General features: G+C 40.2%; 1 protein-coding gene across 25 annotated transcripts; it reads right to left on the reverse strand.

Moving 5' to 3' along the window:
* Positions 1-43,278: 43,278 nt before the first annotated feature.
* Positions 43,279-99,585, reverse strand: fnbp1b (formin binding protein 1b). Of its 25 annotated transcripts, XM_086301258.1 has the most exons (20): positions 90,497-96,769; positions 81,410-81,525; positions 77,625-77,681; positions 77,138-77,285; positions 70,953-71,015; positions 69,635-69,739; positions 67,517-67,531; positions 65,742-65,870; positions 65,035-65,181; positions 60,478-60,669; positions 58,719-58,907; positions 53,989-54,003; positions 53,647-53,682; positions 52,346-52,372; positions 51,146-51,255; positions 50,927-51,059; positions 50,388-50,509; positions 50,105-50,262; positions 48,595-48,753; positions 43,279-45,870 (listed from the first exon to the last, which is right to left on the reverse strand). In XM_086301258.1, exons 1-20 carry the CDS (start codon positions 90,656-90,658, stop codon positions 45,863-45,865), a joined length of 2,091 nt encoding a protein of 696 aa, XP_086157384.1. In that variant the 5' UTR covers positions 90,659-96,769; the 3' UTR covers positions 43,279-45,862. The 25 variants fall into 25 exon arrangements, with proteins under 25 accessions (XP_086157384.1, XP_086157396.1, XP_086157410.1 ...); XM_086301270.1 differs by lacking the exon at positions 90,497-96,769 and adding an exon at positions 99,184-99,585 and having other exon boundaries at positions 43,279-48,753; XM_086301284.1 differs by lacking the exon at positions 52,346-52,372 and adding an exon at positions 56,389-56,481 and having other exon boundaries at positions 43,279-48,753; positions 90,497-96,777.
* Positions 99,586-102,122: the final 2,537 nt, after the last annotated feature.

A 102,122-nucleotide genomic window follows, 5' to 3' on the forward strand; every position in this document is an offset into this window, starting at 1 on the left:
CAGAGAATTCATTCAGATAAATAAAATGTGGAAAGACAGCCTCACTCCCTTCAGTCATTTGGTTGAACCTGATATATTAACTGACTATCCAATACTGCAGCATACAGAGTCGATGCTTTGAATGTGCCATTTTCAAACCCAAACTAAGTAGTTTTGATAGCTACACACTGATAGCAAGCCATTGTGGCAACCATGCAGTTTCAGCAACCAAATTGTTGCCCAGAGCTTGAGTGTGAAACACCTTCAAACTCTCAGCAATCACTTTCAATCTCAAGGCAGTTGCAGACCTCACCTGGTAGAAGGGGAGCCTGTCTCTGCACAACTGACAAAGGTTTGCAAATAATTGCAGCTAAACTTATGAAATTAGATAATTTGCCGACAGTCTGCCTGCATCTGCGATGTGTCTCTTTACAGTAGGGGAGTCTGCTCAACTGGTTTCCAGCTAGTTGTATTCTCATCTGGTTATATTCTCTACAAAGCGCGTATGTCATTCTGTAGTTAAATTTCCAACCTGCAGCAACTCTATTGCTACTTGTGGAAGAATTTATTGGAACAGATGCCAACAGACAGGAAAAGAAGCGCAGTTAATTAGGATATTATCTCAAATAGATTGTGTGCAATTGCCCAATTGCCAAGTGATTTCAAACTAAAAGGAGATTGACTCTGTTTCATCAGTGTCTTGATGCACCAAAGTTGCTTTGAAGGTAGTAGCTGATTGCAATTGTTTACTGACCTGGTCCTCATCTTCAAAACAACCATTTCAAAGGTAACAAGATTAGAAGTTCCTTGCACACGTTCATAATAATTTTGGTTACGCCATGGTCTCCAATTACCATTTTCCTTACTGTGAATGCAGCATAAACAAACAGCAATTGAAATGAATGTTATGTGGAAAAAACCGAATGTATAGATGGACAGTTTTGTTGGCAAAGTTTGGAAAGTTTTGTTCTGCCTCCTAAATGAATTCTTGATCGCTTTACAATTTGCAACCAGTATTACGTCATTGTGTCATCTGCAAAGTATGTCCTTGAGACACCATCAGTATTAACAAAACAGCAGCGTTTCAAGCCTTCAGAAGAGTATGAGACAAAAAAGTAGTTCTAGTGGAATAGTAATCAGATTTAGCAGGATTGTAAATAGTTATGTAGACATATAGAAAGACAGACAAATATTCCTATGTGGCACAAATCACTGCTTCGGGCGCTCCTTGGCACACCTTAGTGGAATTATCTGGTAACGGAATGATCGACACTGACAGCATGGCATGAAGGAGGAGGTCACTGAGTTTAATATGGCACGTAGTTTGCTGACATCCTTTTCCCCACCATTACCTCCAGCGCTTCAAAGTTAAACCCCGCAAAGGAATTTTTCTCACCAGCATTTCATCAGTTTGTCGAATGCTTAAATTAGTACAGCATGAAAAGTTGGTTTCACATGTACACTGAGCAAACAGAAAGTTCCAAGTATCCTTAAGAGGAAGTTAGCTCATCTGCAATTTCATGTCTAAATCATCAGTGTTAGAAAGTGCAACCCATTTTTTACCCAGAGTAGCAATATTTTAGTGTAAAAGGCAGCACACAGGCCAAATATCACTGTGTAGATGGCTTGATGAGAACCACAACAAAAAAGAACCGCACTGATGGTACATTCTGAGCCTGAGCGATCTCAAAAATGTATTCAAAATACAACATGAAAACAGATCATACAAGCTGGGCTTTATTACCCTTATGATAAGTTATTGCCAAATTTAGTAGTCTGGTGGTTTTGGTATAAAGTACTCTGGGACTGCATAACATAAAATAAAACAAAACAAAATGTTTTGTTCCACCCGTAGCCAGCACGCTAAGCATTTTCATATGTCATATGTGCATGCTGGGTACACTGTGGTGAGAAAGTTGGACCTGGTGTTTGGATTCTGAGAGTTCTCACTGCCGGTCAAGTTCACTATTCACAGCATGTCCAACCCACCCTCAGTCCACCAGTTCTATTCAAACAAGAGATACTGTTCTCAGAAAATAAGTAATAATTATAATCAAACATTAACCAAAATGTTGTCTTCCTGGCCTCTGAGTATTTACTGGGATTTTCCCCAATAACTAACTCTAGGGTTTACAGAGAATGATTCAGCAGGAGAAAAGACCCAGTGAGCATCAGTTCTCTGGCTAAAAATGCCTTGTTTATGCCATAATTCATGGGAGAGTGGCCAGACTGCTTTGAAATAATAGAAAGCCAAAGGTAAATGAAATTATTTTTTATTTATCTAGTACCAGATCACAGCAGTCACTTCAAGGCACCTTATAATATAAGGTAAAGACCCTACAATAACAGAGAGAAACCCCCCCTAAAATCAGCCAATCCCTTATGAGCATTTGGTGACAGTGGGGAGGGAAAATTCCCTTTTAACCCGAAGAAACCTTCGGGTTAAAAGAAACCAGCAGGGGAAGCCTATTGCTGCAACAAATTGGAGAAGAGGGGATGGAAACGGGACGAAAGACAAACTGTGGAAGAGAGCCAGAGATTAATAATAACAAAAGATTAAATGCAAAGTGGTGTATAAACACCAGTGAAAAGAGTGAAAAGAGTTGAGTGAAGATGTAGTGCTCAATAATGGGAGGCCCCAGCAGCCTAGACATATTGCAGTGTACCTGAGGAAGGATCCAACCCTACAAGTTTTAACAAAAAGGAAATTTTTAAACCTAACCTTAAAAGTAATCTTAAACCTAATCAGACAGTAGGGCGTCTCTCTTCACCAAAGAGGGGCCTCAAAGCTGAAGGCTCTGCCACTCGTTCTGCTTCTAAATATCGTAGGAAGCACATCTAACCCAGCAGCCTGAGAGCGAAGTACTCTAGTTGGGGTAATATGGTAATACAAGGTCTTTAAGATAAGATGGGGCATACTTATTCAAGATATTGTACATCAGATAAATGTTTTAAATCCAATTCTTTAATAGGGAGCCAATGAAGAGAAAATAATATGAAAGAAATATGGCCTCTCTTACTACTCCCTGTCACTAGTCTTGCTGCAGCATTTTAGATCAACTGAAGATTTCTCAGGGAATTTTTAGAACAATGGATTACAATTCTCTAGCCTAGAAGTAATAAATGCATGAACTAGTGTTTCAGTATCAATTTATGCACAAATTCAAGAAAGCATTTTTGTTTAATATGCACATTGATGTACATATCCTTGTCAAAAACAACTCCTTGATTCTTTGAAGACATTCTTGTAGTTTAACTAATTAGTGTGTGTTATCTGACTTCAGATAAAGCTGAGTATCATCTGCATAGCAATGAAAATGTATGCTGTCTTCTATCAGCACTGCCTAAGGGAAGAATGTATAACGTAAACAGAACTGGTCCAAGTACAGAACCCTGTGGACCTCCATTATTAGCGAGACATGATAAAGTTGGAGTCTATTAGATGATATGATTCAAACCACTCAGACAACTACTCAGATACTCAAATAACCACACAAATAATGCTCATTACAAACATGATATACAGAAGAGCATCTCTGAACACACAACAAAGTAACCCTTGAAGTAGATGGGTTACAGCAGCAGAAGACCACACACAGTCTGCTTAGAGAAGGAAGGCAGGAAGGTTGATGGTTCCTTTCAGAAGGATAACTATCTCATTCTTTTGTGATCAACCAAGGAGTGGTTGTATTTACCTTATTTCCAAATCGATGTTGCCATCCACATATTGCAACATCTCTTTGAGCTACAGCTGACAATTCTCAAAATTTTGAGTCAGTTGTAAGAGTCACACCTAATGTGTAACTTAATGTCATCTTTTCTACGATGCAAGAACAGCTCAGGCAAAAAGAGTTCTCAGCTTCAGCTGGCCTGACCCAGATAAAATTAGTCGTCCCACATTTGTGGATGTTATTTTCTGTATTCTTCACATCCACTGGACAAAAACTGGAGTTTATAAAGGTGTTTGTTGTGCAGTGAACTAGAACCACTCAAAATGTGGGACATCGAAGTCATGATTGCATCATTTAAAAAGCCTCTACATTCGTATGCGGTTTATTAGGTTTTTCGGAAATAACTAACAAAGTTGCAGCGAAATCTTTACTTTTTTCAGTGGAGCAAGGCTGGACAATAGGGATGCTGTACTGAACTCAGATCAAGCTCTGGGCTTCTACAATATTTTCTCTAAGCACACACAAACAGCCATTAAAAGACAGTGAACCACAAAAGTAAATATGTGTTAATAGAACTGTGAGCTACTGTAACTGCCAGAAACCTGCAGCACACGCTTGCATTGATGTTGCAGCCATATGGAACCGCACTGAAAGAATACTCAACTCATTCTTCCACAGGATATGGCATCATTTTGGTTATCCTTTATAGGAACACAAACTACAGGGTCAGTTTCCACTCCAGTAGTGTTGGTTTGAAGAGGCTTACAAACACTATGTAATAGCAATCAGCTATCTGTGAAAGCAATAGGATAGCAAAGCCAAAATCTCTAGCAGAGGCAGATGGGAACAGCAGGAGATAAAGCGAGCCTAGCTGAAAATCGATAAAGGCATCAACAGAGTGTCATTAAGAGCAGCGAGGAATTACAATGCAATGGCCAACTGGCTTATTCTCTGTCTCCTGCTCCAGCATTTTTATATAGAAAGCCATATGTCTGGCGTGAGAGTCCTAACTCCTCACTTTTCAGCCCCTTTTATCTGTCTCGTATTCAGTTAAAAGACTTAACATAAATCTGAATGTTGTATCAATATATCATTCTGGGATCAAAACTCTTGGTGCTTAGCCAGGGCCAGAGGGCTGGGGCTTTGAAAATAGTTTACATTTTTAATCCTTAAGGGTAGCATTGGAGTCCAAGTCAGAATGAAACACCGTGTGATGATCTGTCTTGTGAAGATCATTAAAAATCAACAGCAAAATTCAAACGCCATAGAAGAAAAGTGGTACTTTTACATTCCAAAAAGTCACGGATTGCCCCGAGTGGCAAGCATAGAGACAGAAATTATTTTTGGATATACAAATTTTTTCAGTGGAAACATTTGATTTTAAAAGTGTTAAGGTTAAACACAAAAGCATCAACAGAATGATTTAGGATTAGACTTAGATTAGGAAATTAGAAATTAATTTGATTCTTGGAAATACTGCAGGTGTTTTAAAGAAAGATCTGAAGACAGGGTGTGTCTTATCACTAAAAGAAACTTAAAAGAAGCTACCCTGAAGATGGCAGCGAAGTTAGCTTTGTTTTTACACTTAATTCTTCCAATAACACACTCTCATCCCACACAATCAGATACTGCTATTTGGGCAGGCAACACAAAGACATGCTCAAGGTGTCCTTTGATACACTGACTATGGCAATATCAGGTGGTGAGAGATAATGGCTCCTTCTTTGAGAGAAAAATAATGCTTATATTGGGAAACTGAAGGACTGAGAAGTTTTCTTTGTGGTTTGTATGTAGACTGTGTCTTCCTTTGTTTCTTGTCCAGTGCATGTAAATGCAGTGCTAAGGGATCTTCAATGGCTTATATGAGACAAGTTAAGAATAAGAGACCCGTTTTAAGCCCACTAACCAAAACAGACACCCAAAGCACACTTTGTACTTATTTGCCATCTCTTACACCTAAACGATTATGATTATGCTGAAGAAAATGGTGACAGCCGTCAACACAGAAGTCAACGAGTTCAAAACCATAGTCTACAAACTGCTGGCTGATATCACGGTGGCTGTCTATCTTTTATGCAAAGCATGCTAGTGAGCTATGCTAAAACAAGAGTATGCAGATCCCCGAAGGAGGACATGGACCCCCTCCAATTTTTTAAGTCTTTCAGCCAGTCCAAAACTCTTCTCCAGTTCCCAAAATCAAGCCAGCACTGTGGCATCACTGAAAGTTACATCTTTCATCTCCAATAAAGTGATTAGTGTGGCTGTTCTCCCAGGTGTTAACTGATAAATACAGAAGCCTCACCATGCAGGGACCTGTGACATCCCTGGTAACAACTACAAATCAGACAAGTCCTGAAAGAGAACCAAAGAAAGAAGAGTCTCGGATTTATTTAGGATGGTGTGTCTATATATGTACAGAGCTAAATATAACGTCTGTGGACGTGGGACACATGTAACTTCCCTCCTTTTAATGTCAATCTGTCACTTTACCCTTCTCAAATGCTCACACACAAACCTGCACGTTATGTTTGGACACATTTTGAAAGCACAGACATAAAGGCACACGAATGCCTACAGTGCAAGCGTATAAACCCATCACTCTTTCCTGTTTTCTGTCTCATATTCTCTCTTTCATAGATTATCAGCCCCACACAGTTTGTTTGACAGGCTCATCAACCATGTGTGGATGGAACAAAGTGTTTCCTCTCCCATGCCTCTGGGGTATTCAAACATTCAAAGCGTTTGAAACATGTGCATTCCCAGTTTTAAAGATCAGCTGTTACTAATGATTTGCCACACATGAAAAATGCAAGTAAGGCATTATGTAGGATAAGACAATGCAATGGCATAAAAACGCCGCTTTACTTCACTTACAGTTGCTCTAAAAATATTTTATAAGCACCTAACAAAGAACATAATATGAATGCAGTGAGCACAATCCTTCAGAGTGTTTTACCAGGGATCTGTGTACTCATCACATTACTGCTTTAGTCTCTCGTAGTGTATTTATAGCAGTAGGCAAATGTGACACAAACGTTTATAGCAATGTGCACTAACTTCCCAGCTTCCCAGTACAAACATTAGCAACTGTTCTGCTACTATCATTTAGTAGAGAAAGGACAAAAAGAAAGTGAATATTGCACTTTTGTCTGTTAGTTGGACGAAAAGTTACAGAGTCGATTCAATTCAGAAGCACAAAACATAAAAGATCTTTTCATAATATTAAGAGCAAATTTCCTTAGAAGTGCTAATATTGATGTCTCTGTGTGGTGCTGAGGATGTGAGATAATTTCTATAATATTCTCCTGATTGGCAGGTGTCACTTGTTCAAAGATTTCTCCTGGAAATCTCTTGTTTTGAAGCTGTTGCGACATCTTCCTCTTTGTAATTTGGGAATATCTGGACAGATATATCACTGAAATGGCGGTAACTGACCAGGTTTGGTGACATAGTTTTGGGTTGCACTGCCATCCAGATAACATACTTAATTATCATTAGCCATTACTAATTGTTGTGCTGTAATTTAGAAAATTGCATAGCTTTCTTTTCTTTTTCTTTTTGGACGGTGTGGTTCTGTGCAGAGGTGGTGATAGGTCAAAAACCCCAATACCACCCTACCAAATACAACCATTTCCATCTTGAAAGGTCACAGTTGACCTTGTTGGGTGACATCATGGTAGCCCTATGGTGGATCTCTCTGTCCTCCATTAAAATAACAATGCTTGCTAGCTTAACAGCCAAGTACCCGCATAACAGCAGCAACATACCAAACATTACGTTACAGTAACACTGTGTTGGTCGCACTGATAATGCATTGTGGCTTGTGAATGGTAACTTTACATGAAAAACTGAAAAATTAAATCAAACTGAAGTTTCTATTAAAAGCTACATTTGTGTGTTATCTTTAGATAGCTGGAAGTGAGTTGCCATGATCTACACCAGAAAAGGGTGTAGAGTGGATCTGGCTCACTCTGAGCAGGAAGGAGGTGGGACAGGGCGGGGCTAATGGGCCATGACTGGAAAACTTCAAGCACGTGAAGGTGGAGCTCATTGTTGGAAAGCCTTCTTTATCGATATTACTCCACCCCCTTTATTTTCCTGCCCCCTCCCAATGCACACACAGATACAATTTTCCTATATTTTCTCCACAGCCTATCGTGTAATAGTAGAAACATATGCGCACTGCTGTGCTGACATGTGCGCCGGCCCTGGGTCCACAGGGAGGGTGAGGGATACATGGTGCACCGAAAAAATGCTATTAATTCCTCTCCTCCTTTCTTTTTTTCTCCCGTTTTCCTTTAGTTTCCCCACTGCTAGAATGATCTTTTCACTTTTGACTTTGTGCATAGTTCTACCAACTTTCTCCTCCACAGCTTTAGTTTCTTCCAAACTTATTGATCCCCACTTTTCTTCCTCTGTTTCTCAGTTTTACTGCCCTCACTTGTTCTGTCTGGTTACTCTTCAGTCAGCATTAAGGGATCTACCTCTCTTTCTATTGCTCCCCCTTCCTTGTTTTCCCTCTTTTCCTCTTTCTTTTACATTTTTCACCACTGGCTTTTTCACCTTTGGTGTGTTGAAACAAGTACAAAGAGCAAAAGATGTTTTTAAAGAGAACAAAAGTCCTTGACAGCTGCACATTTGCCTTGGCCCCTGCTTTTGAGCAAATTCCATCCCACCCATTTGCATCACTCTCTGCTCCGCCTGCCTCACGTTCTCACAGCTCCCACGTTTTAACTTTCCGTCACTTTTTTTCCCCTATGCTCCCTCCCTCCTTCCCTCGCTCACATCTTTTTCCTTTCCGTGATTTTTACAACCCCTCTCTTCTAGATCCCTCTTCTCCACTTCCCTCACCTATCATTTGTAATGTTCCTGCTCTTATTTTTCTTCCTTCTCGTCTCCGCGTAACCCATCCCTTAGCTTGGTTTTGCTTCCATTTCTGTCTTGGACGACAGATTTGTCATTTACTGTGACCATGATCCAATATCCTTCTGTCAGCATGATTCTGTCCAATCAGAGTGAAGTGGTGGTGTGACCGTGACTCCATGGAAAAACAGAGAAGGAACAGACAGGCATCCTTGCAGAGAGACAGACAGACCAAAAGAGCCTCCACCAAGCAGAGTTAAGTATGTCTGACACAGCTTGATGGAGACTCATTTTCTCAGAGGTTCATCTCACGAGTGTGTAGTTTGAGCGGGTGGGTGTTCGCTATAAAAGGGAGAATGACTCCGGTCTCTGGGATAAGAAACAGACATGCCCTCGAGTCGTTCCAGGGAAAAATGTAAACAGCTTTATTTTAACAGAGTTATTTTCTCAAGAACTCCTCACAGTAAGAAGTGCAGTGATAATAACAGAAATTCCCACATCACAAATACATAAATGATGGATGACAGGAATGGCAGAGTAGTGGCTGTGATATCCTGGATGATGGAAGCGCTGAGCTCTTTATTACTTGGGAATGAGGGTCAGGTCAGGGTTACACTGTTACATAGGTGGATGGTTACACTAAACATGACCATAGTTCACATAAATAATTCCTGTGAGCCAAGAGCTCAGGCTTTCAGACTGCTGAAAACACTTTGTTTTGTACAGTTTTTTTCTACTCTTGGTTCCTTGTGATGTCAAAGACAGGAGATATCCTTAATAATCATCCCTGCTTGCTGGCTTTGTATTTGCAGCTTGCAGCTCAGTCTTTTAGCCCTGAACACAGTTATGTTAGATCCTATGGAGTACTTGTCTTAAAGTGGGTCAGCTGGACACTGAATTATCATTTGACTCACGAAGTGAACCATCCATGAGTCAAACAAAAATGTTAATGAGCTGCATGAACAGCTAGCTGAGTTATAAACAAAGGGTTTGGACTCAAAACCAGACAGATTCAAAAGAAGGGTTTTTTTTTCTGCATATCACCCCTGTGGCAACATATCACCCCAGTAGAGCCCTTTGCTCTCTGCAGGCTTACATATTGTTCTTGGGGTGTTTAATATGACCATCATAAGCACACAGCTCTGCCCCACCCACCTGAGGTTCAAACCTTTTGTTGGGGAGGGGCGGCCAATCAGACTAAAGTTGGTTTTGAGGGATTGCAGCCTTATAAAGGAGAAACAATTGTTTAATACAGTGAGTAAACATAACACAGTGGTTGTTAGAGTCGTGGGAAGTGTGTTCCTTCTTCTCCCTTGACTGTACAGTTACACTGATCAGACTACAGTACATTTAGATTACAGTTAGCTTCTCATCCTATTAATATGCAAATAGTATCCTTGCACAACTAGTACAAAACTAGTACTAGTGCAACTAGTTCAAAAGCATGTGATTAGCTGAAGATCAGCAAACACCTTTTTGCTTTAGTAATTTGCTTGTCTGGAGCATTCAGATGTGTGTTAACAAATAGTCTTCCCAAGAGTGGACATCCCAGCAAATTCACCCCAAGGTCAAATGCTACTGCTCAGACTATACAGGCTGTTAAATGTTATATACTATACAGGTTCATATGTTAAATGTTATTAGAAAAAGCCTTAACAGATTTGACTTGTTTGAAAGCATTCCCACGAGCCTTTTTTAAAGGACGTAAAAAAGTAGATGAGCAAACCAGAAGACTCCTGGAACAATGTCCTTTGGATAGACAGAAGCAAAATAAAGATGTCTTGCCATAATTCATAGTGCCATATTTAGCAAAAAACCAAACACAACATATCAGGATAATGACCTTAAGTCAACTGTCAAGCACGGTGGTGGAGGGGTGATGATTTGGGTTTGTTTTAGAGCCACAGGTCTTGTGCACTTTGCACCCATTGAGCGGACCATGAACTCCTCTGTATACCAAAGTACTCTAGAGACAAATGTGAGGCCTTCTGTCTGACAGCCAAAACTTCATGCAACAGGGCAATGATCCCAAAGCAGCAAATCTACAACAGAGTGGCTGGGAAAAAAGGATTAAGGTGCTGCAATGACCCAGTCAAAGTTCAGACCTCAACCTGATTGAAATGATGTACTTGGACCTTAAAGAATTTGTGCTTGAGTGAATGCCGGTAAATCATTAGTTCAAGTTACTGAATCAGTGCATCAGAATTTACTTAGTTTTACACAAGACTTTATGGAGTCCTGTGATTATATTATAATATACCTCAGGACTTTCAACCAGTAGGAGTTCGAGTTCCATCCCATATGGCTATTTTTACTTCACTTTTCATTTTTGCCTTGCTTTTTGGTTAGGTTTAGGCTCCAAACCAGCAAAAATCTGGTTATGCTTCAGTTAAAGAACTTCTCTTTGTTTTCCACACATTATAAACCGGACGACTCTCAACTTTAAAAACATTTTTTTAAACTCCCTGGTTACTAATGAAATGATTCAGTGTGCATTGACTATAAGCACATCCAATGTTGTATACAATGAGGTCCTGACCAACCATCACTATAAATGACAGTTGGGGGGAGAACAGGTTGCGTTGTTTGCCTTTATTGCACACATTATCAGACAAATTAGATGAACCATTGCCTAAAGTTTGATTTGAGCAAATTGGACAGCTCCAATTGTTATAATATGTAATACTTCAGTATATTTCAGTCTAGCCTTCTTGTGAAAAATCTGGAAGAAAAACATGTATTTTATGTGCTTTTCAAATTTAGCAAATAACAGGGAAAGACCGCAACTGTGTGAGGTTGAGACTTCATTACTGCTACTTTTAGCTCCTGGAATCGAATGAGGCTCTAAATTATGCTCTTGTGGATGCTCATCTCTAACACTGTTCTGAAGCTATGTTGTCAGTGGATGGATGTGGCCAGGACGCTGCCTGTTTTGTTTTGCGCGGCGGACTTTGGTTGGTGACGCTCAATTTAGGTGTCAGGTGATATCAAATTAAATTTGACTTATGGAAACATGGGGCTGCCAAAAAGAACATTTTTAGGTGGGACAAACCACAACCTTAGAAAATCATGTGAAAAGGTTTCTTCTCGCTCTTCTCTGCAAAAGGTGTGAGAGAATGGATTTCATTATAGTCTCTCAAATTACTCCTTTTCTGTCTGAGCTGAGGTGGATGTTTGGATTCCAGAGGGTGCTCATGCTCTAGCTCATTCTGCCCCAGTAAAGCCTCAGGTCGAGGCAGGGCACAGAAAGTCTGCAACGGTCAGCTTTCCAAATTGGCTTTGTCTTGTTGTCCCAAACTTCCTTCACTCCCTGCACCAGCCCTCCTGCATTTGCAGAGAAATGCATAGGAATGACTCTGACACAGAAAACATTCCTTTCTTAACTTCCCATTTGGATACAAGTACCTGAAAATTGCATTTAAACCTTTCCATTGGAAATTCAAGCTGTGGCAGTTCCATGTAATGTTTTAATAAACTGACTGAGGCCACTGAAAGATACGCTTGTTGGTCGAAAGCAAACCTTTTACTGTAATTGCCTGAAATTGCCTCAAACTTGCAAAATCTGTGCAACAGTGTTGTTTCCAATTTACCCCACTTACAACCTCTGACATAAAGCGATAGGCATTTTGTGGTTGCATAGTTGTATTGTGTGATGTGGGCTGTTGCAGACATGTTTTACCCTAACTCTCCCAAGTTCTCCCCAGCTTCAGGACATGGTATTTAGCACCACTTAATGAGCCTCAACTTCAGCTGCCTCTTTTACAGCTAGCCATAAAGCCAGACAATACAACATCATTAGTGTCCGTTCTCATGAAACACTTTTTTATATAACTGGAGAAAGGAAGTTTTCATGTTACATGTCCACAAAAATATGTCAGGGAGATCCTGTCAAACAATATTTCCTCCACAAAAAAGTTTTGTGTAAAGTCCACTAATCATAATTAAGCTATTTTCTTCCTCTGCCTATTTTAGGTTGGAAAAAACAACAAAAATGAATTGGCAACACCTGGTTTTAAACGAGCGTGGGGAGACATTTAGCTTACAGCATGAAAATGCTTTTGCTGTGCAAAGGAAATGACATTTGCAATGTTTGTCTCCATCTGTTTTTTCAACTCGTCTTCTCTCACGCTACACAAAACAAAAAAATGTTCTGCATTGAGGATGACAAAGTAACATATACGTATGCACTAAACAAAGTCGGAACTCATGTGTAGCCTGCTAGCTAGCTACTGTTTGCATCATGCTTACTCATATGGTAACTCACTTCTAATGGCTGAGCCAAGGAGACAAGCAGTGAGGAATATACAGCTCTCATACATTATACATTATTCATTATAGCATATTAATCCTGTATTCCTACCATTTACCTCACAACTTTGGTAAATGGACTCTTTTATAGTGCTTTTCTACGTCACTTGAGCACTTTTTCCAAAATGTCTCCTTTACCAATTCACACACACACACATCTATACAAGCACTTTTTTCTGTGTCTAAGTGTTTTCTATGTATCATCATTCATACTCAACTGAACGCATCAGAAGGTATTTGATTTTCTTGTCTGCTAGGCATAGTTTGTTAATTTGTTAGTACTCTCATTGCACGAACATGATGCTGATCACTTCTATGGATTAAAAATTGGTCAGACTGAGGCAGTACTCTATGCTACAAATGTTTCTACACTTGAACTGTTTGTCAAAAAGGCCTCTTTACATGTTTGTGGGATGATAAAATTGCTTGGTGGAAAAGACTGAACCCCTTTAGCGGCCCTACAGCATGCACTCATAATTTGAAGTTTAGAGTTTGTATCAAAGGAATGAAGATGGGATCAGAACTAAGAAGGATTATAAAAGTGCCGGTGTGTGTGTGTGTGTGTGTGTGTGTGTGTGTGTGTGTGTGTGTGTGTGTGTGTGATAAGGTTTGGGGGTGGATTGGAGGGTTACACAGAAGGTCCAGCAGGAGGACAGGAAGCTGCTTGTGGGGTGCAAGGCTGAGCAGATCAGGGGGCTGAAAGACTCTGTTTACAGAAGCCACAGTCTGCTTAAGGCATTAGACCCCTCTCCCCTTAGCTATCAACACTTCCCAGAAAATTTACACATACTCTCAGCTATGCCAACTCACATCAATGTACTCATGCATGCTCAAAGACAAGAAAAAGCAGTGTTAACAGTTTAAGTATCTGTTTCACAAATATGAACAGGTATAGTAACAAATGTACAGATCCTCTAAATTGCTTAGAATTAATGAGTCCTGTAAATATGGAAAGTCTGTAAAATACCCAATGGGATTGTGGGAGAGTGCTGACGTGGATGTTTTGCCTGGAAGGAGATGTTTTGCAGCTGAGTCATCCCCAGCTTAGGAAGCCATATCCTAGGCAGACTGCACCCCTCTGACCCCTCCCGCAATCTTCCTCTCTGCCTCCAATTCATGCTATGTCTCCAAAGGGACTCTTAGCTGATACAATGAATGCCACTCCTCCTGGGAGGTCATGACAAGAAGGTCCCCCCCCAGTGGAAAGCTGTCTCCACAGGGAACTTGAAAGGCTCTCCTCTCTGGGAGTTGGAAGTTGACCTGAAATGGTCAACTTCAGCAGACAGGCAAACAGGTGTGAGTCTTTTACTCATAAGCTGCCATTTACCAGGGCCAGAGACCCCCAGAGGAGGCCTGACACCTAGACACGTGTGTGTAAGTCCAGGGAAAGACACATAACTCACGCAGACACGTAATGCTGGGTGGGTGGGCCTGCTATTTGCTGACACAACAGGAAACATCACAGCTGTCAACATTTCAGGATTCTGATTGTTTGCTTTTAGGTTGAACAGTTTTCTGGTCTGTCGGTTTGTTTGTTTGTTTGTTTGTTTTCTGCATTAGACACACTTTTAAAGGTGTTAGATCAAATTATGGAAAGTATTTTTCTCAATTGTCAGGCTTACTGTATGTGCTGAAATCTTGACACACCTAAATACCCCAGAGATCAAAAGATTTTTCAAAGTTTGTGCTTCACAAACCATTAAAAATGGGAAAGAAATCAAATAAAATCCTTGTCTTTCCATAAACAGTGTTCCTGTCACGTAAGGTATTGGCAGGAAAACGGTTTTAAATCTCCTCAAGGCCCCAGATTTTCTCATCCATTTTTTAGTTCCATGTGCAATAACTCGGTGTTGTAACTCGAGGAGCCAAGAGCTGGCCAGCTGTTGTCAGCAATTTTTATTTATATGACTCAAATGTCTATATGTCACTTAATAATTTTAACAACTGGTCTGGTAAAAACTGACATGGTTTCTGATCCTTCACATGCTTAGCAACCACTGGTTGCTAAATAAAAATAAGTATTCCCCGACTACTTGTCAGTAGTTGATGCACATTGGTGGCCATCACTGTGAAAAACGTAAACCCTCAGTCGCGTAGGTCTAGAGACTAGTCACTGAACCTCTGGTAAAAACTGGTCACTAGGAAAACTAGTGCTTTCCCTAACTGGTTAGCTTGCAGTTGTGGGAGGTTGCTGCCTGTTGCTGGGTGAAACTTGTATAGAAGTTGCTGACCTGTGTGCAAGCACTCGTCAGCTACTTGCTAAGCAGTAGAAATAGAGAAAATTCACCTTGAAAATAAAAGTTGTTCCACTGAAACCAACACAGAATTTCAAAATTTCTAAGGCAATTGTCCATTTGCAGTTTGTGCTGCACTTTTTTGGTGGTTAGCAAGTGTCTTCAGACACCTCACTGTCTTCCATGCGAATTTCGGAGGATTCTTTTGGTAGCAACCAAAACAGTGCAGTGTCCTCTTTTGCATCTGATTTCACACAATGACAGCAGGAACCTCCAGCCAACAATTTTTCCCTAGCAATCACAGGTTGTCAGGTGGTTACCAACCAGTCTCTAGGCCTGTGTGACTGAGTTTAGCAGTCTTAAAGCAGGATCAATATGATCTCATTAACTTATAAAATGAATTAAAGCAGATATGTAGTATATCGTTTCTTTATGATTCATAAACCAGTGGTTCTCGTGAGTTCCCAAATCTACGCGCATGGCCTCTTGTGTGAGTTTACACAAATACCTCACTATTTGTTGTTACTGCCTCTTTGGCAGCCCAGAAGTTAAGGAGAAGCAGAATTGCATGCTAGAAGAGGGATGATCTGATATTGTCGTGTTGGTGTTGTTCCCAGATCATCATGAAAATGTTGTTCCAGGTACAACATTGCAAGTGACCAATCACGTTGTTGTGACGTTATTCTTTTGCGCGCCAACCCATTCGTGCATTTATGACATTCCAATGTTGCAAGGACAATATCAATTCTGCTTACCATTTATTAAAGGGTTAGGGTTAGGGTTAGAGTCAGGATTCTTTTGGTCCGTTGATCGGCGAACAAAGGTGGTTTCTCGCAGCTTAAGTACAGTTTTTTGTTTTAGGCCGGTTTTTCCCGAAGTCGCAAAAGTATGACGTCACAACATTCTGATTGGTCACTTGCAGTGTTGATCCTGGAACAACATTTAGTATGATGATCTGGGAACAACACCAACACGACGATATCAGATCATGCCTAGAAGAGTGCCATGCCAAAGGAAGACTGCAGCAGGCAGACGCTTGGCTCCGCAAAGAGCTGACTCAGGAACGTGTGCATAGACACCTTCAACTGCATGAATTGATCTTTAGCATTTTTTTGGTCATTATATATACTATGGAGCTGATGCCACTGAGTATCTTTTCCATATCTGCAATTTGCATTGCTTTTCCCCTCCTCCCAATCCTGTTTACTCCTCTTCTCCCCCTTCCTCCTTGTCTCCATGTAAACTCTGGGTGAGGGGAGGGGGGTTAAGATGGTGGGAAAGCTGCTTGTAGGAAGTTTTTTTCCCCTCAATGTTAATGTGTTCACCGGCTGGACAGCACATTCTTTCCACCTCTGTCGGCCTCACGGGTCAAGCAAAACCATACCTCCTCTTCTTTCTCCCCCTCGCTCCCTCTTTCTGTCTCGCTCCTCCCTTTCCTCTGGTTAATGCACTGAAGTAACTTAGTTAAACTGTTGGAGTGGGAGCTCCAGGACTGGATTTGGGGGGGAGGGGGGGCACATTGTCAGCTGAATCACACTTTCCAGCGGTTTCCCTCTCTTGTGTTATTCAGGTGCTGTCTCTGCAAAAGGGCAGGAAAAAAAAGGAGGAAAAGGCTTTAAATATAAACATGTGTGGCACACCAGTAACGTGAGTGTTTCCATTCCAGACGCTTGATTTATGTCTGGCAGCTAAAACGCAAGACACAGGATAAAGAGGAGGGGGTGGGAGAGATAGATGTGGTCAGCATGGAAAGACTGCGGATGGAGAGTGAGATGAGAGCCTGCTAGGCTCCAATAATTGCGGGCTTTGCCGAAATACGTCTTTTTTGTCATTTGCACACTTGCACATGAACCGACGCATCCTCGCAACAGCTGAATGACTCTTAAGGAAGAGTGTTTTAAACATCCTTCAAAATTTGTAAAGTCTGTGTTGTCAGTTTGTTTACTTTATTCAAGTAGGTTATTTCTTTGCCTTCAGTTCGCTCCACAACTGGAAATGCTGCACAGCCGTCACAAGACAGAAAAGGAGCTGAGACATACCGTACAGCATGACTGAAGTGTTACAGGGGTGAGTCATGGTGCACTTAGACATTTCCCTCATTGTGGTTTTGTACTCCCCAGAAATGACCAGCATAGACTGAAACACAGACACTGACTAATCCTGATAAAAGGTGATCTGACAGCCAACACGGAGAACCAATCAGAGCAAATTTGTCCATTAATGATGTGGAAAAATGTGCGGAACAGCCTCATGTCCTGCAGTCAGTCTACATTTTTAGGAAATGGTTGAGATAAATTTTTGGACTGGAAGGGGGCGGTCATAAATCGGCAATGTGGCAACATGGAAAAGTCATGACGCAACATTTCAAGACGTTTTATCAACCAGGAAGAGTTTATCATGCCTAGATATGCTTGTCAAGAACAAAAGCTTGCACGCACTTCAATCAAGACCAAGAAAGACTTTGAGGACCTGAGGAAAAGCTGCAGGGCATAAATGTACAAAGGGGACAGAAATTATATGTTTCATGGGTCAAAGAGTCAGGGATTTGAGGTGTAGTGCAGTTCAGATCTTTTGGCTGATATTTGAGGTAATTTAAACACATGTGGCCTGTTTGACAAACGGAATGGCGATGAAGAGAGAGGGTGAGCTCATTTGTTTTTGCCTGGGGTCCTCGATGGTAATGGGTCAGGGGTCTGAGCTGTCAAGTCAAACGTCAAACGTGGATGGCGGAGAGTAAAGAATGGACGGGAGTGATCTGCAGGTAATGAGAAAGTGCTGAGTTCCTTTCTTGGCTTTTATCTCAGTAAACCTGGCGTGCTTCTTTCTACATCCTCTCCTGTATTTATGTCTTTATAATCTACACTCAGACATAAACCCAGTCAAACACACAGTGCATCATTTGGTGTAATAACACATACAAGTTGTCTGAAATGCAGCTAACTGCTGACCAAAAATGTTTAAAGTTACACAAGGGACCTGTGATTTTAGGACCATGAAAAAGCTAAAATGGTAGTTCCCCCTTTAAGAATAGGTATATTGTGCTGGGGTTTATTTTCAAAAGAAATCAAATCCAACAGAAAAGGCTCAACATAAGTGCAGCTTGACAGGCCCAAAACATTGGATCGGATGTCCAGAGAAGAGAGGTCCCGCAGAGAGTGTGAAAGTGAGCATAGAAAAGAAAAACAAAGGTGCCTGAAACAGGAGAGAACTTTGGCTGCCTACAGTATTTTGCCCCCCACCCACACATTTGTTGGTTGATAATTACTGCCATCTGAACATATACCAGACAGAAATGTATCCAAGATAATCTTGATTCAAACCATCATCTTTCTTCTGCTATACTCAAGTTTTTAACTTTATTCAGGTACATAATTAACAACCCACATGTCCTTCTCTTACTTTTTTAATGTAAGCACAGCATTTAATTGTATTATAGACACTGTAAGCAGTTCTCCAACAGGTTCATTTGTTTTAATCCTATTCAAATGGGCTCTAGTTATTAGCATAGCGTTTGATATCATTTTAAATCACAGATGCACCTTGCTAACCAAACTAGCTAGCCAGCTTTAACTATGGGGGCTCTAAAATCAATTTGCTAAAAAATCTGGAATTTATATTAATAAGGTTTTATACACACATGACTACTAACCATGGGATGTTAACTTGTCCACTATTTTAGACATGTGACAATCACCATGTCAAAGTAGGATCATGTGAATAAGGTAAGTTGTGCAAAGTCTAGAGACTGGTCTGCCACCATTTCTGTTTGGTTCACACTTATTCCAGTTGTGCTACAATTCAGCTAGTTGCTAGTTAGTGTTTAACAGTCTGCTAACAACCAAACCAATTAGTTGCAGGTTTTTGGTGTAGCACCTTCTTTGCAACTGATTTCATGCAGTGAGAACAATCTGCAGGAACCATTTGGGAAAAGCACTCTTTTCCCTAGCAACCACTGGTTACATTGTTACCAGTATGGCAAACTCTCAAGTAACGTATGGATGACATCTTGTGCCTATGCTGATGATAACTAAATCTTCACAGCTAATTGTGACCACGTGAAAATTTGGAAGTTATTTTCATCTAGAAGAGAAGAAGCATGAACAATCTCAACAATAGGTCGGGAAGGCTTATTGTGTAGCGCTCTAACACAATTTGAGTGTATTTTCAAATTCTGACACTGAAGCTTTAATTTATGACTGTTTTTATTAGTTTCTTGGATGAAAACTGAAATGATAATGGTGGGCACTCTAGACTACTGGTCTGATTACTACTTTATATCCAATAGTTAGTTCTGAACATTACACCATAAGAGGAAAACTGATTAAATTATATTATAAAGGAAATAATCTCACTATAAAAATGGTTGGCTTGCAGTGTTTCCTGATTTAATTAACTAATTTCATTTTCTTTGTGCACAAAAGATGATGACATAATGATCCTGTTAAGGTGAATCACATCTAATATCAGCTACAGTGTAACTTTGTATTTTTGCAGCTTTCATAACTTGTTTTGATTAAGACTTGCCATTTTTTTTAAATGTCTGTGACATGTGGCCATTTGGCCAAAACCATAGTAATCTTATTTATACTCACAAAGTGTCCTTTGTTAATGGTGCCGTGAAAGCCACTAGTAAAACACGTTTTGCTATCACATGAGATATAATTTTCCAGCATACAAAGGTAGTTTTTGGTCCCTAAACCCTAACCAGCAAACAAAGCAAGAGTAAACAGCAAAGACTAGAAAAGTGTTATATAAATAAACTCATAAGATTTGCTGCCACTGATGCCTCAAAGCTGTAGCAGGTCATCTCCAGACTGCTCCAGTCTGCATGCCAAATATCCTTGGGCAAGATACTAACCCTAAGTTGCTCTCCAATGCATCCATCAGTCTTTTCTAGTTAGAAAGCTCTTAAGCATAGAGAAAGTGCCTGTATGAATGGGTCAATGTGGGATACTGTAGAAAGTGCCAGCCCAATTACCATTATATCAGGAAGCCTTGTCCGTAACTCTGTGATATCAACAGTATGTGACAGAATATCCGTATTTATCATACTAAGAGGAAAATTAAAAATGTTTTGATTTTTATATAGTTTAGTTTATACATAAAAATAACTTAATCGGCCATGAAACTGCCAGGCTAAACTTTCATCAAATTAACACAAAGTTGACTTCATTCTTTAAAGCTATGCAATCAGTGTCACTTGTTTGCTGATGACACCTACATTTATCAGCCTGTTACACTACAGGGTGGGCCATTTATATGGATACACTGTAATAACATGGGAATGGTTGGTGATATTAAAGTCCTGTTTGTGGCACATTATTATATGTGAGGGGCAAACTCCTCAAGATGGGTGGTGACCATGGTGGCCATTTAGAAGTCGGCCATCTTGGATACAACTTTTGTTTGTTCAATAGGAAGAGGGCCATGTGACACATCAAACTTATTGGTAATGTCACAAGAAAAAGAATGGTGTGCTTGGTTTCAACATAACTTTATTCTTTCATGAGTTATTTACAAGTTTCTCTTTGTTCACAGCCATTGACATGTCGAAGAAGTCAACACGTGAGGAGCGGATCGAAATTGTGTTGATATCTGGTGAACGCAATAACCGGGTCATTGCAGCAGATTTCAATGCAAGACACCCTACGAGACCACCCATCTCCCATGCTACAGTTAGCAAACTGCTTGCTAAGTTTCGTGAAACTGGTTCAGTGTTGGATTTGCCAAAATGTGGACACAAGAAAACTGTCACTAATGAAGAAACATCAGTGGCTGTCCTAGCTTCAGTCACCAAGAGCCCACAGCGTAGCACTCGCCGCATGTCATTGGAGAGTGGCATTAGTCAAACATCCCTTCAGCGGATATTAGCTAGTCACAAATGGCACCCTTACAAACTCCAGCTACTGCAGCATCTCAACGAGGATGACCCAGATCGGCGCACAGAATTTGCAGAATGGGCAAAACAAAAATTGGAACAGGACCCTCAGTTCACGCAGAAGATTTTGTTCAGTGATGAGGCAAACTTTTATGTGAATGGTGAAGTTAACAAACAAAACCACCGCTATTGGCCTGACACTAACCCACATTGGATGGATCCCTCCAAGACTGTTGGAACAACAAAAGTTATGGTTTGGTGTGGTATATGGGGTACAACGATAGTGGGTCCATTCTTCATCAATGGAAACCTCAAAGCCACTGGATATTTGAAATTGCTACATGATGATGTGTTTCCCTCTTTATGCACTGAAGCTGGCACGTTCCCTGAGTTTTTCCAGCAAGATGGTGCACCACCACATTATGGGTGCCAGGTCCGAGCATTCCTAGATGAACAGTTTCCTGGAAAGTGGATTGGTCGTCATGGGCCAGTTGAATGGCCCCCAAGGTCTCCCGATCTGACCCCCTTAGACTTTTATCTTTGGGGTCATCTGAAGGCAATTGTCTATGGTGTAAAGATATGAGATGTGCAGCACCTGAAACTATGGATACTGGATGCCTGTGCTGGCATTTCTCCTGCGGTGTTGATATCAGTGTGTGAAGAGTGGGAGAAGAGGGTTGCATTGACAATCCAACACAATGGGCAGTACATTGAACACATTTTATAAGTGGTCAGAAACTTGTAAATAACTCATGAAAGAGTAAAGTTACGTTGAAACCAAGCACACCATTGTTTTTCTTGTGACATTACCAATAAGTTTGATGTGTCACATGGCCCTCCTCCTATTGAAAAAACAAAAGTTGTATCCAAGATGGCCGACTTCTAAATGGCCACCATGGTCACCACCCATCTTGAGGAGTTTGCCCCCTCACATATACTAATGTGCCACAAACAGGACTTTAATATCACCAACCATTCCCATTTTATTACAGTGTATCCATATAAATGGCCCACCCTGTACTAAACTTTGTTTGCAGTCATAAGTTTGACACAGTTCACTGAGGACTTACACACGGGACTCTTCAGTTTGAGGAGTGGGGTTTATTTCACATTCACCAGGTGTACAGACAGTGGAGGGAATTGTGCTGTATATTACTGTGACAGGGGTCCGGGCTCCAGGGAATCCAAGGTGGGGAGGACAGGTTAAAACACTGGCTCTTCTTCGCCCACTCACTGCTCGCTACCAGCCACTCTCCAAGCATCCACGACTAGGGACAGGTCCAGGGAATTTAAACACAGAGCAAACACATTAGAACAAAGACACAGAAATAACAGGAGTTTAATACTATGAGAACTGAGATACACTGAGCACAACGATCCAGCGATAAATGGCTGTCATCCCTCTGCTTAAATGCTGGTCGCGTCAGTGACACTCTGGTGTTTCAACTTCACAGGTGCGTGGGCCGAGGGCATGAACCCACAATGAGCTCCGCCCCGGTGAGAGAGAAAGAACAATAATGCTGCTGATCAGCTATCTGTTGATCCACTGGGCCGTGACAGAATTTTGATTAAACATAGATATTCTCCTCAAAGCATAATTTCTCTGATCTTGTGAGAAAATCTAGAGAAATTTTAATTTTGTCAGTTATTCTAAAAACAAGGTCACTGTTGCTTTCTCATCCTTTTTCTCCTTGTAGTTCGAGTATCAAAGAGCACATCAGGTCCTAATGTGGGAAAATCATATGGCTGCTGTCCATTTTGTGAGCATCATGACTGAAACACATTAGTTTTGAGTATCTCTCTCTGCTGGTTGTGGAAACTAACTGGTTATTGGCTCAGTTTGTAGGAGGTTCTTAAACTAAAGCTAGAGAGAACTAAAAGTCATGTTTATCTCAAGCAGCAGCTGTCTCAATTAGATTAATTAATTAAAGTGGAATTTTTAGTTTTTACTGTGGGAGGACACCATATATCTCAGGGAAAGTCCAAATCACTCAACCAGCTTGCGTGCTTTTATCGCATTCATGTAAATGTTATGCTGCTATATATTTTTCATTTAAGTAAAGATACACAACAGCTGCATTGTCTTAAATCTTCTCCGGTGATTATGGGCCTTCTCTTCTTCTAAACTTTATTGCATGACCTCAAGAGTGTCACAAGTCCCCCACTTCTCCTGTTAAATAGAGGCATTAATCAACCAACATATCCACAGAGACTCTGCACATTTTGTCTAGTTTTTAACACTCGCAAGTCCGCTATATGAGTCGAAGAGTGGAATAAAGCAGGAAATGGCAGAAAGGCGGAGGCAAAGTACGGACCATGTTGTTTGATTGAAAACAGCTTTCTGGTCGTCATTACCATGATGTTTTGAGAATAGATGAAGGCAAGGCTGACTCAAGACTGCAGCTGGGAATTATTTTGTTCCTCTGTGCTTGCTGATATTCTCAGAGATGATTTATAAACTCACAGCTGTGTGTATAACGCGCTCACCACTGGACATGTTTCTTTTTGGATGGACAGGGCACTGTCATGTTCAACACAATTAGTAAAAAAAAAAAAAAAGGACGCTAAGAAAAAAGCAGCTACATAAATAAATAAAATCCCAGCTATCAGCAAAGGCAGCTGTCATCAACAAGTGAAAGTTTAAGCCACGTAACATGAAGACTGTAGCATGACAGGACTGTGTAAAGCCTCTGCAGAAGCCAAACTCTGACACAAGTGTATTAAAGCCTGCAATGGTGACTCAAGAATAATAATTCAGAAATAAAATTCAATAACATGGAAAATGTGAGGCAATAAGAAAATTCTAACAAGTGATATCAAAAAAAGCAAGAAAAATTCCTCATGTTTTAGCACCAAATCAATCAGTGTTCTCCAATGCTCTAAATGCACACAACATATATATTAGTTGGGTTTTTAGTGTGTTTTTTTTTCTCCTTTTTTAGTCACTGATTTTGGCAGCTTGTGGAAATTTAATGCCGGTTTCCTTGGGGAATCCTTCAACATAGGAAAGGAATTTATCACCCCGAGTCAGATCTTTTTCCAGTTTTCCAGACTGAAGAAAGGATAACCCTATGGGGGTGGAAGCCTTGTTCAACTGATGAGGGGGTGGGAGTTGGGTGATTCACCAGTTACCCCCCCTTAAGCCGCTTGCCTCAACTTTCCCCAGGAGGGATTCATTACCAAGTGGAAGAGATGATGGTCATGGAAAAAAAATGAATGCATTGCCTCTGTTGTTCTGTATGATCAGTGCAGACAGGTTTCTCATGATGGTCAGTTAAACAGTGATCAGCTGAAATAGTTCTCCAAACAAGGACAGGAAGGAGGAGGGGAAAAAGAAGAAGAGGAGGGAGGGAGCCGAAGAGAATGACAGACAGATAGACTGGTTATGTGGCAGGGCAGTGTCTGTGGCTCTGGTGGTAATGCATCCTAACTCGGCTCAGAGTTCAGGATCAAGGTTCTGGAGAGCACTGCTCTGCCGTGGTCCGCTGTGCTCCACAGGCCCTGCTGGAGACAACAGAATTACAAGCTGCTGTGGAGGATTAGTGGGTCATGGTGCAATCAGTTTAGGTCTCTGTAGTACAACACACATAGGTTCGGGATATATATCCTTCCTCCCCTGCGTTCTTTTTCTATTGATTTTTTCCCTTTGCATAATACATTTGGACATCCCTGCAACTTGCTCCTTTCCACACTTTCCCCATCAGCTCGACTTAACATGTTCTGTCTCCTGACAGTCATAAAGCAAAGACGAACGTAACACAGATGAAAGTTAGACAATGAATAAGGAATAATAGAAGATAACTGGGATGTTTTGAGCTATATTGAGTGATCTGGGGAGTATGAAAGCTGATTATAAAACACTAATTCAAGGGTTTTGTTTGCCAAGGCATGTTGCAGGATTGGAACAAACATCTGGCAGACAGCTTTGTGCCGATCCCTTCAACCACTGACTTGTCTCTCCTCTTTCTTGTATTCCCCACTCTCCGTGTGTGTGTGTGTGTGTGTGTGTGTGTGTGTGTGTGTGTGTGTGTGTGTGTGTGTGTGTGTGTGTGTGTGTGTGTGTGTATTTTATATGTTTACATCTTTGTATCAATCTGAAACTCTGTGTTGCCAACTGTATGTGCACTATTCTATGGGCTCCCCCCTTTGTGTTTGCCAATATAAGGGACAGAGATAAATCATGTGGATTTGAACAAGGTAATAAATGTTCTTTCATCAAACACAGCACAAGAACAGCAACAGATAACAAAACCGGATTAATATCGCCTCTCTCTCCTTCAGATGTTTTACAGCCGTCATAAAAAATTCTCATTATTTGACAGGCAGTCACTTACACGATTTCAAATTACTCAATGGAGCATGGGGTGGGAGAAGTGTGTCCCCCTCTGGTGGTGAGAATAAGAAATAAACCTCTAGAGCCTCTCCAGTTTTCTCACCTTATCGCACAACTTTTTAAACATCTCCGGACATTTAAACAAATTTTAAAAAAAGTTTGAAGTTTGACACATTAAAAAAAGCAAAAAGATCTAAAACTGATCTTTCAGTATGTTGTTAGGTGGTACTCAACCTCTGGTTACATCATCCTTGAGGTTTGAAAATACTGCATCAGCTTGAAAGAAAAAAAATAGATTTTTATAAACCCTCAAAGCATTTCCTTCTTTTTTTCTCTCCAACAGAGGCATGGACCAGAGTTTGTGTAGGCCTTAGTTTGTGATTCATTAGAGCTGGGGGGTTGGGATGATGTGTTTACACTGGTTATACATCCCTTTCTTTTTGTCTGTGTGCATCAGATAAACAGTATTTTTTTCTCTCCTCTCTTCTTCTCTTTCTCTCCATACTGCTGATGTGTCACAACCCCCCCCCCCCCCATTCCTCTGCAGTTCCCCCTTCTCACACACACACACACACACACACACACACACACACACACACACACACACACACACACACACAGGCTCTACCGTTTCCAGATGTGTGCAGAGATGATGTCATGGCAGACCGGAGGCATTGGCCTCTTATCCTTCTCTTTCTCTCCAGAAAACATTCATCACAGACGAAGGCACACGAGGCGGAAGAGCAAAGCGTTGATAAGTTCCCAGACAACAACGTGAGAGAACAGCTCTTAAAATAAGGCTATCTACCTCTGATTAGTTCACAGAGTAGGATTTTCTGACTCACGGGCTGTTTGTCATAAACTCCCACCGGGGCTGTCCACCACCAGATCTCAGAGCCTGAAAAAAATGTTCTTTCATTTTGACTTACATTACACCCCTGACTACCAGCGGTACCTGAACATCCTAAAACATGTGTAGGCTGCTGCAGCTGTTGCTTTGTACAAAAGTGGGTTAACTACCACTGACACATGGAGAACAAGAGGGGCAGGAGTTAGTGAGTGTTGTTTCAGTTGCTAGACAACTGCAGAGTAAATAAATTGCAGAGTAAAAAAACGGCACTGGTCCACAGCACGAGGCCTGTCTGAGATCTCTAGGGGATCACGAAAAAGGCGAATGACTAGCGAGGGATAACATGAGCTGTCCCTAGCCTTGTTACACACCACAGCTGGGCTGGAATTCAGGCCTCAGACACCAGCTGTAAGGGAGAAACCCAACTAACACCCCCAGGGAAAAAAAACTCAAACCTTTTTGGGGTTAGCACAGCTTATACTATCCACTGTCCACTGCTAAAATAGATGCACCTTTTCTACTCAAAAGAGCAAGCAACTTATTCCCATGATTTAAATGCCATCTGAAAGTCACCACAGCACATTCATAACTTATAAAGAAAGACCCTACCCCTGTTAATTAACTCTAGATCAGTTTGTCCAGGCAGGCACAGCATTTCAGTCAGTTGTGGTCTAGACTTTGACTAGTACATTGCAACACCTTGATTCTTTTCCTTTCCAGCCGTTATGTTTTAGATTTGCTGCTGTGCTTGGCATCATTGTTTTGTTGCATGACCTAATTTGGACCATGCTTTAGCTGCTGGACATGTGGCCTCACATTTGACTTTAGAATACTTTGGTATTCAGTTCATGGTCAATTCAAAATGACTGCAAAGTCCTTTGACTACAAAACAAGCCCTCCGCCAGCATGCTTGAAGTTGGTATGAGGTGTTTGTGCTGATATGCTGTGTTTGGCTTTTGCCAAAGATGGCACTGTGCAATATGGCCAAGCATCTACACTTTGGTCTCATCAGTCCAAAAACTTGTTGCAGGAGTTTTGTGAGCTGTTCAGATGTAAATTTGCAAAGTTATTGCGCGCTGCCGTGTTCTATTCAGACAGACGAGGCTTTCGCCTGGCAACAACAAGCCATATTTGTTCAGTCTTCTTCTGATTGTACTGTCATGAACCCTAACATTTAGCATGCTAAATGAGATCTGTCTGAGATGTACCTCTCAGAGCATTGCATGATCTGACCCTGGGGTGATTTTGCTGAGATGTCCACTCCATGTAAGATTGTGGCACTGGTTTCACACATGCCTGAATGCTTCAGTAAACTGCCAACACTTCTGCAAGGTGCTCATTTTTGATGAAGATCAGGTAATCAAGTGCATTTGGTCCTGTGAAAACCTTTGTTTTCACATGACTGTATGCATAATCGCTAAGGAAGAGAAATTAAGGGGGTAATGTACAAATCAATCTTGGACTTAGCTCCACTTAAACACTGTATATAAAATATATACATAGTTTCTGATCTGAAAAGTTACACCTTTAAACCTGCATCCTTCCAGCTGTGGGGGACTACTTTGGTTACCAAATGAGAAAATGACCCTGCATCCCTATTTGATTTTATAGCTCAGTAAACTTTTTCATAACAAATGAATGGTCTCAACAGCTAGTTTAAAATATCCTTTTTCAAATCTCTTTCAATACAGCATGGGGTAATTTTGTAGATGGTCTCAAATGGTAACAAAAAGCCAATTAAAGGAGATTTAAGAGTGTCTCTGCTGATGCCATGCACAATGGAAGAGGAAGGACTGTGCACAGCTGAAAAACATTAAAAAATGATTGTGAATGTCGGCGACAAAGCACCAGAGACAGCTCGGAAAACAAAGCTTGTGAAAACACATTTTGTTTCCTCGATGGAAATTTAATGAGCAGTGTCTTTCGGAAGTCGCAGCTTAATTTACAATACAGTGAGCATTTAGTGTCCTCTGTTAGCAAAAAGAGCAAAAACTGTGAGAATTACCACATAATTGAAACCATAAACAGTGAGCATGCTGTATGGAATTATGACCTTTCATGCTGGATATTCTGACTTTCCAGCCACAGGTGTAGCTAACACCATTAACAATGGCTATGGCCCATTTAGGTGCTCTAGTTCCAGGCGTCTGGCATTCTGGGTGATGACTCACTTGGTATGAATTACTGGGACACCTAATGGAACAGAGGGATCATTAAAGTCATTAGTTCCACCTGTGCTTCTCCCACATCCACTACAACTGTCTGGAAAAGTTCACAGTTCTCTCCAGAGCCTTGGATCGCTTAAGTTTTGATCATATCTTCTAATTTCTCAAGAAAAATAAATTCCGTATCACGTTCAGCTTACAATGTGAACAATTGAGTGTAGCACTGGCAGATAACTCTTCTCCATCAGCCCAATGTATTTAAACCTGTGTAGGAGATCAGTTTAGCAGTTGCAGACTTTAATGAGATTATATCACTTTGGTCGTGTAGTTTAAATCCCCAGCCCACCCACGTGCAAAGCTGTTGTGGTGCGTGCCTGTACGAAACGTCCCTCCTATTTGGACTGTAAAAAGATCTTTTGAGGACACGAAACTCAAAGCAAGTAATCCCACCAGCCTACAAATAATTGCTTTTGATTGTCTGTTGTGATTAAAAATAAGACTAAAACTTGCTTTTATCCTCTAACTCTAAATCCAAATCCCCTCTCAGTCTTTTTTAGCTGAGCGGTTTCACTACAAAGGCAGTGTGACGAATCTTCCAGCTGAGGCTAATCTGTCCCAATCTGTGTGGCACCTCCGGGCACTCTGTTACTCTCGGTTACACCTCCGAGCCAACTGATGCTTTGGTCGGGGGAGAATCAAATGTCTTGTTTTAGTTTGCCGAGATGGTGAATTGTGAATTCAAGCAATGGCCAAAAAAAAAAGTTTGACTCCGTTAAGTCAGGCTGAGAAAATCATTACTAGCAGTTACAAGAATGAAACCGAGAACCACTGCGGTACTTTTACCATGGTTCCTTTAAAAACATACCATCACAAAAAGCATCAGTGAAGTGTCCAATTACTGAGAGACCATTTCAAATCTCTCCAAACCATCTCTATTTAATAACACTGCTCTTTAATTTTAGAGGGAAGAGAGGAAAAAATAACTGCACTGCTCAAAAAAGGAAACATTCAATCATCACAGTATTACAAAGTCAGTTAAACTTCAGGGATATCAGTCTGTCCAGTTAGGAATCATTCCCCATTTGAATCCACCTACTTCGGTGCAAATTAAAGTGACAATAGTTGTGCTGAAGGTATACAACAAGCCAACACCCCCAAAAATCTTTGTTGACCAAAGACCGTTGTTATCTCCTCATCCCTCCTGACTGATTTTTCTCTGGTTTCACATTTTCCTAGTGTCCTTGTCACTATTTCAACCCTGAGACAATATCTAGGGCATCAGCACAAAGTCTAACACTGAGTCTTCATCCTGGTACCTAACAGCACTTGGGATACCATAAGGCAGCACCTGTAGGTCTGACCGATGCTCCAGGGACATGTTTCCACAGTGATCACTAACACATTGCTAAAGTCGACCATCCGTGATGAATTTGCAGCGTAATGTTTGCCACAGTGTCTCCACACTCTTTCATGTGTGATCACTGAGAACCTACTCTCATGTGTGAAGAGAACAAGTGTTGGGCCTGCAATTCTGGTGTTCTCTGGCAAGTTATAATCAAGCTGCACACGAGTAGTCCGCTTGAGGACATTTTATCTACTCCCAACGCAGAAGATACTGCTCCTCTTGCTGGGATGATGCCCTTCTCCAGCTCTCTTTGTGTAATGTCCCACCTTCTTGTATCTACTCCACATTGTCCACACCCTGCTGGGATATAGAGCAATCCTGCTCGTCTCCATTCTGGAGGTGCTGGACTATTATTTTGTATTTTAACTGACTTTTTCAAACACAGTTTTGCATTCAATATCGTGAGCAGTGTATTTACAACACTAAAGATATTAAAACAGTTTTAAAACATAGACCACCAGCAACAATTGAAATTACTTACATCAAACTCTATTCAGTTACAGTGTTTTTAAATTTCAAATTTAATCAAATTCACTATAAGTTCTAATAGTTTTACAATGACAGAACGATTAATGAAGGAACATTTTTTTAATTTGGTCAACCTTTCCAGCTCAGATGGAGCTCAAAAGCATAAAAATATATAGCTATTGTGAAAGCTTCTTCCACTGCTTTTATGCTTCACCTGGGACTGGCAGTTGTCAGTTTGAATATGCCAGCAATGGGCTAATTTTGGGTATAAACTATATTAGAATTAGAATAGGCACAGGATTAGCTTTGCTAATGTTTCATGTGGGAAAAATGTGTCATGTCTGTTATAGCACAAGCACGCCCACTATTTGTAATGGTGAGAAAATCTAAATAAAGCTTAATGTGTTCACCAAAAACATCTACAGGGTGTTTTTGAAAAAAGTGAGAGATTACTGAACGTTAGTCTGTGTAGGCAGAGGTTGATTCCACTGCAACAGAGAAAAAGAATACAGGACTCAATACTTCTAAAAAGGATAGGTGCAGAAAAGCTTTTTGCTTCAATGAAATACTGTACTTCCTTGTCCTGAGACATAAAAGGAATAGATCCATGTTTCCTGCTCTTTTATTATTATGACACCAGTAAATATTGACTAGTTTGACATTTCTGACATTGAAGACAGCTTAGCCCGAGACAGTGCACCAGAAGATTCTGGGGAAACTAAAACATGACTCAGTTTTTCTTGGTCTTGGAAGAAAGTAAAGCAGGGGGAGTGTGTAATTGCAGAGATGCTTCCCAGATGGAAAAAATATGCTTGTTTTTGATTTTGCCTTTATGTGATTATCATTAAGGAAATGTGATTCAAGCTGCAAAAACTCACCTGCTTTAAGAATAAGAAGCATAATGTCTCCTGTTAGTTTTCCAAATCTGAGGAGTGGAGTGTTGAGCTGTCACTTTGTCTGATTGTAAACTCGTATATCATCTGCATACGAATGAAATAAACAAATCAGGAACCAACAAGAAGAAAAAAAAAAGTATTATTCATTATTCATGAAAGCAATGCTTTAAACTGGAAATGGATGTGAAGCTTTTTCCCCCCCTCATCTATCTGTGGAATGGCATTTGTGGCATGTCATACAAGAAAAAGCAAAGCTTCAAATAGTAATACTCATGAATGATCTGTTTCATGTACATCATCTGGAAACACTCTACCTCTACATCTGACATCAACAATGAATATATTTTAACAAATGTGTTTAATAATAATCCAAAGAAATAAAATGTTCAATTATCCTGTACTAATTGCAGGAATTTCAAATGCTGCATACAATTGAGAAATCTGCAAGCATGGGGTGTTTTTTTATTCCCTGTCAGATGTTGCAAGTCAAGTGTAAGTTATGTTCTAAGTAAACACCAGATCACACGCTAGAAACAAACTGATTGCTGATGATTCACTTTCAAGATTCAGCCAAAGGTCAAACGGCGGGGTGGTGATGAGGTGGCCATTAGCAGAAGAAAACTGAGCAAATAAACACAAAAACATACTAAAAGATGAGAAGGAGCTGGCATTAGACATATGAATATTGTTCAGACATATTTTAAATCCAAGGCTAATTAACCTTTTTTGCCTTTGACTGTCAAAAGACAGGGGATCGATCCAAACTTTGTATCTATACAATCAAGGATTTTGGTATTGGATCGATATTAGCGTGATAGGATACTTTGTTTCTATCCTCTAAGTTCTGTATGTAGTCACCTAAATTGTGTTAAATTCATTATTTTTTTGTAAATAAAAAAAATGTACCTCAGATATATATCCCAAACTTTGATTTTTATCATGTTATTACTGCCTCAGGCACAAATCCTGTAATTGGTAATCAGCTCAGGCATGAGACAAGTAAGAGTCGCAGTCAGAGTCATCTCATGAATTAAATCCAGAAGAAATTTGATCTTCTGTCCTACAGGTAGCTTAGGATTTCACTGGAAACAAAGCTTAATAATTATTGCATATTTTGTGGGTCATTCCACCTCTGAGTATACTTATTCCCCCCAGAAGCTGGGGTTTGCTCCATCTATGATTCATAACAGCAGCCATGAGTCATCTCTAAACCCACTTACTTGGTCAACTTCTCTGGTATTTCATTTCACAAACACAGTTTTCTCAGAAGAGTCAAAATTAAAGACGATGTCCACCCAACAGCTTTTATTTATTATTTTGTAAAAGGAAACAGAATAAACTATAACTGAAACAAAACTATAAAGTCCTTTTATATTTGAATTTATAAGCGACAGATACATACAACCCCTCATCTCCAGTGAGCTCTGACTGCGTGTACCAGTGTGGGGAGTCAGCAGGGATCTGTTGGTTCACTGCTGGCTCCACATGAGTGCTTTTGCCATCTACTTTTGGGAGATGAGTTTTCTGTGGTACTGCTGCGTGGAGTCAGAGATAGCCAAATGGTCTGGATGGTTGCCACAGCTGCAGTCATGGCGGGGAGAAAAAGACCTTATGAAATTGTCCAAAGATTACAAAGAGTGGCTGGAGCAACAGACGTTCCTTTGTCCTGCGGTGAAGGCATTCCTTACACTCATGCACTGCGGTATTCATTGTGCATGCTCACTAAAGTTTGTTTCCAAATGTCATTTTCCATAGCGGTGTGTGTGCATGATTATGAGTGTGTGTATGTGTGTGATTTAATGTGGGATCTAAAAGAGGACGATGACACTGGGAGAAGCTCCACAGTAACATTCCCTACAGTAAAAATGTCACCCTGCAGTCCAGCCGTGAGTGGCTCCGAGCCACTGTTGAGACCAAATTACAAGTCAAGGTGAGGAGGTCAGCGGAGGAATTTTGTTGTTGACCAGTTTTTTTGTTTTGATGTTTCTCTTTTTTTTTCTTACAGGTGGAAGGGATGTCTTTAAAGGCTGCTGTTGTCTCCGAAGCAAATCCACACAAAAAAAAAACACTTTTAGCAATGAGTGGAAATACTGAGCTCACAGGGAGAATAAGCTTTTCTACAGTCTACCAAAACCAGAAAAATCACAGCACATGAGCCTGTTTTTAATGCCTACATCAAAGTCTTGGTGTCTCTTTTAGTTTCCCTTCTGCTAGTATGATGCTTGCCATACCTTCCAAAGAACAAGCTTCTGTTAGCACAGTGCATTTCAGCAAAACACTTAAAATTTCAAGTCAAAGCAAATGCAGCAGTCCTGAGCTTGCTCATCTGGGCCGTTTTTGCTCAAGTTTTCCCACTTAGTGGCAGCATATTTTCCACCACTGCACCAAAGAATAAACGGGATCTGTTTTAATTTTGCCAGTGCCTGGAGCAAAAAGAAGAAGGAGGGGGAAAAAAGAAATGAAATGAGGAGAAGGCTTCCATAGCAAGAGATTTTCTGCTCGATTGCGAGGTGTTTTATAGCGTTTGACCCACGCTTGCACGCCTTCGTCTCTAATTAGCAGCAGGTAATTGAAGAGCAGAGATGAGTGGGTAGTAGCAGTCAGGCTCGTTGCAGAAAGTGAAAAGTATCTGCTGACAACCTCCAACCCCACCCGCACCCCTCCAGGCTCAATGTAAACATATAGCTCACATCTGCTTTTACAAGTCTGGGTGTGATTGGGGAAAGTAGTGCATGCTGTGAATCAGTTGAAGAGGACGTTCACACCCAGCCTGCAGCTCTGAATGCTCTCTCTGTAAGATGTGCTCGGTGATGTTTGTCTGTTTGTCCATTTGTCAGCAGGATTATACATAATCTACCAGTTTCATCAACATTCATGGAGAGCAGTATCAAGGCCTGTGTGTTGGCAGGGGATTCACTCTCCGAATGCCATTTAAGGTTTTATGCTTTTTAAGACAGACCAGTAGAGTGCCCGTGGCTTCCAGCACAAAGTTGAGCCACCTTGAGCCAAGATTCAGCTCCAGTGATTCAGCAACTTTGGTTTTGGACAATTGAGATCAATAATACCAATATGAACGTTATATAATATAGGCTAATATTTATTTATTTATTTATTTTTAAATAGCTGATTTAAGAAATACACAGAAATACACTAACCAGCCACTTCATTATAAGTACCTGTTCAACCGATCGTTAATGCAAATATCTAATCAGCCAATCACATGGTGTCATGGTCGGACGGTCCTTCCCGGGGCGACCTGCCTGTGTGTGTATGTGTGTTTCTCTCTCTCTCCTCCTCCACCCAATGGCTGACACACCTGCACCTAATTTGCCACCCAGCACTGATCATCCTTCGTTGTGGGCTGAGGTATTTAACTGTGTGTCCAGATGGCAGTTGATGCTGGATTGTACTTGCAGCTTGGTAGTGAAGAGTGTTTTGTGACTTGCAGCTTAGCTTTAGTTGGCTAGCCTCCTCACCTGTTGTTTTTGCTTGTTTGTAGGAGGAAGAGATACAGAGCTGGAGGTTGGAGAGAAGGAGCCTGCGGGATTAAGCTATTGGAGGAGAACACACACTTGGATAATCACTTTGGAAACTCACCTGCGCACCACTGGGAGTTTGGAGAAGATCACTGTTGGACTTTGCACTTCACTTTGTGTTTTGAAACTGTTTTTGGGCACTGTAAATAAACGCACTGTGTACTTTGCATCCAGAGCTCCGCGACTGAGTTCGTATTTTCCCACTACCTGTGACACATGGTAGCAACTCATTGCATTTAAGCATGTAGACATAGTCAAGGTGGCCTGATGAAGTTTAACGTGAGTATCAGGATGATGGAGAAAAGTGATGAAACACTAAAGGACTGATTGCGGCGTGGTTGTTGGTGCCAGGCTGGTCTGAGTGTTATAGAAACTGATGATCTACTGGGATTTCCCCACAAAACCATCTCTAGGTTTTTAACAGAGAATGGTCAGAGAAAGGGAAATTATGACCATGACTCCTTCAAGATGATACAAAGGCAACGGTAATCCAGATAACTAATTATTAAAACCAAGGTATGCAGAAGAGCATCTCTGAGCTCTTGAAGCTGATGCACTACAGCAGCAGAAGACCACACCACCTGCCATTACTGTCAGATGAAACGGGAAAGGTGTGGCTAGTTTTAATTAACACAAGCTCACTAAAACAGAAAAACATTTCCTGGTCTGCTGTGAAATTTGGTGAGCAGGTTTAGGATTGAACATTTAAAAAAACAAAACATGGATCCATCCTACCTCGTATCAAAGGTTCAGGCTGATGGTGGCGGTGTAATGATGTGAGGATATTTAATTGGCACACATTAGGCATCTTAGTACCAACTGATCATTATTGAAATGCTACAGCCTACCTGAGTATTATTACTGTTTACGTCCGTCATTTTATCATCATCAGTTTACCAATTACATCCATTGCACAATGCTTAGTCATCTCAAACTGGTTTCCTGAACCTGACAATGAGATCAGGAAGCTCAAATTGTCTCCAGTCACTTATGAGTTTAACATGCCAAACCGTTCCAATCGTTGCCTTGCTGCCCCCGTTGACACCATCGTAAACCTGTGATCAAAACACAGGTTACACATTGTGAATGTGTAGTCATAGGTAGTTCAGTTGAACAAAAAAAGGTTCTGAGAGAGTTTGTCATGTTTTCATAAGAAACAGTAAGCATGGAAGCTAGTTGTACTGTTTAGCGATTTAAAAAAAAAAACTTTTAGTGTGAAGCACTTTAGTTTAAATGTGCTATAGCAAAAAATGTACTTACTGATATGAAAGATTTTTTAAAGACTAACTTTCTTTTGCTGGAAAGTAAAAAAAGAAAGTCCAGGAGATTTCCACGGTGAAGTTGTGCCTCTACGTCGACACGACTTTGATTTTGAAACTATCTTTCAACCTTGACTAGATGTCCTGAAAAGACGGCCACCGACTATTCAACGCTGAAATACTTGCTGGGAAGCTGCTGATAAACAAAGGATGCTAACTGAGGCAGCCACTGCTAAACAGTCAAGCAGAAACATGACTTTTATTGGTTGCTTGCTTTGACATGGCCACTGCGGGGATGAAACAGAGTGCATCTAAAACATACAACTCAAGTTTCTGCATAGTTTGAGTTTAGAAGGAGCAGTCGGTAAATGTGCCTATTAGCGCACACACACACACACACACACACACACACACACACACACACACACACACACACACACACACACACACACACACACACACACACCCCAGAGGTGGGACCAAGTCATTGTTTTGCAAGTCTCAAGTAAGTCTCAAGTAATGTCAGGCAAGTCAGAGTCGAGTCTCAAGTCACTGGTGTCCAAGTAAAGTCACAAGTCTGAAATTTTGAATTTCAAGTCCTTTCGAGTCTTAAAAAAAAAAAAACGAAAAAAAAGCATGTTGCAGTTATGCTAAATGTAAATATTAGACCATGTAATTTTTAAATCTGTGTTTTTCTCAACACATGACAAAATAGTGAACTTAGAAAATATACACAAATTGTGAAATTGCACCTCTTTAAAATGCAGCTCAATTAAACCTAGCTCCAAGAATAATTTTCACCGACAGTTCTGAGATAAGCTGCATGTTATTCTTGGATGCGGTTGTAGGACCAGCTTTAAAATCGCATGACAAAAATATCATAAATAAATAAATGATATTTTTTTTAAAATATCATTTAAAAAAAAAACTGTATCACCAACGTAGCCTGGAAAACATTTGCTAGTTAGATGAAGTCAGCTATCTCATCGTAGCATATTTATATGCATATTTATAATCATACGGCTCTTGGAGTGAGTGCATACACTCATGAAGCTTAGTAACTTCCGGTCACTGCAACAAGCCCAGGTACAGTTTACCGCCGGATGGGTACAGGACCTTGAAATGCACCGTGTAGAAAGTAAAGACCATCGTACGTATCATAAGTTTACCAGTCTCACAAATCGTCGTCATAAATACACATTCGTTAACCGTTTATTAATATAACCTTTGAGCTCAATGGTAATTAATTAGCAGTGGAAATAATTTCTGGTAGCATCACAGAAATGTAGCAGTGACAACAATATTGTATGCTGTAATCGCACTGGACAATTAGTGATACAAAACAACAGTTTTATCCTGTGAATAAAAGTATATGTTTTTGTCAATGTACCATAATAACAGAAGCGAAACGCAATATTGTGTCAGGACAATTCACTATTTATGCACAATAAACACAGGAGCATAGCGCGACAATTTCTGTTCAGCGCCAGACTTGCTTGTAACCTATATCACCAATTATGTTAAGAAAAATGACGTATTAACTACAACAGCAGACTGACCTGTGTGTAAATGCTTGGAGCAGACTAACCTGTGAGCTGGAGTGTTCTGGGACGTTATAATTGGTCTTTGAATGGCTGCAATCCAGTCGCCTCTTTATTACTTCGGAAACATGGCTCGAACAATTTCTCTTCAACGACGTAATCCGATAACAACCGATCTCTTTACCCGTCGGCTTCCCGTGGCTGTCATGCGACCGGCTATTGCAGTTAATAATACAACAGCTTCTTGACATTTTTGTGTTTCTTTTTATCACTGTGTGACTGATTTTAATTGAAAGCCTGCGTGCGCTAGTACCGCTTGCCACGAGTTCCCAGAATCCTTTGCGGTTCTACCCGTGAATGACGTCACATTTTCAATCTCTATATAATATGCATGTTAAATTTTATATTTGGGGTAAAATATCAAGTCTTTTCAAGTAAACCGGTTCAAGTCCAATTCAAGTCCCAAGTCATTGGTATAAAAGTCCAAGTCAAGTCACAAGTCTTAGAACATTTTTTCAAGTCAAGTCTAAAGTCATAAAATTAATGACTAGAGTCTGACTCGAGTCCAAGTCATGTGACTCGAGTCCACACCTCTGACACACACACACACACACACACACACACACACACACACACACACACACACACACACACACACACACACACACACACATATAAACACACAACACAGCCCATTGCATTGCTCTGGGGAGTTTGTCACTCACAAACAAGCATGCCTTGGACTGTAGTTGGAATCATGAGCACCTGGAGATAACGCCATGCAGGCACTGACGCTGGACCGCTCCATCAAACAGCAATACACCTGCCAGGTGGATAGGAGGAGGGCCCCTTCAGGGAGGTTTCCAACTGGAATGTCATTGCATTCATCCGCCGCGTGAATGTTGTAGCCACAGCAGCTCCCACACTCAGTCAGCTCCTTGAGTGCCCCCAGTTGCCTGTCTTACCTAACAGGAAACGGCTTCTGGCCAAAAGAGGACAGCTCAGCCAAATGACTGCACTTGAGTCCAAATGACAGACAAGCATAAATCAGAGATCTTTGCTCCGTAGTTAGATGTTTGTAAGCCATGTTGAGTGCTTATTGCCAAATGGCAGTGGCAAGAGGTTGTATTGTACAATGCTGACTTGACAGTCTTGGCTGTAATGTGCAAGATATTAAAAATACAGAAACCAAGCGCCACACTCCAAGTATTAGCTCAGCTCAGGACCCGGTCTGCTGACAGCATAGCTATTCCAGATGGAGGAACTAGCTTTCCTCTTTGTTACACTGGAGAAACATCTGCACTTTAATTTAGAGAAATGCCACTGCTGACGTCATTTTGTTTGTTTTTAAATTTTGAAGCACTGGCTATTAATGGCCTTTGTGTCTGCAAAGCTTGATATCCACCAAGTGGTCTGAGGTGGCCAAGCTTCTTTTGTTGACTGGTGGTTTGTGTCTTCCTTTCCCACATTTGTCATACCTTTGGGAAGGATTCAGCATATTTTGGCTTTGAGAAATTTGCCAAAGCTGAAGATGGTCCCAGTGAAAAAGACGGAGCAGCGGCAGGCCAGGAGCTGAGCGCTGTTCACAAATGAAAGCTGTTTACTCGTTTCAGGATTAATTTGACGTTGCTATTGCAAAACCTGTGAAAAGCCTTCCTCGTTGTGTGGACCTGCGCTGTATTAACGCTCAGCGTCATCAGAAGGACAGGAGAAAGAGGTCCACGAGGCCCGCAGGGCCTTTCGGCTGGCATCGCTTAAAGGACATGAAGAACATGTAGTAACATTAAATATTTTTTTGATCATATGTAGCAATCATAATTGTTCAGGAAGTTGAAATAGGTTGTGGTGACTTAACACATGAAAAATGCTCAAACAGCACTAAAATGAAAGGACCTTTTGAACTACAATGCCAAATTCGAAGTAAAAAAATACATGAATAAATGAATGAAACAAGCTGCAAAGGTAGCTTATGAGGTGACAGCCTTGATTCATTTCACAGATGGATGCCAGCCCCCACTGGCTGTTAATGATGGGACAGACTGGGCTGATCTCCAGAGGTGTGTTTTCCCCATCAGGCGGCTTGCTCTCACTCCAGGCAAGACAGGAACATAGCAGTAATGGAACAGAGCGAAAGCAGCAGGTAAAGCAGACTGTGGTAAGTGGCAAAAAGTCTCTTACAAACCTCCAAACAAGCTGCTGAATTTATACACCAGGTTTATTGATTCGCTGGAAAAAGCCTGACAGTGCAACAGTAGCATAGAGTGTTCAAGTCGACACCCTTTTTAAATTTGTGACGTATGAAGAGTTGGCCAGTTTGGGATTTTCAAGGATTTTGAATCTTTGAAGTCATCATGCCAAAGTCCAAGTCATGAGACCATCTTTTTCTGGAGGGGTTTTGTGGAGATCACTCTAAAATCATCAAATATATGGTTTTACTTAAGTTCATACTTCTGGCTACATAAGTAAAATTACAGAGGAGGTCTGAGTAAAGAATAACAGGGTCATTTAGATGTAAGATTATACTAAATCTAAATCTACACCTTTCAGAAAATAAAAACCAGCTACTGTAAGCATGCTATGCTTTTTGCTAAATGTTAATGTCAGCATGCTAACAAGCCAACAAAGATAAAAGAAAGAGATAACATGCTGATGTTCAGCAGGCGTTATCTTTTGCAAACAAAATAGATCTGAAAGTTGACGGGAATACTCTTAGTTGATGCTCCAACTTGTCACAATGCGTATTAACTTGGATATGACCTCTAGCAGATTTCATGGCAATTACTAACTAAAGAAAGCAAATGCCAACTTCTTTGTGCCATTACAGTAAAAGTATTATTCCCAGCTTCTGTGCCCCATTTATATTTGTACAGCGTTGTAAAGCCTGGAACAAACTAGTGGTCTGACAGACCCTTGAGCCATAGCATCAGCATCCACATTCAGTCCAATTTTTAGGACTGAATAGTCAGTTGATTGTGCAGAACAGAATCTTCTCCTGCCTTACTTTCATCCTGCTGCACTGCTGTGTTTCTTATTAGAGGGTGTTGGAACACTGAAGCAACTAACAGTTGTACTGTATGAACAAAGCCATGGAGTATTATAGGAGAGCACTGCATAGACAGTATAAATCTCAAAATGCCACATGCTCATTATCTAACATCCTTGGTCAATCACAAGTGAGCATAGCCTGAATAATCCTTATTTTCGACACTGAAAATGGCCAAAATTCATAAAACTGACTTTATTCATTTTATTCAATAAAACTCACCAAGAAAGTGTTTACTGAGGTCAGAGCCAAGGGTTGTTTTCCCATTGACAATCTAAAGAATTCAAAGTATTTTTGTTACTATGGGTATCGCCCCCTAGTGGAAGCTAGAAATAATGTGTAACGTAAATAACAACAATAAAAATGCCTCTTTAGAACCAGCCTTATAGAGTAAACACATATGTTATAAATGGTAAATGGATACCCAGAGTCATCAAAGCAAAAGCAACGTATCAGTTTGTGTGTAGCTAACAGCAAACCATTTTCACTTGTTGTTGGTTACAATAAAACGTACATGACTTCCTACAAAGGTGTGAGGATCCATCAGCGAGTGAGTGATACTAGCCCATAAATCTGTAAAGACTGTTCCCTGACTTATTTGGGCTCCAAGACAGATGGAAGATTAGTCTGAGGCAGCTTTAATCATCAATCCTTAAAGCTAGAAGCAGTGGCCCTATTTTAATGGTGTGATCATCTCCACAGAAAGCAAATGAAGTAAACCTGCCAACCAGGCGAATGAAAGAAATGAACATGTAACGCTTTGCTGCCATCTACTTATTTTCACCTTTAATGTAATAATTCAAAAGCTAGCTATTTTTGAATGACTTATGTGAGCTTAGCTGGTTACAGTTATGTCTTGTAATTCAATTTTCGTCTGTTCTCTTGTCATCTGTTTCACATGTACTGTGTGATGTTGCACTTTGAGGATGACACATGGCTGCAACATGCCTTCCTTCCTGCACTTGACTACAGATGAAAATGTTGCTATTGCAGGGCACCTCCTGCATGTGATATAAACTCGCTCCTGAATAAACCAATTAAAAAAAAAAAAGCAAAGTGGAAGAAGCTCTGAATCGTGTTGACGACACAAACTTCGTTGCCTTGTAGGATCCACTGAAGCAATTAATTTTCTTTAGCCCTTTCAGGCTACTGGGGAGTTCTAGGGAGCAAAAGCCAATGAGGCTTTTTGAAAGTGTGGTGAAGTGTGGTGGAGGAAGTGAGTGCTGCATCTGCTACACAGCATGCACCTGCATACAGTGGGGCAGCTGGGATTTATCAGGCTGCAGCTTAGTGGTCCAGAATCAATATATGTGACTACTGCCAGTGTCTGACTGCCAGATGCAATCCAATAACAGTACAGTTAGTACGAACACCTTTTTAAAAAAGTACACTGGACATAAAATGCTACGAGACAGAGAGAGAGAGAGTAAACACAACATGATCCAAACTGAGGTCTGTCCAGTGAGCACTAAACATAATTCAAGAACCATCTGCGTTTTATTTTTCAGCTCCATCCCTGAAAAATACTTCCTTTTTTTCCAGCACTGTTGCTGAAAAATAAGGCAATAAAAAGTGTAACACTCCCAACCATTCAAGTGACATTACCATAGCTGAGAATGGAGCACGACTACCCTCTGCTGGACGAGATGTGGGACTGCATCTGGAGCTAAAAAGGAAAGTTTTTGATATACAAAGCTTTGTGTAACCACAGTGCAGTGTGGCATGGGGGCGGGGGGCTTAGCAATGCAAGTGTGCTCAGGCTATGTTGCAGTTGTACATATTAGCACACAGATTCCAAACCGGGCTACACGTTGCCCAGTGGACCACTGCACAGTGGGGTCGGATATAGGGCCAAATGCTGAATGTTAAAGCCATGTATGAGTTGTAAAAACTGCTGTTACCACTACAGGTAAGCAAATCTGTGTTAGCATTAAAATTGCTTGCGAAGCTAAACAAATAAGCAGCAAAAATTGTTGAAATTATGAATAGAAATATGGAATATTTTACCAAAGACGTGAATGACATGGCTATAGCCGTCTTGAAATATTAGCTTTATGTGAAGTGTGGATTACCATCAGTAATCACGGGTAAACAGCTGTCGTCAATAAACATAAAGAACTGTTTGAGCGCAACTAAAGTCACAAATTAATGGCAGCTTGCTAACCAGCAATGTCTGACTGTAGTAAATGGTAAACTGAAAGCAGTCCAGAGACCAGACTGAAAAATGAGTTCAGCGTTTGTTGAACACATGTGAACATGAGAGGAGGGGTGGATGAAAGGGTTTAAAGCTGACAGACCTCTGGGGGGCATGAGTAGCTTTGGGTACACCACTGCTGTAAAAGAGACTTGTAAAAGGTAGTGTTGCCTTTTCTGATAGTAGATGACTAAATCCAAATGTTGTGCCTTTAATCATAGGAATGGTTGATGTATTCATTAAAATGACTAATAATATAATAAATTATCCACATTTGTATGGTGAACAGCAGAGTAAGAAAAAGTCAGTTAACTGGTTTCACATTTGGATTGTTGTTCCAACAAAGAAGAAATATGAGCAAGTCATTCTTTGCCCTCACAACTTGTAATGCTTTTGTCATTTTTTATCCTTGCATCATTTTAATGGGCTAAATTATTAAAACACGAGTATAAAAATGACAAAAAGAATCTTTAGTTATAAAACAAAGTGTGTTACAAGTGGTCTGTGTTAAGAGTAATTAAATCATAAAGCCCTGCCATCACACTTTATCTGTCTCCATTCACATTGTGTTTTATGGTTCAAGTTGCTGATGCAGTTAATGGTGATTGATGTGACTTTTGTGGCTCATCGAGAGAAGAAAAACAAGCAGACAATACACCGTTTACTCTCCAGGCATATTTAATTGGCACAGTAAACACAATACAAAGTATTCAGTGCTCCAAAACACAAGCATGTGGCCTACCGAATGGAACACAAACGAAAAAGTGCAAAAACACACCATCTGGTAGACCTTACAAAGGAAAAGAAGTCTTACTTTGCAAAGCAGATAAAGTAATGGTAAGACTCTCCATAGTTAAAATAGATGTTTTCCTTTTTAAACTTTATTTATATACTCATATATATTTTCTCTAATTCCATCACGCCATTTCCACTGTACACGTGGGTTATTCTGGGGCATCGACAGAAAAGGTTTGTGGTGGTTTCGTGTCAGAGCAAAGCCTGCCCTAAAGCTACTGCTGCCTCATCGGATTTAATCATATCATTTGCCAGACATTGTTTGATCACCGTGATGTGTGAAGCGATGAGAGGGGCGAAAGCAAACGTGGTATTTGATTCAGCAGGGATTTGATCATTCCTTACATCGGCAGTCCAAATGATCAGTACGTCCATCATTCCTCCACACGGGGAGTGTTCATAAAATTCTGCATTAGACAAATATACGATGGCTTCATCCAAAACATAAAAACAATGTAACGGTTACTCATGTTTGCAGTTAAGGGATTTTAGTCCCATTCAGGTACAATAAGCAACAACATATCATTCCAGCTTTAAAAAAAGAAGAGAGGAAAAAAAAGGAAGAAAAAGAGAATCTTCACTCGTCATATATGAAACAAAAATGTTAAAAAATCACGTGCATTATGTGCCATTGAGCAGGGGGAATCAGTGGACATCATTTCTCTACCCTGACAGTTTCATGATTAGAAATTTGCCCCCTCGAGATAATCACATCTTCGTCTCCTCACCATACCACAGCGAACGTCAGCATCGTTCCTCCTCTCAGTGAAACCTGGTTAAGGCCCAAAACGGGTGATGATCGGCGTGTTGTCACATTTCAGTCAAAAACTCACAGGAAAACGATCACAGTATATTTTCATATACAGTAGACAGTAGGTGGAGCTTGTTACAAACATCGGGTGTAACTCATATCTTCATAGGTTTCATTTTTGGGTGCTGCTTGGACCAAGTGGAGCCACTTCCACAAGGTGATTAACTTTAAACTAACAACTTGCATTAGACGCTCTGATCAAAACATAGCAAACTAACACTTCTCATACGTACTGTACTTACAAAAAAACAAAACAACCTTGACCTATCTATGCATGAGATCATTCAGGAAAAAAGAAAAAAACAAAAAACATAATGACACTTTGGGTTCCTATCGTCCTTTTTTGTGATTAAACTACACAAATTTGAGATCACTTACTTTCTGTTAAAAACAGGGAAACATGCTTTCTGAACAGATGACTGAAAAAACATGTACGTAATTAAAAAAAAGAAGAAAAAAAAAGACCCACAGGCACCAAACCCAAACAATAGCATTCAGGTTAATTCAAACAGTATGACTAGGCAATGAGGGTTAACTGAACTTAAAGGCTGGAGGGAAGGGGCGTAAGCAGGCTTAACACCCCCACCGCCTCCTCCAACCCGCCAGCACAGGGGCGAGGAGGAAGACAGGGCAAGCATGCAGCACACCACAATGCTGAGGGACCCCCGCCCTGTTGCAAAAGAAAAGAAAAAACAAAAAAAGGCTTAAAGCAGCCAAGGGAGCTAGCCTGAGCCGCCATAGCCCGAGGGAGGGGGGAAGGGCTGTGGAGGTGAGGAAGGGGGTGGGGTGTGGTCAGAGAGAGGAACAGGCACCAGTGACAGAACAAGAAATGGCTGGATGGTATGGATGGTGGATGACACCATCATCTAGAGTTCTGCCCCTTCAGCTGGTCCTGGATATGTGGAAGTGATCTTGGTGAGGAGGAAAGTGGAAACTGTGACACAAAAGACCAACGACCACTGAGATCAAACGAACGTACATGAGAAGCACAGGAGACAAAGACAGATGATTAGCACCTTCAGTTCTTCTGATTCCAGTTAAGTGAAACCTGCAAATACAGAGCTGATTTAAGTGGAAGGCGTGAGTATGAGCATCTTGTGGCGTCAGATGAAGCTGGGATGATTCTGTCTCGAGTCAGTGAGCGAGCGAGCGTTTCATCCACCTGCTTCTTCTGTCCGTCCGCTCCTGTCGGTCTCCGTCCTGTCTCTGACCACACCCTCCTTCATGTATGTGTGTGTGTTTGTGTGTCACAGGGCAAAGGGAAGGAAAAAAGAGAAGTGGCAGAGCCAGGGAAGCCAGCAGCCTCAGTCATGACCGCACATGGTGCGAGCAGTTAGTTTCATTAAAAAGCAAAGCGTTGCTGCAAACAACATAAAGCCGTTTGTGTACTGCGGCTGTGACTGCTGAATGGGGGTTAAAAATGGAGAAGTTATGAGCACTAAATTTTCGATGCGTTCTGTCTAAACTTTTTCTTTTTGTTTGTTTGTTTGGAAAATTCAGATGCGTTCTAATCGGCCGTCTCTCTTTCTTTTAGACTCAGGTCATCTTTCTCTCTGACTCTGTGAGCATGTGAGGAACGTGGTGGTTTCTCCGAGGCTGCTTGCCCTGCCATTCCTCAGCCAGCCTCACACTTTTAGGAATCTGTAATTCAAAAAGGAAAATACAAACAACAAAAAATAACAAAAAGAAGAGTTAGCTTTAAAAAGAAGTGAAGACCAACCCATATATTCAGATATGGAGAGGAGGTCATTGCATTAAATATGAGACTACATTAAACTGGTACTACTACTGTATCTCCAAGAAAGACGTGTGTTGTACGACCTGAATTAACACAAACATGCATCTGTTTAACTAAAACCACTGGGCTTGAATGCATGTTAGAATGAAATGGCTGTACTATCACAACACGCTGTAATCCTGTTACGATAAAACTCCCACAAACGCCACAGCACACACCAAATTTCACAATTTCTGTGTGTTAAACCTGATGTAGAGTTACACCTCGCACATACGGCCATGCTATGGCTGTAACAAATCTTCAAAACTGATACAAGGGACCCTCCAACTCCCAAAATCATACTATATCTGGCCTGTAGTACTATTTTTAGATCTGTGGTGTCAAACATAAGACCAAGGGTCCAGAATCGGCCTGGCAAAGACTCCTAACCAGGCCCACTGGACAGCTTTGGAAATTTCTTTATAAGTTTTCCAGCTTAATCTTTAATGATAAAAAACAGCCTATAACTATTCACACTACACTAAAGTAATTCGGTTATAGAAAAAAAAATGAAATGACAGAAACGTTTTGTTTTGTTTTTTTTAAATGTGTATACAGTAAAAAAAAAAAAAAAAAAAAAAAGGTCTTTTCTGTGAATTAACAAAAGAAAAATGCTATTAATTACAGGGCAGCCAATGTGCTACACCTAAAACTTTTTCTGTAATTTGTTTCTTACCATTTAAGCCCAAAGAGTCATTCTAACAGATTTCTGTCATTTACTACAGCAGCTTTTCTTTATTATGTACAAAAAACTGAGATGTCCCGTTGAAATTGCACCTTATTTTAAAAAATTATATTAAGATATCTCAAAGTTTAAATGTTTAATTTGACTTTTTTTACACTTACAGAAAGAGGAGTAGAATGGGTATGCAGCTATATGTGGTCCACAGTGTGAAATGCTTTTGTCATCCCTGATCTAGACTGTTTTGGTGCGAGCAGATTTATGTAAAACCCGTTTACCTAAACTGTCTCACTGGGCATTCATAGCAGAGTGACAGCATGTACGATCGTGGCTCAGGAGTTAGTAGTTCGTCTTGGAATCGTAAGGTTGCCGGCTCGAGCTCGGACAGTCTCGGTCGTTGTGTTCTTAGGCAAGACACTTCACCCTACTGGTGGTGGTCAGAGGGCACGGTGGCGCCAGTGACTGGCAGCCTCGCCTCTGTCAGTGCAGCTGTGGCTGTAGCTACAATGTAGCTTGCCATCACCAGTGTGTGAATGGGTGGATGACTGAATGTGGGGTAAAGCGCTATACAAATACAGGCCATTTACCATTTACATCAATGGTGCCCCCCTCTGCTAATGTTAGCTAGCTGCATGGTTTTTACAGTTAGTGGATGTAGTTGCACAGTAAGAAAATAGCACTAGAGGCCAGAGGAAAAATGTGTAAATTCTATTTTGAGGTGAGTTGTGTCTTTAAAAGAGTGAGAGTTAAACAAAGGCTCTGGTATGATTTTTGAGAGAGCCCTGATCTTGGAAAAGAGTAACAGAGCACTGAAACGACCTAGAGGCTACACACACACCATGCTTTTAGTGTAAACACTTCAGAGACCGATGCAAACAAACCACAAAGCTTTAGAGTCATGACCAGCTCCATATCCCAGCTCAGCCTCACCATACATAGTTTACTTCAGCTAATACTTCAGTCCTTTATTCTTTTACCACTGGCCTGCAAAAAAGGACCAGAACAACCCAACACTGTCATTATCAAAAAGTGAATTTAGAAAAAGGAAACATTATAAGGCGGCTATTAATGTTATTAAACTGGACAATATTTTAAAAAATGACCCCTTACAGGGGAAAATAACTTGTTCTTGTTGTAACAACACTGTAATTTATCTAGAGCATGCAACACTTGAGAGGCAGCAGCATGATTTTTAATCTAGTTTAACCTACAAAAATATCTCTTGATATGTCTTCATACTGTACAGCTGATTTAAATTACATTTGCTTGATTGCACATTGAGCATTCTTTCTTTTTAGGTACGTCAAGTGACCAAAACACAATAACGTCTAAAAATGTAACTTTGAGTTGATGGTCACTGCCTCTTCACATGGTGCTTACATTCACTCAGCTGATTTATCACCACACAGATTCAGCTTTGGCCACAGTTCTGGCTCAAAGTCTTAATTAACAGTGTTTTTATTTGAGTAGAATATTGTTATTCAACATTTTAAAACCTAAAAGAAAATCAAATACTGAATGTCTCAAATATACAGGTGATCACTGTTAGGTGCTGATTTGCGCCATCATGAGCTTTGAGTGTGCCATGTTTTATTTTCAATGACCACTAGGTGGCACTGCCGTGAATAAGAGAGGCTTCACCTCAAACACTTCTTAGACATGATATCTGATTGGCACAGCTCACGCTACCAGAAACAACTTTTCCAACTGTTATGAGGCACAATGGACAAATCCGATTGCTCCTTCTTTGTGGAGCGGCGTGAAGTGTCTGTGTGTGTGTGTGTGTGTCTGAACTAGCATCTATAATCTCTGTAACTTGCCCCATTCGTTCAGCACGTGAATGGAATACAGAGTAACAAAAACTGTCATAGCAAGAACTTGCTGAGTTAAATGTATGTCATAGCACCTTTGGCATTCGTTTCCAAAAACACTTCAACGTAGGATGTGGGCACGTATCCTTCCTCATCCTCGTTCCTCCGCACGCGTGTCCAGCCATCTCCTTTGTCTTCTTCTATGACGTACAACAGCTCACCCTCAGCCACGGAGATGGTGCCCTCATTGTGACCTGCAGGAGAGAACAGCCGCAAACCAACAGAAGATAAGAACGCTGGCTTTGTATATTAATAGGAACCATGTTGATTAGTAGCGCACTTTGAAAATCAGAGATGCAAGAAAAGAGGAAGCAAAACCAGATGCTGTACAGAAACTCCACAGGCACTTTAACATGTCCTGAGTCAACATATATGAATAAGCACAGGTAGTTTTAACAATTAGTAGTGCTTCATGTGATCCACCCATTTTAACAGAAATTCTAAATTTAATCTATTTCTGAAAAGTAAACATTTATGGATACATTAGTTAGGAAAGTGTTACTCAGTGTAAGCCCCTCTTATTCAGTTTTGGAGCTGGGGGGCTGGGGTTGGGGAGCCAAGATGTTTGAGGCCCTACAAAAAACCATAACCAGATAATTAAGGGAATACAACTCCAAGATGAACGTTATTGTGTTACAGTTTATTTGTTTTTTGTGATGTCGTTATGTGGTTAAACTTTGCTGCTTTGTTAAATGTTGTGCTTTGCTCAAGTAGATCTCAATAGACCAGATTCCAGTAAGTTTAATCTTTTACGCTGTACTTGCGTAACACAATTATGTGGAAACCTTATCTGTAATCAAATTGCTTTTTTGAGAGTACACTCCTTTTTTACTTTTGAACAAATGTTTGAGTATGAAGGTTTTATGCCAAAACACAAGGTATACAGGGCGGTGAGCTCTCTGGAAATATGTGTAACTGTAATTCATTTACGTGACTGTAATCTGCAACAGTAGGGACTGGGGTTATTCCTGGGACTTTTCTCTCATTTCTTGTTGCCAGTAGGGCGGGTAGCATTTGGTTATGTAGCCTTGCTGAAAGAAAAACCCTCCAGAATGACTGAATGACTGCAGTATTACAGAATTACTTTATTACTGCTATTCTAATATTCATGATTATGACTCATCAAAGGTCTGAAAAACTGAAAAACAACTGAAAAACTAGTTTAACCTATACAATGAACCACAATTTCACCGTTAACCCAGCAATCGCTACAGCTAAAGTAAGATAGATCTTTACCGCCTCTTTATATGCACTGAGCTTTATGTTTAGCAGCTTTGAATAATTTTCCAAATTTGATTTTGAAATAGTGCAACTGAGAAATGAGTGTATTTTTATTCATACTCCTCCACACATTTGAACACAAAGATCGCATCCCTACTCCTCCTCCTCATTCAGAGGAAACAAACTCCTCCACCCGTTTTCCATCAGACTCAGGTTCAGCTTATTTCCAGAAATAACGGGACCTCAGCAGCAGCCACCAGCCAACGAGCAGGCTTCATACTTACATTGACCGTTTTTATTTTAAACCAATGTGGCTGCAGTTACCTTCGAAGGGATACAAGGCTTTGCAGGTGCCGATGGTAGGCAGGACCTCCTCATCATCAAACTCGTCATCGAACTCCGTCGTGGTGGTTGGGGTGGGGATGGGTTGGGCTTTGACCTGAACCTCTGAATTCTGCTCCTCTGTGTAGCTGCCATCCGGGCTGCTCAGGGGCCAACACACACACAGTAAATATACTGTGAAAACACACATCGATTTCTTCCCAAAAAGTCATGTGTGTTACAAACTCTGGGTTCTGTGGCTGCTTTTTGCCAAAGTATACCATACCTCTCTCTGTCCTGTGCACAGTTGTTGCTCACTGTTGTGCTATTCTGGGTCTCATAGAGTCCGCTTTTCCGGTGTGAATCACTCTTAGACGGCATCCTCTCCTCCACCTCTGCTAACCAGCCCTGAAACACACGCAATCATTATTTGGCTCTAGCTTTTCATTTTTATTACATGACAACTTGGACGAATGACAACTTGAGGAATTCTTTTTATCTGTGATAACTTTACATTCGGCAAGGACCTAGCACAGAACGAACACCTCATCCTTGCATTCCCCCATTTATTTACACGGTTAAACCAGGCCATTGTTCTGGGACTTCTCTCTCTGCACAGAGAACATGGAACATGCAGCCAATCCCTGCAGCTGCCTTGCATCTTCTCCTAATATGGATAAGCGACAGTCTTCTTTGGAATTACCCCAGCTGGAGATGTGTGTCTGAGCTCCTCATTATTTACTGTTTCAGATAAACCAAACAACACAGCCTTGCCAACATTAACACTCAAAAAGGAATAGGGGCTCAGACAGACACTGAACTTACCTCAAATTTCTGTACTTCAGACTGGAGCTTCTCAATGTTTTGACCTATTTCTGTTAGCCGGGGGTCCACACTGGCCGGGTCTCCCATCTGAGGGTTCTTTATATACACGTCTTTCATCTTAGTCAAAGCATCTCTGGAAGAGCAAGTATTTGTAAGTCTTTGAGGCTTCAGAACAGAATGGAAAGATTTATAACGCTAGATTAAAACCCCTCTGAATACCTCTGGTCCATTTCTTTTTGTATGTCTTTACTCAGCTCATCGATCTTGCCCTGCAGCTTCTTCCTCCTCTGCTCTGGCGGCAGGTGACTGAAGTCCTCCGGTACAGAACCCTGAAAAAAAAAAATCACACCATGGAAACTTTTTTAAATACTCAAAGAAAATAACCAACTTCAGTAATCCTTTTTGTGCCTTAGCAGGAATCAGTTTTTGATAGGTGCAGTATCTCTCTCTGTTTTTGGGGTTTTTTCTATTTTTTTTTTTTAACCCTGTGAAACAAGACTCAGGGATAAATGGGTATCATGGTAAATAAATGGAGCTCCTGTTAGGCTTTAACTGAATCACTGAAGGAGATACTGCAGCCGCTCTCTAACACACTCTGTGATATTTAGGATGTTTAGCTCTGTAGACTTGAGGCCTTTCACCTATTCAGTCGCCACACCTAATTTAGAGCTCTGTAAATGCAACGGAAATGTAATAACGTTTTGGCCACATCCTTTCATTGCATATAGTGTTTCAGGGTCAGCTAGCTAATGGATCTGTTCTCTGACAGGAACGGCTCTTTCTTAAAATGAAGGTTATATGAGCTGCAAGAGGTTGGCTTGACAGGAGTCATGTTTCCTGCTGAGACTGTAATACTGAATAGAATGAGTCATGCTGCTCCGCTGCCTCTCAGTCTTTCTGTAAACATCTGTAAACAAAGCATCAAAACTAATAAATAAATTGATCAGTAAGGATAAGGTAATTAACTAGCTGCTTCTGTAAGTCTTGGAATAACTCAGAAATGTTGGTACTGCAGTACAGCTTACTTGATACATGGTTTAATTTTTTGGACCCTATATATATATATATATATATATACTGCGTTCAAGCTACTATTGTTGTTTAAAAACAATTGACTATCCATAGGTTTTAATGATAGGATTTCGCAATAAGATGCAATGAGGCCTTTGTTTTATATTGTTACTCCATTTGGGGCAGCATTGTGGTTCAGTGAGTTTATGATTAGCTGGAAAAAAAGAACGAAAATAGTGACATATCGGCAGAAAATCTTTGAACTGTGTGGACTGAAGAGGTCAAGGCCTGTGATTGGATCTCATTGAGATGGGTCACAGTGGCACCACAGGAAATAAATGCTGGATCTACAGCCTGGAGGTCAGGATTCACATCACATGAGCCAGATAGTTACCACGGCAACCTTACCCCTTCTCCCCGTATCAGCATGCAACACTTAAAGGCATGCAACACAACAAAGATCTGTCAGTCAGCATGCAGGCATGTCATGCTCTCGTATCAGTGAAACATCACAGTACAGAAATGACTCATTAGTGTTTACGTATCCACGTATCCTCAGACTAGTGAGGCACTACGATCTAAATGTAAATTTATTCTACGTGATTAAATTTAATCAATAAACAAACTAAAACTATATGCAGGCATTTAGTAACTTGATGTTGTAGTCAATAAAGTTGATGGACTGTTAGAAAAGGTTCAAACTGATCAGTCTTATTTGACTCAGGCACTGACGTACAAAAACAAACCAAGCATATGCTGTAAAATGTCAACATTTTAAAAAAAAATTTTAAACTGTTTAAAATTTGCGAAAATGCACTTGTTGACTTTCTTTTCAGAAAAGAAACTCATGTCTGTACAAATATGCTTAACATAAAGACTGGAAGGACAGGGAAACGGCTGTCCAGAGGGGAAGATCTCCTCCTTTCTGCCTTGCATGAAGGGCGATACTCTGATGTTATGTTACATCAACTACTTCTTCTTTGAAGCTATGCACCATCCCATCAACACTCCCCCTGTGCAAAGCAACTTACAAATCAACATGAAGAGACACGACTCGGACTCATGTGGATTTTTGAAAATGAATTTTGCTTAATTATCCACTTAAAGCTTTTTAGTTTTGTTTGCCGGAAACACAAAGAGATTCTCTCTGATCCGCTTTGATACTAAAGGCGAGTCACAGGCAAAGCAGGCAGGCCATTTCTCCAACTGGGATATACCAGTTAGCCCTAAAAACAGATATGAGTTTCTCGTCTTATTGCCAATACCTAATTAGTCCATTTTGGGGTTTTTTTTTCCACATATTTAAACAGGTAAAACAGATAAAGTACTGTTAGAGAACTTTTAGGTTTTTCTGCATAAAGCCAGGACAGCTGTTTCCCAGTACTTCCAGTGTGTATCACTATTATCCCTTAACACACCATAAAGTGAATGTTTCAAAATATGAAAAGGATTCCCAAAAGTATTAAACAATTTCACTAATCCTTATGTTTTGAGGAAATCCTCGCTAGTGTTAGATTTACAAACCACACACAAAAATATCAATAAATCAATAAATGGAACCGAAGTGGCATGCAGTGTAAGGACAGGAGCTCGCTTTCTACAGATCGGCAATTGGTATATGTTACAGGGACATACAATCAGCTGAGACAAGAAGGACTACGAGACAGACTAAAGGACAGACAAATAAAACACAGAGTAAATCTGATCACCTCAATGAGATTCCGGACGTGGGAATTGAGTGTGATCTGCATCACAGAGACCACAGACACATTTTGGGAGAGACAAAACGGGAACACAATCACAACATAAAAACAAACAAACAAACATAACACAAAAATGAGACAGCGACGTGAGTCTCAGGTCCATTGTTGTGTTACAGCAAAACTTAATTAATAATTAAATTAGATCCAAAACAAATAAAATGAGAAAAAAAGAGCACACCAAAAACATATCAGCGTACAGAACGTTATTGAGACTGTGTTACTGGGACGACGTCACATGCGTGCTATGGTCATGCCGCTACGGTCGTGCAGTTATACGGTCATGCTTACCAGCTTGAGAGAAAGCTTCATGGGGGGAGAAGAGAGAAAAATGGCGAAGAGCAGGAGAGAGAAACAGACAACAGATAAAAGTCAACATGAGGAGAATATTACGGCCATTTGTTTTATTTTCCTTTCAACAAAAATAGTTTCCGTGATTTTTATAATAATGTTTTACTCTGCCAGACTTCACCATAAAAGGAAAAGAGGGTAAAGTAGTTAAAACTTCAAGAATCTGATTTATATACTAGCTGTGTAATTACAAAAAAAGCTCTATCAGAAACGATTTTAGCTACTAAGACCCCGCTCTTTTTTTTCATGTGGTGAAGTTTAACATTTCTAACATGATGAATTCATGAGAAATGGGAAGAAAAGTTGGCTAACAGGCCAACCTACTGCAAAAGCATGAAGTCACTGAGAAAAATTAAGGGAAGACAGATGCAAATTAAGAAGTAGAGGGAGAATGACAACGACGACAGAGGACAATGTACCCTTTACTTCTTGATCCCGCTCTGCTGCCTACACAATGACACACAGGGCACAGCAGAGGGCGCCAAAAGCATGTTACCACATTAGCAGGTCCATATGTTGACATGGAGGCAGATACTGTACACAGACAAACTGGAGAGATGCTTTCAGAAACCAAATATTCACACTCGTGAAGAACAGCTTAGAAATAGACGGGTCTCTAAATTTTGCAAACTCAAGTGGCTCAGTGAAAGCCAAAAATTAAAACAGCGATAGAATTTGGCGAGGGACTTTGGAGAGGATATGGTTCTGAATACAAAGAACAGAGCAGGTTAACAACAACAACTGGTTGGTAGAGCCAGAGCAGATGACTTGTAATCCTGTTAAAAGGTCACATGCTGGTGCACCGAGGAGCTCTACTCACTTAGATCCACTAATCAAGTCATCCACCTGTGAATGGCCTTTTATGGTCATTGCTATGTGATCCCCCCCCCACCCCACACACACACACACACACACACACACACACCTTCACATGTATAAAAACTACTTTGTAGAAGTGCAGGCAAAGACACAGGCCTTTGCTTCTGTCACCGGTGGGTCATATATGGACTTTGTATCCGGAAATGAAAAAGAGAAATTTTTGTCTGAAAGTTGATAAAAACTGAAGTGAAAGAATCAAGTAAAGCTGGTCCAAAAGATCCTTTCATATTCTTTCTCACAATTTAAATAAAAGCTATGTTTGATGTTTTTGTGAAATTAAAATGTTTATAGAATAATTAGCTAAAAAGTCTAAGCTGGTCTGCTTCTGTACGACACATTATACTCCAATTTTATGCTCCCTTTCTAACAACAGGCCAGAAAAAAAGGTGAAAATTAGCCTTTTAAGCTAGCTTCGACTTTTGCATTCATCATTGCATTGAGGACTTGTTTTCCTTTGAACAAAACTGTTTGCACTCATCAGCCTGGCTTTCAGGATTTCTCAGCGCTACCTGACGAGCAGCATAACTTCTTTTCTGCTGTCGGTTGCTTTCGGTTTTGTTTACAGTGGGTTTCCTATAAATTAGCAGCTTGAGTCAATAACTGCTGTTCATTTTTACATTTATGTCTCTAGCTGTTTGTTTTATTACTAAGTTTATGTGTGATTTATCATGGGACCACTTAAAAGCTGCAGCTTTCCGTAAAGAGCGTTTTAGATTTGTTCTTGAGACAGACACAGATCAACAGTTATATTACAGACAGATAACACTGCTGCACTATGGCACACCAGCACAAAGAAAGCCCCAGAGGGGTAAATTCTGGGTACTGTAAGCTGGACCCAGACCCAAAGTGTAACCAGCACCTCGTGTCATACAGCCACATGAGGTTTAATAAGTAAAGAGCGGTAATTCCTCAGTATCATAAATAGCGTCCTTATAACTCTCACATCCTCAGGTGCTTGTGACACTTTGTGAATTGACCCCTTGTAGATGCTCAGTGGGGAAGCCCTGAAACAGCTGCGAGACACAGCAGACCCCAAGCTGGCACATGTGATGAGGGATGAAGTCATCATTTTCTAAAATCATTCTTCCGACTCTGCACGTGTCACAACCATGTGATCAATACTGAGCCAAACACAGACACTAGCCTCCTTTGCGAGCATGTTTTGCTTCATTAATGGTGAAAATTTCCTTAGACAATTATTAATGAGGCTACTGCCTGTGTTATACATGGCTTTTACTAATCACACACATCCACAACTATTCAATGTTTATACACGCCAAATACACACCTGTTGTCTCTCTCTCACACACACACACACACACACACACACACACACACACACACACACACACACACACACACACACACACACATATCTGGTGTGGTGCTCACTGAAGCCGAACACACACACACACACACACACACGCACGCACGCACGCACACACACACACACACACTTACAACATATTGCCTTGCTTCAAAAGCATACGTGGGTCTGCCCAGAGTCCTCTTCATTAGCTCTTTGTGATAAATGAGAGAGCGCGGAGATTGTTGCTGTGTGGTCATCAGAGAGAATAAAGCTTTGTCAATAAGAACTTGGGAAACAACACTGATGTGCTTGAGCTCTTATACTGTATGCTGCCTTAATTTGACTCTCAAGACACAGACGCATTTTCTTTTTTCTCAGAAGCAACACACGTGCACGCACACATACAGTGACTGGGGATGAATTAGACATCTCATATGCAGTGCACACAAGCTCTCCTGCAGGTGTAGACATCCTGCCATTGCGCGGAGACACAACACCCCACCCCCACAGACACGACTACAGCAACACTTGTGTATTTTATTTGTTTTCCTACAGCTGTAATGACAGAATGTGACTGTAAGAGATTTTATTGGTGGATTTTCAAACAGGGATTATGCTGGAGTTACATTTGAGTCTTTTCAAGACAATAACCAAGGGAAAGTAATTATTTAGTATATTATATTACTTTTTAGGTTAAACATTTTCTGAATCAAATTAAATGCTGTGTACCCATATACGCAACACAAAAAGGATGGATGGATTAAGCAATGATAAATGGTTTTTATCATGTAGGGCTTTAGGCAAATTACCTTTTCCCATTATGACATGGTGAGCTCCCTACTCTAGCTCTCCAAAGCCTTCTGCACATGCACTGTCTTCTGTCACGATACCACTTTTTGATTCAGTGAGTAACATCGCTGAGAGGTCACAGGCACGTACAAAACCACATCTTAACATTACCACATACGTTAGTCCAATATATTTAGACTTCCTACAGACTTATGATGATGACCCTAGTTTGAAAAGACAGTAGAAGAAAAAGGAAGAGAAAATAAGCCTTTTACCTCCAAATGGTGATAAAGTGCTTGTTACCATGGTTACCTACATTTTTGATGTTTTATTAGATTTATTCCAAAAAGAAAGCAATATTTTAACACGGTAATCTACATCAACCAGCATCTAAACACAGAAAATAAACTTCCACTAGATGTAAAAACACCTACAGATCAATTCAATGCACCCTCGTTAGGAATGGAAAGCAGTACTGATGAATTTAAAGATCTCCACAAGGCTTTCCGGTCTGATAAAGCTTTTAACCTTTAAACCTTTATTCAGCCTTTCTTATACCATGAAATGTTAGAATAAGGTCAAACTTCAGTTTAATCTGTGCATAGTTGAAAACAATGCATCTGATTTAACTCTTTTTATCAGTCTTCTCATGAGCTGTTGCAACACATCCGCTTTTAGAAACATGCACTTCCTGATAGACCTGCTCGAAAGAAATACGCACTTCCCTCTGCACTGCCTCATTTGAATCATTTCCTCTTCGATACTCACACACTGCACTACTGCAACACATTGTTCTTTTGCCTTTTCAGACGTCATGTTAGCACCAATTCAAACCAATGTTTTTACTCTGAACTGCTCCCATTTCAAATTATGAGCATAAACAAAAAAACGATATTTGTGGAGTCCGGAAGGAACATTGGGAGTTACAGCCCATTCCTGAGGTCACGGACAACTGGAGAGTGAAGTAAGAAAGGACAGGAAAGCATGCTGTGACCTTCCCCAGCAACTGTCGCCTGTATCTCTACAAAACACGCACTGGACTTTAGAGCAGAAATTGTGATGACACACACAAGGGCACTGGAGAGGTGCTGATAAAACCATCCCTCAGGAAGTTGTCTAAACTTACTCTCCCACCATACCAATCGCTTGATTCATACTTGAAGGTTTAACCTTCTTCTTGGTTCCTAGCACGTGCAAAACCCAAAACAATCTGCCTCCAGCATAGACTGCAGAGAAGAGCACAGGGAGCAAGTGCAGTCTTCATGCTACTGCCAACACTGCTTAGGCTCCTTAGTTTCTGTCAGAAGGGGAAGGTGGTAGAGAGGGACTGTCATTGTGAGCACAGTTAATCTGAAGAATGAAGGGACAAGATGAAGAGGCTGTTGGTGAGTAGGACACATACCATGGAGTCAACAGGTAATGGTAATGCTCTACAGAAGCATGCTAGAGAAGCACAAAAGCTGAGCACTGTATGAGTGAAGGTGGGACACTTGTTGGAGGTCGCGTTGCTTACACTTGATTGGTTACTGGCAACAGAAGTAATAATGATGCTGTAGCCATCATGACCATCCAAGAAAGCTCAGCACGTCTTTGGATTATTCACTCATACAGTGTAGCAGCCACACAGCTCAGGTACAGGTGTACAGACACACAAACACAGGCACAAAGCTGGCTTGGACACACACACACTTACCCCTCGCCTCAGGCTCCGGAGGCAGTGCATTTTGGGTTTGGAGGCCATGAAGTCGTTGAGGCGGTGGGAGAGGGGCTCCTTGTGCTGCTTGGGAGACTGGGGGTCGTTGGGAACAGCAGAGGGTGAGGGTGGGGATGAGGCTGGGGGGGCAGGTGGGGGCTGGTGGGGGGACGTTAACAGGGACATAAGCTACCAATAAGAGAGGGAGCCGTGACGGAGAGGAAGAGGAAAAACGTGGAAGAAGAAGAAGAAGAAGAAGAAGGGGTCGAGAATCCAACGAAAAAAGACAAAGGAGGAAAAGGAGGAGGGAACACAAAACAAAATAAATAAGCCTCCTACAAATATTAAAAAATAAACACACGCAACAGAAAACCCAAAGGAACATAAAAGACAACCAAAGGGATGTCAAACCCAGAGTAGCAGTTATGTTGTGGGAAAAAATAAACTGTTCAACACATAAAACATAAAAAAATTAAAGAATTAAAAAGAACAAAATGACCAGAGTGAGTAGAAAGCGCACAAACGTGTTAAAGCAAGCAGATGCACAAAGCAAACAGCGAAGAGTTTCAAAGCGCATGCCGGCTTCCATTTTAGAAACCACCGTTTGAGTTTTGTTTTTTTACTTTCCCAACCTCGTCAACATGCCAGCTAAGACGAGTAATTCACCACATCCCCGAGGATAACAGCTGCTGAATTTGAAGCCATCATCAGCCTAATCTAATTGCTTATTGCGGCTCTAAAACATCTGACTGCATAATTCATCAACCAGCAGTTAAGGAGAGAGAGTGAAGCAGTGATGAGTTTTAGGATACCACATGATGCACATTGCACATGCACTGGTGCGCGATTAAGAAATCTTTTTTTTTTATTCTGTAAACCAATATTGTTTTTGTGTTTCTGTTGGCATGCATGTGTCCTTGTGTGCATGTACAGTGTAAATACCTCTCTGTACACTATGCTCCCAAATTCTGCCTTTATAAGTTTGCCTTAATTTTGGGAGGTTGCACCATTTTCTGCACACCAGGGTTTCTCATGTAGCATTGCACAAACTCGCTTTCTCCCTCACCCACACAGACGTGCACACACACACACGCGCACACACTCACAAACGATTGCTCAATCACACTCTGTTCTAATTCAATACCAACAGTGCCACCAGCCCATAAGACAGCCAGAGATCAGTCTTGATGTTTAGACACAGGAAGCTAAAGGAAGCTACTCAAGGATGATCAGTCAGTGGAAAAGTACTGAGGGAAGACTGTTACATCAGATCCAAGAGGAAGTTAATATCTGCCACTTGAGTCCGTTCATAGAGTGAAAAGTAGAAATATATTAGTGTGTGTTATGAAAGGGAGGCTCCAAAATCGGTGAGGGTGATTGCCAGGGGAGGAAACGGGTGGCAAATAATAACAACAAAAATGGCAATAATAACAGAGAACTAGCAATAAATTTCTGAAGTTAACATAGTGAACAAAAGTCAAAAAAATCTATTAAAAATATATAAATTTAATACAGAATCAACACCAAGACTGTAACACACACTACAAACACTGAACACATATATTTCTACAGCCACTAAATAAAAAGTCATAAGAACAAACATAATGGGACCTGTAATATCCCTCCACCCCAGCCCATATAAATCTCCTGAAAGTGCAAAGTGAGCTCCAGGCAAGGAAACTGCACCACAACTAGTGATGTTTTGCAATACGTTCGGGTGTAGCAGTGATTTTTGAGTAAGGTGTTCATTCATTGTTACCTTGTTCTTGTTCTTAATGAAAGGCCACAGTTTGCTTTTGGCCTTGACACCAGGCTTCTCTTTGCTCTCTTTGGTGTTGGACAGGCTGGTTTCAGATACTGTCCTCTTCATGGCCTGGCCATAGTCCTCAAACTCTACATCTCCTGGGGGCTCGAAACCGGACTTGAAGGACTCCACCACCTGCTTAGAGTCCTAGTGAGAGACGACAGTTGCAGCAGTTAGCAGAACCCTTAATCCTGGAACCTCTTTAATTGCGTCAACGACTTTTTCAAAGTAGCTTTTCAGATACCAAACAATAACTAAAGGGAGGGTCTTTGTTGTTTGAGAATGTCTCGAGCATCATAGGTCTGGTGATTATACGCAACACAAATGTGGCCCGGTGACTCAGTTGTTTATATCACTTTCTCTCTGATAACAATTCAAGAGTGTGTCAAGAAAGAAGAGAAGCTGGAATTACTCAGTTTGTGGCCTACAGAAGAAAGAGGAAAAGGCCTAAATCTGTCAGGCAGAAGTTATGAGCAAACACTGAGGTCGGGGATACAGCCAGGCTTCTCAGACACAGGAAGACGCACATTCATCAGTTGCAGTGCACACCAGCCTTTCTGAACTGATAATAGCAAAGGGTCTGGTTGGAGTTAGGATCAGGGGGTCAGAGATCTGCTCTTGTGTCCTCCATATGTGAGAGAAGAAGAAAAGAGGAAGAGTATCTGCCAGAGGAAAAGTAGCATGTGATGTGTTATTCCCTGCCGTTGTTTACTCCAGCACAGAATCATCTTCCTGGAGCCTAGCCAAGGACACACACATACACAGCTACACATACACAAACTATGTGATCCCTGCGGATGGTTTCGGGGTTTTTTGTCATACAGCAGGCAGCCAACATGTGACAGCTCAATATATCACACTTTTAAACACAGGCAAATGCTGCTCTCCTTTTACCTATTTAAATAATAAATAACTATAAGCAATGAGACACAACCTTAATCCTTGGTTTACGTTTTCTTTAAGGAATTGTCTGACATATTAGAAACTGCCTTGTTCTCTTTCCAGGAGAGATAAATGACAAGACTGATAAACCTCTCACATCTGCCTATGAAATATGAAGCCGCAGCAGCTGGCCAGCTTTCTAAACTTAGCATAAAGACTAGAAACGGGGCAAGATTTAACACATTAATGTGTGCGCTTTACAGCTACTCATAGCTAGCCTTTGTTACCATTTACCAGAGTTAGGCTACCTAACTCTGTGTTACTCTGTTCAACTAAAAACCATGTCTGTTAACTGGCATTCATCATCTTTAAGGTAAAAAATAACGGTGTTGAAGTTTGAATTTTATTCAGATCCACTTTAAACATATTTGAATAAAAAAGAGTAGCCAAAAAGGAAGCACTAAATGCCTAATTCTCTGTGACTTTTCGTAATATATTCTCAAAAACGCCTTCACTTGATAAATGTTCCTAAATATACGTGTCTTTCAGATTTCACATCCCCAGTGTGCAGCTCTGTCAGAAATGGTAATCCTACAGCCAAAATGGATATAATCCTAATGACACAATCACTCTTACTATTTCAGTCTTTATAAGTTTCCTTCCAAAACCACACATATTACACAATTGCTTTCACCAGGTGTGAAGTACATCTGTTGAGGGATTAATGGAATTTTCTGTCTAATATCAGGGTAATACCCCTTTAAGGAGGAGTATTTTTAACACAGAAAGCTAAAGAATTAGTGACATACAAGCTAAAGAAATGTATGTCACTAATTTTCCTTACTGTAAGAGGGGACTATAGTAATTGAATAAGCTTGTACAGCTTTTCTATTTACGACAAGGTCCTCCCACTTTGTTTGGAGAGGCAAGGTGTTTTCACCTTTTAACAAGTCCCCCAAGACTTCAACTACTTGTTGTTTAAGTGAAAGCATAATTGGGATTGTGTGGGTTGTCAGTGATAGACTGGCTGATTGAGTAATAACCCCCATACAGTGATGGGTTAACCAAGACCTGGTTAAGAGGTACATGTATATAGCAGAGGTGTGGACTCGAGTCACATGACTTGGACTCGAGTCAGACTCGAGTGATTAATTTTATGACTTTAGACTTGACTTGAAAAAATGTTCTAAGACTTGTGACTTGACTTGGACTTTTACACCAATGACTTGGGACTTGAATTGGACTTGAACCGGTTTACTTGAAAAGACTTGATATTTTACCCCAAATATAAAATTTAACATGCATATTATATAGAGATTGAAAATGTGACGTCATTCACGGGTAGAACCGCAAAGGATTCTGGGAACTCGTGGCAAGCGGTACTAGCGCACGCAGGCTTTCAATTAAAATCAGTTATACAGCGATAAAAAGAAACACAAAAATGTCAAGAAGCTGTTGTATTATTAACTGCAATAGCCGGTCGCATGACAGCCACGGGAAGCCGACGGGTAAAGAGATCGGTTGTTATCGGATTACGTCGTTGAAGAGAAATTGTTCGAGCCATGTTTCCGAAGTAACAAAGACGCGACGGATGGCCTGGATTGCAGCCATTCAAAGATCAAATATAACGTCCCAGAACACTCCAGCTCACAGGTTAGTCTGCTCCAAGCATTTACACGAAGGTCAGTGTTTTTTAGTAGTTAATGCGTCATTTTTCTTAACATAACTGGTGATATAGGTTACAAGCAAGTCTGGCGCTGAACAGAAATTGTCGCACTATGCTCCTTTATTTATTGTGCATAAATAGTGAATTGTCCTGACACAATATTGCGTTTCGCTTCTGTTATTATGGTACATTGACAAAAACATATACTTTTATTCACAGGATAAAACAGGTTTTTGTATCACTAATTGCCCAGTACGATTACAGCATACAGTATTGTTGTCACTGCTACATTTCTGTGATGCTACCAGAAATTATTTCCACTACTAATTAATTACCGTTGAGCTCAAAGGTCCTATTAATAAACGGTTAACGAATGTGTATTTATGACGACAATTTGTGAGACTGGTAAACTTATGATACGTACGATGGTCTTTCGTTCTACACGGTGCATTTCAAGGTCCTGCACCCGTCCGTCGGTAAACTGTACCTGGGCTTGTTGCAGTGACCGGAAGTTACTAAACTTCATGAGTGTATGCACTCACTCCAAGAAGCGTATGATTATAAATATGCATATAAATATGCTAAGATGAGATAGCTGACTTCATCTAACTAGCAAATGTTGTCCAGGCTACGTTGGTGATACAGTTTTTTTTAATGTGTATGATATTTTTGTCATGCGATTTTAAAGCCGGTCCTACAACCGCATCCAAGAATAACATGCAGCTTATCTCAGAACTGTCGGTGAAAATTATTCTTGGAGCTAAGTTTAATTGAGCTGCATTTTAAAGAGGTGCAATTTCACAATTTGTGTATATTTTCTAAGTTCACTATTTTGTCATGTGTTGAGAAAAACACAGATTTTAAAATTACATGGTCTAATATTTACATTTAGCATATAACTGCAACATTATTTTTTCATTTTTTTTTTTTTAAAGACTCGAAAGGACTTGAAATTCAAAGTTTCAGACTTGTGACTTGACTCGGACTTTTACACCAGTGACTTGAGACTCGACTCTGACTTGCCTGACATTACTTGAGACTTGACTTGAGACTTGAGGATAAAGACTTGAGACTTACTTGAGACTTGCAAAACAATGACTTGGTCCCACCTCTGGTATATAGTATACATATATAGCTGGCAAGACACTAGGTGCAGACTGTGCAGAGGTGCTCCTGAGACAATCCAACATATAATAGTAGGGGTTCAAGATGCTAACAGGCAGGGCGTATATGGAATGCCATAACCAATTTTCTGGCATAGTATACAGGAACATCTCTGCTGAGTATAGCCTGGAAGTCTCAAGATGAAAATGGGATAACCCCCCCCAGGCCCCCAGAGTACGCTAAAACTCTGTGGGACTTCCAGATACAGACAGACAAACTGGTGATGGCTAACCAACTGGACATAGCAGTGGTGGACAAGCAGAGAGGACGACTGTAGTGACAGATACAGCTATACCGAGTGATAGCAACATCTGGAAGAAGGAACACAGCAAGCTCAAGAAGTAACAAAGGCTGAGAGAGGAGCTAGAGAAGATGTGCAGGATGAAGGTAAGAGTGGTCTCCATGGTAATGGAGCAGTAACCCCCAAGCTGGACCCAAGTTTGAAGGATAAAGACCACCCAGATATTATAATATATACAGAGAGAGGCTGTAGAGCAGCTGTATATGCTGTATATGCTTCTTCCACATGCTACCGAGGCCCTGTTTGTTAAATGAAGAAATTGTTTAATTGCCAGTATGTTTTGTTTCTTTAGACTTCAGTCATCCAAAAGATCTTCCAAGTTTTTCATTAGCAAAACCCACATTCTCCGATACTCAACCCACAAATGCATTTTCCTTACTATTGTGGCACCATTTAAGGGGAAATACACAGGCTTTTCAAGGTTATAGGATTTATTGCCAATTAGTATTGTTACCACAAGGAAATAATTGACTAAATGGATAAATAGACAGATACTCACAGCCTTGGGCTCAATGGACTCGGCAGCATTTGTCATGCCATCTAAACATTTTCCCACAATGGGCAGCACCTGGCGATCCACGTCTGCAAATGTCTTCATGCACACTGATATCCTCTCAATTCTTTTCTCCTCCATGTCTTGAAGTTTCTACAGTTCGATACAAGCATATTTATACATAAACAAAAGTGTGGGTAGAGTTTGACTGGAAAAAATCAAAAACCCTTTAATCTATCTCAAAGTGCTGTCTTTTGATGCTGTCTTTGATGGTCAGACCAAACAACACTGGAAATGGGAGCGCTCAAAAATCATGAACTTTACAAAACAGTGAATTCAAAGTCACAAACTTTGTAACTGTAAGATGAAGATAAGACAAAAATAACTGCACTTAAAATAAGGACTGCTTGCTTCTGTCAGTGTTTCCTACATGACAAAAATGTAATTTTAGCAACAGACCTGCAGGGGGGGTTGAGTGTAGCGAGTTGCAAACAGCTTTGAATTCACAAGATAAAAGTGCATTACTGTGCAATCATTGGTTACGTGAGAAAAAACAGAAAAAACAGAAAAAAATGCAATAATTTTGGAGGTGTTAATATTCTCACGTGGGAAGAGTAAATAATTTCTATTTAATGGTGACACTGATGAACCAAAACCAGCTTTATGACAAATCGGCTGAGGTAAATCATACACTGCAGAGCTGTTGTATGTACCTGGAATATGTTGGGAATAATTGTATAGTAATGTTCATTCTGTTCCTTGTTGAACTTCTCCAGGTAGGCGGCGTATTCGCTCTTACTGTCACTAGCCATCTGGTGCCTCATCTGAGCTTGCTGTCGTGCCTGAAGAAAAAACACACACACAAGCACATATATCACAACCACATTCTCTTCACTAACCTCGTGTCCCCTGATGAAAACAGACCACAGACACAGCCAGAGCATAAAAACCTAAATGAGTCAACTATTTGTGTATATGAGCACTCATGCATATGTACACACATATTCACAGAGAGCTTGTGAATGCATATCTAAAGGTGCAATTCAGAGTTGTGAAGCAGCAACAGCCTTTGGCATTAGATTATATGTAGGGCAGAACAAACAAATAAAGAAGACGACAACAGCCTGCACAGGCTGCAGAATGGAGGGATTTGGATTTTCTCTGTCCGCCCCGTCTGGCCTGCCTCTGCTGTCGATAATGTTGATTATTTTAAGCTAGTCTAAGGGAAGGAAGGAAGGCAGTCAGAAATGCTGCAGGAGAGGCCTATTACGAATCTAAGCAGATGGAGATGAGATTATCTCAGCTAGACAGCCTGTGCGGGTTGTGTGTATGTGCGTTAGTGTTGCGTGCAGCTAAGTACTCCTATCTGTTTCCTCTTTCCATCAGACCTAAGGCCGTCCTCACATAAATACTGATTTCAATGGGTCATCTGTAACAAAGAGTTACCTCATGAACCTGTGATTGTGATCAGCATTTAATCTGCTGAAGGCTACACAGAAAAAAGAGCAGCTGTATAACTGTATGAGCCAGCCAAGGAAACATAACCCTGATCTCTCATAGTGAAGAGGAAACATTTAAAGGACTTCATCCAGTTTTCACCTACACACCGAACTAAGAGCAAGAGCAGAGTATCTCTAACTCACTGACTCATTTACTCACACACACACACACACACACACACACACACACACACACACACACACACACACACACACACACACACACACACACACACACACACACAGAGTACATCGAGACACACGTCAGATACAAAGGTACATTATTTCCAGCACATGAGGGATGACAAATGATACCTCAGTGGAAAATGATTGGCTGTGAGTCACACAGCCTACGAAAGACAAGGAACGTGAAATCTAGAGAAAAGCTAAAAAGTACATGGAGAAGTCCAGCTGTTTAAATTCTAAACGCCAGCATGTGAGCATGCATTTAGCGTATGTGCTTTGCAAGTGTAGGTGCATGCAAAGTGTACTGAATGTGTTTAGAAATAATGAGGGTACGCGCTATCACCATGGTAACTTTGCCAGTGCTTCAAAACGAGTTGCTGTGCCTGCAGCCACATCACATCCTGTTGTCATTTTCTGGAAATTACCTGTTTTGCTAGCTGTCACTAATGGGTATAAATACATATTTACACATTTCAAGTTATTTATCTAGCTGTCAAATGTGGATTTTAAAGAAGAGTTTGATGAAATAATGAGGATGTGGAACACAAACTGCATGAATGTTTATAAAGGTTTGACTTAGCATAATCAGCCTTTCTCTCATATTTCTTACACATAAAAATCAAGAGTGGGAAAGTGTACAGCAGCAGACAGCGCGATAAGCCACAGTCAGACAGGACAGGGCGTGGTAACAGACCTGGTTGAGGCTATGTGTCAGACTCTACAGGAGACCGTGTGTATATCGAGACACAAGTCGAGACAGTGTGTGTTCCGACAGATACGGGTTCTCTGCTCGCTGGACCTACCTTATGGAAACTTCGCTTCAAGGCATGGCATAAAATAAATTTACAAACACACACATACACACAAAAGAATTATTAGCTGTTTCTAGCTAAACAAGAAGTTGCTATAGATGCACTTCCTGCACCACCTCGAGAATCATCGCTAAAAAAGGAAGCTGGTATCAGAATAAACAAACACGATCACCACTAAAGTAGTGGGATTTTAAGCTGCTGTTCTCCGCTACTGGTAGAGGCTGAACAGTTGAGAGGAAGGCAATATGTTGTGTCCCTATACTTTATGACGGAGAATCCACAACAGGGAAGTCTGTCAGTGTGTGTGAGGGCCAGGGGTCCCTCAAAGAACCGTAACTGTGTTTGTGGATATCTGGGCTGCAAATCCAAACCCCTAATTAAGGGATTTGTTTGCCAGAGGTGGAGAGAGAACACTTAGAGGTTTGCTCCAGCTGTGCTTAAAACCACAAAACTCCAGCTCGACAAACAGCAGCTCTTTTGCATTAAGGGCACTGCATGACCGACAAAAGCATCTAGTTGAAGTGAACTTTCAAAATACATCTCTGTTAAATATTTAGCCAACTTAGCTGGAAAATACTGATTTGGACAGGTCAAAATATACATGACTCTTTCTCTGCTTTTCCTACCACCATGCCACCACCTATCTGTTCACCCCAAACCTCCTCATGGAGCAACATTTTTCACTATGACTAAAATGCAAACTAAGCTGTGGTTGTGACATTTCATCTGGGTACCTTTAAACTGTGCATGTATTTTGCAGCAAATGTAATAACGCAAGTGTCTAAGTGGCTATACTCTATATCTTAATAAGAACACTAAGCTCTGCTTTTTTGTACTTTTTGGAAGAAAAGTACCTGTTATAGAAAGACGCTGACAAGATCATCTTTCAGGTTTTCCTGAAAGATGAAGTAAAAAAGCAAGCCAAGTTCACCCAAATGATCCAAAGGAGAAGGACTAGGAGAGGACTAAAGCACAATTAAATGATATGTAATGTGAGAGATGTATTTAAATAAAAGGGCAATATCAGTGGTTTTAATGGGCTTGTCAAGTTAACTACGGTTCATACACTGTTCATGAACATTGCTTGCATATGTACCTATAATGTAAGATTAAGACTATTTTGTGAAGAATCTGGCATACTATGACACAGTTTATGTCCCCACTTTACAAACAGGCTGAACTCAAATAAAGTGAAAATCAAATGATCGTTTCATTTGCTGATATCATGTGCAATTTATGAATGTTGTGTGATAATAAACATAACTCTGATATGAGTTGTTGAAGCAACTCCTGCTTCAACAATAGATTCTTGAGCTGCTGTCTTTCCAGCTGAGTTCAGTGCTCTCTTAAGATGACTGTAGTTCTCTGGCTGCATGTCCAGAGTGTAGAAAGGCTCTTTATTCCAGCCTATATTTGCATAATAATCAGGTCTGAACTGTGTCAACTGTGAGCCTCAGCTCTGCTCCAACAGCTGATGAGCAGCAGGAACATGCGCTGCTGACCCATGATGCCTTGCGGGCGTGGGAGCTGTGTGGGTCTGAGATTTTGAGGGCTCTTTTAATTGGTCATGACAACAGGAAATGACATCAGCTACGGGCCCAGGAGACTGTGGGCTGCAAGTTCTGAGAATCGGATGATTGCGCCTTGTGATGATTTATTGAACAGGACATATAATCTCTAAAACAGCACACTACTTATTTAGTTTTTCACAGTCAAAAAGTAAAAACAAACCTACATGTATAAACCGAAAGACACATAAGAGAACCAAACCTTTTTATACTAAACAAAGATGTTTGGTGGCTGTTCTACATAGATAATCCAGACTTGTTGCTGCTATCAGCTTTGTTTAGCAGCAGATCACTGTGCTGCTGGGACAATGCCAGCTTCTTCGCACAGTTCCTGGCATCAAGAACGTCATCAGTCAGTCTTTGCTGTCTTTTAGGCTCATTGGAACGAGGACTCAGGATCGGGGCATAAAAGGGGGAATACGTGGAAAAGAAAATCATGACAAAAAGGTTGCTAGGTGGGAGGGTGAGAAGCCCAGGCAGTCGTCTTAAGCATGAAGGGTACAGGGCTAGCTCATTGGATATGAGGTGACACAACACATACCTTTTCCACGTCAGCCTTAGTCACGTTAATGTCAGCATCCATCTTCTCAAAGTACTGCTGTGCTCTTTCTGCCTCTTTACACTCCCTCTCAAACCGTTTTTTACTCTGAAATAAGAGGGTTTAATGATTTAATGAGATCACACACATTACATCAGTCAATTCCTGCCACGAGCTATAGCAGAACGCTATATTACTTGACTTTTAAATAAGCACAGTAATGGACGTCATAATGTGTACGTGTACGTCAAATACATTTAAGGCCTGGCGTTGTGTGCAGCAGAGGTCAGTTTATGTCAACTGACACAGGAACAGGGTTTGTTAAAGTCTGCAGTCTGCAGATTAAACAAATGTTCATAGTGGTCATTTGTGTACAGAAAAACAAGCATTCATCCAACCCTCTTTCGACCCCTCTAACTGAACAATCAGTGTTTGTTGGGCTAGTGTGCACTCTGAACTATGCCTATCTGCCTCACATACAATGGTATCCATTGAGTGCACAGAGAAGTTTGAGAAGGACAAGGCATCTCTCTCACACGCTTTCTCTCCCCCGTCAAAGGGGCCAGCCAGAGATAAGAAGTAGTGTTCTGTGCAATTTCTCTTCGAGCTTCTTTACTACAAATACAAACAGAAATCCTGGACCTGCACTTTTTCAGCACGAGAAACAATGTACTTAAAATCTTGCCAGCAGCTGATATTTACATTATACTTCAGTGTTTCAGTCTTCAGTACTAGGTGCACCTCAGGCAGTGTGTGTATCAATCAATTCATCTGATGTCATTATTATTATTTACAGTGTGTGACTTCTGTCCCCCTCACTGCATGTAAAAGAAAATGTACACTGAGATTTTAGGACATAACAGGAGGTTTTTCTGTACAAGGACCTCTGCTGATTTACATTTTTCCCACTAACACCTCATGTCTGGCAGTTTTTGATAATGATGTGCTTTATATATTTTACTTTATTACTGCTGACTGGTAGCAACTCTTCACCTGGGAAATAACTCGAATGATCTAAAATGCCTGGAGCAAATCCTTCATAAAGAAACAGATATTTGTTTGTTCAAAGAAGTATTGCTTTTGTTTGTTTGTTTTTTTCACCTTGTATTACACTCATTTCTAGGTTGGGTTAGGCTGCCACGAAAATCTGAAGTGCCTCTGGCTCCCAAGCCAAGAGAAACTGACAAGCGATCCAGAAAAACTGGTTTATTTTAGTCATTTATAATTTCATAATGTTATAGTTGCAAATGATGCAAGCTCAGTATGTATTTGTTGCAACTAGTGCACAACTGTGGAACTGCACGTAAATAGGTTCACTTACCGCTTCCAGCTGTTTCCACGAGCTTTCAATGTGCTGCTGTGCCTTACGCCCATCATGGAAGTGCTGCAAGAGAAAACAGAAAAAGTACAGAATTGTTAATTTCTCTCATATTATTTATGAGCTCAAGGGATTTAAAATCAGATGAACATGTCTTTGATATAGTAGGGTTTACAAATTAGATGAGGTAATCATTAACCACTATGAATAGTTCCTACACTGTGACAGTGAAGTATTAGTGTCAACTGTGCAAATTCAAATAGACACTGTATTGTACATACTCTAAAAATTACGACCATAGAACCCACGAGCTTAGTGCTCAGAGATATATTCAAGCTTGAGCAGGAGGCTAAAAGTCTGTTTGATGAAAGATTAACCACAGGCTCACCACAGGGGTACCAACACAGCTCCAGAGAAAGTGTGTAACAGTGACAAAAACAGGTTAACAGTAAAATCATTAAAACCAGTCAAAGATACTGTACACAGAGTTGTCTTCACAAAGCACCATGCTCATAGCAGAGCTGTGCACCAAAGGTTTCTGTTTTTAAAAAGCAGTCCTCTCTGCTCTCTGTTGAGGGTCACGCAAATACAGAATGCATATTATTTGATAAAACTTACTAAATCCTACTTTTTTCTTACCAGAAATAGTTAAAAAAATATATCCATAAGACCAAGAAGTTATAAACAGCTTATTAGAAAGCGTGTTGAAAGAAACTACTAAAAGCATGAATCTACTGTTGGATGAGGGAAATTCTGTTGGTCAAACACTGCAATACTGTGACCTACAATCAGAATCAGAATCAGAATCAGAATACTTTATTGATCCCTGGGGGAAATTATTTTTTGTTACAGTGCTCCATTTTAAACCAACATTAAGACAAGACAGACAATACGCTAACTAAGAATATTACAATATATACATATATATACATACATACATACATACATAAGTCACTATTAATGATTAGTCTGATGATCCCCCTTTTCTCTGTGTGACAGCTCTGATGTCTGACTAAGCAGTAATCATGTTGGTATTCCCCTAACTGTTTTAGAGCCATTACCAGGTAAAGTTTGTACTTTCCCAAAAAAAAACTGTATTAATAAACATGATAGTAACAGCCAGAGCAAAGTGGGCAGAATAAGAAACAGATAAAGGCTAACTGATGAAGTTCTATAATAGCAGCTGAAGCAACATAAAATAGAAATTTACAGAGAACAAGGCATGAATTAAATGATAGAAACTATTTAGAGGCAAACACACAATGAAGGATTTTGGCAATGTCAACTGTAGCATATTGGAGAGGACTAGGTGGCAGCTGCTAGTCTAAACTTGTACAGCAAATACGCTGTGCTTTTTGTACATGGCCTCGCTTAGCCTACTAACGTGCACTTGGCCCGACGACAGAGCACATCCCTCTAGGGCTCTCTGTGTGGATCACAGCCAAATCCCCTGGAACTGCAAACACACGGGTACAATCTAAACTTTTTCTTTTTTAATAGATTGCGATTAGCTATAAAGCATGCAAATACTTCTTTAACTGCTGACAGAAAGATTAATCTGCACAGGACTTCAAAAAGAATCAAATGAAAATGGCACAGGGACTTGACTATTAATGCGGTATCCCATAGTAACGCAGACTGCGGAAGCTGGGACCAGTAGCTGAGTTGAATATCGATGCTGCTATTCAATAACGGACCCAGGCTATTGTAAAGAACAGAAAGCTGCTGTTTGTACGCTGCTGGTATTTCAGTGCTTGGGAAGCACAAGGAAGTTGGTATTCTGATTAAATAAGCAAGAGATGTGAAATTACAAATGATGCAGGAGGCTTAAAAGTTCATCTTACTTGAATGACATGAGAGTAGTAAGTGAGAATGCAACCTGGTGTACCTCAGGCATTCACACTTCCCATTTCCCAAAGTTTCGAGGGAAGCTGAGTAAAATAAGGAAGTGTTCCAGTGTTTCAGAGGAAGTATTTGAGCGTTACAAAAAGAAAAAACAGGACACTGTGGAACTGCTAAAGTCAGCTCCCAACAATGCAACATTTAACTAGCCAAAAAAAAAAAAAAAATCTGCTAACCAGGACCTGCAGGTGACTGTTTAATAACACCAACTTTTCAATGATGTACTCTGAAAGTAATTCTTGGTAATTGATAAGTGAATGTGAAGCCTCTCCACACAACACAAGCTCACAGACCGTATGACATCACTGTTACTATGGAGAATTCGTTCAACCAAATATTTACCTCTATAACCACATTTATAAAAAAGAAATCTGCACATCATCTAGTTTTAAAAAAAAACAAATATCTATGGAGATAAACAAACTGCGATAAACAGCTCCATCAGGTTTACAAGATCTGCTGGAGGATGAAGATTTACTGACTACAGGGACAAATGAGGCAGTTTTACTTTCAAACACAATAAAAAGAGCCATCAGCCACCTGGGACGGCACATATACAGCGATCAGAGCAGATGCTCTGCCGTACTGGTTTCTCAGTGTTTAAATTAACAGACCCTGGTGATACAAATATCCCTCGTAGCCCATTCAGAACTCAATGAGCATGTCATCTTTTTTCCATTCATGCTAATCAATAAGAGCATGTGACTGCAGTGACATTTGAGAGCAGTTCAGTGACCTCAAGCCATTTCCATTACCAGAACAAGTGAGAGAAAAAGGCCTAAAAAATTCTTGACCCAGAATTCATCCTTTTGCTGCATTCATATTTAACCTCCTAGGACCTGGAGTCCACATATGTGAACATCACATTTTTGGTTGTCTAGACCAAAATACTAAATTTTGCTCTACAAGGGCCTGATATTCACTTACGAGGACAGTATACTGCCACTGTTCTATAAAATTTTAAAATAAACGTCCTCATATGTGGATCTCATTTCTTTCAGTAACAAAAATCTGGTAAAAATTAAAATAAAATCTGGTAATTCTTGGTTTTTACATTCATCAGGTCCCAATCAGCCCAAATAGCAAAGAGAAATTAAAAATGCATGACATGAAAGAGTTCGGGTCTTAGGAGGTTAAAGTTTAATAAAAGTGGGATTAGATAATAATAATATGAAATCAAAGATCAAAGTTGAATATTCACTTAATAATGGAAAGTAGGCATGCTTTTTCATGACTGTGACACATCCTTCATAAATAAAGGAATTCCTCATGCTGCGACACAGACTCTCTAATACCATCCAGGTACCATAGCACATGACAAAGATACGAGGCATCTAAGGACAGAGATTTGGGTTTTCACAACCATGATCCTTACATGCCTCTTTTTACTGGCATCCTTTTCCAGGCTGAGCTGAGTGTGATGTGCACTCACAAGCTGCCTTATCCACTGTAAAAATCTGTATTCTCTGACACGTAAAAGAGAAAACCTCTTTACTGCTTAGCATGTGCATCTTTAAGCTCACTTGAGTCAAGATGTGCACGTGCACATCTGTGCATATGCAGCAGTTAACTGATATATTACTCATTCATTGACTTGACTTGGGTCATAGGAATGTGAACCTGCAGCCTCATACAGCTGTCAGCATGCATATAATCATTAGGTACTGGAAATAGCCACAGGTTGTGTGGACTTCTAGAGACGACAGAGATGATTAAACCCTATGAAAGCTCCACTGGGACGTTTCTCCTCATGTCGAATCCATTAGGCAACAGTTCAAACCTAGTGGTACTGCAGCGTTTGTTTATACTGAAGTCATTCTGGATTGATATATGCATGCAGAGACTACTGGAAGATCCAACGATCAATTCTCCCTCTCACCTTCCTATTTGCTTTTCCACTCAACACAAGAAGGCATTTGAGGACAGCCCAGAGTGATGCACTGTTTTTACCATGGTTTCTCTTTCTTGCCTGCCTCAACGAGAACAACAAGGATGATATTTTCTGGCACAAAAGCACCTAGTATCTATTGCTTTTCCACTAAATGCAATGCATTTTTTTCTGGTCTTTGCAGCTAAATGAGCTAGTGTCTTTCTTTTTTTAAATTTTCTACCTGGCTGAATATGTCACATACTTATATAAAAAAGGGAACCTATGATGAGTTATAGGAAGTCTTGCACAGTCTAAGGGTCTTCGGCAGTCTTCATTAGAGAGGCCAGTTAAGCCTTGTGGTCAGAGACCCGGTAAGGACAGCAGTATGCTGACTGAACACCTTATTATGATTCCTCAGCACAAACAGTCCAGTGAGACTTAAAGAGCCTTCATCCCATATTAACCCTGCCCCCTCTTCAACATTTCATATTACACTTTAAGACATTAAGCAATGCAAAAACAAGAAAGTATGTTGTCACAACTGTGAAATATTTAAAATATTTCTTACTGTGCTTACAACAGCTTTAGTCCAGCATATAAAATGTGATTCTACCTTTGTAAAAACACCTAGATTTGCTATGTTAAACCTTTTAGGAGAACACTGCTGGCCACCTCTTATGCCACCCCGAGCTGAGTTTAGCAAGCGATTCACTCAAGAAGACAGCAAAGGGGAAGTGGAGAAAGTTACAAAACAAGTCCATATGAGAACTTAATGAGGTTTTTTTTTTTCATTTCCGGGTTTGTAATGTGGCTTTTACCTGCGCAATAAGCTTCCTATAAACCCTGGAGGGGCCAGCTTCAGCCTCTAATCCCACTGTCTGGGTCTGCCTACACGGCTTTGTCTAACACAAACAAAATGCTGCAGAGGGGACACTGAGTAGTGCTTAGAAATAAGGGGGGAAAAGTGGATGATAGGAAGCTGGGGGCTTTACAAACAACACCCAATATATCACTTTCTCTGGTAGTGCTATGTTTTTCTATAGCTGGAAATTTGCTTTTGTCAGCAGGCTTTTCAACACTTAAAATAAGCCAAAGTCACACCCCAGTACTCAGGAGTTGTATGAATGTGCTTTTGAATCTCAATGCAAAATCATTTAAATGACTGAAAGCTTAACAGGTTAAATTTACTCCACAAGGACACTGTACAAAACATGAGAAACCCAATGTACAGAACAAGCTATCTGATCTGGACAGGGGATATAGCATAGCCATAAAACTTGTTTTATGGCTATGCTATGAAGGGGAACCCCCAGTACTAGCTAACTGAAGATATACTGCTTTAGGCTTCTTTAGTCAAGACACATGACTAAAGAAAAGAATGGGTAAAAAGGATGAGAAAGGGTCAAAAAGGGACAAACAGATATATTTAAGAATTAAATAGAGTAGAAAAAGAGGAACTGTGCAGAGAAATGAGAAGGAACAGTGGGGTCAAAGTGACATTCTGCAGCCTGCGAGCAGCAGGAGTCTCTCTAATCAACCTTTACAACAAGAGACAAATCTGAAGTCTGTATGTGATCTTTGCTGTATGAAGCAGGCTAAACCAAAGTAAAAAATGAATTGGGGGTGTGTGATTTCTCTTTGCAAATATGGGAAATTCCCGTTTTTTTCTGTAGCATCTCCATCTAAAACTTAGCTTAAAATTCATTATGATCACTAATGATGTGGTCCATAGACTAAATGTAAATGGCCTGCATTAGACTAAATGTAGGAGCCTTGATGTCTGTGCCTGTGCGAATGAAAACGCAATCTAAAAAAAGGTCACTGAGCCTTTGAGCAGCACTCTGGTTTTGGGTTTCCACTCCAGTTCCCCCAGCAGGACTTCCAAGACAAAAGAGCTCATGAAAGATTTTCAGAACACTTTCCCAGGTGGCTAGGTCTCATCCTCTCTCTCGCTTTCTGCTCTTCCACCACTCTTTGATTTCTATGCATCACACAATGCAAGTGCACCACTCTTTCTAATCACTTTATAATGGTAATGATAAAAGTGATTTAAATGTTTAAGAATAGCATGTGGTGTACCGATATTTAGTTGGTTTAAAAGAAGGAATAAGTGTGTAATGACAGAGAGACGAAGACTGTGTTCCATAAAAAGGACTCACTCAGTCACGTTTTGCTCTTCTGGTGAGCCTTTGGGTGTATCTATATTTACTCTGGGATGACCTCGGTTCATGGAGAACAGAACATGCAAAGGGGAAGCACTGTTAAAAAGCCCATTGTGTCTGTTTTCCTTAAACATATCCTATTGTCTGAAGTCAAAGTTTGTTTTTTATGGCATAGGAACAGAGGAATAGAAGAAACAGAAATCAAATACCGAGAAAAAGAAAATAACCAAAGATCTGATATCAAAAGCTCTCACCGATTTTCTCTCAGTCTTGAGTTCTTGTAGGTAGCGCGCAAGTTCGGTGATGATAAGAGATGTCAGGTTCTCAGAAATAACTTCGTGTTGACCTGCGTAATCATTTAACTCGTTCAGTGTTGTTAGGAAGGCTCGACAGAAGGTGTACCTAGTGGGCCACAGGAAATGAAGTCAGAGGAAAGACATGGCTACCAAAAACATGGCTCATTTTTGAAAGAAAACGACCTCTGTGAGAACAAGTAAAGGAATAGTTAAATGTTTTTAAATACAGAGATAATGAGAGGATACCACTCTCATATCCGCCAATTATATACAAGACTACAGCAAAAACATAACAAATCCCCATTTAAATGATGCTTTATGACTTTATATATTTCTATTAAATGTTTCCAGTGATTTCTACTCATTAAAAAATTGCTGGCTCTTCTCTCCACCTCAAAATTTCACAGCATTCCTTTTACCTCGTATGCAGCATCATTTAACTTACTTGCTCTCTTCTTCTTCTTTGGAGTTCTTCTTGGGCTGATATTTCTTTGATAGATTCCTGTAAAGAAAAAGATTCCAGTCAGATATTCCTTACTGGAACTCTTACAAAGAGCCCTATCTTCAGACCAGTAGTGCACCCCTGCCATTATATTTCCCTGACACTGCCCTTATGGACCTGCCAAAGGATCATTCAAGTACACCATTCAATCCAGCAGAGTGCTTTCTGCTCCTGCTGCTATGGTCTCTCTCTTCATGTCATAAATCATTGCCCTTAAGGAGCATGCATGCAGAGCCAGTCACCAGAATAAAGCTGTTCTAAAGCAGCCATTACCCTTGTTTTGACTCTGGCTGTATGTTAGCAGTACGTGACTAGAGCAGGGCCGAGAGGGGGAGGGAAAATGAGACATATAGTGAACAGGGATGTGTAAAGATGAAATAAAACATGGTTGTAACTATAGATGCATGGTTGTGTTTGTGTGTGGAACACAAATAACAACCTTTAATGTCATTACAGCAGCATTTATCACTGTCTTTCATGCAGCCCAGCAACGTGATGCATTGCAGGCTACAGTACATCATGTCACACGTTTCATAAAGACACTGTGCCAGACTCATTATCAGCCAACTGGGACTCTGTCACCAAATCATAATAACATACTCAATGTTCTGAAAGATTTGAGCACACTGTGTGCTTGCACTTTAGGATCCTTTGTCTAATTTAGAGGAACTGTTGTCAAATTAAAAATGCATATCCAAGCTGTGGACTAACAAAAAAAAGACATACCAAAATGAAAAAGCCACAAATTTGTTAACTCATACAGAGAAAAGACATGAAAAGGAGAAAGTGAAATTTTCCAGTCTAATGTCATGAACCTTTGGTGGCATTATTGTCCAAATTATTACACCATGTCAATGTAAACTGATGCAAAGAGCTGATTACAGTCATTGGTGACTGTGTTTGATCTGGGATTCCAGCAGTTTGTTCAGTGATGGGACCTAAATGCCTCAGCTTGCACAAGAGCTTGCTTAATTCATGCCGAAATAAATAATAAATGTATTAAGAAAGATATAATGTGGGTCTGCATGAACTCCATCCAGCTCCCTCATACCCACATCCCCCACACGACTTTCCAGTGGTGTTTGCACTGTTGCTAGGCAGATCTATGTGCCTATCTCTCTCTCCTTTTCACCCAACCTCTAATTATAGCCCTAGCTCCCACTCACTCATTCATTCACTCACAGCCAGAAGCCACGTGTCAGACTGTATGTGTCCCACTCAACTCAGCAACATATTTAGCAAATGTGTTGAAACTAGGGTAACAACTAGCTTTAAATGAGGATGGTTAAATGGGGTTTGGGGCAACTTAAGAGGATATGTCTCCATATTTTTCTGTACCGTTACTGAGGCAAAATCTCTGAAGCAGTTGATAACATTTTCTCCCTCTACCAGTGTGTTTTCAGCAAGATTTTATTCCCACTTTGATTTGGATTACTCCAGACTGGACTCTAGGGGAGAGGAGGGTGGGGCATTAATGCACTGCCCCTGCAATGACTACACTGAAGCATTGTGCATGTTTACACCAATTCAGGGAAAGAGGATTATTCATGGATTGGTGCAGTGTGGTTGGTATGGTGATGAAATGGTGTAAAGTAGATTTATAGTCATACATGGCATTCAGTTCTTTAGAAAAGCAAAGTGTTTCATATGTTTCACGAAGCATTTGTTGCAACTGTGTTAAAACTGTGGCCTCACTTATTGATGATTCCTCCCCCATAATTGGCCCATTTCTGCAGGCTTATTGATCTGACAAACATTTTCTCTCTTAATCCTTTGGCCTAGAGGAATATAAAATGTGAGTCTTTGTTCACCCAGATATAACATCTGGGTGAACAAAGAATTATTTGAATTATTTTTTTTTAAATTAAAAAACTGATTCATATGCAACCCAGCAAGTTAAACCATAACTATAAACTTGCACAAGGTTAAGCAATGTCTTTAAATACACCTGTGCATTTCCTGTTGTGACTTATCAAGTTGTCTACTGTGATTAAAGACGTTACCTCTGAGCCTGAAAAATCTGCCCAGCAACACAGCTGGGAGAAAGGAGGACTAGATCAAAGGATTAGTTCCATTAGTTTATTAGATTTAAGAGCTCTGCATTTTTTTTAGCATGAGTGTGCCCAATAGATTATACCTGATGTCACAAATCAAGTTGATTACAGAGGGTAATTAGTCCTGAGGTATGGCCAAGTAGCACCACAACAAAGAACCAGTGTGTTGAAAACAATAGAAAACTCAATGAGTCGCAAAACCTCTGTCTTAATGTCCTAACTATCTCATTTTAGCTTTTCTGTCAAGCATGTCGATATGCACATATATCTGTGTGTATATGTGTATGCTAGATAACAGTAAGCCCTGAAAACATTCGGACCATCTGGAGAGCCTCCAGGTCAATAAACCTACTATAGCTAGATGAGCGGAACACACAGTGACAGATGCTAGTAACTAACAGAATTATTGGATATCTATATTTGTTTACATACAAGCCCACCTTAGGTCCACCTTATTTTACTAATGCGGTGCTTTAATTTAACTAATTTTATTTAACTGAGGCAATGTATTTTACATGCCATTAAAATGATCCAGACAATAAAAGAGGACCTTAAATACTTAAAGTTCAACATTATTACTTAGCAGATTTGCAGAAAGAAAAGAACAGAACAAAATTAATAGTTAGGAAAACTATATGCACCAATTAAAAAAACACCTCTGTTTGCATGTGTCCGTATTTAGGTCTGAAAAGTTAGTGAATACAGAGATATGTAGGTAATGCATGCATATAAACACAGACAGATAGTCCTATTATCTCAAGCTGACTTAATTATCAAGAAACAGGCATGGCAAGGTCTGCATACAGGATCACAGGGCGTGTTACAGAGGCCTTCATTGTGAATACTGGAATGGTAGTGGCTAGATTCTGTGAAACTGGGGGTTGGGGGTCAATACTTAAAGCATTAGCCATATTGCCTGGCCTCTTTAAATAGGAGGATTGTGGATTTGGGGGGTATCTCCCACTGTGCATGGATGCAAGAGGTCTTGTGAAGCGCATCCTGTCAATGCAGGACCGAATACACTCCCACTACTTCCCCTGAAAAAAATAAGTGACTGCAGCAAAACACAGTGGAGGGGGCGGGACCAACACTTGTGATTGGAGGGGGAAAAAAATCTGGGTCAGACCTGGGGTTGATAATGCTGATACCTAGTAATCTCTATGGAAACACAAGCTTCACCCCCTTCCCCCACAACCTGACTTCCTCTTGCCTGAAACTGAAGCTAGCAACACAATCAGACAGCATGCAGGAGAGAGTGCAAAGCAGCAGACAGACTCTTCACAGACAAAAAGGATGGAGGGGAATAGACAACCTCTTCCGCTTGCATGTTTGGTTCTGCAGTTACATAAGGTAATTCTGCTTCCTTGCAGGCAAACAACAACACTGCTGTGAAAATAAGAGAATTTCTTGATAACTTGTATTCCAATGCACGGTTTCCCACATGGGATTGTTCATTTAGTCTCCTCTTCCTATGGGAAGCCAGAGGTCAAGGTCAGCTTCAAAATGTGGTGTTTAAGATTCAGTCTCAAGGGCACTTCGGTAGGTCAAATCCTGCTGTAGTGTCTGTTTCTGTGTGTGTCTTTTTTATCTATGTCATCAAGAGGAAAACATTCACCATTATTACAACTGCTTCTGCAACCCACAATGTGATTCTGAGTAAACTTAAATACTCACCTAATCTGTTTTGCATAGTTGGTTTCAATTTCTGATCTCTCCTTGACAAATTTGGTGTACTTTTCCACAAACTCGATCCCCCACTGTGTATGCTTTTCCAAGTTGTCAAACTGATCCTGCAGAAAAGAAGAAGATGGTGATTACATCATTCAAGAAGGAAAATAAAGCACTCTGTAATGCCATTTACATTGTAATAAGAAAGTTAAGCATTACAAACGATTCAATCAGTTCAATGACGGCACTGCAAGGGACCTACTGTCGATCTTTTGCTCACTTACTCTGGCCCACTTGCATTTTTACCTTTGCAGTTGAGCACTGCTCATACTAATCATTAAGTTTATTAAAATTTAACTTCTGTTTGTAGACTACTGCTCATCTGGCTTCCCACAGGCCACGCATTGGTTTGTTCTCAGTAATTGATCTCAAACAACCTAAATTGTGATTTAAACTCTTCAAAGGACGTGTTTCCTGGAATAAGCCTGCAACTTTCCTCCTGACACCGAGTCATTTTCCAGCAAGTTTCCCCTTGCTACTCTTAATTTAATTTCAAATTGTGGTCTGTCACAGAGAAAAAGTAGAGCTCATAGTAAAAACAAGCAGCAGTAGCAGCAGCAGCAATCCTCACTACTGATAACCAAACACAGCTGTTCAGACTGAACTCATTCTTCATGATTCGTTCATGACTTGTGAGGAAAAAATGAGCCTTTAGTTGGCTGAGGTCACGTCTTGAAATTCATCACTTCAAAAAAGAAAAGCCTTCATCTGGAATATCGATTTACATACGTGCAAAGTTTCACTAACAATCGTATGCTTAATTCCAAGAGAATTACAAAATAATTCCAAAGGTGAACAACAAAGAAGACACGGACAACCTTAGTTCGGCTCCAACAATCTCCCATCCTCTCTTCTAACATGTCGGTAGTCTTCCTGAGTGCAGATAATTGCTCTTAAGCACAGTGCAAAAAGTTCTTTCTAATTCTCAACGCAAACCATGCAGGGCACTTTAGAACATCCTCCACAAAGTGCGCTTTCTTACCTTAGACACAGGAAGTGGTTGTGGTGATGAAAAGTTTAAGAGGCTTAGTGTAGCCTATGAGAAGGTGTGTTAAACTGGCTTATTTGTTAGAAGTGCAAAATATTCAAACACTTCAGGAAAATATATTTCTAGCTTTACTGAAGCCACAAAATGTTGTCTAGAGGGTGATCAAAATTTCTTGCACACCTTTGAACAAGCCTTCACACAATTAACTGCTACTCAAGCAAAAACAATGGAGTGAGAAGGATGAGGGTGAGGGGTAGCGGTGCACTCTGCATTGTTAGTCAGTTTCAATGAGCAATCACTCCTCATCAACGAGCCACTCAGCAGAAGATGAAATCAACAGATTTACACATTTTTACTGAAATTAAACTCTGCCTCATCAATCCTAAAGTCTAAACTTTCAGACACCCATCCACTGCTTGTTGTTATCACCCAAGCACATGCTCACTCTGAGACGCCATGTTCCAATTAAAGCAATTAACAATATTTACTTCATGATGAAAATTATTACAGACATCCAGCATTCAGGGCACAAAACAGAAAACAATAAGCACGCATAGCTGCACCCACATCATGCACACAAAACCCTCCTCTCCTCCTCTGCACACATAACTCAGATTACCCTTTTTTGTAGGGGCACCATCTTATCCACTGTGTCTCGTCGTGGAATCATTCAAAAATATCCAAATCCAGAAAATGTCCATCCGATGTCCTCCAAATTAGAGCACCAAAAAGCTGTGGTTAATTTGGAGAGGGCATCCACAAGACCATGCTCTAGATATCCACAGTTAAAGGGGTAACGTTATGGGGAACAATGAACCCCCACTTCTACACAATAACAACAGAAACTGGCCAGTTCTGATTATCCAGAAACAGCAAGAATGTGAAAGACCAGGGGAGGAACTCGCGCAGCAGTGGCTCACTCAAGTGCACGCTCTGAATCTGAAGCTATGGCTGCCCACAGCATTCAGGCTTAATGCTCCATCAGCCGTAAGGTGGAATAAGTGGGATGAGAGAGGACAGTGAGAGAGAGCGGAAAAAAAGAGGGAGGGGTCATGAAAAGAATGGAAATGGCAGAAGAGGCGGGATTATATGCGAGGGGATTAAAATTACAAGAGGGACTAGCCCACATTGCTGGGGTCTTGTAAACATTGTCACCTTGTTCACTTTACCATTTATCTAATTTAAAAAAATAAAAAAATAAATAAAAAAATGGATCCATGATAATGATGAGTCATTCTGAGATCACGAATCAAGAGACACTTCCTGAAGTAAAATGGAAAAGCCATCAACCAAGCAATTTGCAGGCTACAAGAGAAAAAGTGTATTAATAAATTATGAATTAGAAGAGAGTGCGATCAAAGAAAGAAATGCATTATGTGAAAGTAAGACACAAGCATATACTCATACTTTATCATTAGGTCACACCACATTTTCAATCCTGTATTGTAATGCCATGATCTCAACAACAGGAGCATCTCAAGCTGGTTTTATTGATAAACTGGAGTTACTGACTTCCCAAACGTATCAGGTGGGGCAGACTTAAACCTTTCTGCTGGGAGGTTTTGACCCCACATATTTCAAAGTAAGTACCTCTACTTGACAGGCATCAAATAAAAGGTCAGGTATTTTGAAGGCTCTATTTATATGAATGTAGACTCAGGCATAACTTTCATTTCAATGGATAGAGGAACATAAAACATGCATATATAGAACTGCTCAATTAAAAACTTTAAAACTTCCACTATGCATGTGCATTCACAAGATGATGGCTCAAACCACAATGTCAACGTGATGAGCAGAGATGCTAATCCCATGAGACCATTGAAGACGCTGATTCAATTTAAAGAACTAGTAAGCCACAAAAAAGTTTTTAAAGCATACACTTATGCTACATTATGAATGTGTTTATTATTAAGGGAGAGAAACATCCAAACCTATATAGCCCTGTGTGAAAAAGTGTGACATTAGACCTTTTGTTTACATTTGTGTTATCTTATTTAATTTGTTTGATGATCTAAAACATTTAATTGTGACAAACATACAAAAATAATAGTAAACCAGTATGGAGCAAAGACTTTTTCACAACACTGTTTATTACAATAACAAGAAACAGGCCTGTCACTGCACAGCTGAAGCTGAACCTCCACATGACTGACTTATGTATCTTGGTGCTGGCTCTTTTTGGGCAAGGTCTCCACATGTCTGATTTAGGAATCACAAAATAGATGTGACCCAACAGATTCAAATTGCTCACCATCTCTGATTAAATGTCATGCTACTTGCCAAAAGACCGACACCAGTCAACTAAGCCAATATTAGCCAATATAATACATACATTTGCTCTGCAGAATTGTGAAAACGTAACTAGTTTTTGACACAGAACACACTAAATGAATGACTGCCAAAATTCAATCAAGTGTAATTAGTCGTAGCCCTAAAAAACACGAGAAAAATTCAAGTAGAAATACGGAATATGATAACAAAAGTGGTTTGAATACAAACAAAACCTCTAACAGACATTAAATTTGAAACAATCCATTCCATTAATCCTCCTACTGCCCCTTGTACTAATACCTTATGACAACCATCCTTTCATCTGCTGCCTCGGACACCTGACTTTATTGCTATCAAAGCCAATATGCTGTAATCCCTTCAGGAGATGACCCAGGTCCACTGCACTTATTTTTTCAGGATACCGTCCCAGTCAGTGAGCCACATGTACTAGTGTGGTCGTATGTAAAAGAAAATAAATATAACTGTGTGACTAAATGTTTTTTATTATTCAGGAAATGGAAAACAGATTCAAACTGAGAACAAAGGGAACATTAGCAGTTACTAAATTTACGTAGGTGGTCCATGGGCTGTAAGAAAACTAATGCATATCTGTATAAGGGTCAGCCTCATAAACTCTAGTTATTCTTGAGCGTTTTAGGAAGATTGCAGTGCAGGTATCAGACTGCCACTTAATCTGAACTAATACATACTATTGAACAACAACTTTTGCAATCCCACAAATAATAAAGGCCCAGGCCATTGCCTTGCTCCCCATTTAAAGACAGGCTTTCTCAACACATCAACTCATCTGAGGCAAAGATGAGCCAGTTTCACTGGAATGGTTACAAATTCCTGTTGGATTAAATTCACAGAAATATTTCACTTTGTAAACAATATATGATATTATGTGGTTGGAACTTCTCCCTCTATGCAAAATCTAATGAAAAAAAGGGCACAAGTTATATATGAACAGTGACTAGTATTAAAAAAAAAAAAAATTCAAACACCAACATTCAGGCCCTTAAAATATCACTCCAACCTCTCTGATAATAGCAGAGCTTTTGAAAACCAGTGTAATTAAATCAAACCTCACGAAGACCTCAGGCTAAATTTCACAATTGCTATGAATTTAGTGGTATTTAAAGTCAAAACTAATCTTTTGACCCAATCTGGGTCTCAGTAGCTTTAAAATAAAAATTTCCAGGTCATTTCATTGCTTCCATGATGTATACCTTACACTTCTTCCTTCAACTGAAAGAAGGGGCTTCTTTTCTTATCGTAACAACATTAGCAATAAGAGCTATTTGAAGGGATTTGGAGTAATCCATTCAGGGTTTTTTGTTATCTTTGATGTTACGCGTTTTTGGATGTAACAGTGGCCTAATCTATGAAGATTTTATTATCTATCCTATGGGAAACAATAAAATAGTCTTATCCTAATAATCAGTTCCTAACCACTGAATGATTTTGAATAACAAATGCACCTTTTAAGCAGTATATATTTCTTTAACTGTCAAAAGAAATGTAGTAAAGTCATATACAAATAGTATTGAAGCAGAAAAATTATTTTCTGGCCTACTGTCTGTTCTCCTTTCTTCAGCAGCAGACAGTAGAGAGTATCAGCACGCTTACATTCAGATATTTAGTAAGCTTAGAATCAACAATTAAAATAATTAGCCTAAAATAAAAATTATGTTTAAAGAACAAGGCATCAGATCAATCATCTTTAGCACCCTGCTCCCCAGGTTTTGTTAACCTCTTAAGCCCCAACGCCCCCTGATACGGGGGCAAAAGGCAGGAGATCAGTTAGGCTTGGGGCTTAAGAGGTTAAAGATTGAGATATTTGCTTTTGATTACTACCAAAGCTGCTAAGCGAAATGTGAGTATTTAGGACAGCCCTAGACTTTTCACTTCATGAAGGAATGCAGGGAGCACCAAAAGGAAACCGTTTAGCATAGTTATCTCTCCTTTTGTACAGCCAGGATAATGAGATCATGGAAAAAGCACCTGAAACAGGCCCTGTGTTACATCAGCAAACTTCTGGGCACACTTCTTATATTACTGGACTCATACCAACCCTGAAGAGGTCAGTTTGCTGCTCTGCTGATCACAGTAAAAATCAATATGCCATTAAAGCACAAGAATAAAGAAAAAGGGGCGAGGGGGGGCTATTTCACTTGTCAACTCAGAGGAAAGAACATGAAAAGGAATTACAGACTAATAACTTTAAAAAATGAAAGTATGAATTATGTTTGGCTTTGTTTTGTTAGTAAAGAGTTTGTATAATGTGCTTCATTTATTTCTCTCTGCAACGTAGTCAATTCTACAGTAAATTAAAAATAAATTAAAAATAACAATAAGTCCCCACTGGGAAATGTTTTACTGAAATTATTTTGATGCATCGCTTTTTATTTTTTTTATTTATGCAATTGCAAAATTCCAATTAAGCCTTTAATCGGATTTCAACTTTAAACATAAGGAGTCTAACCACCCACTGAAAGGCTTTGAATGAAAAGAAAGAACAGAAAGTGATGAGGTCACACGAGCACAGAGGGTAACCCGGAGAGGTCGAGGAGACAGATGCTCACCTAGAGAGGGAGCAGTGCAAAAGTCCATGGATGCTTTTGCCTTTATTTTGAAGGGTCAATGCGTTGACTGAAGAGCAAGAACAGCAGGCCTGTGCTGTCAAAGGAGGAGCTCTTTCTTTTCTACTTGTCTAGACTTTTGCTGGTGGAAGTGAATCATGCAAGGTATATAATGACGGGGATTCCTACACAGACCACTGACTGACTGAGTTGCAGAGGTTTTTGTTTTGTTTCACACCAAACTAGTGTTATGGGTATCAGAACAGCTTTAAACTCTAATCACGGGAAATATGAGCAAACTATTTTGAGTCTCATTAGCTGACAAACCCCGTCCCGAATGAGAAGAATCTGCTTTCACTGAGAACTGGTCATTAAATTGTGAGGGTCACACCAAAGAAAGAAAGAAAAAAAACAAATAGCCCAATTGTTCTACCAAATGTAGCCTCAACTTTAAAAAAAACAAAGTTGCACAAAATGTCCTGGTCTGGTTTATTAAGTGATTATTCAGAACGTTACATACAGCTTTTTACTGACCAGACAAAAGCACCACCCTCAGAGATGGAGTGAAAACTGATGTCCCCCTGAGTGGGTCAATGCAGCGTTTTCTTGTGCCTCCTCACGACAGTGGGCGTTCAGCTGCAAGAACAAATATTTGGTGGAGATGCCAAACCCTCTCTCTGACACACATCAGGCTTTGTCCAATAAAGTGGGGTGGAACAATGCCTCCATAGCTCGGTATGACCCCCTAGTCCAGGAGGAGAAATTGGTCACGATTGATTTAAACTAAAGAGCTACATCTTTAAATCCAAGGTGTTTTCACAACTGTGGTAAACAAATCCCCCCAAACCAAATGGCTTAATTAGTAAAATTACTGAAAGTTTACTTTTAGTCAGCTGAAAACTACCTGACACCAGGTCACAGATGTGTTGCTTCATTTTGTTAAAATAAGCAGTCGAGTGTAAATTTTGCATTTGTTTGCATACTACAGCTCAAAACAAAATTATTTTCATCTGCAGCACGAGCTGTAGGTACTCGTCACTCGTCTCCAACTAGGGCTGCCACAAACGATTATTTTGATAGTCGACTAGTCACCGATTATTTTTGCGATTAGTCGACTAATCAGATCATCATCCATTGGACGTACAGCGTACAGCTTATTGCACCAGCAGCATCTGGTCTTATATAACTATCATTAGCTTACAGCTTGAAGTGTTTGTGCTAACTAAAAATAAAGACAATATGGTAGTTTATTAATTTTTAATGAAATTTGCAGATTGTTTCGGTGAAGTTTAATAAACTCCTTGCTTTCTAAAATATAACAGGACACCGGAGTATATTCTCCAGCGTCTCACACTTCTGATAATCAGCTGTCTGCTTGACAGTTTTAGCTGTGCAAAAACTATAACTTTAATCTCAGCCAAACCGATTTACTCAGGAACAAATAAAATACTAAAGAAAGCCAAACAATAACATTTTTAAGTTATCTAAGTGACTTATATATATGTTTAACCTGACTAGCGAAAGACGGCGGTGGGTTTGAAAACGATTTGCCGGGAGTCCGGTGTTCTCACGGCTCTAGTTAGCCTTGCCCCCGCCTAGCTAACGAGCTAGTGGGTAACAGACGTCTCCGAAAACGTCGGAGCGCTTTTGAAAATATGTGGTGTCTTGATAAACTGAGCAGATATTTGAGGTTTACACAGCTACATTCTCGCCTGAAAATATGTTAAACGTTTATTTTGTGACCAAGAAAGAATAATAAGAGTAAAGTTAAAACTAACTAGCTGCCGCCATTGTTGACAACTGCGCTGGGCTGCTATGAATTCTGGGACACAGCTTCTTCTTCTTCTTCGGGGTTTAACGGCAGCTGGCATCCTTGTACATGCAGTGCTGCCATCTTCTGTTTCAGTCCGTTATTACACTCTTAAATCCTACTACTCATTCCTGCGTCCTTTGTGATCTTACAAAGCTTCAAACGATGCGTCGACTATTAAATTAGTCGTCGACGATTTTAATAGTCGACATAATCGTGACTAGTCGACTAATCGTGGCAGCCCTATCTCCAACTATGAACAAAATCATTATCAAACACCATCTAAAAGCCGGTCTGTGTTAGGATGTTACACTAACTTTAATGTTAAATGTTTAAGGCTTTGAGTGTGAAATTATGATGATTACTTCAAAGTAGGTTTGGTCTAATAATAGTTTTGTAAATGGTACACGTATTCAATCACAGCTCCACCAGCTGCAGCGTGGAGTATTTAAATAGCACAAATAAATAGCACAAAATTCAGTGAGTTATAAAAGTCAATAAGTAGCCTACCTGCAAACTTACGGGCAATGGCAACTTTAAAGAAAGAAAGTACACTCAGAGGCATCATAACTTGGGTTAAAAGGACTTATTATGGTGTAAGCACTAAATTTACCTATGTCCTCATAATGAATTAAAGCAAAAAAAGACTAGCAGGTAGAACACTCTTCAAATACAGTGCCCCCCTGCCTCAGCCTTACCAACAACAGCAAAACTGATGATGATATGAAAACAATTTTTATTATCACTTTTTAGGATCAGCTATCAACTGTCTCATGTTAGGTAATATGAAAATAACTGTGAAAGTACAAGGCACACGTGTCCAGGGCAAATGCACATGTGCAGCAACCATACATGCAAAACTTCCTGTAAAATATGAACAGCTGTTTGAGGCGGTGGATGACCTTACGTAAAACAACTCTTGTTTGCATGCACTGCAGGTATTTATAGAAATAACTCCTCTGATGGTCTGAAAATTTAAGGATGGAAGTTGATTCATGCACATGTGCATAATGCACTCTTGCTTTAAGCTATAGTTTGTTTTTTTTACTGTGCTATCTTGTTATTTACTTCTGTCTTGTAACGCTGGTAAGAAGTATGAGCTCTCATAGGTTTGCTCCTTTAATAAGAAGAGCTTCGTGTGGCATTTATGTAACAGGACATTTCTGCATGTCAGTTGTTAGTCATAGCCAACTCAAGAAGGAAAGTTTGGACATCAAATGGAAAGTTCTGCTGCAGCTCAGCGTCTCTTCTTTCACTCAGACAGTATATCAGAACCCTTTATGACTGTTACCCATACCTTTGACTAATCCTGCTGTTTGTCTGAACTAAACGAATCACTGTGCAAATATGACTGAAGTCAGAAATACTTGACTTACAGCACTGGTCGTTTTCATCTGCAGTAGCACCTGTAGATACTCGTCACTAGGGCTCAGCGGTGGCTCTTCTTTCTGTTCCTCTTTTTGTGTAATCACAGAAAGAGCACTGTCCAGAAAAACAAAAAACTCACTTCTTCTCCGCAACATGGTCACTGTTTTCATGAAGCAACAGGATAGGAAAATAAGTCGCAAATTAATCCGTCTCACTGGGATAAAAGAGAAAAGAAAAACCTGTCCTGGAATAATAATTGAGTGCTGATAGTTTGAAGATCCAGAATACAGTGGTGCAAAGACTCCTGATAATACCTAATACGCAAACATTTTCATTTCACAGGGGCCAGTGTAAACTCCGAGAATGCACCAAGAATAAGAAGCATAATGAGAAGGAACTAGCACAGAACTTGATTAAACCATGAAGTCATTAATCTGATTACTACACCCCCTTCTACCTTTACTACCCAATAGGCTGCTTTGTGGCTAATCCTGCAAACACACATTAGCCATTGTTCCTGCTGAGCTGTTTTTCTTCTTTTTGGAGGATAAAGCTCTTTAATTCTTTATATAACACGGTCTGTGGAATGAAGGAAACTTTGAACTTTGGAAAATGCCCAATTTGAATGAACTGTAATGAATTTATATTTTAGTCTGTCAGTTGATAATCATCTCTCATTTCTTCAAGCTGAATGTTATCTACATTTAACTGTGATAGATTCCCTGTCCATAAGCTTCATAAGATTATATAAATGGATCACTAAAGCAAGAGGTGTACTGACTGTCCATTACATATAGGCTGATCTATACTTTACCTAAATCTGGCACTCTAATTTGCAAACAACTTGCAATTGAATCAACCTGTAACAGCATTTTCTGATATTAGCTTATTGCAGATATATGCTATTATAGCACATAGGAAAGATCCTCTGTGAACTTACCTGAACTACTGTTTTAAAGATTTAAGCCATAATTACTATTGCTACTTTTTGTTTTGTTTTATTTTTTAACAGCTAAATTATGAGAGGATTGCTAAGTGCTAATGGCAGTGCTAAGTTATCACCAGTTTGACCAGCTCAAGGCATCCATAGCTAAGGGTGTATTACACAAACACAATCCCTCTCGTCATTGCTAAAATTCATCCCCTATAAATAAATAAGCTATGAAAAGACTTCTTGCAGTGTCTGTCAGTCTAGTGTCAGATAATGTAAAATAATGAGCTTAAAAAAGCTCCAACATGCACCAAAACAGTCTCAGCACCCACCTTGCATTAAAAGCAACCATGTCTCAAACATCAATAACTTTTAAGTGTGAAGACACTTTAAGTGAGAGTGGTAACTGCACAGCTGCAGATTGCTCATCTTTGGAACCAGCCTCACTAGGCCATTTAAGGAAATGCACCTTTGGCACTTGGACATTGGCTTCATTTTTACAAGCCCAGAGGTTGCTGCTTGGTAAATAAATACAGACACATGCCAAAGCAGTGAGTTAATAGTGACTTCAGGTTCTAAATGACACCCCTGCTCAGCTGTCCCTAATAGTATAGATGCCGGGTTTCAAGGCAGTCATGCTACATGTTGCCATGACATGCCCGATTTAAATACTTTCCACTGAATAACATACTAACAACATGTTCCTTTGCAGTGGCTCAAACTATACTGTCTGAGATTACTGCACATCTTTGTCAACAAGTCTTAAAATAAAATTATGGCTGCCATGGGACTTATGTAATTTAAAGAAAAATAACACAAACAAACTGCACTACCTTATAATTAAGTCTGCTGGCAAACATTGTGGTTGTAAATGAGAGACTAGATTAAGCATGTTTGCATCTTATGTATTTTACACTTTGACCCAACTGTCTTGCTAGAGACTTTCTTCAGAAGTGACACGGAACATTTATTGCAAATGCTTCCAACTCACTCCAGCTTAGCTTCAGATAACAAGGGTCAAACCACTTTCTTTAAGGTGAAGGCGCACATCAGCAAGAAGTCATTTATACTTGAGTGGCATAACACAATTTAAAAGTGAAGTCATACAACTACTGCTAGCGCAGTCAGGGAGCAGTGTTGCTAATACAACAGAGAGCGCTGTTTTTCACTAGTGTACTTGTTGTTTTTTTTGTTTTTCACTAGTGTACTTGTTTTTTTTGTTTTTCACTAGTGTACTTGTTTTTTTTGTTTTTTTTTCACTAGTGTACTTGTTAAACCAACACAGCTGAACAAAAGCCAGTAATCTGCTAACAGGCCACACAAACTGTGGGACCATAACTGGATTTTATAAATCCATTCATTTCTCTCTCTTTTACGCTCATGTTAATATGTGTACTACTTCTCCACAAGGTAAAGGCCTTAGGGAACATGGAGTACTTTCACTTATCTAAATGAGCTGAGATATGTGCTACAGTTTCCCAGGCAATCTCTAAATTATGTGGCAGTCGTTTCGCTCCACCCTAACATGCCTCATCTCAGGATATGAGTAAAGATGCCTCTTTTTAGGGGCTGCCTGACAAGACAGGCAGATTACTCATCATGGAGGCACTTACACAAAAAAAAAATGTTGACAAAGTTCTATGCAGTGTTTTCTATTTTAATGTACAGTATATGGAGGGCAACACCTATTCAGGGAGAAATGTGAGGGACATAGCTGTTACTGAATGGGAATCAGGGTTAAAGATTTAAATGGCATTTACTGTTAAAGCTATTTTACACTACAATCAGTGCTCTCTGTCCTCTCTGTCTGGCATCATTAACTATTAATTATTAATGTAAGTGCACACAATTTACCTTCTACCTTATTCAAAATACCAGTCTAGCTGAGACAAAATAGGTTTAATGCAGAATCCTGCAAAAGCAGAATCCATTACAACACTGTAGTTTTCCAAGGAAGCCTCAAAAAAGCTCACACAGTCACTTATTAACCATAAAATATGAAGTCAGTTCTTATTCTTATTCTAACTGTAAAGGAAGGAATATCACAGATATAATCAAAACTGAAGGGACTGAGGCTGAAGAACCAATGCCTGTTTAAGAAGTTGGTGCATCCCCCCCAAAAAACTACAACGCATAAATGCTGTATTGACATGGTCAAAGCAAACAAACAGTATTTTAAAGCTGTTTCCAAACGAGTGAACATGAAAAGAGTGTAAGAGACAAGAGCTACTGAGCAATATTAAAGAAAGGTATGAGTGGGCTAGAGTAATTGGTAGAAATGGAGTCCCGCAGTTAAAAAAGTGGGAGACAAACATGTAGTAACTGGATGTCTGCATGGTCCAGTTTTTATTACCACTAAATAACTAAATTTGACATGAATCAAGTCCTGAAGTAACTGATAATATGGTCTGACCACATCTTGAATAAAAATGAACAGATTTCCAGAAGGCAAAGTATCAGGAAGTGCATTCACAACAACCACTAAACCCATGTTTTCAGCACGTTCTCACACACACACACACACACACACACACACACACACACACACACACACACACACACACACACACACACTCTGATGCTTCCTAGATGGTTATATGTAACATCTGTGCTATCACATACAATTTGTCTTTGGGGATAACCAAAATGTAAAAGCCGCAAAAATAACAGACAATAAATACACTACCATCACTACAAGTCACACTTACAGTATGCAGTACAATATAACAGCAATTAGGATAATACAGACAGCTACAAGGTTCAGGTGACAACATGTCAACTTGGAGTGACTGCAGTTCAACAGCTGTATATTTGCCACTGTCACAGCAATGATTAGAGTCTGGCTTTACAAATAACAAAAGAGGTGGTGACTAAAGATTAGAGGTTACAGTTACACTCTGTGGTGGGAGGAAATGAGTCACATTTCCATGGACAACATGACAAAACAGCCTAAACCGCTCCCATTGTGGAGGAAGTCACGTGTCATCTGAAAAGCACCAAATTTTCACATTTAAGAAACCAGCAAATGAGAATCAAATCAAATTCTACTCTAAATGGTCTAGCTAATTTTAAAAAAAATGCTGTGAGCCAATTCTGTATGAATACCACTTTCTTCTGCTCTTCACTCCTTAAGAGCCTTTAGAACAAATCCAGATTCATTCATCTTTGTTTTAGCATCACAAGAGCTTAAAGGAGGAGAAGAGAAAATGGACTGGAAGTGGTATCACTGAGTCAGCAGGTGGGTGGTGACGGGTACAAGATTTAATGGTGAGAGCAATGGTGGTTGTAGTCTGCCAAGGGTTTCAGGCTCTGACCCCCACTGACTCCAACACACTGATAGAAAGAAACAAGCTAGCTCAGGTTTCAGTCCTGGAAGTGCCCTGAATATCAAGAGAACACCAGGAGGGATGAGGCTAGACCCCAGGGGAGCTTGAATCAAGATGAAATGGAACAGCAGAAAACACTGGGGAAATATCTGCCTAACACTAGACTCCAAAAACACCACCAGGAAAAGAGCCCTGAATACTTCACTGCTGCAAATGCAAGACTAAAACCATCAGGTGTTGACTTAAAATTTCCAATTAAAAATATAAGAGAAAGCAAGCAAGTTTACAAATCCTCTCCAAACCGTACAACTTTTCCTTTTGATGGCCAATACACAGATCCATGTCTTGGGTGAAACTGTCAATACAATACAATGCACAATCAAAGAAACTGGGAAAGTTCACTTCACTTCTGTGGGATATTGTGTCCTCATTCATAAATCCAGAGATGCTTCTGTAAAGCTCAACTCACCTTAAGCTGCTGCTCTCTGAGTAGAGTTTCAGCCTTGTCCATGTTGCCTCATCAATTAGTTATGTCACAGGAAAAGACACTTTTACATCCTACAGGCAGTGCAGACTTAGTGGACTCCAACATAACTGTGAGAAAAGCAGCTTCTGTCCAGTTCCCAAATTATCCACACGAGAGAAGTGAAACATTCAAGGTGTGTCATAATGGAAAGCTCTATAGTCACATTGTAAAGCCAGAAGGTGAGGTTAACTTCTTTTTTCAGTTTTCACAGCTATGCAACTTTGGTTTTTGAGAATATTATGTGCATCTTCTTCTTTCATTGATCTTCACATAGTAGCACCTCTGCAGCTTAAAGCACCAGCTCTACACTGTGCATCTGAGCAACATCTCAGAGGAAATGCTGCGGTCTTGCTTTCTTCAATACTTCAATCTGACTTGATTTAGATTTTTTTTTTTAATTAAAGGTGACAAGACCTCTATAGTTAGGAACAAAATTGTAATTTTTTTCTGACACCAGGTCCACATTGAAACAGTCACAAGTTAGACCACATTTGACTTCCTTCTTGTTTCGTTCCATTCGGTCACGTTTGTACATAATGCTTATTCCCTTTTGTGCATGCATGTGATTCTAATTGTTTTACTCAATTCTCTGCTTTCACAAAAAGAAAGCCAGTTATTTCCTAACAATCTTGCAAAGACTTTGATGCCAACTTACTTTTTATAGCATTTTGTCAGAATGTAATGATGTTTAATATCCTGGTTAGGTTGTATCGTCAGTGGCAAATGCTGTTTAGAAATAATGTTGCAAACCATAGCTAGGCTCTTCTGACACACTGTTTCTGTAACACTGATCTAACTGGTACTGTGACAAGGACATGAGTGTGATGGCATGCCAGTAAACATTCTCAAAACCTTTCTTTAAGAACACAGTGAATGCTATTATCGGTGCTGTGATGTTGCACCAAAGGTATTCAACATTTTGGAGTTGACTGGTTGGTGCTTTACTCATTGTGAGTAATGCAGTTCAAACAATAAAGACCCACCACAAGTCAAGTTCATTTATTTACCCTGTTAGTCTGTCTAACGCTCACATTTGCAAGCCACAAAAGTAATTTGATACAGTTCTGCTAACACTTTATTCTCTATTGTGATAAAGTTTCAGTTATACTCTACTGTCTCCACAAAGCAGCAAAGGGAGAAATATCGCCATAAGATCTGTTTGCACTACCTCACCATGTGGCTAAGAGTTTAGAAACTGTGCTCTACTTTTACTTCACTTCCTGAAATATCATACACTTTCCTGTTCAAAGCGAGAAACAACAGGATGAGCTTGTTGAAAAAGTCCAGTGCATGTCGTGACTCAACCTTCATCTGTCACGCTGCATGCTCCTTTTAAGGCTAATGTCCAGTAATTTGTGTTGTGCCAGGATAATAACTACAGCTGCAATGATTAAGCAATGGATGGTTTACGCAAGCAGAATTTTTGATATTTCATCCATTCATGTTCAGCTATGCTGTTCTCTCTAGATTTATAGCAAATGGATAGCGTTGCATTAAGTGAGTGCAACATTACACTCGAGCCTTGTGACAGCTAATGCTGAAACCGTGCACTCATCTTAAAACAGTTATTATGATAACAATTTTATTGTGAAAACTTTTCTGCCTATAGCTCTTCAAATGTGAGGGATGTCTACTTATATTTGTTTAATAAACATAAAAGTAACTGGATTGTACATAATAAAGATCGTGCATAGATGCAGGGCACAACTATGCAATCTAACCAACAACATACTGGTTAGTTACATCCTTGTTCTACTTAAAAGTGTGGGTGCTGCCACAATAGCATAGCTGAGGTTGCTGTGTTGGGACGACAGCCCAATTAGCTGTGTGCATTGTCCACCTGCAGAGCACTGCTCAAATCAACCTGCATGTTGAAGAATCAAGTGTCTGGACTCTATTCAGCCTGCTAAGAAAAAAAAAGCAAGCATCTGGTTGTAATACATTATTCTCTGCAAAAAAAACTTGTAAATGCTTTCCAGACCAAAAGGTACACATGAAAGTCTGTAAAGTACCTCAAGGGTATTTTGGCTATGCATGACTACCTAGGCAATAGCATTTGTCAGCCAAGCATTGTGGTACAAAAATGAAAATACACAGAGAGCACAGAAAAACTGCAACAAAATGTGGAGTGCCATTGGTTTTCTTTGTGAACTTTGGACCAGGTAAATTACTGGAGAATTCAGTGAGTGGCTCCCCCTCCATTTTTTTTAAAATGAAAAAACATCCCTACGTTAACTATCTCCAGACCACTTGATGTCTACTAGAAGAAAAAAAATCAAACTTATAACATTGACTTTAGACTGCTGTTTGTGTCAGGGCAAAAAGGGCTCCAAGCTGCAATCCTAAAGAGACTGTAATGTGATATATTGCACACAGGTAAAAACCAAGCAAATACATTTCTCAAGCTGAACACCTCATATTAAAAGAAGCTGTGTTTGCTATAAATATTTGCATGAAAAACGGTGCAACGTGAGTTTATGTAAATACACTCTGACCCTCCTGACGGGTTCAAATCTATACTCCGTGCTTGGCTTCATGCATGTCTGTGCCAAAGCACAAACTAGCACATGTGCTATATTTAAAACGTGCAATTAATTGTGAAACAGCCAACAAGCAAGCACCTCTGGGGGGGAGAAGAATCACTCTTTCACACTTGCAGCAACTACCTATTATCGAGTCATAAAAAAAGAGTGCTGTAATGTTCATTACTGCTTTGCTTTTTCCTTTTTCTTTACATGGTTGCCTTACAAGTGTGAGCATGTGTCTGAATACAAATTAGGAAATGCCAGCTAGCTTGATGAGGGCTACTTCCAGGTTGTAAGAAGTTCAACACTGCCTGAAAGTCAATTTCAAAGAGGAATAGGCTTAAAAGTGACATCATGGTAGAGGAATTTATTGTAGTCGGGTCACCGGGCTTCTACTTTGTCTTCTGCTGCTGCTCATAAAGGTCTTGGTGACTCCAGGAACCATATTATTGTCTTTTCAGACAGGCCTATGTAGTATGCGGTTTCTTTTTTTTTCACAGCAACTATCTTGACATGAAATAAGAGGTGTTACTAATCACATTAATTACACCTCTGATCCTTCGCTAATGTGATTAGCAACACCTGCGTTAACCTACTATTTCGAAACAGCTACTATGGCAAAACTTTTTATTTCAAAATCTATCTGAAATCTCTCTGTAGATGCAAATACTTTTTAGAGAATGCAAACAACTACACAGCTGGGGGGCTTAAAAGTAGCGACTGTAATAAATCCATAAGTAGTGAAATGAGTGTAACCTGCTACTTAGTGGAAGAACGAGTTCAACATTTGCCTCTGGTTTTAGTAACCTCAGGATCAGAGATGCACAACTAGGGGAACTTAACCTTATCTACTTCCTCTGCTTGCTTTGATAATGCAGCCTGTGAGATGTGCGCATTTATCTGCGGGTTAGCCATGCATTCATTACACGGTAACAAGCAAAGAGAAAAAAAGGCAACCGTCGCCGCAAAGAGAACAAACAGCCACAACGATTTGTCTGCGCTGGGAAACGGGAATTGCCGTGTTATATTGCGAGGGGGTGTGTGCAAAAGCGTGGTTTGAAAGGCTCAAATGTAAACTAAAATGGATGGCGAGCTAACGCTAGCTGCCCATATTTATGCACCATTCCCTTCTTGCTAACAACACCATGCCACCTCGTAGTAATAAAACACACAATCTCACGCAATAACTGCTACAAATTAGCCCCCCTTTAGCTTGTGTCATCGAACACTAACACGCATAAAGACGTGCTCACTAGACATCGTTTTTAGCGGAAAAAAGCGGGGTACTGCGCATTGTCACACGCGTGTTTATTCTGAGAACCGTTATACGCACGCACGCACTCAATGATAAAGCGAGAGCAAACGTTACAAGTGCACCAGGACTCACCCATAGCTCTGTCCCCCAGCTCATGGTTTCAGTGTGATGTCCTAGGAATAATCCACAGCTCGTACGAGGTCTTTCCAACACACACAGCGCCGATAGCAGACGTGATTTTTGCCTCTGTGGTATTCGCCTGTCAACGTTGAGAAGAAAAAAAACGCTCCTCTCCTTGTAGGTGTTTTTTTCACACTCTCATCCTGTCTGACACAAGATGGCCAAGAGCTGCAGCATAATCTTCAAACAGGGTAGTCTCGCTAAATGCAGCGCGCGGGCACAAGCGCCAATGACAGCTGCTCCTGCGCGCGCACAGCCGAGAAGAAAAAAAAGCCTGGTGGGGGGTGTCACTGCGGGGTTGTCCAATAAAGCCTTTACCGATATCTCTGCTCGCTCACTCTCCTCGCTGTGTCATTGCACTGGTGAAAAGCCCGTTTAGAAATGCTATATGAACGCAGGGGAGTGGTGTGAAAGGGGTCGCCACCCTTGGCAGATGTTGCATTGAATAGTCCCAGAGGGTTTCGGAGTAACTTCTGGCCAACAAACCCTACTTTCTCTCTCGTCTTTTGTCAGGGTCCCCCCCCCCCCCCCCCCCCCCCCACTCCTTGTCTGATGAGCCATGGCGATCACGCATGACGCCGACAACGCCTTTAATGTAAACATGTACCTCACAAGATCCACAATGTGTTACATACTTATAGGTTTGATGTATATTTTCTATCTACTTAAAACTTTGCGTAGCGACAGGTGGCCGTTGTTTGCGTCATCTAGCGCAATTATACATAAAACTACTTAGGGTAGCTAAACTAGTTTAGTTCTCAAATAAAAAGCACCTTATACTTGCTCCCTCTTGTTCCAAATGATATTTTTATGTTCCCTACAATATACGCTAATTAAGTATAAATATAACTATATGTTACAAATAGGGAATTATTTTCATATTCAACATATCATCCAGGCGTAAACATTGGTCTAATCAGACACCTGTAATGGCCATCACATTTATTGTGATGATTTATGTCGATCGTCTTTATTAGAAAACATTTCAGTCACGCACTATGCTTTCCTCCGTTACTATAGCAACACCCCCATCTGTTGGCAGAAAATAGAGACACACCAGTCCAACCAGTGTGCGTATCAGCACAGCTTAAAGAAAACAGAAAAGCACTACAAAAAGAGAACAGGGATCGTGTTTGTGATGCCTGGATTAAAATACTCATAAGGATCAGATGATTTTGAAGTAGTTTTTAATTGTGCACGGTTTTTGGGGACTTTGAATGAAACAAGCCGTGTCTCATTTGTTACCTTTGCGCTTGTTAAAGTGGAAATGTTACCTCTTGTCAAGCTCCATATTTATATTCTTGGACTATATCACTGTACATCAACATATAATAACAGTTCTCCAGAGCACAACACAAAATAATTTCGATCAAAACATTTTATTATTTTAGATCAGGGGTCACCAACATGGTGCCCACGGCCACAAGGACCACGAGTCACCAGCGGCCTGTTCTAAAAATAGCTCACCATAGCGCCACTTAGCAGTGAGCAGCATCTAAGATTTTTGTTGCTATTCTTTTTTTTTTTTTAAATCACACTTGCATTGGTCTAAATTAGATTATTTTATTTTTTTAATTTAAACAACAACAAGTGTTTCATTTTAGATCAGGACTACTGGTCTTCACAGCAACGGTTGCCGTGGAGACAAGCTAGCTGTCAGCAAAGAGGAGGAGATGATTAAAACATCTTGCAATCCAAAGGCGAAGACACGTCGCTGATGGAGGACACTGAGTCGACACTTGATCTTGCATTTTTAACGGACATTACTGGAAAACTGGACTATTTGAACGGTGAGCTCCAAGACAAAGATAAGATTGTTGCTGACATGATGCAACAAGTCCAGACGAACATTTTCTCTGTGCATTTATAGAGAAAAAGGGTGCTGCACTTTGAACAGCACGCAATGCCAGGGTCCCCACTAACATACAAAGAAAGCAATACCAGATGTTCTCAGTGGCAACATGACAATGTCATGGTAAAGTTGGATTTAAATATTGAAAAACAGATGTGTTCGTTAAATGTACTATATGATCATTTTAAAAAAAATGCTGCAGATTTGGTGACAAGTTCAGTATTATCAGAAACTTGATTTTTCTTTGTTACATAGTTACATAAGTGATCATCTGTGTAAACATGGTGCAACATAGTGCATGATTTGTTAAAAATTGTTAGTGGCAAGTGACAATGTTGTACATGTGATCATTTGAAAATGTAAATACTTGCAGAGACTTATAGAACCATAAAGTGTTGCATGTTTTTATTTATCTTTATATAAGAAAGTAATTGAATATATCAGTCTAAATCAATATTATAAAATACTCAGCCAGCAGGTTCTCAACTTTAGAGACCCCAACTACTGTGCAAATGTCTTAATCTGAACATAATCATAAAAATGTTATCAAGTCTACACGTATCTTTTAATGTCATTTAGGGGAAACAATCTGTTTTTCATATGTTTAGAAATGTTTTAAACACAATCACATCAACTTTTTTATTGTAAATTTCCTTTTTTGTTTTTATGTCCGACTTTACTTTGTCCCTTTGTAGTCAATGCTCAACTTGCTTGCAAGTCTGATAACATAAATAATTTTCTATTCTGCAAAATTGTTGTGTGAAATAACTGTGCTAAAAGGTCCCTTTCACACAGATTTGACTGTTTTGACATATCCAGTTAATCATCCAGTTAAATTCTGTCCTTTGTCCTTGTGTGACAATAGATGTTAGCCTCAGGCCATCAGCTCTTCAGCTTCTGAAAGGACCAAACCTGTGACACTCCAATGCATCTCTCCTATAGGAGATAAAAAGCAGATTCTGTGAGACGCCTTTCAAGCAAGCTGTTAACCCATTTTATGTTAGCTGAAAAAGGCCTTTTTGTATAATTCTGAAATGTA

Source organism: Aulonocara sp. 'chitande type north' Nkhata Bay, linkage group LG7 (genome assembly GCF_057382095.1).
Source record: "Aulonocara sp. 'chitande type north' Nkhata Bay isolate Kocher_YH1m ecotype deep benthic linkage group LG7, A_spYH_male_GT1.1, whole genome shotgun sequence".
Taxonomy (NCBI): domain Eukaryota; kingdom Metazoa; phylum Chordata; class Actinopteri; order Cichliformes; family Cichlidae; genus Aulonocara; species Aulonocara sp. 'chitande type north' Nkhata Bay.

Bases quoted from the DNA above. Each gene is read 5' to 3' on its own strand.
- fnbp1b (XM_086301284.1), bottom strand. From the start codon at position 90,658: ATGAAAACAGTGACCATGTTGCGGAGAAGAAGTGAGTTTTTTGTTTTT. The intron at 81,526-90,496 runs GTAAGTCAAGTA...TCTTTTCTGCAG, and splicing joins AGATGAAAACGACCAGTGCT to GATCAGTTTGACAACTTGGA. The intron at 77,286-77,624 runs GTAAGTTAAATG...GTGGCCCACTAG, and splicing joins AAAGAAGAAGAAGAGAGCAA to GTACACCTTCTGTCGAGCCT.